The 106753-nt window shown below is 41.5% G+C and overlaps 2 protein-coding genes across 2 annotated transcripts; both read right to left on the bottom strand.

Moving 5' to 3' along the window:
* Positions 1-32354: 32354 nt before the first annotated feature.
* LOC109927105 (protein disulfide-isomerase-like) lies at positions 32355-67670 on the bottom strand. The gene is made up of 11 exons (XM_020527006.2): positions 67344-67670; positions 54189-54392; positions 52525-52658; positions 49441-49578; positions 48630-48746; positions 46398-46523; positions 44631-44828; positions 35101-35221; positions 34108-34289; positions 33955-34026; positions 32355-32619 (listed from the first exon to the last, which is right to left on the bottom strand). The coding sequence occupies exons 1-11, from the start codon at positions 67552-67554 to the stop codon at positions 32557-32559; spliced, it is 1566 nt and encodes a 521-aa protein (XP_020382595.2). The 5' UTR covers positions 67555-67670; the 3' UTR covers positions 32355-32556.
* Positions 67671-76560: 8890 nt separating this feature from the next.
* Positions 76561-99154, bottom strand: LOC109927104 (protein disulfide-isomerase-like). The gene is made up of 11 exons (XM_048609912.1): positions 98914-99154; positions 97072-97278; positions 95679-95812; positions 95416-95553; positions 90590-90706; positions 87886-88011; positions 87170-87364; positions 86724-86844; positions 78679-78860; positions 77018-77122; positions 76561-76913 (listed from the first exon to the last, which is right to left on the bottom strand). The coding sequence occupies exons 1-11, from the start codon at positions 99113-99115 to the stop codon at positions 76815-76817; spliced, it is 1626 nt and encodes a 541-aa protein (XP_048465869.1). The 5' UTR covers positions 99116-99154; the 3' UTR covers positions 76561-76814.
* Positions 99155-106753: the final 7599 nt, after the last annotated feature.

Raw genomic sequence — 106753 nt, 5'->3', positions numbered from 1 at the left:
TGTGGCAGTGACCGGGTTTCCTCTCGGGAAGGCCAATTCACCGCCTGCGGCAGTGACTGAGGGAACAAGAGTAACTGAGGCTGTTGGGGCAAGTGACATCATTTCACTGATATACTTTTACATATATCCTGAGGTCTTACAAAGGACTCTCATTTTCTCAGGTGTAATGTTCCTCGCTTAAGTGCCAGGCAATGAGACTATTCTTTTTAATCAAGATTGAGCCTGTCATCTGCTGAAGCTTTCATGTGGGTGTCCTTCCCTTTTGTATCAGTAATTTATACTGGCAGCATCTCAGCCAGTTCCAGTTGGCTCCACCAGCAGAGTGTGTTTCTGAGCATGGTATCATCAGCACATTTTCAGCGACTTACACTTTGCATTGGTGTCTATCTAGTTTTTCTTGCCATTTTCCAAACCATCTGGGCCTATAATTTAAGAAATATATCAACTATTTTGAAGAGATCTAATTGACAGAACAGGAGCCTTGAATTTAGAATGTGAGTTTAAGAGAAGATTTAGAGCCATGGTACATTAAGATCTGACGCATGGTTGGAGTATTGGGCAAGTAGGTTATTGCAGGATCGTATAAGGCTGTATAATGTTACGATTCAGATTAGGGCTTTAGACTATTTAGGTTTTTAGGGGTTGTTAGGTTTAGGCTTTTGGGGTTGGGACCTATTAGGCTAAGGGTTAAATTTACTTCAGATATTGGATTGGGGACTGAAACAGTTCAGTTTAGATCTGAACATATGAGTTACATATAAACTTAGATGACCTAACTTTAGGACCTTTTGCTGGTTTTAATACTAGTTGAATCAAGTTTAATAAAGCCTTAAGGACGATGTCAGGTCAAGGATTTTTGTGGGCATTATAAATCACAGGATTGTTAGAGTGCAGAAAGAAGCTGTTTGAATCATCTTGACTGAACCATCTCTCCAAATAAACATTATAACTTTGTGCTGTTCTGATGCCTTTTCCCTGGAGCCCTGTACATTGTTTTTATTCAAATAATCATCCGAAGACTTCTTGAAGGCCTTGAACTAATCTGCCTCGAGCACATTTCCAGACAACAACTATTAGCTATGCAGTAAAGTGTTATCACATCCCATTTGCATCTTTAGCAAATTACTTTAAATCTGCGCCCCCAACCACCACCACCACCAATGGCCATTCTTAGTCCATTTATGAGCAGGAGTGGTTCTCCCTATTTACGTTACTCAGACTCCTCTTGATTCTGTAAACTTTAAATAAATCTCCTCTTAGCCTTCCCCGTTTCAAGGAGAACAGCGCAACATCTTCAATCTATCCTCCTAACTGAAGATTCTCAACCCGGGAGCCATTATTGTAAATCGTTTCTGCACCACAATGTATTCATAACATTCTTCAAGTGTGGCACTAAGAATTGTACACAAGCCTCCAAATACACTAACTACTGTCTAAAAATGTTCAGCAGAACCTCTTTGCTCTTGTACTCTATGACCTTATTAATAAAGTCCAGGATACCAAGTGCTAGGGCTTACCAAAGTTGTTATTGACACTTGAGGGGTCCTGAGCTGTGACTTTGGGACCAAACGCTCCAAAACAGCAATGACTGACCTCTGCTCCTCCTCCACCATTCACTGAGGGCTCATGATTGGTTTCAAATCTTGAAATGGGGTCACAGTGGGGGGGAAATGCCTGGGAAATAGTGGTGTATCCTTTAAGAGATTTATGTACATATCCACCCGGGTTCCTCTGGCTCTTGCACATCTGCTGAAGCAGAATAGTAGCCTTTAGATTACACCGTCTCTCCTTATTCTATGTGCCAAAATATTATCACCTCACAACTCTGCGCATCGAACTTTATCTGCCACTATCACTCACTCCACCTAAGTGTCAATGTGTTTTTGAAGTTCTGCACTATTTTCCTCACAGTTTACAATGCTTCCAAGTTTTATATCATCCGTAACCTTTGAAATTGTCCCCTGTAAACCAAGGTATGGATCGTTAAACTGCATCAGGAAAAGCAAGTGTCCCATAACAGATCCCTGGGAATTCCACAAACATTCCTTCAGCCTAAAAAAATTCACTAACTATTGCACTGTTTTCTATCACTCGGCCAATTTTATATCCGTGTTGCTATTGTTCTTTTTATTGCACAAGCTCTAAGTTTGCTCACACGTCCATTATGCAGCACTGTATCATGTGCCTTTTGGAATTAAATTCATGCACACGTTATCAGAACTGTCCTCATCAACTTTTTCTGCTATTTCTTCAAAAATCTCCAGCAAGTTAGTTACCCATGAGTTTCCCTTAAGAAATCCAATGCCGCACTTCTAAACGAACAATTGTCCATGTGACTATTAATTTTATCCAATATTATAGTTGGAAGGATGTCACTGTGGGATATCCATCAGTAACCACAAACGTTGCAGGGAGGTGGCTCTTGAACAGGTTTAAACCCACACTGGTTGACCTCCTGTTCTCTCCAAACTGCCAAAATAAAAGCTTCTTGATTGGATCAGTATTCTAGTCCGGAATCAGCTCTCCAAGGGGAAAATGACACATGATGCTCATGGCAGATTCAAGAAGGAAAAGCTGACTCTTTTTCATGTCGAGTGTAATCAATGGAAAATTTTCATCCTATCCTCAAAGTTAAGTTTTAAAAGGTTTATGGTCGATTTGAAAATGTTTATGCATTCTGTCTCTGTTAAATAAAGAGCTTACATTTTGGGGTGACACCACACTGCCATCTACTGGGTCTGCTTGGTACCGTATATTTGTGTAAAAAATTTTTTTGAAATAAATTTGACCTATCTCAGAGCTATCTAAGAAACTGCCATTCTAATATGTTAATTTTAAAAGTTCCATTTTATTTCCTGCACTTCTATGTTTAAGGATTATGTGAGAAATCACTATGTCCCTTCTGCTGAGCATGGAGTGGCATGGTGGCTCAGTAGTTAGCAGTGCTGCCTCACAGCGCCAGGAATCTGGGTCCGATTCCACACTCAGGTGACCGTCTGTGTGGAGTTTGCACATTCTCCCCATGTCTGTGCAGGTTTGCTCCGGTTTCCTCCCACAGTCCAAAGATGTGCAGGCTAGGTGGGTTGGCTATGCTAAATTGCCCGTAGCGTTCAGGGATGTGTAGGTTAGGTGCATTAGAGGGGAACGGATATGGATGGGATGCCTGAAGATTGGTGTGGACTTGTTGGGCTGAAGGGCCTGTTTTCATACTGTAGGGATTCTATGATCTTCCACTTGGGTGGGTGTCCTAAGCATGAAAGTTACCCAAAGAGGTAGGATGGTGCAAATGGCCTCTTTCTCTGCAGAGGTCTTTATGATTACATTCACAACAAGAACAAAAACAAAGTTTCTGGAAAAGCTCAGCAGGTCTGGCAGCATCTGTGAAAGAGAAAACAGAGTTAACATTTCGGATCCGGTGACCCTTCCTCAGAAGAAGGGCCTGAGGAAGGGTCACCACATCTGAAACATTAACTCTGTTTTCTCCTCCACAGATGCTGCCAGACCTGCTGAGCTTTTCCAGAAACTTTGTTTTTGTTCTTGATTTACAGCATCCGCAGTTCTTTTGGTTTTTATGATTACATTGTTTAGTTGATCGTAGCTGCCCCATACCAAACTAGATTTCATTTTTCAATCAATTAATTCTTTGAAATCTTACTGCAGTTTTGAACTCAGGTTTAGAGCCAGATTGTATTGCCTTGTTTTTATTTTTTTTTATTTCAATTGAATTATTAGTAGAAAAAGCATGGCACTTTTAATCTTAGGGAACGATATCCAGGTGTTAGGGTTTCTTTCCCTCTTGTGGTCACTTGTTTATTTCTTGAGTGTTATTTCACTGGCATCTGGCACTGGTTTGCACCTGCTCAGCTTTTCTTGCCATTATCCAAACACAACCAGGGCTATAATTCAACGTAAATATGAAAATACTTGCAGCTACTCAGCCACCAAAGGAATTCATTTGAATATCTACCTGGAGTTAAGGTTATAAGAATGTGTTTCACCGTGTAGGCCTTTAAAGACTTTTGTCCTATCTTGCAGGAAAATTTGCATACTTTCTCGAGGAATAGGATGAAGCTGACTGTGTGGCTTAGAAACTCACTACTGCTTCAGCTTCATGCCATTGGCTTATTTTGCAAGGCAACAGGTGACTTCAGCGGCTCAGTCAGTCCATCATCCATTCTTGCACAATGAAAGTCATTCATGTAATTCATGTCCTGTTTGCCAAAGTAGCACGGTTCATTATATTTGATGCCGAAATGTAATTTGCAGGATGCAGATCACACAGGGATCTGTGTGAAGGCCTCAACTGTTCATTATTTATTAAAGACTTTGATGGAAAAAATATGCCGTATATCCAAGTTTGCCAATTAGACAAAACTAGGCATCATTGTAAATAGCATAGGAAGCATAACATAATGCAGAGAAAATTTACAGGATTAGTTTCAGGGATGTGACACTTCAATTACATGCAGAGATTGTAGAAGATGGGGTTATTCTGCTGAGGGAAGAGAAGGTTGTGAGGAAATCTGATAAAGTAATTTGAGGGCTTTAGATATGATGATAGAAAGCAGCTGTTTACAGTGGCAGAAGGGTTCAGCATCAGATTATTGTATTTTAAGGTGGTTATGATGATGTTTTGCAAATAAAATTGACAGCTTGAGAAAAAAAAACTTTTACACCGATTGGTTAGGACCTGAAATGCAGTGTTGTAGAGTGTGATGGGGCAAATTTGAACCTGTCCTTCAAAAGGGAATTGGATATATGCCTGAAAAGAATAAAATGCAGGGTTGCAGGAAGAATAGGGATGCGAGTTGAGCTGAATTGCTGTTGCTGTGCGCCATTGTAGATTGGTTGCAGTACTCAGCCGATCGATGATTAACAAGACAATTCAATGAGTCATTTATTTATCAGATTTCCATGTGATGGAGCAAGAGATTGTAAATGTGGTCCCATGTATTCCCATTGAAATCACATTGTCATGTTAACTGAAGAGACTTTGGTCTTTGATGCTTAATTAATTTTTGATTACAGACATAGTTTTCTGCGTACCTGTGCTCAATGTATTAGGTGCTATCATTGAGGGTCTTCTGCCACAATTCTAGGGTCACTCTCTCTAACCAGAAGTCCTAAGGTTCAAGTCTCACCTGTTCTGAATGTGTGCCATAATATGCCTGAACAGGGTGATTAAATATATCCATAAGATGTTGCTATATTCATTCAGCCTTTGGCAGTCTGGTTTCCCTGCACTGAGCTGTCACTAGTGTCAGACAAGAGGCGTCAAACGCATCTCTCGCATTTCCTGCAACTCATCCCTCACACCCCCTCCCCGCAATAACAACAGAAACAGCATCCCCCTCGTCCTCACGTACCACCCCACCAACCTCCGGATCCAACGCATCATCCTCCGGCACTTCTGACATCTGCAATCCGACCCCACCACCAAAAACATCTTTCCCTCCCCACCCTTATCTGCTTTCCGGAGGGACCACTCTCTCCATGACTCCCTTGTCCGCTCCACACTCCCCTCCAGCCCCACCACACCCGGCACTTTTCCCTGCAACCGCAGGAAGTGCTACACCTGCCCCTACACCACCCCCCTCACCCCCATCCCAGGCCCCAAGAAGACCTTCTACATGAAGCAGATGTTCACCTGCACATCTGCTAATGTGGTATACTGCATCCACTGTTCCCGTTGTGGCCTCCTCTACATCGGGGAAACCAAGTGGAGGCTTGGGGACCGCTTTGTGGAACACCTACGCTCGGTTTGCAACAAACAACTGCACCTCCCAGTCGCGAACCACTTCAACTCCTCCTCCCACTCCTTGGACGACATGTCCATCCTGGGTCTCCTGCAGTGCCACAACGATGCCACCCGAAGGTTGCAGGAACAGCACGTCATATTTCGCTTGGGAACCCTGCAGCCCAATGGTATCAATGTGGACTTCACAAGCTTCAAAATCTCCCCTCCCCCTACCGCATCCCAAAACCAGCCCAGCTCGTCCCCGCCTCCCTAACCTGTCCGTCCTTTCTCCCACCTATCCACTCCTCCCACCCCAACCCCCATCCCCACCTCCTACCTACCAGCCTCATCCCTACCTCCTTGACCTGTCCGTCTTCCCTGGACTGACCAACCCCCACCCTAATTCCCCACCTACACTCACCTTTACTGGCTCCATCCCCGCCTCCGTGACCTGTCCGTCTCCTCTCCACCTATCTACTCCTTTATCCATCTTCCATCTGCCTCCCCCTCTCTGTCTATTTATTTCAGAATCCCCTTCCCCTCCCCCATATCTGAAGAAGGGTCCAGACCCGAAACGTCAGCTTTCCTGCTTCTCTGATGCTGCTTGGCGTGCTGCGTTCATCCAGCTCAATACCTTGTTATCTTGGCATCAAATACTAGTGTTGGGACCACTGACAAAGTGTGGAGGAATGCTACAGTGAGGTTCATATTTGCACTCAAATTAAAATGGAAATAGAGCATTAGGATGCTGAAGGGAAAATTCAACTGCTACACATGCTCAGTGTTCCCTCCAAATTAGCTCCTGGTTTTAAAGGAAAGATAAATTTACAGGACACTAAGTGACCTCAAACTGCTTTGTAACCAATGAACAAATATGGCAGTGTGGTCTCACTTGTGATATCGGAAAATGCAGAAGATAATTTGTGCTCACGAATATGAGAATGACAAGATTATTTACTTTTTGTTTGCAGGAGGTTAATTGAGGGATTCCAACAAAATTTCCTTGCTTTTCCTCCAAATAGTTACATAATCTTTTAAGACCAAGAAAAACAGAGAAAAAAGAAAACTCATTCCTATTCCCTGTGCCTTACTCAATTCCTTTCAAATGTCCATGCCAGTGTGTAACAGCAAGAGCAATATGGTGAACATTTATAAATCATTGGCCAGACTTCAGTATTGCATCCATTTCTAGGCACCACACTTTAGAAAGTATATTGAGACCTTACAGAAGTTGCAGAGCAGATTTACTCCAATGATCCCATGAAATGGGCTTATGAAGAGAGGCAGAAGAATCATAGGAATTTACAAAACAGGGGAAGGCCATTTGTTTCATCATGACAGTGCTGGTTCTTTGAAAGAGCAATCTCATCTAATGCATGGTACCTCTGCTTTCTATCCATAACTCTGGAAGTACATCTTCTCCTGCATCCACACAATTTGCTTTTTAAATTATCTATGGATTCAGCTTCCACTACCCCTTCCAGACAAACATTTCAAATCTCACCAATTCTAAATGAAAAGATTCCTGTTCAGATTCCTCTAGATCTTTATCCAATGATTATCCAAAGATCTACAACCTCTGCTCCTGAGGGATTTGTTTTCCTTTAATCACTCGATTAAAACATTTCACCAACTTAAAAATCTTTTAGGTCACTTTTAACCTTCTATTCTAAGGACTTCTCCAGTTAAATTAAGTCCTGATGATCTCTTCCATAACCATTTTTAGTCTGTGGGATATGGGCATCACCGGCTAGGCTGGCATTTGTTAACCATCCTTAATTACCTTTGAGAAGGAAAGATGTGTTGCCTTCCTTAACTGCTGCAGTCCAGATAGTGTCAGACACCCACAATGCTGTAAGAAAGTGAGCTCCAGAGTTTAACCCAGCAGCAGCAAAGGAACAGTGATATGTAGTTGCCCAGGCGACATGATGGCTCAGTGGTTAGCACTGTTGCCTCACAGCACCAGGGACCTGGGTTTGACTCCAGCCTCGGGTGACTGCTTTTGTGGAGTTTGCATGTTCTCCCTGTGGCTGCATGGGTTTCCTCCATGTGCTCTAGTTTCTGCCCACAATCCAAAGATGCACAGTTTTGGTGGATTGGCCTTGCTAAACTGCCCTATTGTATCCAGGGCTGTACAGGCTAGCTGGGTTAGCCACCCAGCCTGTGCAGTAAATGTGATGTTGTGGGTATGGGTGAGATGCTTTTCGGAGGATCGGTGTGGGCCTGATGGGCCATATATAATCTCTACAGTGCAGAAAGAGGCTATGATTCTACCAAGATGGTGAGTGACTTGGATGGCTACTAGCAGGTGGTGATGTTTCCATGTGTCTGCTGCCCTTGTCCCTTAACGTAGTACTGGTCATGGGCTTAGACACTGCCAATGAAGAAAACATTAACAAATGGAATTAGGAGTAGAGCTCTGTCCCTTGTGCCTGCTTCATCATTCAATACGATCGTGGCAGATCCATTTGTGTTTCCAAGTCCCCACTCCCATCTACTCCCTATCATCTTTGGTTCATTTGCCGAACAAAAATCAATCTCCATCTCAAAATTGTATCAGAGACAGTAGGAACTGCAGATGCTGGAGAATCTGAGATAACAAGGTGTAGAGCTGGATGAACACAGCAGGCCAGGCAGCATCATAGGAGCAGGAAAGCTGACGTTTCGGGCCTAGACCCTTCATCAGAAATGGGGGAGGGGAAGGGGGTTCTGAAATAAATAGGGAGAGAGGGGGAGGCGGATAGAAGATGGATAGAGGAGAAGATAGGTAGAGATGAAACAGACAGGTCAGAGAGGCGGGGATGGAGCCAGTAAAGGTGAGTGTAGGTGGGGAGGTAGGGAGGAGATAAGTCAGTCCAGGGAGGACGGACAGGTCAAGGGGGCGGGATGAGGCTAGTAGGTAGGAAATGGGGGTGGCGCTTGAAGTGGGAGGAGGGGATAGGTGGGAGGAAGGACAGGTTAGGGAGGCGGGGACGAGCTGGGCTGGTTTTGGGATGCAGTAGGGGATGGGGAGATTCTGAAGCTTGTGAAGTCCACATTGATACCATTGGGCTGCAGGGTTCCCAAGCGGAATATGAGTTGCTGTTCCTGCAACCTTCGGGTGGCATCGTTGTGGTACTGCAGGAGCCCTAGGATGGACATGTCATCTGCGGAATAGGAGGGGGAGTTGAAATGGTTCGTGACTGGGAGGTGCAGTTGTTTGTTGCGAACCGAGCGTAGATGTTCTGCAAAGCGGTCCCCAAGCCTCTGCTTGGTTTCCCCGATGTAGAGGAGGCCACAACTGGTACAGCAGATGCAGTATACCACATTAGCAGATGTGCAGGTGAACATCTGCTTGATGTGGAAAGTCTTCTTGGAGCCTGGAATGGGGGAGAGGGAGGAGGTATGGGGGCAGGTGTAGCACTTCCTGCAGTTGCAGGGAAAAGTGCCGGGTGTGGTGGGGCTGGAGGGGAGTGTGGAGCGGACAAGGGAGTCACAGAGAGAGTGGTCCCTCCGGAAAGCAGATAAGGGTGGGGAGGGAAAAATGTCTTTGGTGGTGGGGTCGGATTGCAGATGGCGGAAGTGCCGGAGGATGATGCGTTAGATCCGGAGGTTGGTGGGGTGGTACGTGAGGATGAGGGGGATTCTTTTTTGGTTGTTATTGCGGGGACGGGGTGTGAGAGAGGAGTTGCGGGAAATGCGGGAGACACGGTCGAGGGTGTTCTCCACCGCTGAGGCGGGGAAGTTGCGGTCCTTGAAAAACGAGGACATCTGAGATGTACAGGAGTGGAATGCCTCATCCTGGGAGCAGATGCGGTGGAGGTGAAGGAATTGGGAATAGGGGATGGCATTTTTGCAGGAAGGTGGGTGGGAGGAGGTGTATTCTAGGTAGCTGTGGGAGTCGGTGGGCTTGAAATGGATATTGGTTTCTAGGTGGTTGCCCGAGATGGAGACAGAGAGGTCCAGGAAGGTGAGAGAAGTGTTAGAGATGGTCCAGGTGAACTTAAGGTTGGGGTGGAAGATGTTGGTGAAGTGGATGAACTGTTCGAGCTCCTCATGGGAGCACGAGGCGGCGCCGATACAGTCATCAATGTAACGGAGGAAGAGGTGGGGTTTAGGGCCAGTGTAGGTACGGAAGAGGGATTGTTTCACGTAACCTACAACCCCGCACCGCCCGCTTCTATCTCCTTCCCAAAACCCACAAAGCTGACTGCCCTGGTCGACGCATTGTCTCTGCCTGCTCCTGCCCCACCGAAGTTATCTCCAACTATCTAGACTCCATTTTCTCCCCCTTGGTCCAGGAACTCCCTACCTATGTCCGTGACACCACTCACGCCCTCCACCTCCTCCAGAACTTCCAATTCCCCGGTCCCCAACACCTCATCTTTACCATGGATGCCCAGTCCCTATACACCTGCATTCCCCATACAGATGGCCTAAAGGCGCTCCGCTTCTTCCTGTCCCGCAGGCCCGACCAGTCTCCCTCCACTGACACCCTCATCCGCTTAGTCGAACTTGTCCTCACCCTCAAGAACTTCTCTTTTAATTCCTCCCACTTCCTACAAACAAAGGGGGTGGCCATGGGTACCCGCATGGGCCCAAGCTATGCCTGCCTCTTTGTAGGTTACGTGGAACAATCCATCTTCCATAGCTACACTGGCCCTCAACCCCACCTCTTCCTCCGTTACATTGATGACTGTATCAGCGCCGCCTCGTGCTCCCATGAGGAGCTCGAACAGTTCATCCACTTCACCAACACCTTCCAACCCAACCTTAATTTCACCTGGACCATCTCTAACATCTCTCTCACCTTCCTGGACCTCTCTGTCTCCATCTCGGGCAACCACCTAGAAACCGATATCCATTTCAAGCCCTCCGACTCCCACAGCTACCTAGAATACACCTCCTCCCACCCACCTTCCTGCAAAAATGCCATCCCCTATTCCCAATTCCTTCGCCTCCGCTGCATCTGCTCCCAGGATGAGGCATTCCACTCCCGTACATCTCAGATGTCCTCGTTTTTCAAGTACCGCAACTTCCCCCCCTCAGCGGTTGAGAACGCCCTCGACCGTGTCTCCCGCATTTCCTGCAACTCCTCCCTCACAACCCGTCCCCGCAATAACAACGAAGAAAGAATCCCCCTCGTCCTCACGTACCACCCCACCAACCTCCGGATCCAACGCATCATCCTCCGGCACTTCCGCCATCTGCAATCCGACCCCACCACCAAAGACATTTTTCCCTCCCCACCCTTATCTGCTTTCCAGAGGGACCACTCTCTCTGTGACTCCCTTGTCCGCTCCACACTCCCCTCCAGCCCCACCACACCCGGCACTTTTCCCTGCAACTGCAGGAAGTGCTACACCTGCCCCCATACCTCCTCCCTCTCCCCCATTCCAGGCTCCAAGAAGACTTTCCACATCAAGCAGATGTTCACCTGCACATCTGCTAATGTGGTATACTGCATCCGCTGTTCCTGTTGTGGCCTCCTCTACATCGGGGAAACCAAGTGGACGCTTGGGGACCGCTTTGTGGAACACCTACGCTCGGTTCACACTAAACAACTGCACCTCCCAGTCACAAACCATTTCAACTCCCCCTCCCATTCCGCAGACGACATGTCCATCCTGGGCCTCCTGCAGTGCCACAACGATGCCACCCGAAGGTTGCAGGAACAGCAACTCATATTCCGCTTGGGAACCCTGCAGCCCAATGGTATCAATGTGGACTTCACAAGCTTCAAAATCTCCCCTCCCCCGACCGCATCCCAAAACCAGCCCAGCTTGTCCCCGCCTCCCTAACCTGTCCTTCCTCCCACTTATCCCCTCCTCCCACCTCAAGCCCCACCCCCATCTCCTACCTACTAGCCTCATCCCACCCCCTTGACCTGTCCGCCCTCCCTGGACTGACCTATCCCCTCCCTACCTCCCCACCTACCCTCACCTTTACTGGCTCCATCCCCACCTCTCTGACCTGTCTATCTCCTCTCCACCTATCTTCTCCTTTATCCATCTTCTATCCGCCTCCCCTTCTCTCCCTATTTATTTCAGAACCCCCTTCCCCTCCCCCATTTCTGATGAAGGGTCTCGGCCCGAAATGTCAGCTTTCCTGCTCCTCTGATGCTGCTTGGCCTGCTGTGTTCATCCAGCTCTACACCTCGTTATCTCCATCTCAAAATTATTCAATTGCCCTGCAAAAACTTAACAAAGTTGATCCTCTAAGCAGTGAGACTGAAGAATTAATAATGGAAAATAAGGAAATGGCTGATGAATTGAACGGGTATTTTGCATCAGTCTTCTGTGTAGAGGATACATGCAACATTTCAGAAGCATCAAAAAATCAGGAAATGGAAAGGAGAGAGGATGGAACTCAGGGAAATCAAAATCACCAAACAATTGATTCTGAATAAACAAATGCATGGGTTCTGACAGACTTTATCCTAAGATTTTAAACGAAATGATTATGTGACACTTGATGTATTGGTCTTAATTTTCCAAAGTTTCTCTGAGTCAGAAATGGTCCCTTTAGCTTGGAAATTCGTGAGTGTAACTCTTTTTTTAATTTAAAAAACGGAGAGAGACAGAAGTGGGGTAACTACAGACCAGTCATCTTCGCATCTGTCACAGGGAATCTTTTTTGAAGCTATTAGCAAAGAGGTTATCATAGGCACATAAATAAGTTCAAGGTCATCAGGCATAATCAAACTAGTTTTGTGCAAGGGAAATAATGTTTGACCAAATTATTGAAGTTCTTTGCAGAGGTACCACGTGTTGTGGATAAAAGGGGATGTGGTGGATGGTGGTGTATTAGATTTCCAGAAGGCATTTGATAAAGATCCACATCAAAACGTATTGCAGAAAATAACAGCTCATGATGTAGGGGGTAGTGTTTTGGCATGGATAGAAGATTGGCTTGCTAACAGGAAGTGACAAGTTATCATAACTGAGTGGGTTTCAGGTTGGTAAGATGAAACGAGAGGTGTGCCTGAACGATCAGTGCTGGGACCTCAACTGTTTACAATTTATATTAATAACTTGGTTGAAGGGATGATTGCCGAATTTGCTGATGACACAAAGATAGGTTGGAAAGTGAGCTGTGAAGGGCGCATGAGGAAACCTCAAAAAGATAGGGACAGGTTAAGTGAGTGGGCAAAACCGTGTCAGGTAGAATTTAGCACAGCACAATGGGAAATTGTCCATTTTGGTGAGGAAGAATAATAAAAAACAGTTTATCTACATGTTGAGAGATTACAGGGCTGTGAGACATTGAGAGACCTGTGTGTCCTAGTGCATATATCACAAAAGTCCATTATGTATGTGCTGTAAGTAATTAGGAAAACAAATAGGATGTTATCAGTTATTACAGGTGGAATTGAATATAAAGGTAGGGAGGTTACGCTTCCAGTTCTATCGGGCATTTATGAGACTGTATCTGCAATACTGATCACCTTATTTAGGGCAGAATGTCAATGGATTGGAGAGAGTTCAAAGAAGTTCCATCAGAAAAGTACCTGGAATGGGGCAGTTGTCTAATGAAGAAAGATGGGATAGACTAGGCTTGTATCTACTGGTGTATAAAATAGTAAGAGGCAACTGGTCTTAGCAGTGTAAACTTAGAGAGGATGTGTCCTCTTTATTGGAGAACCTGGCAGGGATCATTATATAAAAATCAGGGGTTATCAATTTAAAACAGAGATTAGGCCATTTTTATTTTCTGTCAAAGTTTCACGAGTCTTTAGTTTATCCTGTACCACAAGTCACTAGATAGACTCAAGACAAAGGAGGATTGGTGGCAGTGAAGTACCTCATACAATCCTTACCCAGTGCCACTTGCTGGTACAGGTGGCAAATACAGCAGGGTAACGGGAATGGTCTTCTAGAAAAATAAAACCCACCAGTGCTACAGTGGATGGACAATCTACTTTATAGTGAAGAAGCAAATTGACCCCAGGCAGTTTGTACAGCCAATAGGTTGCTGGTATTATGGCACTTGGACATGCTGGCACTGTGTTGGCACTCTGTGGGTAATCTGTTAATGTAAAGTGCTGTTCCAGAAAGCCATGGTGATAAATAGTGGGTGGAATTTAACAGAGCCTACCAGAGTGGATTTAATGACTGTGTGCCAGGGAGGTTTATGAGGAAGTATAAAAATCCAATTTCCAGCATCGGGATGTAAACTGACTCAACATGAGCCGCTTAAAGTTAATTATCCCTGGACCCACCAGGGTTTAGTGGTAGCTCAGAGATTTAACACATCTTGCACATGAAGTCTGCCCAGCAAACCTATTGGGTTTGTGAGTGGTGTTCTGGGCAGAGGTCCTTTTGTTGACAGACAACTAACTGATTGAGTAACCTGGCATTGGAATGGCTGTGATCTGCTAATTGCCATCCTCTCTACTCTTGCATCTGACCCATCCCTCTTCTCCTTCATTGCAGGTGACCCCTCCTCTGTGACCCCAAACCCAGACCACTTACCTGCCTCCAGAGGACCAGCAACGTTCCCTGACAAAGTCCGAAATGCCATACCAGCAGAAGCCATGGTGCCCAGTTCTGCCATTGGCACTGGAGAGCTCTAATTGGCTGGCAGTTCTTGGGGATAGCGTTTCTGCCCAACTGGTGCCACTTGAAATCAATGCTTGTCTGTTTAATATCTGATTTCACTTAAATAGCATCTAACCTCCACAGCCACTGTGCATGAGGGGCTCTCACTGCTTTTGTAACCAGTGAAGGGCGGTCTGCCCTCCCCACAGACACTAAATGCCTTTTCCTCTCGAGCAGATAAATAATCATTCTCAAACATTTGCATTTCACACTGCTCATTTGTCATCTAATTCATTGCACCTATTTTATATTCATAGAGATACATTTTTCTCACTCTGGGCTTAGTCGCCTTCATTGCAGTTAATATTATCCCTTAACTAACTTAAATCAATGGTTGTCAATGTATCACTAATGCATAAAAGCAATTTTACAACATGCTTTCTTTAAACTGTCTGCAATTCCTTAACTATGAGGCAAAAAATTTACATCATGGCATATTATTATTGACTAATAGAACCTGATACTCCTTGCTTCTCCACACACCAGTCTTATCCCTGTTACTGGTGAGAGGTTAAGTGGGACTTCCACATCTATCAGCAAAAAAGAGGGAAATTACCCAGGAAAAAAATTCAAACACGATATCTAGCAGAAAGGTTTGGACCTTCTTTGGCAGTAGGAACAGACTACGCCACGGCTATGGAATTGAGCATTTCAAAAGAACAAAAGAAAGGAAGACAAACAACTGTAAAATGGAGCAAAAACTCCAAACAAAATAGAAATTCACGTTAGTATTATAACTGAGCAAGCTCATAATGGTCCTGGCACCTTCCCATTTAAAAGCCCCATGTCACCATGCCTGTATTCTTCTGTAATTGGCTGCGTGCACACCAGTGCAGTGTAGTGAATATAGTTGGCAGTTTGAAGTCCTGGCCTGGGGAAAGTTGACAGAAGCCATTGTTTGCAACCCGCTGGGTAAAGATTGTGCTGTTTGCAAGTTTATCTCATCTTTCATCTACAGCTGCTATTGGATGTATTTGTCATTGCACTATCTTGATCAAATGTGTTAAGTCAACCCAAATGGATCTGTTTAGTTTAGAAACTAATACTGTAATTAAACAACACACATTCAGCAGTGTGAGATTTGAAATACTCGTTTTTGGAGCATGATCTCAATCTCAGTTTGTACTTTGTTTTTATGTGAGTGTGGGACCATCCTGGGTGAGAAGAAGCAGATGGATTTTGCATTTGCCTTCAGTATGATGTGATACACTCTGTTCAGTTTCCCCAGGTCTTTAAAAAGTGTTGTTTTAGTTTACTTACTGGCTCCTGACTAATAACTATGTTCAATTTACAGTTGAAGTTCAAAGCTATGCAGGTTCTTCTGCTGAGCAGTGAACATGGCTGACTGTAGTTAACAACCGCATTTCAAAAATTTCTTTGGAGATAGTAGGAACTGCCGATACTGGAGAACCTGAGATAACAAGGTGTAGAGCTGGATGAACACAGCAGGCCAAGCAGCATCAGAGGAGCAGGAAAGCTGACGTTTCAGACCCACCTTCACACCTTGTTATCTCAAAAATTGCTTTGTTTTTGTGTCTTAGTGTGTCTGAAGCTGACTTTTGATCTTGAGCCTGATCACTCCAGGGGTGTATAGTTGGGCAGATGAAAGTTGAAGGGCACAGTTCCTCAGCCATTTAAGACTGTGTGCCAGAACAGTGACCCCAGCTCCTGTGTTCAACTTAAAGTATGTGAGATGGCCATTGACAGCAAACTTAGCACTCAATGGTAACTCACCTAGTAAGTGACTTTTCCAAGAAAGAACATTTGCTGTGGGAATTTATCTTTAAAAGTAGTTACCTTCAGTTTTCTTAATAGGGTTTTTTTTTAAAAAAAACAAGTTCTGCTGTAACTGCCATTCTGGTTTTCTGTGAATTGGGTAAGTCCTAATTTTCCTCGTGGACCTTCTTTGTGCCATCTTGCGAAGTTTGCAAAATAGCAGTTAGCGCCTTTTCTGCAAGTATCTCCCATTACTGCCATTGTGCGCTTTTAGTTCTGCACCCTGTATGACTACCCTCTCCTTGTTCAGCCTGTCTGCAGCCCTATATTGTCTGGGAATGGGTTAGGCCAAGATTCTTTATTCACCTGGGTCAAAGCATGCTCCCTGCAAGCTATCTGTGTTGGTCAGCAGACAAGCCCAGCAAACAGATTGGTCTTAGAGTCCTTCATCTGTTGCACTCTCCTGATGCTGAGCTGCTTTCCGGTTTTCTACATAGCTAGGTTGCTGGGCCGGCTTGTCTTTCGCCCATAGCACTGCATTGGTGCTGGTGTTCACTTTGGATCCTGCATGTGACTTGCTTCAGGTTATGTGGGCCTTGTCATTATTGCCATCATGAAGTAAGATCAGGCCTACAATCTGGTGAGTGAACAAGTCTTATTAAATATAAATATATATCTAAGGGATAGTACGAGAGGACACTGCTGGAACTCCACAGAGCCAAATCCCAGTTCCATGTGATCTAACATCATTGTGTCAAAGCTCCTTATGCACATGCTTGTAAACTATTCCTACAGTAAAGGTAGAGTTAACGCTTTATTCTTCAGCGACTACCTATCCTGTCATGTTTTTAACAGGATTTTCTCATCTGCATGTTTTGAGTGTTTCACATTATGGTACAGTGTACAGTACAAAATGTTTTAATTTCCTCCCTATGGTTTTGGAATTTTTTCTGTGCAAGGTAAGCAAGTAGTTTAATTCCTATTCGTTTAGCCTGTTCTATAGAGGTGTGGTATAAAGATAACAATCTCTCCCTCAACGTCAGCAAAATGAAAGAGCTGGTCATTGTCTTCAGGAAGCGGAGTGAAGGGCACACCCCCTGTCTGTGTCAATTGTGCCTGTGGAGATGGTAGAGAGCATCAAGTTCCTGGGAGTGATAATCACCAACAATCTGTCCTGGTCCACCCATGTTTTTGTGACAGTCAAGAAAGCAAAGCAATACCTCTACTTCCTCAGGAGGCTACAAAATTCTGCACGTCCATAAGACTCTTGCCAATTTTGACAGATATTTCACAGAAGACATTCTATCTGGATGCAACATGGCTTGGTATGGCAACTGCTCTGCCCAGGACCATAAGAAACTACAGAGAGTTGTGAACACAGCCAAGTCCATCATGCAAGCTAACCTTCCATCCATTGACGCCATCTATACTTCTCGCTGCCTCGGTTATAATACCCTGGTTATAATCTTTTCCAACTTTGTCCACCAGGCAGAAGATACAAAAGCTTAGACACACATACCAACAGATTCAAGAACAGCTTCTTCCCTGCTGTTAAAGAAAAGAACAAAGTACAAAGAAAATTACAGCACAGGAACAGGCCCTTCGGCCCTCCAAGCCTGCACCAACGGGCTGCCCATCACAACTAAAGCCCCCTACCCTTCCGAGGACCGTATCCCTCTATTCCCATCCTATTTATATATTTGTCAAGATGTTAAAAGTCACTATAGTATTTGCTCCCACTACCTCCCCCGGCAGCGAGTTCCAGGCACTCACCACCCTCAGTGTGAAAACTTGCCTTGTACATCACTTTTAAACCTTACCCCTTGCACCTTAAACCTATGACTCCTGGTAACTGATTCTTCCACCCTGGGAAAAAGCTTCTGACTGTCCAGTCTGTCCATGCCCTTCATAATCTTGTAGACCTCTATCAGGTCACCCCTCAACCTCCGTTGTTCCAGTGAGAACAACCCAAGTTTCTCCAACCTTTCCTCATAGCTAATGCCCTCTATACCAGGCAATATCCTGGTAAATCTTTTCTGTGCCCTCTCCAAAGCCACCACATCCTTCTGGTAGTGTGGCGACCGGAATTGAACACAATATTCCAAATGCAGCCTAACTAAGGTTCTATAAAGCTGCAACATTACCTGCCAATTTTTAAACTCAGTGCCCTGGCAGATGAAGGCAAGCATGCCATATGCCTTTTTGACTACATTCTCCACCTGCATTGTCACTTTCAGTGACCTGTGTACCTGTATACCCAGATCCCTCTGCCTATCAGTACTCTTAAGGGTTCTGCCATTTATTGTATATTTTCCATTTGGATTAGACCATCCAAAATGCATTACCTCACATTTTTCCGGATTAAACTCCACGTGCCATCTCACTGCCCAAGTCACCAACTGATCTATATCCAGCTGTATCCTTTGTTGGTCCTCATTGCTATTTGCAATTCCACCAAACTTTGGGTCATTGGCAAACTTGCTAATCAGGCCAGTTCCATTTTCCTCCAAATCATTTATATATACTATAAACAGCAAAGGCCCCAACACTGATCCCTGAGAAATGCCACTTAACACAGCCCTGCATTCAGAAATGTACCGTTCCACTGCTACCCTCTGTCTTCTATGACTGAGCCAGTTGTTTTATCCATCTTGCAAGCTCACCTCTGACTCTGTGCGACTTTACCTTCTGTCTCAGCCTGCCATGAGGGACCTTGTCAAAGGCCTTACTGAAGCCTATGTAGACAACATCCACTGCTTCTGTCTTATTAGACTTCTGAATGGACCTCTCAAATTTTGTGGCCCTCTCAAACTTGCTGTTTGTGCATCTTCTCTGCAGCTGTAATATTGTGTTGCTCACCCTGTTCAATTACCCTTATGCACTTTGTTTGGTATGATCTGCCTGTGCTGCGTGCAAAACAAAACTATTCACTGTACCTAGGTACATGCAAAAATAACAAAACAAATCAAATCAAATCGTAGATCGTTACATATCCCAAAGCATGCTCTACAAACTGCAGCTTTTTATCTGCCCAATCAGTCCTCTGTCCTAAGTTCTCTAAATTTGAAAATCTTCCCTACAAATAGAAAGTTAGATCCTGAACATAAGCAATGTGCAGTAAATATTTTGAAGCCTTAATTTAGGTCTTCCTTGTATGTTCACAGTAAAGTCTATGGAAGGTAAATTCTATCTTGACATGTTTTTAAATTGGAGCAATATTAACTTTTAGCTCTTGATTGTGTATGTGTTAGCTATGTTCAGTTAGTCAACAGGAATTAAAAGTTGTTATAAAAGAATGGACTGAAATAGTCTTTAACTGATATTCTGCAGAGAATGTTTTCTTCTTAGCTGCAGCCTTGAAGAGGAACCTTTAACTTGTCCCACATTTTTAAATGATTATAGTAATGTGAGATCTAGACTTTTGTGAGTGAACAGCAACAAGATTTATTGAACATAAAATATACAGAAGTTGGTAAGAGAGAACATTTTGCCTGGAGCTTTATGGACCTGGGCTCCAGATCTGTGTGATTTGCTGTCACCTTAACATAACTCTTTTCACAAATGTTTGGCAGCTATCCTTAGAGTAAAGGTATAATGTTCTTCACTCTACATTTTTTTTCCCAAGTTCTTTCATGGTTGCTGTTTATGCATTCCATTAACATTTAATCACCAACTTTTACTTTCACTCCATTTCCCTCCAAACCCCACAAGAATCTTACTTTACAAGCTAATTTCCAATAGCAATGTCTGTACACTTAGAGGATGTGTGGGATGAATGTGCACACTTATCATTTCCTGGAAAGGCTAATCAATTGATAATGTGGAATGGTAGCTTCAGATGACAGCTGGTTCTTTTGCCGTGAAACTTACAAAGACTTGAAAATAGCGACAGTGAAGGCCAATTGAGGAAAACCTGGTTCAAAGGTGAGTGCGCCAGGACAATGACAACCTCTTGAGATGGTAGAAAGAGAATGGGAGCTTTGGTCTCTTTTTCTTCTCTTTTTATTTCCCTTTCTGATCTAGTTGTGAGTCCAGTTGATGAAGAAAAGAAGGAAGGCTGTTATGAGCCGATTCTTCAGGTGAGAAAATGCAGACTTCTCCACTCCTCCTAGGGTAGGCTTTTCTCTTTCTGTAAATAGTAGTATCGCTTGCATCAGTGTGAGACTGCTGAGGCACTGAGAATGATATCGCGTACAGCTGGAGTCTGCAATACTGCAGGTTGCTGTCGTCTGTATTTAATACTTTATGCTGCCGCTACCTCTCTTTGAGCTTGGTTGTAACATTGGTTGGGGTGGGTTCTACCAGGAATTCCTGCACACTTGTGGGCAATGTGTTTTGTGAGTTCTCATTTCTTCTCCATCTCTGTGGGTACTTTCAATTTCTGTAAAGTTTTACTCACTGTAGCCAATTGATTTATCCATGTTACATTCTGCATATTCTGCTATGGATCTTCTTCTGCGCCATTTTGACTCCTACTTAGGCTTTCCCATTCAATAATTTACTGCCCGAATGAGCCTCAAAGTCCATCACTTACCAGCACCATCACTGAGATTCACTTTCAGGTATTTCCATTAACATCTGGGCTGGGATCTCTGGGCTGGCCTCGTGGTTTCTTCCTGTACTGTAGCTGGGTTGCACTTTGGACACTTATGACCCTGTGCCCCTGATTCTGTGGCTCGAGCACTCCTGCTACCACATAGTAATGTGAAATCTGCACTCTTGTGAGTGAAGAGCAACAAGCTTTATTGACCATAATGACAGAAGATGGTAAGAGAAGATGTCTTATCTGAGGCTTCTAGATGTTGTGGGTTAACCTATACCAAATGGACTGCTGTGGTTTAAGAAAGCAGCTTACCCCACTACCTTCTGAAGAGTGTTCAGGGATGGGCATTAAATCGTGGTCGTAGTGACAAGGTCCACATCCAATGAATTAATAAGAAAGACCAAGTTACGTGTGATCTGATGTCACTGAGACATTGAAATAACAAGGTGTAGAGCTGGATGAACACAGCAGGCCAAGCAGCATCATAGGAGCAAAAAGGCTGACGTTTCGGGCCTAGACCCTTCATCAGAAATGGGGGAGGGGAAGGGGGTTCTGAAATAAATAGGGAGAGAGGGTGAGGCGGATAAAAGATGGGTAGAAGAGAAGATAGGTGGAGAGGAAACAGACAGGTCGAAGAGGCGGGGATGGAGCCAGTAAAGGTGAGTGTAGGTGGGGAAGTAGGGAGGAGATAGGTCAGTCCAGGGAGGACAGACAGGTCAAGGGGGCAGGATGAGGTTAGTAGGTAGGAGATGGGGGTGCGGCTTGAGGTGGGAGGAGAGGATAGGTGGGAGGAAGAACAGGTTAGGGAGGTGGGGACGAGCTGGGCTGGTTTTGGGATGCGGTAGGGGGAGGGGAGATTTTGAAGCTTGTGAAATTGATACCATTGGGCTGCAGGGTTCCCAAGCGGAATATGAGTTGCTGTTCCTGCAACCTTCGGGTGGCATCGTTGTGGCACTGCAGGAGGCCCAGGATGGACATGTCGTCTGAGGAATGGGAGGGGGAGTTGAAATTGTTCGCGACTGGGAGGTGCAGTTTTTTATTGCGAACCGAGCGTAGGTGTTCTGCAAAGCGGACCCCAAGCCTCCGCTTGGTTTCCCCGATGTAGAGGAGGCCACAGTGGGTACAGTGGATGCTGTATATCACATTAGCAGATGTGCAGGTGAACATCTGCTTGATGTGGAATGTCTTCTTGGGGCCTGGGATGGGGGTGAGGGAGGAGGTGTGGGGGCAGGTGTAGCACTTCCTGCAGTTGCAGGGAAAAGTGCTGGGTGTGGTGGGACTGGAGGGGAGTGTGGAGCGGACAAGGGAGTCATGGAGAGAGTGGTCCCTCTGGAAAGCAGATAAGGGTGGGGAGGGAAAAATGTCTTTGGTGGTGGGGTCGGATTGCAGATGGCAGAAGTGTCGGAGGATGATGCGTTGGATCCGGAGGTTGGTGGGGTGGTATGTGAGGACGAGGGGGATTCTTTTTTGGTTGTTATTGCGGGGACGGGGTGTGAGGGATGAGTTGCAGGAAATGCGGGAGACACGGTGGAGGGCGTTCTCAACCACTGGGGGGGGAAGTTGCGGTCCTTGAAAAACGAGGACATCTGAGATGTACGGGAGTGGAATGCCTCATCCTGGGAGCAAATGCAGCGGAGGCGAAGGAATTGGGAATAGGGGATGGCATTTTTGCAGGAAGGTGGGTGGGAGGAGGTGTATTCTCGGTAGCTGTGGGAGTCGGTGGGCTTGAAATGGATATCGGTTTCTAGGTAGTTGCCCGAGATGGAGACAGAGAGGTCCAGGAAGATGAGAGAGGTATTAGAGATCATCCGGGTGAACTTAAAGTTGGGGTGGAAGGTGTTGGTGAAGTGGATGAACTGTTCGAGCTCCTCGTGGGAGCACGAGGCGGCGCCAATACAGTCATCAATGTAACGGAGGAAGAGGTGGGGTTTAGGGCCGGTGTAGGTACGGAAGAGGGATTGTTCCACGTAACCTACAAAGAGGCAGGCATAGCTTGGGCCCATGCGGGTATCCATGGCCACCCCCTTTGTTTGTAGGAAGTGGGAGGAATTGAAAGAGAAGTTGTTGAGGGTGAGGACGAGTTTGGCTAAGCGGATGAGGGTGTCAGTGGAGGAGGACTGGTCGGGCCTGCGGGACAGGAAGAAGCGGAGGGCCTTTAGGCCATCTGTATGGGGAATGCAGGTGTATAGGGACTGGACATCCATGGTAAAGATGAGGTGTTGGGGACCGGGGAATTGGAAACTCTGGAGGAAGTGGAGGATGTGGGTGGTGTCACGGATGTAGGTAGGGAGTTCCTGGACCAAGGGGGAGAAAATGGAGTCCAGATAGTTGGAGATAAGTTCGGTGGGGCAGGAGCAGGCGGAGACAATGGATCGACCAGGGCATTCAAGTTTGTGGATTTTGGGAAGGAGATAGAAGCGGGCAGTGCGGGGTTAGGGAACGATGAGGTTGGAGGCCATGGGTGGGAGGTCACCTGAGGTGATGAGGTTGTGGATGCTTTGGGAGATGATGGTTTGGTGCTCTGCAGAACACCTACGCTCGGTTCGCAATAAACAACTGCACCTCCCAGTCGCGAACCATTTCAACTCCCCCTCCCATTCCTCAGACGACATGTCCATCCTGGGCCTCCTGCAGTGCCGCAATGATGCTACCCGAAGGTTGCAGGAACAGCAACTCATATTCCGCTTGGGAACCCTGCAGCCCAATGGTATCAATGTGGATTTCACAAGCTTCAAAATCTGCCCTCCCCCTACCGCATCCCAAAACCAGCCCAGCTCGTCCCCCCCTCCCTAACCTGTTCTTCCTCCCACCTATCCTCTCCTCCCACCTCAAGCCGCACCACCATCTCCTACCTACTAACCTCATCCCGTCCCCTTGACCTGTCCGCCCTCCCTGGACTGACCTATCTCCTCCCTAACTCCCCACCTACACTCACCTTTACTGGCTCCATCCCCGCCTCTTTGACCTGTCTGTTTCCTCTCCACCTATCTTCTCCTCTATCCATCTTCTACGTGCCTCCCCCTCTCTCCCTATTAATTTCAGAATCCCCTTCCCCTCCCCCATTTCTGAAGAAGGTTCTAGACCCAAAACGTCAGCTTTCCTGCTCCTCTGATGCTGCTTGGCCTGCTGTGTTCATCCAGCTCTGCACCTTGTTATCTCAGATTCTCCAGCATCTGCAGTTCCTACTATCGCTGAGACATTGTTCCTTTTGCACATGCTCAGTAGCTATCCGAGGCAGATGTCTCTTTACTGGCAGTGGCAAATAAACCTACATCATAAATGAACCCTATCCCAAAATATAGGCTCAAAATCAGGATGGCAGACTGAGGAATTTCCTCCAAATTATTTATTCCACAAATTAACTTGGATTTTGAATCTTTGTTTTGCCATTGACGATAAGATCCGGATGAACAAACTTTGATTTACAATGTAACTTGTAGTGTAAGGGACTGCAGGGAAAGAAATCATGAATGCAGCATTTGCCAATCCTTATTTCAAATGCAAATTGCAAACTTTCAGCATTTTAATTAACCTACCTTAAAGTGCTTTTGGATTTTCCTATTATGTGGTCTGTGTTAGTGCTTTTGATTATACTTTCATGAATATAGTCCTGTATCAGAGTTTTGGCACTGTTTTTATCATGTGAGTTAGTTTCTCCATGTTATAATTATTAACCTTTCTTAACCGTTCAAATTACTACAACAGATTCATAAAACTAAAGAGGTAGAAGTTGTTGACCGTTTTGGAACTTGCAACCAATGTCAGTAAATGCCATTCAGCGATTTAAGATGAATCATAATGTTTCAAATAGCCATGTTTCCTCTCCTCTCTCTTTCATTTTCTCTCCTCACTTCTCATGAAGACAGTGTCTAGCAGGGCTCCAAATAGTATTTGTTGATGGTTCGTGTCTGAGTTAAAACCATGCTGTCAAAAGGACGGGTCACAGAGCACATTTATTTGACTTACAAATTGCTATGCCTATGGGTCAATTTTGTGCTAACATGGTGCCAACTCCTTAACTCTTTTCAGTCCAAAGAGCATGTATCCACTTTGGGGTGAGCAGTATTTAGTGTGGGAATGATAACAAATGTGTGTATGAGAAAAAGAGATACAGGGTAGGGATGGATGTGAGGTTGGGTGGTCTGCGGTTGGCAAGAGTCAGCAGATTGTTAATTAGAGATTGTGTACAATGGGAGAATGGGGTCAAGATGGAGATGAGAGGACAAAGAATGGGGGATTGGGGTTCAACCACAGGAAAAAGAAAAACAGGGAATTGGAGGATTGAGCACTGGGGAATGGTTTGAGGAGGTGGTGGGTGAGAGAGGACTGTGGACTGGCCACCATTGTCAGCATTCAGCACAGAGAGGCTGTGTGGGGAGCACCACAAAAGCAGGAATGAAGCCTGGGATCCTCACTATGCACAACCAATGAAAGATTGTCTTTGCTGTTGTGCAAATGGATAATAAGGGGATAGAGACAGAGCATTCTCACTGTGTTCTGGAAGCAGCATACTCTAATTGTACATTGTGAGATCTATCTCCATGCTCATGTCAGGCTAGATGAAGATGGTAGAACTACACAGTTCAGCTGAATTCTCTCTCCCACGACTCCTTTCTCGTGAGAACAAAACTCACTGACCCTAAAACTTGCATCTTGCAGAGTTTGTAACAAGCATACAATCACAGCAAGACATCCAGCTGAACAATGAGGTTTGAGGGGAAGTTTGACTGTTCGAGCAACAGGGATTCTTTCTCTAAATTGCAAACATATTATTCTAAAGAAATCATGTTTTGAAGAACATCTCAGCTTCCTGTATTCTTGTTTTTAAATATTTGGAATGAGAACAAAGTGAATTTAATATCATTGTCACAAAATTGGTGGTGAACAGATTTGGGTTTTAACTCTTGTGCAATTTAATCCCTCACAACTTGCTTTGAAAATGCCATCAGCCTTGGTTACAGCAGTTGTCTTATTCAGTTTAGGTGTAAAAGTGTTTTAAATTATGTAATAAAAATCTCAATCCTGCAGTTAGAGCAAGTTATTGTAGTGTGTTAGTGTAACAGCACACTCCACATGTAACCCTTTTCCTGTTTTAGTTTGATTTGGAGAAGTACGGGAAAGGAAATGATATCTAGAACAGGCTAACCTGAAGTAACAAGGTCCTTAATCCAGAAAGTGATGAAAGCGGAAATATCTACAAATAATTAACATAGGAATGCTGAAGTTGAAGTCTGTACTTTACAAGTAAAATGCTAATTTATCAGTGACTTGTGATTTTTCATGATTGTGGTGTAATCACAGAGGGACAGCCATCTGTCTTGCAGAGGCAGGGGTGTAAATACCTCACTGCATTAACATGCTTCTTTTTTTACTGCTGTGGGGAATGATTTATTGACTCACCAGCCTCCGTTGCCTGTATGATCACTTCACTGAAATAAAAATGCATTCCAGAAATTAAAATTAATAGGTCTGTAATGCCTAAAACTGTCAACTTTAATAACCACATCAGTAAGTTTTCATACACCTCAGCATACAACCCAGCAGGACCAGAAATATCACTGGAAGTTTGCCACACACAAAAAAATTATAACTGGCAAAGGTTGAACCATCACAAATCCAGCAAGATTCCCATTGGATTTAAGAGTGCATCCTTTTGTATCAGAGGGGAGACAAGAGCAAGTTAGGGTTTTACAGGTAGACAGTCAGGAAAGAGCTGCCCTGAGAATCATCAACATTGACTCTGAAGTCCAGGAAATCTCATGGGATCAGGTCAAACATGGGCAAGGAAACCTCCTGCTGATCACGACCTAGTGCACACCCTCACCCCCACCTTATCTTATGAATCAGTAGTCCTCCATGTTGAACACCACTTGGAAGAGGCTCTGAGGGTGGCAAGGGCACAGAGTGGCATCTTGGTGCAACTGAGTCACTCTTGGCAGTTCCACCTGATCACTGAGCTAGCCGAGTCCTAAGGGCTGTGGATTAGATTTGTGTCAAAGTGGAAAAACAGGGAAAGAAATTTACTTCTTTTAAAATTAATTCACAATGCATTTGTTGCCCAATCCTAATTTCCCAGATCGCAGTTATGAGTCAATCACATTACTGCGGGTCTAGAGTCCCATGTGGGTCAGAGCAGGTAAGGATACCAGTTTCCTTCCCTAAAGGACATTAGTGAACCTGATGGGTTTTTCCAACAATTGATAACAGATCCGTGGTCATCATTAGACTCTTAATTCCAGATATTTATTGAATTCAAATTCCACCATCTGCCATGGCAGGATTTGAACCCAGGTCCTCAGAACATTACCTGGGTCTCTGGATTAATACTCCAGCAATAATACCACTAGGCCACAGTCTTTCCAATGGGGATATTTGTGGAGCTGCCTCCTCATCCTCCCCAATCTACTTGTCACAAATGCATCCATCCATGACAGTATCAGTAGGAATGACCACTACACAGTCCTTGTGAAGATGAAGTATTGAGGATACTTTCCATTGTGTTGTGTGGCACTATCATTGAAGTAAATGGGGCAAACTTTGAATAGATCTGTCAGCTCAAGACTGGTTACTGTCGAGGTGTAGTAGGCCATCAGCAGCAGCAGTAGAATTGTATTTCACCATCATCTGTAACTCCATGGCTCAGCACATCCCCACTCCATTCTTACAATCAAGCTGCTTCAATAAGTGCAAGGGTTTATGGCAGGAGCAGCACCAGAAATACCTAAAAATGAGGTATCAACCTGGCAAAGCCACAGCAAAGGACAACTTGCATGGTAAAGGGTGGAAACAGGAAGTAATTGACAGGGCAAAGCAATTCTACAAACATCACAGATCTATGCTCTGTAATTCTGCCACACCTTGAAATGAATGGTAATGGAAAATTCAACAAGTAACAGGAAGCAGTGGCTTCACAAAATAGCCCTATCCTTGATGAGGGGCAAGCCCAGCACAATGTTTTAAACAATAAGGCTGAAGAGTTTGCAGCTATCTTGAGCCAGGTGTGCTGGATGAATATCCGTTTCAACTTCCTCCTGAGTTCCCCACCATCGGAGATGTCAATCTCCAACCTGTGCAATTCATTCCACAAGAGATGGCTAAAGCACTAGACACTGCAAAGCTTCTGTGTCCTCACAATATTCCAGCAATAGTATTGAAATCTTCTGCTCCAGAGATGGCTCTGCCCCAAACCAATCTGTTCCAGTACAATTACAACACTGGCATCTACATTCGTTGAAATATGCCCAGAATAACTGTATTGTCCTTAAAAAGTAGGACAATTCTAACATGGCCAATTACCGACCTATCTGTCTACCCTTGATCACGATTAAAGTGATGAAAGGGGTCATCGATAGTGCTATGAAGTGGTACTTGCAAAGGAATAACCTGCTCATTCATACCCAGTTTGAGATCTGCCAGCACAACTCTGCTCCTGACCTCATTAAAGCCTGCATCCAAATATATACAAAATTGCTGAATTCCAAAGGTGACATGAGAGTAATTGCCCTTAACGTCAAGGCAGCATTTCACCAAATGTGGTATCGTGGAACCTGAGCAAAACTGGAGTCAATAAGAATCAGGAGTAAACTCTCCGTTTGTTGGAGTCAAAGCTAGCACAAAGGAAGATATTTGTAGTTGTTGGAGGTTGGATCATCTCAGCCCAGGATACTCCTGCTGCAGTTCCAAAGGTAGTGTCCTATGTCCTAAAGAAATGTTATTGAGGCTTTTCATCTTGCATTCATCAGGACAAATGCAAAACTTCAAACAATAACACCAATTTATTATAAAAGGTTGGCAAGTTGAAATTGATTGGTTGAGGCATTGTTATGGAGGAAACAATAGAGAACTACAGGCTCTTCAAATTCTGGGATAATTCAAAAAAGGCAGCAGCTTGAATATATTCCATTGTATTCAAAGAAGACTCAGTGTAAGAAGCTATACTACTTTAAATAAGCATATATAAGCAAACTATGGCAGCATGCTGGCTCAGTGGTTAGCACCAGGGATCTGGGTTCAATTCCAGCCTTAGGTAACAGTGTGTGTAAAGTTTGCATGTATTCCCCTGTGTGGGTTTCTGAGTGCTCTGGTTTCCTCCCAAAGTCCAAAGATGTGCAGTTCAGATGGATTCACCATGCTAAATTGTCCCATAGAGTCCAGGGATGTGTAGGTTAGGTGAATTAGCCACAGTAAATGCAGGGTTATAGGTCTGCAAAGGATGCCCTTCAGAGGGTTGACGCAGACTTGATAGGTCGAATGACCTACATCTGCCCTGTAGGGATTCTATGATTCATAAATGTGCCACTTCGCAAGATTCACCGAATGTCTTAGATAGTTGTTAATGTAGTTATTGACATAATCAGGATTATTCAGCAAATGCTGCCCAATCACATTTAACAGTAGACTTTTATGTTTCCAGTTTTGCACATGTGAGCTCATTGAGTATGTTTCTTAGTTTCCCTATTAGATTACAAGCAATGAACAGGCAATTGTTAGGAAGTATAGCATACATAACTGGCATTGCATTAACATTGTACCCTCATGCCCATCAGACTTCCCAAAACACTTGGCAACAATAACATACTTTAAAGTGTAGTCACTGATGTAATGTAGAAAACACATTATAAGTTTGTGTTATAATGAGTTACCACAAACAATAATGTGACAATGACTAGATACTCTGTTGTTGTGATGTTGACTGAATACATATTGACCATAAATTCGGAGATAATTCCTCCTCTCTTCTTCAAAATTATGGAATCTTTTAATAGAGCAGACTGAATCTTCCCTAATGTCTCACCTGAAAGATGACACTTCCAACAGTGCAGTGCTTCTGCAGTACTAGAGGTGTACTCAAATGCTAATGTTGAACTTGAACCTAACATTCTGAACTCCTGAGGAAGAGTGTTACCAACTACCACTGTGCAAGTTCATTCTCCTCTTTACTCTTCTAACATTTGTACAGAACAATTTACTACATTCTGGAGGTTATAATGATGCTGACAATCCACAGGTCACCACCAAGCTCCTGTCTGTCTGTCAAGAGTCTCATGAAACCTACTGAAAAATGGCTCAGATACCAGGTATCAGTTGTTTTCAAGATATTAAAGGCAGCCTGTAAGAGATATAATACCGCTATTGGTAGTTTACAGCACCCATTTGAAATCTAAAATATATTCTCCCTTTTCTTCAAATGTCCAAGCTGCCTCATTTTCCTGGAACTCATCGGACAGATTCCACTTCTACTCATTTAGAGGCTGCAAAGCAATGGGATCTGATGGGTGACTGTCCTTGTTTCTGCTAGAGAATTAAAATAGGGGCCATTATATCTAGTAGTCTTTATTATGTGAACAATTATTAATGATTGTCTAAGCAATCTTGAAATGTTAATGTAAATATTTTTATCATTTGCTTGTTGTTTGTCTTCCATCAGTCTTCTAGGACCAATTTCTTCATAGTTTTCAGTTTCAGTGCTTAATCTGGGTGTCAGTGTCATTTGGTTACATTAGTACAGCTTCCCTTCTCATTTAGTTATGTTCTTCTTTCTATTTTAAATAATGTTATTCATAAACTTTACTGACTTTTGAATTACAGTTTAAACAACTTCCAGAGTTCCTATCAAACTCTATCCTTTCTCCCATCCTTGTTTTTCAAGGATTGAGCCACACACTTTCATGAGATTGATCCACATTTATGTGCACCATGCTGTCGTGGTTTGCCATTGCTTTTTGCAAGATAGCCGACAAGGAAACTTTGCCACCAGGTGTATTGGAAAGAAGTTGCAGGCTGATTGTTGACCTGTCTGGCCATGTTATGAATGCACCTTCCATGTCCAATAATTCGAACTTGGGACTTCTGGTCCAGTGGTTTGTGTGCTACCGCATCTCCAAAAAAACCTCCTGGAATGGACTAGTTTTCCTTGATTGTTGATGGGGATGTTTCCCATGATGTGGATTTGACTAAAGTAAATTGCATTTTACAAATAAGTCAGGGAGTTAGTACTGCACTGTAGTAGGCTATCTGGTTTAAGGAGTCAATCCTGAATGTGACATATAAACTTATTAATGAATATATGATCTTAGGTTGTTTAGAATGATTTATCAAATGTCTCCATTTGGTAAATTACTAATTTTGATCAAGCCAGTAAGTGGAAGCCTGAATAAAGATAAAGTTCTTTACCTCACTGGAGGAACGAAAGGCAGAAGTGTAGCACATATTCTGCTTATTTAGACGATAAAATATGTCATAACTACCAACTATGGTCCTCTTTTCTTTAAACCTGTTCTTCAATCAAAATCCTGATATTTGCCATTAATTACAGTAAAGGGTGAGCTAAGGGACTTTTTAGATTGTTGTAATGTATTCATTATAATGCGGTTCATAATGACTGTTCACTCCACACAAATTCTTTGGGAGTGATGTAGTGTTTCTTTTTGCTCTTCACATATTCCTCTTCTGCAGGAATATTTGGTTGCGAGAGGACAATAATTTGGCCATGGAAAGGGTGGTGATGGTGATAACTTAGAAGCCTAGGTCCTTGAGCCAACTTACAGTAATAGGACTATGGATTTTGATAATAATCAAAGAACAAAGAACGTTACAGCAATTGAAGTTTCAGTGGGGGAGTATTTTAGGAACAGTGACTGTAATTTGGTAAATTTTAAGTTACTTATAGATAAGGACAAGGGAAGTCCTTGGATGAAAGTATTAAATTGGGAGAAGGATAACCAGAATATTAGGCAGGAACTGATGAATGTAGATGGGGTGGCTGTTTGAGGGTAAACCACTTCTGGCATGTGGGAATCTTTTAAAAACAGTTCAAGACCAGCATATTCCTGTGAAAATGAAGGATGAGGATGGCAAGTTTCAGGAACCTTGGATGACAAGAGAAATTGAGATGGTAGTCAAAGGAACAAGCAGGCTGCTCACATTTCCCTTTCAGGATATCCTATGCCTGCTCAGAGACATCATTGATCCTAGCACCAGGAAGGCAATACACTATCCTGGAGTCTTGCTCATGGCTACGGAAACATCTATCTGTGCCCTTGACTATGGAGTTCTCTACCACCGCTGCTCACTTGCACTTCCACCCTACCTGCTGTACAATAGTGCCAGTTGTGGTGTCACTGATCTAGCTGCTGTTGCTTTCCCCTGAGAGGCCATCACCCTAACAGTATCCAAAATGCCATACCTGTTTGAAAGGGGAATGGCCACAGGGGAGTCCTGCACTACCTGCCCATTCTTACTTGCCTTCTTTGTTGTCACCCAACTCTTCTGTGTCTATGTAGCCCTTAATGGTGGTGTGATCAGCTCGCTAAACGTGCTATTCACAACATTCTTAATGTCATGGATACTACATAGTGAGTCCATCCACAGCTCCAGCTCTATGCAGCAAATCAGGAGCTGCAGCTGAACACACTTCCACACTTTCTAATCGTGAGGTGTCTGTTTCTACTATCATGTGTTTTTGACAGTGTTCTATTTCCAACATAGTCATTGTTTGCTTCTGTAGGTTACATTATACATTTGGATATTTGATAGACTCAATCTCTCTCTTGATTGTCCTATCATTCAACTTAAAGGAGGTGAAATTTTTCTTGGGTGGTTGTGGCAGTAGATCAGCAATCCCACTGTATGGACCATATTGACTTCAAGGTCAATTTATGTCTCAGATTTGTGTTATGATCTACAATAATGAACAAGATGCTACGTCAAGCAATTCTTTTGATACTTTAGCCAAAATACTTAATGAATTCTAATAACTCAGCACATCAAATACCAAATATAATTTTTTCCACAAAGATTTATTTTTTGCCTCTTAGTTTACAAATAATATGAGTAGCAATGACTTTAAGGTTGTGCAGATATTACTATCAGTCATCTTTAATGTAACGATATTATTCTAACCAAATAATGGGCAACTCATGAGACAGCTGTAAATAGACTATGCTGAACAATTGACAGAAACCAATCATAATGTTATAAAGCTAAAGTTCATCTTTTGGTCCATCAACTGCATTATCTGTCGTATTTGATTTTCCATCATGTTTCTGTAAAAGGAATAGTAAAGACACTAAGATTTTTGTCTGTAATATAGATCCGTTACATATTAGAGTATGAAATTTACTTATTTTAGTTCGGATTTTCTTCCATGATCCTGCCTAAAATTAGTACAGTGAAAACTAAAGGGTAGCTTTGGGACATGATGTCAGCTGTCACCTCAGAGCTAACTAAGAATTTATTTCTCCCTTTCCCTGTTACTTCTTTCTGCCTTGCGCATCCGAATGCACAGAGACAGAAAGAGAGCATGTCCCTAGTTGCTGCTCGATGTTTTGTTTACTTGTGAGTGTGGTCCTGCCAATTCCTAGGGCCACCATGAAGAAGCTAGTACTAGATGCTGGAAATGGTTCTGAGATGCTCAGGATGTTCCAAAGTGTTTTGCAGTTAATGAAGTCCTTTTAGACTGTAGTCATTGTTGTAATGTAGGAAATGCAACAATTTGTGCACTTTAAAGCCCACAAGCAACAATCAGAATAATGACTAGATTCAGTTTAGGAGTTTGGTTGAAAGGCAAATATTTGTTTGGATGCTGAGGAAAATTCCCCACTTTTCCATCAAACAGTCCTATGGAGTCTGTTACAACCATCTAAGAGGACAAATGGGGCAAGAGCTTAAAGATTTACATAAAATATGGAACATCCAAGGACATACAGGTTAGGCAGATAGGCCATGCTGAACTGCTTTATTGTGTCCAGGGATGTGTTGGCTAGATGGATTAGCCATGGGAAGTGTGGGGTCATCAGATGCTCTTTGGAGGGTTGGTGCAGATTTAATGGACCAAATGGCCTTTTTCCACACTGTAGATTCTATGAGAGCATCTGAATCTGTAGCATTCCCGCAATCCTGAGTTGCTCATGTCTTTGGTGTGGAATTTGAATTCACAACTTTGACATGGAAACACATTTTTTTTAAAATGAACTAACCAAATTAATTAAAATGATATAAAGCCAGTTGTGTAAATATATATGTTATATAAATCATTTTTCACTGTATTATGAGGCAGTATATTGGTAAAACATAAGCAAAATATTTTAGATAGTGGAGATCTGAAATAAAAATCAGAAAAGTTTTGGAGAAGCACAGCAGGGTCTGGCAGTATCCGTGGAGAGAGACACAGGGCTAACTTTGAGTGCAAAGTGACAAATCATTCTTTTAAGAAGTCATATTGGAGTCAATGTTAACCTCTGTTTTCTCTCCACGGACACTGCCAAACTCTGTTGAGTCTTTCCAGAACGTTCTGTTTTTTTTGCTAATATATGTTTATCTTTCAGCTTTAAGCACTCTTAAATAAAATGAACTGTTGCTGGCGTAGTTGAAAACCTTACCTTTGATTTTCCTTGTTTATCCAAAAATTTAGAAAATGCTTCTAGAGTCTGAGCGCTAGTGTAGTGTACAATCTGTGTGAAAGTAAGTGTTAAATATTAGCTTCGTAATGAAGGCAAAAATTTGGAAAACAAAGGATCCTAAAGATAACAAACCTTTCTATCTGATCCAGGGGGAAAATACTTGAAACTTGGATACTCCTCAATTATAACTGAATCAATTTCATTGGCAGTGATGTCTACCTTAGCAATAACAATATTTTCAGAGTCCTTATATTTCTCACCCAGTTGATCCCAGATAGAATTAATGTGTTTGCATCTCTGTGACCATGGTGCACCTTTAAGGTAGAAAAAGAATGTTATTAAGTTAAATTATGTTACAAGATGCAGAAGAAGAGATGTTTTAGTAATGCAACTTCTATTAGTTTCACTTTCTACTGGTTGCAGAAATGGTTTCCTGAGCATGGAATAGAGTAGAATGATGCTGATTAATCTCTATGGTTCAGTTGGTCAACATAATACATAAGTAAACTACACCCCAGGAAGATCTTGGCCTGTACTGAGTTTGCTAATCTCAACTAGGTTGCCAACACTATTCAATAATTTACTGGAAGTCCACATCTGAGAGCCATGAGGGAGGACACCATGTGGCTTTGTCTCAATAACTCAATTATTCTGTCGGTCTGCATCGTACATATTTTTGGCTGATGTTCTGGGTGGCAACTGTTACCAATGAGAAGTTAGCATCATAGGAGAGAAAGAGAGAAAACCAATGAGAATGAAGAAAAAAAAATGCTTATCAGGAGCTTGAAATCAGGAATTCCTGGACTAACTATGAGTATATTCAAGTGGGAAAAAATTCAGCTTGACCAGGAGCTCAAAATTGGGATTAGTGGATTGTTGGTTTGTTACACACCCAGTTTACCTTTCCATTAACTTTAAATATTTGTTACAGATGGCTGATTTATCACCACTGTTTTCTACCACGGAGCATCAAAGTGGAGATGGGACATATCAATGAATCAGTTTAATGTACTGTCACTAACTGTGTCTAGACTGTGTTTATATTCAGCTTTCAATCACTTTGGTGATGTTTTCTGACAGAATAGTAATACTACATAGACACAACTATTTCTTAAAAATACTTACAAAATAGCACAAAGACACTCTTTGAGGTATTGAATACAACTTCATCAAAGTTTGATCCAACTAGTACTTTGACAGGATTCTTGTTCCAATCTTCTGGAAGATCTTCACTGTACTGTTGAGGCTGATATATAAAGTAAAATTATTATGGACTAGCTCTCTCATAATTCAATGCTGCATAAAGGTTAGAAACTCCCTTCATTTTCCCCTGATCACTGATATTTGAGGTTGTAGAAAATAGAAGACAACCTCACGACTCTCCTGTGGCACCCTTTACAGAGTATCCAAACTGGATCAAAGGAAGTGGATTGGAGGTAACTTCCCCTTTCAGTCAGGTCAACACCCATACTCCTGAGGGAAGGAGGCAAACTCACAAAGTTTGGGAATCATTGTAAATTTCTCCCTCATGTGAGGACATTTTCTAACTTGCTGGATAAGCTTTCATAAAGTCATCATAATGCATTAAATTATTTTTATTTTAGTGTTTGTTCAATGCAATGCTTGGAATGTACATGTTTATTCAATATGTTATCTGGAAGTGCAAGTTGAAGTCATGAATAACTAATCTAAATGCAGCCAGTTAACTAGCTCAGTTTAGGACATCCAGCTGTGGATTTCTGGGCATGTTCTCACAATGATGTGAGCAACGCTGTCCTGGAGAGCAAATCAGAGTTTGAAATTAATTGGCTGGAGGTTGATATGCGATCACACATTCAGACAGGGTGCAACAAGTGTCAGGCTTGAAAAAACACCATGTCAAGATGAGAAATGAGAAGGAGCATTCATAAACATCAACTGCTATGCTGCGAAGACTTGTATGAAGCCTTCTTTTTGTCAATTGAAGTCCAAGAATATTGGCATATCTAAGTGTGTTTTGTTTTCTGGAGAAAAGCTTTTTTTTTGAAGAGATGAATTTCCTAAATGACCAATGGAAATAAATGAAGGACAAGTTTTCACTTTTCTAAATTCTTTTTATTTTGGTTTTTGGCATTTCTGGCTGGCCAGCATTTATTGCTAATCCCTAGTTGCCATGGAGAAGGTGGTGGTGAGCTGCCTTCTTGAACTACTGCAGTCCCCCTGCTGTAGGTTCTTCAACAATGCCCTTAGGGAGGGAATTCCAGGATTTTGATCGAGTGACAGTGAAGGAATGGTGATATATTTCCAAGTCAGGTTGGCTTGGAGGGGTACTTGCAGGTGCCGGTGTTCCCATGTATCTGCTTCCTTAGCCTTTGAGGTGAAAATGGTTGTGGGTTCGGAAAGTGCTGTCTGAGGATCTTAGGTGAATTTTTGCAGTGCATCTTTAAGACACTACACACTGCTGCTACTAAGCATCAATGGTGGAGGGAGTGGACATTCATAGATATGGTGCCAATCAAGCAGGCTGCTTTGCCCTGGATGGTGTCAAGCTTCTTGAGTGTTATTGGAGTGGGGAGTATTCCTTCACACTCCTGTCTTGTGCCTTGTAGATGGTGTACAGCTTTGCGGAGTTAGGAAGTGAGTTACTTGCTGCAGTTTCTTGGCCCTCACCTGCACTTGTAGCCACTGTTTATGTGGTGAGTCCAGTTGAGTTTCTGGTCAATGGTAACCACCAGGATGTTGACAGTGGGGGATTCAGTGATGGTAACACCATTGAATGTCAGGGCGGTCGCTGGGTGATGATATTGGTGATGATATAGCTCTGGTGGATTTCTGCAGTGCATCTTGTAGGTAGTACACATTGTTGCTACAGAGCATCAGTGGTAGAGGGAGTGGAAGCTTGTGGGTGTGGTGCCAATCAAGTGGGCTGCTTTGTGCTAGATGGTGTCGAGCTTCATGAGTTTTGGTGGAGCTGCACCCATCCAGGCAAAGTAAGGAGTATTCCATCACACTCCCAACTAATGCCTTTTAAATGATGGACAGGTTTTGGGGAATCAGGAGGTGGGTTACTTGCGTATATACTATAAAAAACAAATTTAAATCAGCATTGTTCAATTATTTGTTAACTAGCAACTGATACAAACAAAATAAAAGTACGTTTTGAATTAATTAACTTGCAGAACGTAAATATGTCTTATGAAAATCTTGTAATTTTGCCTTGCTTCTGGTAGATATAAAATTAAAGGGTCAGTCACATAGCCACACTCTCCAGCAGATGTTCAACTGCCTCTGCCAAACCAGGATGAAACCTCAAATGTCCTTCAACAATTATTCCACAGGGTCCAGGTTTTTGCAATTACAACTATCACCAGAAAGGTACACTTTGATTAATCCCTTTCTCCCTCAGTTCAGAATTCCAGAGATTCCTGTATTCAGCCCCTTTAAATGGTTGAGTTGGCTTTGCTAAAGCTGTTTCTGTTACAAACAGCTTTACTGCTCCTTATCATTTCTTACGGAACAGACAAAGCCAGATCCTGGAGGAGTATCAATTTTCTTCCTGCTTGTATCTCAGTACCAGCTGTTTTTTGCTCAGTGCATTATTGTAAATGGTGCTAAAACTAAAACTCAATGAGTTTCCAGTTGGATTTTCTCTGTGGCACTCTGAAATACATAGGCACTTCCCCAAACTAAGGTGTTTATCTGGAGTTCCAATCACGCTCTTCCTAGAATTCTCATTCACTTGGGATTTAAAGGAATATTTTAAAACAACAGTCCTGCAAGTTCAGCATTTATACACACAATTTGTTATCATGTGAATTGAAACAGTGAAGTGCTATAATAGAGATAATTAAAACAAATAAGTAAAAGGAAGATGTACCCACGGAAAAGTGAAGACTGATTTCCTGATTTAGCTGACAATTACAATCTACTTATTTAGCCAACAAATTTGTAAACCTTCAATAATCTAAGTTTTACTTGGATTAATTGTGCATGAGAACACAGCATTGCATTGCTGTTTAAAAGAAATCACATAGTATATAATGTCATTTAGTGAATGCATTGCTTCACATTACAGAAGAAAAGCTGCAATCAGTAAAATACACTAAGTTCCATGGTAAAACATCTCTTCACCTGTATTGCAATGGTGGTTATTGCCAATGCAGAACATTAACTCTTTGTTCTAGATTCAGGACAGTTTTGACACCACTCTCAAGATGGGCAGTATCACTCAGCAGAGTTATTTCCTCCACAAACCGTTATTCCCCTGCATGTCACATCAGTCAGATATGCCTGGGGATCCTCAGGCATCTATATAAAAAGCAGACCTTGTGCAATGTCTAACTCCAATGGCAGAATTTTACCAGTCTCTGAACAGTGAGAATTTAAAAATTTGACTCTCATTGTCAAGAAAAACAAATTCCAATTTTCTCCTTTCAACAGCTAGATGAGAATCTCACTAGTAAGCAGTAACGACCTTATTTCTATGCAGTTGCACCTCATCATTATTATTAGTTGATCTTGCCTTATTTCTACGCAGTTCATGCAGGAACTTGAATGTCTGAGTGGTAACCTGACAGATGCAGCTCACCAGTTGATCCTCTGAGCCATCGTGTTCATCCTCATTCACCAACATCTCATGGCACATTCCATGGGCAGGTGACCAGCTGCAGCCTATATCCCCAGAAGTCAGTGTCAGCAAACACCAGCCTTACCCTTTCATCATGGCCGATCTTGGACTAACTCAGAAGACACTTCACTACTGCACTGGACAGCTCACTGATATTTTACATTGTAATGTTCCTGTCAGGTTTCAGTGCGTGCAGGGATATGCACCATTCTCATGCTTCTGCGTTGGATGCATCTCGGGACTCTAAGCTTGCTTTCATAGTGCTCATTCATTTTATGCCAATTTTGGACATTCACAGGATCCCTGTCTTGCATTATTTGTTAGGGCAGACATTTAGTTTGCCAACGCTGAACAAGAATGGACATGCTACTTTACAGCACCTATGTGCTATATCAATGTCACAGCATGGTGCAGCAGCTCACGCAGAATAGTGCATTCAATCAAATGAGCACATCTGAAACTCTACAGGGAGTATTTCTCTGTCAAAAGAAAAACAGGTGGGGGAGTTGCTATAGTCAGTCAGTCTGTTCCATCACCACCACACTTAATCAAGGGCAACTTCTGATCTCAGTCCTCAGCAAACATCAAGGTAGGTTCAGCAAGAGGTAATCTATACTGTTCTGGGGAATGTAGGAAACCCAAGTGGGGGAAATGGCACCATTACACTGGAAGGCAGAGGGGATAATGATTGTGAGCAGCAGTCAACTCCAAATATATGGTGGTCTCTGATCTATCTGAGGGTATGGGGGGCTGTGGGAGGGAATGTTTCACAAGTCACCATCACACTACCGAAAGAAGAAATTGTGTGAGATGAAAGTGCCTTGAAGAGCTGTTAGTGGGGTGCAGGAACATGAAGGGTGCTGAGGTGTACCGCGTAAATGATTAGGAAGCTCAGAGGGGAGGAAGGCTTTGTAAGTAGCCATTGTGTGATAATACTGCGTTCACTAGTAACAGTGCTGGATCATTAACCTTAGTGGGAGATGCATGCAATGACAGGATTACAGTGAGTGTGAGGTAGTGGAGACAAGATGGTGGCACTAATCCTTCTTTAGCACACAGTCATTGACCTTCTTTCTACATTTCCTAGTGTTGCTTCTCACTTTAATGACCCAGGCAGCTATCTCATTCTGTGCTGGCAGTGCCTGGTGCCATGACTTCCTTTGGCAGGAAAAAGGACAACCCTCCTCTCTACCACCTAATCCACCAGGACCTTCAGTTCTCTGTCTGTGAGCTGAGGTGCCAAATTCCTTTCCTGAGCCATCTCTATAATAATGGTCAAGCATCAGTTCATGGCTTGCAGCATTTGAATTGATGTACAGCTAGGGGTTAAATATGGTGCCAAAATGCCACAAGGATGCAGCACTAGCAATGAAGTAGTGCTGTGGAATCTAGACACATAATTAATGAAGTGAGCTATGGAAGATTGCAGGAGAAAAGTTACCATGGCCCACAGCAGGAATCCTTCCATGAAACTCCCCAAAAATGTCTCCGCCGAAACGTGGGAAGACTCAGCTCCATGTTTTTTGGTCTTATCCAATTTAGAAACAGAATCTTCTGAGGCATGACTAAAGGATTCCAACAACTCAATCATATGCAACAGTCTATGTTAAAACAACACTATGGAGGCTGTGTTAACCTTCAGGTTAGCACATTAACTGGATCACAAGGCCAACAGTGTTTGGATGAAAATGTCAAGATTTAATGTATCCGTAGAATTGAGCCATACAACAAACAATACAGAATGGTCATGCTCACACTGGCACAGGGTCCTCCTCAGCAGAGGATAATAATATATAAAGGCACAAAACAATGCCAATGCCAAAAGTACAGGAGAAGTATCTCTCAAATCACTCTGAAGTGCCTCTCATGTGTATCCCGGTTCTGTGCCTGTGGCTACCATCTGTGGCTGCTTCTGGTCACCTGACAATGGAAACTCCAAATCAATCTCCAAAACTCGAAGTAAACAGGTGTATAGATAAAACCTTCTGCTGAGATAAGCAGTCAGCTGAATCATAAGTGAGACCTTTCAGGAGATTTCCAAACTTCATTTTGAAATACTTGGTTTTCCAACTAATACCAGCAATGCAAAATAATTGTTTGTCAGCTCAAAGGTTGGTCCTCAATTACAGCCTGTTAACCCCCTATTGCCTCTTGCTGTGACTGTTCAGTTCCTATTCTCTCGCTGTCATCGACCTCACCCCCACCCTTTCCTTCCTGCACCCTTTAGCTGTTGTCACTGTTACTTCACAAACTGTAGTATCACAGATAACAAGGTGTAGAGCTGGATGAACACAGCAGGCCAAGCAGCATCAGAGGAGCAGGAAAGCTGACATTTCGGGCCTAGACCCTTCTTCAGAAATGGGGGAGGGGAAGGGGGTTCTGAAATAAATAGGGAGAGAAGGGGAGGCGAATAGAAGATGGATAAAAGAGAAGATAGGTGGAGAGGAGACAGACAGGTCAGAGAGGTGGGGATGGAGCCAGTAAAGGTGAGGGTAGGTGGGGAGGTAGGGAGGGGATAGGTCAGTCCAGGAAGGGCGGACAGGTCAAGGGTGTGGGATGAGGCTAGTAGGTAGGAGATGGGGGTGGGGCTTGAGGTGGGAGGAGGGGATAGGTGGGAGGAAGGACAGGTTAGGGAGGCGGGGACAAGCTGAGCTGGTTTTGGGATGTGGTCGAGGGAGGGGAGATTTTGAAGCTTGTGAAATCCACATTGATACCACTGGCCTGCAGGGTTCCCAAGCGAAATATGACGTGCTGTTTCTGCAACCTTCGGGTGGCATCGTTGTGGCACTGCAGGAGGCCCAGGATGGACATGTCGTCTGCGGAATGGGAGGGGGAGTTGAAATGGTTCGTGACTGGGAGGTGCAGTTGTTTAGTGCAAACCGAGCGTAGGTGTTCCGCAAAGCGGTCCCCAAGCCTCCGCTTGGTTTCCCTGATGTAGAGGAGGCCACAACAGGAACAGCGGATGCAGTATACCACATTAGCAGATGTGCAGGTGAACATCTGCTTGATGTGGTAGGTCTTCTTGGGGCCTGGGATGGGGGTGAGAGAGGAGGTGTAGGGGCAGTTGTAGCACTTCCTGCAGTTGCAGGGAAAAGTGCTAGGTGTGGTGGGGCTGGAGGGGAGTGTGGAGCGGACAAGGGAGTCACGGAGAGAGTGGTCCCTCCGGAAAGCAGATAAGGGTGGGGAGGGAAAAATGTTTTTGGTGGTGGGGTCGGATTGCAGATGGCGGAAGTGTCGGAGGATGATGCGTTGGATCCGGAGGTTGGTGAGGTGATACGTGAGGACGAGGGAGGGGTATTCTGTTTTGGTTGTTATTGCGGGGAGGGGGTGTGAGGGATGAGTTGCGGGAAATGCAGGAGACATGGTCGAGGGCATTCTCGACCACTGAGGCGGGGGGGGAAGTTGCGGTACTTGAAAAACGAGGACTTCTGAGATGTTCGGGAGTGGAATGCCTCATCCTGGGAGCAGATGCGGTGGAGGCGAAGGAATTGGGAATAGAGGATGGCATTTTTTGCAGCAAGGTGGGTGGGAGGAGATGTGTTCTAGGTAGCTGTGGGAGTCGGTGGCTTGAAATGGATATTGGTTTCCAGATGGTTGCCAGAGATGGGAATAGAGAGGTCCAGGAAGGAGAGAGAGGTATCAGAGATGGTCCAGGTGAACTTAAAGTTGGGGTGGAAGGTGTTGGTGAAGTGGATGAACTGTTCGAGCTCCTCGTGGGAGCACGAGGCGGCGCCGATACAGTCATCAATGTAATGGAGGAAGAGGTGGGGTTCAGGGCCAGTGTAGGTACGGAAGAGGGATTGTTCCACGTAACCTACAAAGAGGCAGGCATAGCTTGGGCCCATGCGGGTACCCATGGCCACCCCCTATGTCTGTAGGAGGTGGGAGGAATTGAAGGAGAAGTTGTTAAGGGTGAGGACGAGTTCGGCTAAGCGGATGAGGGTGTCTGTGGAGGGGGACTGGTCGGGCCTGCGGGACAGGAAGAAGTGGAGGGCCTTTAGGCCATCTGTATGGGGAATGCAGGTGTATAGGGACTGGACATCCATGGTAAAGATGAGGTGTTGGGGACCAGGGAATTGGAAGTTTTGGAGGAGGTGGAGGGCATGGGTGGTGTCACAGACGTAGGTGGGGAGTTGCTGGACCAAGGGGGAGAAAATGGAGTCGAGATAGGTGGAGATAAGATCGGTGGGGCAGGAGCAGGCGGAGACAATGGGTCGACCAGGGCAGTCAGGTTTGTAGATTTTGGGAAGGAGATAGAAGCGGGCGGTGCGGGATTGGGGAACGATGAGGTTGGAGGCTGTGGGTGGGAGGTCACCTGAAGTGATGAGGTTGTGGATGGTTTGGGAGATGATGGTTTGGTGGTCGGGGCTGGGGTCATGATCAAGGGGGCGGTAGGAGGAGGTGTCGGAGAGTTGGCACCTGGCCTCAGCGATGTAGAGGTCAGTGCGCCACACTACAACTGCGCCTCCCTTGTCTGCGGGTTTTATGGTGAGGTTGGGATTGGAGCGGAGGGAGCGGAGGGCTGCACGTTCTGCAGGGGAGAGGTTGGAATGGGTGAGGGTGTGGAGAGGTTGAAGCAATTGATGTCTCGACGGCAGTTGGAGATGAAGAGGTCAAGGGAGGGTAGGAGGCCTTGGGGTGGTGTCCAGGAGGAGGGGGTGTGCTGGAGGTGGGAGAAGGAGTCAGTAGAGGGAGGGTTAGGCTCACGGTTAAAGAAGTAAGCGCGAAGGCAGAGGCAGCGGAAAAACTGTTCAACGTCCAAGCATGAGCGGTATTCGTTGATGTTAGGGTGGAGGGGGACAAAGGTGAGCCCTTTACTGAGGAGTAACACCCCATCTCCTACCTACTAGCCTCATCCCGTGCCCTTGACCTGTCCGTCCTCCCTGGACTGACCTACCCCCTCCCTAACTCCCCACCTACACTCACCTTTACTGGCTCCATCCCCACCTCTTTGACCTGTCTGTCTCCTCTCCACCTATCTTCTCCTTTATCCATCTTCTATCCGCCTCCCCCTCTCTCCCTATTTATTTCAGGACCCCCTTCCCCTCCCCCATTTCTGAAGAAGGGTCTAGGCCCAAAACGTCAGCCTTCCTGCTCCTCTGATGCTGCTTGGCCTGCTGTGTTCATCCAGCTCTACACCTTGTTATCTCAGATTCTCCAGCATCTGCAGTCCCTACTATCTCTGTAGTATCACATGCTTGTTTCTATTGCACAGCACACCAATAAAACCGGACAATCTCCTACCTGTAGAGCTTCTCTGACAACATGCAAAGTTTGGAACTGCTGTGTTCTACCTCTGTATCACTGAAAGCTCATTGATGGGAGGTATGTGATGTCCTGAACCACGTTTAAACCTTCTTTGCAGGAACTAACCATCATCTGGGAGCAGGTGAACACCTGTGGTTTTCCTTAAAGCTATCATTTTCACAATATGAAAACTATACATTTGCTTATAATTTTGTGTCAATGGTTCTGGTTATTTAGCTATTCAATTTGATTTTTCAGTTTTTTGATGAGCACATCATGATTTCTGAAATGGCCACATGAATTTGGTTGGTGGAATGTAGTTATTTGTGTTAAAGCTGCCAGGATCTCACAGCAGATCCTGACACTGATACATTCACCAACATGTCAACATTAGCTGTCTGTGTCATCAATAATGCAGCAATAAATTCCAGGCTGACTACTCCATGCCAAATCTCCTGTCATTGCCTGGAAGGAACCTGTCCTGTGTAGCTGCCAACTACAAGCTCATTCACACTAAGTCCGACCCTCAATGTGCATTAACCCACATTTTCTTTCCCCCAAAAGAGGTCTAGGAGCATGAGAAAATAATGTACTTCATTAGTAATGCAGTAAAGCACTTCCAAACATTCACACATATTCACAAGCATAGATTAGATCAAAGTAGCCCATTTTGGTGTTAAATTTGAAGCGCTGAATAGATATAATATTTAAGGAGAAGCAAAGTTCCTTTAAGCTAATATATGTACTTTTGACAAAGAGTACTTCACAGATTCGCTGTCAGTACCATTTAATCATATGATACCTTTTCCTTCCCATTAAGGTAAGCCTGGCAGAAATTGTTCACATTCTCGGTTGTGACTTGGTCTGCTCGCATTCTGTATCTCACATTGTCTGTTGTATTAATCAGACGAACAGCAGGTACGTCCATGTCCCGAATCTGGAAAAACTCTCTCAAGCGGCCATTCATACTTTCGTCAGTGTCAACCAAAATAAAGATTATCTGAGAAGTTTAGGAAAGAAAAACTTGAAAAACAAGAAAAAATCATAGGAATATGATATTATTTAAAATAAGAAAATAAGTTTTTATTTGCAAATTAAGATTGCCTCACTTAGTTCATGTTAAAAATACAATATTGTATGTCCAGTTAATGACAAGGAAAGCTCTGATTAAAAAAGACATGTAGGCATTGCTTTATTGTATCTTATAAACTAATTGAGTTCATGCCCTGGTAATTAATTAGGATGCACTATTCAAGCATTATAGAATAGGTTATACCATTATTCACAACGCTTTTTGATTCTAATTGTAATACATGATTGAAATTTGTCAAATAGTCCCATAATTTTCATTTGCTAGAGAGAAAAAATGTTAGTGCCACACCAAATGTTAAAATAGCAGGGATGTTACTCCTAGAAGTATTTCTGATCAACGTACGACATGAAATAAAGCAGGTGTAGATTTTCTTTCATTAATATGCTCAGAATGTTATTACACAGCTCAAGATAAGTGGGACTTAAACATAGGCCTCCTAGCTCAGAGGTAGGGACACTATCAAAGCTCAATAAGTGTTCCGTAATCCAAATGCATCTTAATTTAGATACTTTATCTTAATCAGCATAATCTTTTAATTGCTTTGGATTTAATTGAGCCAAGCCCACTTTAATGTTAATAAGATTGCAAATTGATGAATCTGTTCAAGTGTGATTTAACAAGAATAGATTAAGATAAGGAATATTCATCGTGTCTTGTTTCAAAGCTGGATCACAAGGCTAAGCTTGCAGATAAAATATTATATTTGGTAGGCGATTGCATTGCGCCCTTTGTTGGTGAGAGTGTTTGAGGTGTAACGTCATTATTTTTAATTGTACTTCTGGATGTAATATGATCCCATTTGACTGGAAACTTGACTTCAAAGGAAATTTGAGTGAATAAAAATTGAATGCTAATACTAGTGTTATTCCAAGATTAGGATCAGATGAATCTAACTATGGAGAATGGCGTGCATTTAAATATATAAAGATTCAATTCAAAATGTTAAAAAAAAGCAGAGGAAGAAGGAAAGCAGGTTGCTACATTAGTGTAATTATGGAGAAATCTTATTTAAGTTTCTATTGTTTCTAACAATACTTCAGGAGTAGTTAGAGGAAAGGATAAATTAAAGTCTTTGCAGATTCAATTTTTATTTGTAACTTCAGCATCTGCTTAATCATGTCATACATCATTTTGGGTATTTATAGTTGAACATAAATATATATATTCAGCACCTGGAAGCTGTGGTTGGAATTTGATAAAATGTCAATTTAGAGTTTGTACCAGAATACAGGGGTATGATTAATCCAGCAAGCAGGATAGAGCTGGTGTTAAGTAATCATTTACTTCTGTAAATGCAAATTTCAGATTAAATTGCAATTTCCAAGGACTGAATGTATTGAATAAGAAAAACTACAATTATAAATGCAGAACCATAATTTCACACCCAGATTTTAAAAATGCTTTATTAATTTGTGTCTTTGCCTCTTTAAGTTATGTTTGATAATTAGTGTAAGTAGAGCAGGCAGAAGAGCAAACCTGAGCCCTGAGGTCAGCAGCAGCAGCTTTAAAGTTTTCATATATCTCATTAAACTCCTTCGATGTCTTGTCTACAAATAGCAGAAGGTGACTGTCAATGCCAACATTAAAGATTTTGCTTGAAGTCTGAAAAATAATTTTTAGATACAGAATCTTTCAAAATGGAATCATTTATAAATAAAAATGCAAATGAAACCATTATTTTTCAGTTTCTATTTAAAGCAGAATTCTAAAGTGCTCTGATTTTTGGGGCTCTAATCTAAGGTCAACTTGTGGGCACTGAGGAAAATTTAGATATAGTATATTCATAATCTCCAAAAATAACTAAATTCCAGGAGGTTTCATCATGAGTCGAAAATCTTTGTGCTGAGAAAGGACATCAGTCATTTCTACAATTCTGAGGTGATGTCCTACAGGTTATAAACAGCAACAATATTTTGTGAACAAAAAATTTATCTGAAACACTGTAATCGCAAATAAGATAATTTAACATTGTTATGAAGAGTTGTTTTAGGGCCTAAACTCTCCCATGTCCTAGCCCCCTACCTCACACACCAGGCCTTGTTACCACATAGCCTGCCATTGCACACCACCTGTTGTCACTAATAGTCCCCATTAACAACTATTAACCCTCCCAGCCTGAACTTTATCAACTCTTTGTCTGTCCGACTGCTCTTCTCTCTCTTTAGGCTCTATCCTGTCGTTTACTCTCTACCCCATCCGCCTCCCCTTTTTTCTGCATATAAACTGACATTTTCCCAGCCACCATCAGTTCTGAGGAAGGGTCACCAGACCCGAAACGTTAATTCTGTTTTTTCTTTCTCAGTTAATGCCATTCCTGCTGAGCTTTTCCAGCAACTTTGTTTTTGTACAGAGAAATATTGCTAGGTTAAGTAAGTGGGCTAAACATTGGCAAATGGAGTATAGTGTGGGAAAATATGAAGTTGTTCATTTTGGAAGGGAGAAACTGCAGAAATCTGCAACACAAAGGGACTTGGGGTATTTGTGCTTGAAACACAGAAAACTAGCACCCAGGTACAGCAGGTATTCCAGAGGACTAATCGAATTTTTGGCCCTTATTTCAAGGACATTGGAGTACAAAAGTAGCAATGTCTTAGTGCAATTGTGCAAGGTGCTGGTGAGGCCACATCTGGGACTGGGCTGGGAAGTGTTTGCAGAGGCCCATTAATAATGAAACCAGTTGCCCCTATTGTTAAGCACAAGGCAGCTTTGGAGCTGGGCAAAGCTGAGAAAAAGAAGACTGGTAAAGAGAAAGAGCAGATACAGTGATCAGTTTTTGTCCCCTTACTTAAGGAATTATATCATTTCATTGGACGCAGTTCAGAGAAGGTTCACCGGGATGATCCCTAGTATGGAGGGATTGTCTATAAGCAAAGTCTAAAAAGGTTGGCACTCTACTCCCTAGAGTTTAGGAGAATGAGAGGTGATCTCATTGAACATGTAGCATTCTTAAGAGGCTTGACAGGATAAATGCTGAGAGGATGTTTCCACTCATGGCAGAATCTAAAACCAGAGAACGTCATCTCAGAATAAAGGAGCACCAATTTAATACTGAGATGAAGAGGAATTTCTTCTCTCAGAGCATTGGCTTTGGATCTCTTTGCCATATAGAGCTATGAGGAAAGAGTCCTCATGTACATTTAAGGTTGAAATAGATAAATTCTTGATCAGTCAGGGTTTCGAGGGTTATGGAGAATTTCATGAAAGTGGATAAGAGGAATGTCAGATCAGCCATGATCCTATTGAATAGGGGAGCAGGCTTGAAGGGCCAAGCAGACTACCCCTGTTCCTATTTCTTATTGTCTTATCGACACAGAGTTGGCATAGGAGATTTAAAGGACCAATGGGATAATGGTGCACATGGGGTATAAAAAGCTGTGGGAAATAGGTAGATTGGCATAGGAGGTAAGAGAGGCCAATAGGATGGATACACGGGCAAAAAGAACCTGACGGGTAACTTTTTCACGTAGAGAGTGGTGTATGTATAGTGGCCTGATTCCCAATCTAGCATCCCTCTCCCCTGGACCATAAACCGGAAGAGCAGGTAGCCATTTGTAGGGTTGGTTTGGCTTGATTCTATGCCCCAGATCTGGGAATGAAATACTTATAAAATAAAATAATCATGACACCCCCTCCCAAATAAATCAGCATCTGAAAACAGTTTGAAATTGTTAATTATAATTCATTAAAGTAGAAACATTCTGAATTTACCATTTGGTTATACTCTGTGACTAAACGCAACTCATTGACTTTGATGAACTTGGTAAGATTGCCTTTCTCCAGCTTACTGCCATTTGCAATTTCGAAGTCCAAACGTTCTTCTTCAAACTATAATGCAGAGAAACAGATGAGCATTACTTATCATCTTCACTTCTACAACAGTATTAATGACCCTGATAACCTGTCCTACACATATGTATGCTCTCCCACACATTAGAACACATATAAAAATGCCAACTTTATTTTTTTTTACCAAAGATGTACTTCTACATAAAACTGTACAGCAAACACAGAAGGCTGTGGAGGCTGGGTCACTGAGTACTTTCAAGCAAGACATTGATAAATGTTTAGATATTGAAGGGTCAAGTGGTATGGAGTAAAAGCAGGAAAGTGCCATTGATCTGGAGGATCAACTATGATCTTATTGGTGGAGCAGGCTCCAAGGTCCAAACGGCCTACTCCTGTTCCTAGTTTCTATATTTCTAGAGTTTTATGTTTTGTTTTCTTCTCAACCTTTCTGAGAATGTCTGATCAAGGAGGTCAGAAGACTTGCAATTATCAGAAGTACAATTTCAGGTTGCACTGATTCACAATACTGGTGGCATAAGCACATTTTCAGTGATGCTGTGCTAAACGGTGAAATAACATCAGGAGCCGTATGTACCAGTTGTCAAATGTTCAGCCTGCATCCCAAGGTTTGCAGGACAATAATTAAAATATTGCACTATCAGTACCAATCAGAGACTAAACAGCACAGTACCTTTAGATGTTACAAATATATCCATTGACATTTGTTGCCTACCTTTCTGAACAGAATTATTGTGTCTGTAGAGATGCCATATTTAACAAAATGCTTTGTGCTATTTGTGACACCAAATGGAAGATCAGGAATGTCTTTTGCAGTTTCATAAAAAGTTTTAGTGTTATTTCCTTCAAGATCCTGTTAAGAAACAACATTAGTTCAATATTGTTAACAAAAAGGCATCTGATCAGAGTAAGAAGGAAAATCTATTACAAAAGCTGAAAAATTGCAAAAAAAATTCCTTTTAATCACACCAACTATATGATACAGATTATAAGTGTAACTTTAAATAAACTACTTTTGAATGTAAAGTAGAGTTGCCAAATTCTTTTATTATTATTCCAATAATTGCGAGTGTTCCTGGCAAGATCAGTATTTGTTGCCTATCATTAATAGGTTGTATTCTCGAACTGCGGCTGACCATATGGTGTATACACATCCACAGTGCTCTTAGGAAAGGAGTTCAGGATTTTGACCTAGCACCAGTGAAGGAACAATTATGTAGTTATTTTCCCTTTTCACTAAGATCCCAAATGCCCTCTAGATGGCTGTTTGCTCATATGGTTTCCATCTTGTATTTCCATAATGGGAACAAAATGTTGTGATAGTTAGACTGGCCCAATCAAGTTTAAATAGTGGAAGCCATTCATAGGCCTGGCACAGCAATTTCTGGGCTATTATGTTATGGTATTAAACATCCTGCTTCAAAGGTAAGTGGAACATTTTCCGAAATCTCTCAAACTCAAGTATATACTCAGAAATAGAAATACCCCAAATGTAGTTCTAATTATGGAGGTGAATGCAGTAGCCATTTTACAGACACACTTGATGCACCACCAGTGAAATTAGATTTCTTTAACTTGATGGAAGAATTTTTTTGAACATTAGTATGTGCTCATAAGTATCTGCAGAAAGCCCAAAAATTTCCATAATGCCTAAAGTCGCTCATAGGAACATAGGAATAGAGAAAACAATTCATCTCCTTGAGACTGCCCAACCATTCAATGACATCAGGGCTGATTGGTACCTCAATTCTATTTCTCTACATTTATTCTATATCCTTTTCTACCCTTACTTATCAAAAACCAATTGACATAATTTTTGAAAATCCTAATTGCCCCAGAATGTGATGATTTGAGAGAGAAAATTCCAAACTTGTACAATCTTTTCTGTTGTCAGGTGTCTGTGTTCCTGTACAGTCTAATTGTTTCTCTCCCCTCGTTCTTGATTCCTTCGTCAGAGTAATTGTTTTGTCTGCAGTTATCAGCTCATGTGAACTTTGCCAATGAAACCAGTTTTTAACAATTCACCACCAAATAAAATGTAGAATTTTTTTGTTAAATATCAACTGAAAAAAAATCTGATTGTAATACCCCATATAAACTCTGAATTCATTTTTATTTGGTCCTTTTTTTGTTCTGGGGATTGTGGTTGACAGCATATTGTCAGGCTTTGCTACTGTGATCTCTCTTACTGACCACAACTTCAGCATGTCAGACACACTCAGCATCAAAATCCTTAAGTTGCAGTCTGTTCACTCAATATTTTGTCACATGCAACTCACCCCCACCCCAACTGAGAGGTGGTAATCACAATCTCAAAGTGAAGTTCAACTTCCTTGCTTTCGCATCGTCTTTTGAAACCTCTTAACAAAAGTTACACCTTGCTCAGTCAGGCTAACTGGGATCTTCACAGTGAGGTGATTAACAAGAAGTCTGTAGACAGTTGTAGGTACCACTACTCCGTGATAGAGATAAAATTCTTGCTAAAAAGATTGCCAAGTCTCCCAGTGAGATACATTTCATGAGATTAGCAGTGAATATTCTTTCTTTGCTGTTGACCACAAAATCCAAGTCTACAATGGAAAGCTAATTCATATAAACAAATACATCCTCCTTCATTCCTCTATCTGCTTTTTTCTTCTTTCTCTTGTCATTTTTTTACAGTTTTTAAGTGTTCTCTGTCATGTTTTCCATCACTTGCTCTCAATGTTTTTTGATCTCTTCTTCTCCTCTTTCTGTCTGATTTGCACTTGCCTAGCCCTATGTTAGATGTTATTTCTTTCTATTAATTGCTTTATTTCTTTCTTTTTAATTTATTCACAGAATGTGTGTGCCATGGGCTAAGCCATTCCTAAATGCCCAGGGGCAGTTGAGAGTCAACCAGATTGCTATGGGTCTAGAGTCTCATGTAAACCAGACCAGGTAAGGGCAGCAGTTTCCTTCCCTAAATGACATTAGTGAGCCAGTTGGATTTTTCCAACAATCAACAATGGACTCATGGTCATCATTAGACTCTTATTTCAAGATTCTTAATTGAATGTGCCATAATGGGATTTGAACCACGACCTGAGAGTATTACCTGGGTCTCTGGACTAACAGTCCAGAGAGAACACTACCAGGCCATCACCTCCCCCAGTTGCCCCAAAATGCAGTGTCTTTCAAGAGAAAATTCAAAACTATTGCTCTTTCTGTCAGTTTTTTTGTTTTCTTTCTTTCAATCTTCAAGCTTGCAGTTGCCTCCTACCCATCCACCCCCCCAATTTTAAGGGTTAATTTCTAATAATTGGGAGTTTCTCAATTCTTCCTCTTGAACCAAAACCTCCTTCAGTGCATTGAGTCTGGCTCTGACATTACCCATTCTGCCTCCTAGCTGTAACGGCATCATGTTTACTTTTGATCTTCCAAGTCAACTACTTGTTGTAAAGAATTTTGTTGTATTAATGATGCAAATAATTTCCTGCAATTCTATGTCATGTATACAAATCACAAATAGATTTAAATTTTAGCATTCTGTCATTATTATCAGTGATTTAAAGCTGCATAAGTTACTGCCATTGCATCACCTACTCCAGAGAAATTTTCAAGCCATATTTTTTTCAGGACATTATCTGAATGTATGGTAGGCATGTGAAAATTACACAAAGAGAGTTCAATAATCAGTCTTTTCAAGTTTCAATCAAATAACAGCGACAAATGGATAATAAATATGTAGATACTTTTTAATTGATTAAATAAGCGAAAAGAAAAGATAATTAAAGCATTCAGTTTGACAGTTTCTATTTATGTGATAAAAGGGGTTTACCTTAAAGAAACCAATAACCACTACATCATCAGAGGCAATAAAGGTTTCAATATGAGTTATATTGAGCAGACGGGTAGCACTTGGACCAATCCTTCTCCTTAACCAGGTAGCAATGGAAGATGCAGATCTTACTCCTGGAAGAAAAGATTCCAAATTAATTGACATTTATATATAATCTTACAAAGATGAGGAAGTATTCATGCAATTTCAAATTTTGAAACTAATGCTGTATCACATGGCACCTGATTTTCCAGTTGGAATCCAGTTTCCCAAAGTGATGGGGAATGATGGGCTGTCCGTTGAGAGGACAGTTTAAATCTTTTGGAGGCTGGTGCTCAGGAGGACAGTGGTCAGATGTAGGCCTACAATCACTCCCTGCTGACCTAAGTGTATGTTCAATGAAAAGTTAAAGGCTTTCCCTTCACAATGCAGGCCTACTTTTTTTTTACTTTTTAAATCAAATTGTTAGAAAGGTTCCTGAAAGAGCATCGTCATGTTGAAGTCCCCTCTCAGTCTTTTACTCTTTACAGCAGCCACTGATTGGCACTCCAGCTTCGAGATCCCACCTACCACCCTTGTTTTAACACGGAATCTGGCTCCATGCCAATTAAGGAGGCAGCATGGTCAAAATCCCAAAGTGTGGTCAGCTTCTGGAGTGGGTGCAGGACCGGGAAACAGAGCCAGCTCCTATTTCCCAGACCCACAGTGAAACCCACAGCCCATAGGTTTGTACTATTCTGGAATAGAAGCCTTTAAGCTCATTATAGAACAAAGTTATATTTCATTAATAATTGAATACTGTGCTCCATTTGGGAACATAATCTGAGATTTATTACACAATATACAGAGTATTAGAAACTTTGAAGAGCATTCCAAATTTGCAATTAAGACTGGCCATTTAGTCAGCCAAGTCTATTTTAGTGTTTATGCTCCAAATGTGTCTCCTCCCACAACTCTTCATCTCACCATGCCAAGATATCTTTAAGTTCCTTTTTATTCTCACGACATTATCTATCTTCCCCTATTGTGCTTCCAAGCATCATAAATCAATCATTCCATGGAGGAGCAAGTTTCTTATTCTCAACACCCTCTGGGTAAAGAAGCTCCTCCTGAATTCCTTTTTATATTTGCTAGTGACTCTTTGTTTATGGGTCCTAGTTTTGAACACCTCAGATAAATCATTAGTTCATTATCTGCACAGACAGGATTACTTATCGATCATTTTATAGATCATTTATTCTCATTCTTTAAGACAGTATTGTTTCTTCAATTTTGAATGTGAGAGTAAAATTTTAAAATGTCTGTCCTGATGAATATAAGAGCTCCCATTGCACTATTCGAAGGAGAGCTGGATTGTTTATTGTCACTTTGACCCAGTTTAGAAATAGCACCTAAAGCAATTTAACTATTTATTGCTTAAGTTGTGGGGTCACACTACTATTGGCCTTTTAGTCTCCTTTACAACAGCGAGTACTCAAGACAATGACTCATTGGTGCGGTAAGGTGCTACATAAAAAGTAAGTTCATATTTTCTTTGTATTGATGGAATGCGAAGTATTACATATCTTAGTTTAATATTGAGTCTTCCGTTATTTAGCACAGAATATAAAAGATAGAGAAGGTTTATTGGAGGAATGTCTGAGCATTTATTCCTCAATAGCAACCTGTACAGTTCAGAGGGCTTTTTCTTTCTCCTTTTATGAAAAGTTTCAGAACTGGATAATCTTGAATTCCAAATTCTTTTGCAAGATCTTTTTCTGTTGAAACATCAACCTTGCTGAGTTTAACCTGTTTTTCACTCTTCAGTTGTACTGCAGCCTTCTCAAATTCTGTCAGCAAAGCAAGTGAAGCCCCAGACAAGGGGGCATCTGCAACACAAGGCAAGAGAAGAACGTGAATGAAGAAGCATTAACACACGAGTAAAAAGAAAACACTTCCCCAATTTGCTATAAAATGAAATATACCGCATCGTTTCTTGGAGACCACATTTCACTAATACGTTGAATTCCAAACAGGACTTCTTTATACACATATGAATCATTCTTTTTAGAACATAATTAAGTTACTATAAAGGTTCTTTGATTGCATTCTCTAGGATACTTCCCCAGCAAATCATTGCATCTTTGCAGATAAATTGATCTATTTGATCAAAGCCTGGTCAGCTCTAGTTTTCTCTGTGTGAGCAATATTGAGGTTACAGTGATTGGCTCACATGATTTCATCCCTCATGAAATACTTCTATGTCTAGCAGATTATGTCACAAATTAAAAGAAAACTAAATAGCCAGAATGTCAAAAAGTCTTTCCAAAACTTATACTGTTATATTTAATGATTAGTATGAATTACAACTCGATAATATTACTGTGTTTTCTTCATTCTCATGTGGCTTCGCTTCATTAATTTATGTGCTTTACTTTTTCTGGTAGAAATATTCACAGGCCCTCTCATTTTGCCAACTGTTTACCAATGGTCCAGTTGAATTGTGCCAAAATTACTCATCTCCTGTCTGACTCACAGCCCTGATCCAGGTATAGATACCAAGCTAAAGCCCAAGGGAAAGCTGAGAGTATTGCTGCAATGAAAGACATATTGCCAGAGCTGTTAGCCTTGTACTCATCTGGACAAATGCAGGGATACCAAATTTCAAACCATTACTGCAGGAAAATTAATCAAATTACCCGGGAAAGGCAAAGCATCTCGAACATTCGAGCAACAAGTTAAGCAAGCTATTTCATGCAGTTATTATGCAATGACCATGTGAATGGTACTTTCCATTAACACCATGCTGATATCAGTCCAAAAGATATTCTGCCAACCACGCAATTGAGTAACATTGTGGATAAAATTCACGGCTGTGTGATGTCATACATGGAGGCAGTATGTACTGACTGAATCTAATTGCAATTTCCTTCGGCTGTACATTGCAGGCAGAATACAGACTGTACTCAATCAGCTCACACTTGCAAAACCCAAAAATTGTTGGAGGTGATTTAATGATTGTTCAGTCATTGCTACACATAACTACACAACTGATTTAAGAGACAAAAACAGAAATTGCTGGAAGGGTCCCTTCAGAAGTGTCACTGGACCTGAAATGTTAACTCTGCTTTCTCTCCACAGATGCTGCCAGAGCTGCTATGTTGTCTTAGCAATTTCTGATTTTGTTTCTGGTTTCTGGTATCTGCAGTTCTTTGTTGTTTTTCAATCAGTTTAAGAAAATCATTTGAGCTTGTGATGTGACTAAAACAGAAATTACTGGCAAAACTCAGCAGGTCCAGCAGCATCTGTGCAGAGAAAGCACAGTTAACGTTTCAAGTTCAGCAAATTCAGTTTTGATCAGTCATCAAACTTGAAACATTAACTCTACTTCCCCCACACAGATGCTCCCAGACCTGCTAACTTTCTCCAGTAGTTTGTGCTTTTGTTTCTGATCTCCAGCATTCACAGTTCTTTGTTTTATTTTTGGGCTTGAAATGTGGTTCATTTATGTTTGCTAGAAGCAACATTCAATTTATTCTCTGCAAGCAACTATCAGAGAGCTGGGGGATTTTATAGTTCCCCATTGCACTCAACATGGCAATCCCTTAGTCAATCAGAATCGATCTGCGAATCAGTCAATACCTGCTTCTCCCTTTCAAAGGGAGGAGTGCAAAAGCAATCAAACTAATTCAGATGGCTAATGCACAGCCACCAGCTTCTATACATTTATCTATTTCTTTGGTCCCAGGGTACATATGCTGAGCCAGTGTCTTCCTTCCCTGCAGATCACCATTTTGATGGGATGCACTAGGATGGGAAGCCGATGATGACAAAGAGACAATGAGCCTAAACCAGCACCTTGTAAACTGTGATGATTTGGAGAAAAATGAAGACGTTATTGATGGAGAGGAACATGAAGGAGATAAGTCTCTGTTTTCCAGTTCTCAGGGGTTGAAAATTCCAAAGATCAACAACCATTTCTGGGAAGAAATTCTCCAGCATCCCCGACTTATTTTGAAACAGTGTCCCCTGTTTCCAGACTGTCCCATGAGGGAAATCATCCTTTGAGCAAATACTGTGTCAAGCTTCCAAAAAAGTCGTATGTTTTAATAAAATGACTTCTTATTCTTTTCAGTCATATATCATATTGGTGTTGTTTAGTATCTGTATTGCAGTAAACAGTATAGTCAATTGTATAGTGTTGGTATTGCATGATATTGATGCAACAAATTGTATTGAATTACTGTTGGAGTGGACAGAATTGGCATATTCTAAGCACTTGCTGATTGCACTCTGTTGCCATCTTCTGATCACGAGGCAATGCACTGTAATCCTGTTAGCAATAAATAAAGGGGGGATTCTAATGACCAGCCTGCTCCCTGGAGGGTGGCAGGAATGCAATATAACAAGTCACCTTCAAGGGAGTGCCTGTTTCTTCCCTACATCCCATTATTATGTTGATGTGGGACGTGTATAGGATGGGCCGAAGGGCTAAATGTTAATGATGATATTCGACAGCTGCATGACCTTGAATGAGTCCTGTGACATTCCTTTATGGGCCAGAGATGACACCTGCATCTTGTTTTTCTGTAGCTGTTTTCTGTGCTAGCTGTTTGTTACAATGTATATGAGAGAGAGAGAGTTTCATTCCAAGAATTGAATTTCACCCGAACCAGGATCGTGAACGGTGCCAGGAAAAAGCTCAGCGTCCAGACCAGCCATTGATCGAGGGGTCCCTGATGATCAGAAGGGCATGAAGCTTATTGTTTTTTCACTCTCTTTCTCATTCTTTTTATTTACCTAATAAACAATTCTTTTTTGTCTTTTATTATTATTCAATAAATGTTCGCATTTAAGCAAATTGCTGTTGTTGAGCTGTCTCTTAACTACCTTTAACCAAATCCAAAAAGAACTGCTTGGATACACTCTGTGATCCAAGACAGGCAGTATCAAGGACTACCTCACTACCTGGAGGCCAACTGAGGCCCTTAAGTTGAATAGACAGACAAAAATGACAAATCAATTGAGCACGTAACAAAAACAGTATAATAATTGTGCAGCACTTCAGTCTTCATTAGGCTGGACCAACTGAATTGTTGAGAATGATTTAGAACTGGAATTTGTTTATTTTGTGACAATTTCCTGGTGTAAGACATTATGGAACTAACTCGGGATCAAGCTATTTTAGGTCTGCTATTATGTAACAAGGCAGGGATAATTAGTGATGTTATTGTAAAAATTTCTGGTGAACTGGTGATCATAACACAGTTGAATTCTGTTAAGTTTGAGAATAAATGATGCCAATCACGCATAAGAATCTTAAATTTAAACAAAGTGACATTGATGTAAGGGACGAACTGGCTAAGGTGAATTAGATAACTGGAACAGGTGTAGGCCATTTAGCCCATCAAACCTAACCCACCATTTAGTATGATTATGGCTGATTTAATACTTCTATGCCTTTTACCCACACCATTCCCAAAACTGTTTATGACGTTGATGATCAAACACTTATCAACATCTACTTTAAACTTACGTGTTTGCGTGGGTTTCCTCCGGGTGCTGTGGTTTCCTCCCACAGTCCAATAATGCGCAGGCTAGGTTGATTGGCCATGCTAAATTGCCCGTAGTGTTCAGGGATGTGTGGATTAGGGGGATGGGTCTGGGTGGGATGCTCTGAGGGTCGGAGTGGACTTGTTGGGCTAAAGGGCTTGTTTCCACACTGCAGGGATTCTATGATCTATAAAATCTGGCTCATTACTAAATCCAATATTGCTTGTTCCCTTTTTGCATCTAAGACATATTGCAATAGGAAACTATTCCAGACACACCCCCCATACATTCACCACCTTTTTGACAGGTGCTTGTTTGCCTTTCCCAATCTATGCTAACATTTAAATCCTCCCATTAATACTCCTCTGCCATCGCAAAACACTTGCCTATTTTCTGCAATTATATGATCTTGCACTTCAGAGCCAATACCTGGAGGCTTTCTCTTCATTAGGTCCTCCCTCAGCATTGAAGTGATTTTGTTTCTAATCAGTAAAGTGACTCCAGCTCTTTCTGCCATGTTTCTTACTCATCCTCTAAACGTTGTAACCTGGCATATTTAGTTCCCAGTCTCGAACATTCTGCAACCATGTTCCAGTAACGGTTACTATATCATAATTTCCAATTTGAATTTATGCCTGGAGCTCTCTTAGCTGTAGCTCATACAATTATGTGACAACATATTACTCCCAGTGCCTGAGTACTTATATTATTAGATTTTTGTATGACACCTTGTCAAATGCCTTTTGGAAATCCACTACATCTACTGGATCCCTTTATTTAAACTACCAGTGACATCATCAAAGTCTAATAAATTGCTGGATGTGATTTTGCTTTTGTAGAACTATGTTTACTTATTCTGATCATTCTGTGATTTTCTAGTCATTGCTAAAGCTATCCTTATAATAGATTTTAACATTTTCCTGACAACAGGTATCAGACTAACTGACTTCTAGTTCTCTGTTTTATTCCTCCCCCTTTAAAAGGGAGTGCACTAGTTGACATCTTCCAATTTTCTATGACTCCAGAATAAAGGAAATTTTGGAAAAAATTAGAATGCAAAAACTCCACACAGTCACCCAAAGGTGGAATTGAACTGGGGATCCTGGTACTGAGAGGCAGTAGGACTAACCACTGAGCCACCATGCCACCCTTTATTTATTTGGGAATCCAATTGTGCAGACCTTTTCTCAAATAATGAAAATAACTTGATTGAGTTCAATGTGGTGTTTGAAACCAAAAAGCATGAATCAGCTACTAGAATTTTAGATTTTGATAAGGCCAATTTTAATGAGATGAGATAAACACTGTTCACAGTAAACTGGAAAAACAACTTAAGAACAGTGGAGGATGTTTGAAGAAACATTAACGCAATACAGAACCAGTTTATAACCATGAGAGAGAAAAACTCCACTTCACAGAAAAAAAGAGCCAAGGGCGACTAAAGAGATAAGGGATGTCATAAAACTAAAAGAAAGGGCTTACAAAAATGCAAAAAGCAGCACAATCCAGCTGAATGAGAAAGATGAAGAAAAACAGCAACCAGAAACAAAGCAGCTTATAAGAGCTACTAAAGGGGATTATGAAAGGAAACTCTCAAGGTTTATCAAAATCAATAAGAAGAAATTTTATATCACATTATGAGAAAGTTGGTGGTCAGGAACAATGCTGGCTCACTAAAGGCTAAAAGTGGAGATATTGCCAGTGACTATGGCTGGGTAATAGGTTCAGTGCATGCAACGGAAACTAGGGATAATGGGTAGGTACTCAAATTAGTAGAATGTGACCAGTGGTGCCCCACAGGATCTGTGTTTGGGCCTCAATTATTCGCATTATTTATTAACAGCTTGGATAATGGCATAGAAAGTGATATATCTAAATGTGCTGATACACAAAGTTAGGCGCCATTGTAGACAGTGTAGATAACAGCATAAAATTACAGAGGGATATTGATAGACTAGATGAATGAGTAAAACTGCAGCAGATGGAGTTCAATGTAAACAAGTGTAAAGTTATTCTTTTTGAAACAAAAGTGGATAGATCAGGGTACTTTCAGATGGTATGAAGATAGACACAGGAGATACCCAAATTGGGAGGTTCAGGTGCATAGATCTTTAAATTGCCACAGCAGGTGCAGAAAATATTCAAGAAAGTGAATGGAATGCTGGCTTTTATATCAAGAGGACTGGAGTATAAGTGTGTAGCAGTTGTGCTGCAGTTATACAAAACCCTGGATGGACACCTTTATAGTACTGAGAGCAGATCTGGGTGCCACAAATCCAGAAGGATATATTGGCCTAGGAGGGAATACGATGTAGGTTTACAAGAATGATACATGGACTTCGAGGGTTAAGTTATGTGGAAAGTTTATACAAATTAAAGCTGTTTTCTTTAGAATTTAGCAGGTTAAGGGGTGATCTGATTGAAGTCTTCAAGATATCTATAAGAACAGACAAGGTAGATAAAGATAAAGTATTTCCATTGGTTGGAGAGTCCAGAACTAGGGGACACACTCTGAGAATTGTAACAAGTGAGGAGGATACAGAGAGACAGCAAAGAGATAGTGTCATATTAAATAAATAAGCAACAAGGTGACAAATGGAATATAATGTGGGGAAGTGCATAGGATTAGAAAAGCAGAACATTTTATAAAAGAAACTTATAATATCCATATTCAAAGAAACTGGATGTGCTCACAGAAGGAAATCAGGAAGTTAGTGGCGTCATAGAGGTAATGTCACTGGACTATTAATCCAAAGACACAGGCCAATACTCTGGGAATATGGGTTCAATATCTACCAAGGCAGGTGGTGAGACTTTAATCAGCTCCTAAACCTGGAATGGAACAGCTAGTCCCATGGTGGGTATGTAACCATTGTTGATTTTCATAAATCTCATCTGGTTCACTAATGTCCTTTGAGTAAGGAAATTGGCCATCCTTACCTGGCCTTGCCTACAACTGATTCCAGACCCACAATAATGTGATTGACTTTTAAATGACTTAGCAAGCCATTCAGTTGTATTATAAAGTCTAAGAAAGGAAATGTATCCAGACTCAAAAACACTTGTCAACCCTGAAAAGTCTTCCTTAAGAACACACGGGCAACCTGTGTTGAAATTGGTAGCGCTGTCAAGCAACTAGTCACAGTCATATCACAGAATCATACTTTACAGACAATGCCCAGACAGTCCCATCTCCATCCCTGGGTATCTCCTGTCCCACCAGCAGGATAGACCCAGCAGGGATAGCAGTAGATTGGTATACAGTTGGGAGAAAGTTGCCTCGGAGTCCTGAACATTGAGTCCTATCCTGTGAGATTTAACAGCATCAGGTCAAACACTTGTTAGGAAATCTCCTGCCAATAACAACTTACTGCCTGAATCTGTGATCCTCAAACTTGAATGACAAATGAAAGAAGCACTGAGGGTGGCCAGCATACAACATGTTATCATCGATATCCATCACCAACAGTAGTTGGTAGCACTACCATTGATAGAGCTGGACAAATCCTAAAGGACAAAGCTGCCAGACTGAGTGTGCAGCAGCTGGTAAGGGCACCAAAACAAGGGAAAAAGCTACTGATTTTGTCCTGGTCAATGTATTTGTTGCAGATGCAACTATCCATGACAATATGGGCAGGAAGATTACTGCACAGTCCTTGTGGAGGTGAAGTCTTATCTTCATACTGATGATACCCTCCATCGTGTTGTTTGACAGTACCATCATGCTAAATGGGATAGAATTCAACCAGATCAAACAACTCAAAATTGAGCGTCCATGGGATGAAATGGGTCATCATCAGCAGGAGAGCTAAAATCAATCATAACCTATAAGGTCATAGCTTGGCATAATCCTCACTGCCATTGCCATCAAACATTGGACCATTCCCGCTCAATGAAAATTACAGGAGACCATGCCAGGAATAGCAGCAGGCATTCCTAAATGTGAAGTTATAACTCAAGTTCCAAACTGCAGCACCAGCAAGTGATAGACAGGGCAGGGCAACACAATATCTAATGGAACAGATCGAAGCTCTGCAGGCTACCACATCCAATAATGAGAGGTGATGGGCAATTAGACAAAATACAGAAGGATGCTCCACAAATAGGCCCACCTTTAATTATGGCATAGCCCAGAACATCAGCGCAAAAGATAAGGCTGAAGCATTTGCATCCATCTTCAGCAAAAAGTGCACAGTAGGTGATCTATCTTGATCTGTTCCAGCATCACTGACATCAGTATTCAACCAATTCAATTCATTTCACTTGCTATCAAGAAATGCATGAAGAAGCTAAATACTGCAAGGGTTCTTGAGTAGATTTGTAGCTCAGGTTGTGGATGCTGTGGTTGGTTTGCTCGCCGAGCTGGTTCGTTAGTTTGCAGATGTTTCATTACCCTGATGGGTAATGATATTACTGATGTACTGCAAGGGCTATGGGCCCTGATAAAGTTCTAGCCATAGCACTGAAGATTTGTACTCAAAACTAGCCAGGCAATTACCGAACAGCTACAATACTGACATCGATCAGATAATGTGAAAATTTGCCCTGGTATGTCCTGCCCATAAAAAGCAGGACAAATCCAGTCCATCCAATTACCACACCATCAGTCTATCCTTGATCTTCAGCAACGTGATGGAAGGGGTCATCGACAGTGCTACCAGCTGTCACTTTCAAAGGAATAACCTACTCACTTTCAGTTTGGGTCCCACCAGAGTCACCCAGCTTCTGACCTCATTACAGCCTTGGTTCAATCATGGACAAAAGAACTGAATTCCAGAAGTGAGATAAAAGTGACTCTCCTTGACATCAGGGCAGCATTTGACTGAGTGTGGCATCAAGGAGACTAGCAAAGCTCAACAAAATAGCAATCAGGTAAAAATCACTGCTAGATGGTGACATTTCTCACATGAAGAAAGATAGTTGTGGTTGTGAAGTTCATAGAGACAAAGAGCTGTACAGCATGGTAACAGACCCTTTGGTCAAACACATCCATGCCAACCAGATATCCTAAAATAATCATTCCCATTTGCCAGCATTTGGCCCATATCCCTCTAAATCCTTCCTGCTCATGTACCTATCCAGATGCCTTTAAAATGTTGTAATTGTACCTGCCTCCACCACTTCCTCTAGCAGCTCATTCCATACATGCACCATCTTCTGACTGAAAAAGTTTCCCCTTTAGCCCCTTTTGAATTTTTCATCTCTCACCTTAAGCCTATGCCTGGGGAAAAACCTTGGTTATTCATCCTATTCATGCCCTTCATGATTTTATAAATTTCTATAAGATCACCCCTCAGCCTCCAATATTCCAGGGAAAATAGCCCCAGCCTCTTCAGCCTCTCCCTATAGCTCAAACCCTCCAACCCTGGCAACATCCTTGTAAATCTTTTCTGAATTCTTTCAAGTTTCAAACAGGTCAATCATCTCAGCCCAAGATATCACTGCAGAAGTTCCTCAGGGTAGGTCTAACTACCTATATCAATGCCCTTCCTTTAATCATAAGATCAGAAGTGGGGATATTGGCTGATGCTTGCACAATATGCAGTACCATTTGCAATTCCTCAATAATGAATCACTCTGAGTCCATATGCAGCGAGACTTGGAAAACATCCAAGCTTGGGCTGATAATTGGCAAGCAATATTCCTGCCATGAAATATTCAGGCAATGACTACCTCAGACAAGAGAGAATTTAACTACTTTCCCCTGTTACATAATGGTAGTATCATCACTGCATACCGCAAGTATTAAAGTTATGAGGGGTACCATTGTCCAGAAACTGAATTACGGCTCCAAGAGTGGGCCAGAAGCTAGGAATGCCAAGGTGAGTAACTCCCCTCCTCTCTCCTCTGTGTCTGTCCTTTACCAACAAGAGATGTCAGGGGTATTGTTTTAGTATTAGGGAGGTTTTATAGCATGGAAAGTGGCCTTTCAGCCCATTATGTCCACACTTTTCATCAGATATCCATCTATTCTAATCCTATTTTCCAGCACTTGTCTGAATAGTTGCAGCTTCAGCAATAATCGAGAAGCTTGGCCACAACCAGAACAAAGCAGCCCTGACTGGCACTCCATTCACCACCTTCAACATTCACCCCCTTCACCACTGATTCACAAGAGCAGCAGTATATACCACCTATAGGAAGCACTGCAATATCTCATTAAGACTCATCCGACAGCAACTTCTAAACCTGCAATCTACTACTTAAAAAGACAAGAACAACAGATTCAAGTGAACACCACCATCTGAAAGTTCCTCTCAAAGCCACACACTATTGTAACTTGGAAATATGTTACAATTCTTTCACTGTCACTAGGTCAAAATCTGGAATCCTCTTCTTAACAATATGGTGCGTATTGATATCTTAAGGATTGAAATTTTCATATAAACAGTTCATCACTGCCTTTTCAAGGGCACTTGTAAATGGGCAATAAATGCTGGCCATCATTGATCAAATGAAAAAAAAATTCGGTAAGCAATTAGGAAGGTAAATAACTTTCTTGGCCTTTATTGAAAGGGGTTTAGAGTACTGAAACAAATATGTCTTGTGATAATAACAACAATTATTTGAAATAATCTGCAGCTCAGGCAACAGCTGTGGAGAGAGAAACTTAATATTTTGAGTCAGATATGAGACTTCTTCAAAACTGTTTCTTACGATTTTAGAGGGCTTTGATTAGAGTACATTTGATGTGCTATGAACATTCTTGGTCTCCGTATTTAAGGAAGGATATAATTGCCTTGAAGATAGAATGGAGAAGGTCCTCTAGATTGGTCTGTGGGATAGGAGAGTTGTCCTGTGGTGAGAAACTGAATAAATTAGGCTATATGCTCTGGAGTTTAGAAGAATGAGAGATAACCTCATTGAAACTTTCAGCCTGATAAAAGGATAAAAGAATTTAACAGGATAGACACTGGAAGGTGGGGCATGGTGACTCAGTAGTTAGTACTGCTGCCTCACAGCACCAGGGACCCAGGTTTGATCCCAGCCTCCAGGCGACTGTCTGTGTGGAGTTTGCACATTCTCCCTGTGACAGCGTGGGTTTTCTCTGGATGCTCCAGTTTCCGCCCAGAGTCCAAAGATGTCCAGGTTAGGTGGGTTGGCCATGTTAAATTGCCCATAGTGTCTAGGTGGGAAATGTAGAAATGGTGTAAGGGGTGGGTCTAGGTGGAATGCTCCTCAGAGGGTCGGTGTGAACTTGATGGGCTGAATGGCCTGCTTCCACACTGTAGGGATTCTACAGGTGTTCCCATGATAGGGAATCTAGAACATGGGCACAGCCTTATGTTAAGATGTTGATTATTTAAGACTGAGATAAGGAGAAATTCATTCAAACAATAGGTTATGAATCTCCCCAGAGGGTAGGGAATACAAATGCTTCATCTTCAATTACATTTAAGGCTGAGCTAGATAAAGTTTGGTTTTTCAGAAAATCAAGGGATATGGGGTGTGAGCAAGAGTTGAAGTCAAAGAGCAAACGTGATCATACTGAATAGTGGAACAGACTAAAAAAATTGTCTAATCGACTCTTGCTCCTACCTCTTGTATTGAGGTTCATTGATACTTTTGAAAAAGATTAAAATAAATATTTGTACTTCAATTAGGAAAGAATGAGGAGGGGAAGAGAGTAGGAATTAGTGGATTACTCTTTCAAAGGCCAAATGACTTGTGTTCGTTCATTCTGTGATTCTCTGAATCCCATTAACATTAATGTGATAAAAAAGCTTTTTTTTTCAAATCGTAATATATGACAATTAGATTTAATCATCTCTGTGCCTTACTGTGGTAAAGAAGGAATGCAGTTACATAAAGGAACTGAAACTGGATTCATTTCTAACCAGTCACTGATTACTACTGCTTGTGGAGAAAGATTCAATCTGAGGGAGCTTCAGTTTTGATTGAATTTTTACTGTCAGCTTTTCATCTTAAACATTTATAATGGAAAATGAACATGCTGTGTATTCTAATGGATGCTCAGATATAAATAACCCCAGAAATACTGTCGGCCTGGATTTTCAAGACTGCAATTAACCAGTTGTCATCTGAGTACAGACAGCGAAGAGGAAAGCAGAAGATGCAAGCAAAGAGGTGACAACATAGTACAAATGACACAAGACCTGGATGAGAGCAAAGATGTCAGAATATGCATTAGTTTTGGATGCCACAGTCTTAGATAGGATATATTCTTCTCAGCAGGAGAGAAGTCCAGATTTAGCAGAATGATATCTAGCTTCTAAGAGTTAAATTACAAGGAAAGGTTGCAGAAATAGGTTGTAACCTCTGGAATTTAAAAGATTAATGAGTTATTTGATTAAAGTTTTCAGGATGTTACGGGGAACTGCTGGATTGGACAGAGAGAAACAATCTCTATTAGTTGGAGAGTCTAGAACCAGGGGACATAGTTTAAACATTAGAGGCAGACATTTCAGGAACAAAGTTAGGAAACACTTTTATAAGCAAAGATTATTCAAAGTTTGGAACACTTTCCCACAAACTGCAATTGATACCAAGTCAATTGTTAATTTTAAATCTGTGGTTGATAGATTTTTGTTAACCAAAGGTATTAAGTAACGTGAGACCAACTGGAGTTAGGTTGCAGGTTAGCCATTATCTCAATAAATAGCAGAACAGGCCAGCGGGCCCTAATTACTGATATTTCTTCTTGTGTTCCTATGACAATTCGCTACAATTAATCGCATCAAATACAATTGCATAGAAGTAATTTCAAGGAATAACGAGTGAGCCAATTTCAAGTTAAGTAGTTACGTAACTGATAGCAATATGAGACATAACCCTTTCAATATAATTTCCTCTGCTGCTTGGGTAAACCTAATGAAATGTTTTACTCGCTTTATATACTTATTGAGATGGGAATGCTACATCTGGTGCTAATTGATAAAGACGTGTCTTAGCAGGATGTTAATTGATTTTTTTAAAATTGTGTTTCCAAATTACATCAAGAAACATATAATGGCATTTACAGATTATGTTAGTTAGAAGTGGAAATATTTCAAACGTCCTTGAAGCTCTTTCATTTCCTGACAATCATAGGTCGCATGGTTTTACAACAGGTGATTAACAGGTGCCCAGTAAGTGCTGAAAATCAAACGCAACAGAACAATTACTGCTTTAAATTTAATTTTGGAGCTTAGCAGTATGGATTTCAGCATGACTATAACCAATCTGATAAATATTCGAACTTAAAAGTAGAAGTTATGCTCTTAATTCTTTCGAACATTTAAAGACAGCAAGCATGTTCTACTTAGCTTCAAGTTGAATAAACTTACAGAAGTTCACAAGGAGGAATTTGCTTTCTTTCAAAGCTCTGTCAAAATTATCTTTGTTCAGCACAAGGACACTTTGATCTTCTTTAATCTTGGGCTTTTTGACTTTTTGCGTTTTGGTGTCAGTTCTTTCCTTTTCATCCTTCGCATTGTCCTCAGCCCAGACCGAAGATAAAAATGTTGGTAAAAGAATCACAAAAACTGAAATTCGCATGTTGTGGCTGGAAGCAAGTCAGAGCTGAAAATTCAATCACTCTTCATGTTCCACTGGCAGGGACATAATTTTTCATAAAATCTCAAGATAGCCAAAGCAAATAGCTCGTGCGCTGTGCAGCTCTTTTTTTACAAATAGCTTGATAAACTATCAACAATCAACCTCTTAAACTATGATGAAACACTATAGTTTGACCTTGCCATGGAAACAAGGTCACATCTGCTACAAAACCAATTCTAAATTTGTTCCTTATTCGCCACACTTACTATACTGGCCCCATAGCCAAGAGATGGCCATCTTATTGTAAAATCAATTCTTAGATTATTGTCTATTGACAGTTTAGTACAAATACTACATATCCCTGGAATTCAAAGAATTGTTTTTTTCTGTTAGGTGAATTTGTCACATTTCAAGTATTTGTTTTCTGTGGGGTGACCATATCACATGCTGGAATTTAATACTGCACTTGTTAAACTGATGAAGTTTTCTTGATAAAGGCAAAATATAAACAAGCCACAAGAGCTCATGCTGATATATCAGTTCAGAATGGTTAGTGTTGGAGACATTCAACGCCCTCGTAGCACAACCAACTGCCATTAAATCTGATCAAGTCAAATCAGAGAGAATACAATATTTCAGCCAGTTTTACATGGCCATTTAAAACTAAGTCTAGTGCCTGATTCTGAATCAAAAATTAATTTCAAAATTGTTTCTGTGTAAATAATGCACTATTAAGGGAAGCATCTATCAATTTGGAAAGCTGGTGACATTACTAGTCGTTCACATGATATTCAATTTGTAAAATGTCATGCTTTAAGATGGTATCCCTCCTTTGTACATTTATCGTTCAATAAAAGGCTCTGGCTACAAAGAGCAGCTCCCCATCCATCTCTGAGCATACATATAATAAATAGAGATATCAGAAATCAGCCATTAATTTCTAAAGGGGCTAGAATGCTTCTAGTTAACAATATAACAAGCATCATGTATGGAAGAGTCACTTGCTTTGTTGATATTGGCACAACAAATGATGCCTTATGTCCATGTTGGAAATAGGTGTTAGAAACTTGAGAAATACAAATAAAGTGGCTACCACATATTTTTTGCCCTTTCTGTTGAATTGCCTTGACCAAGACAGCACTGGACTGGTGGCATTTAGGAAAAGCAGGTTTCCATTGCAGCCTAAACTGCAGTCCTTAAAAGAACTATAATAAGCGACAAAAAAGGTACATTTTTAAAAACAGTTTCTGAATGGAGAATGTGACAGAAACAATCTGATTTTCCTGGATGTAAACCAAAGTCTCTGCTATCATTCTCTGATCAGCTGTTGCCTCTTCACTCTGCCTACCCTCATCACATCCCAGTTACCGCATTGTTCCTGATTGTCTATCCTCCTTTACTGAATCAAGTTCAAAGATGATGAATTGAGAGAGTTTTACAGATGGGAGCGATGAAAGAAGGCAACAGGTTTTAGAGACATTTTTAAAAATTTATTCATGAGAGGTGGACATTGTTGACCAGCATTGATTGTCCATCCCTAACTGCCCAGCTGGTAGTTACAAGTTAACTCCATTGCTGTGGGTCTGGAGTCACGTGTAGGCCAGACCAGATAAGGCCAACAGATTTCCTTCCCAACAGGACTACAGCGAATCAGATGGGCTTTTACACCAGTCGACAATGGTTACATGGCCGCCATTAGGTCAGGTCTCTAGTCTAGATTTTTAGTGAATTCAAATTTCACCAACTGCTCTGGTGAGATTCAAAACCATCTCCTGACTTCTGAAGACTTTTTCCACAGATGCTGCCAGGCCTGCTGAGTTTCTCCAGCAATTTCTGTTTTTGTCTCCAGAATATTGGCCTGAGGTTCTGAATTGTTCATCCAGTGACATCACCACGATGCCACCACAACCAGAGACTCATGGGAATAAACCCTACAGTCAATGGAAGCAGTGACTGAAGGCAATTATGGTGAGGAGTTGTAAAGGTCAGAGCTTAGGAAGCCTAGGGATTCTAGGAAAATTCTAGGGAGAGTGCTCCTGCTTCTCATGACCCACAAGGAATGTTAAGAAATTATCTTGCCCTTTTCTGACCAGTTGAGATCTCTCACTGTGACTGCTGCCTCACCTGATTTGAAGCAAATATTACTTTGGAATGCTAAATCAGCTTTTAGTGGGTGCCTCATCTCTGGCTTGATACATTGTAGAGACCCCGAGCAAGCCTAATACATGTAGGCTATTATAATTTTCACATTGTAACACGTCCCACATTCCATTCCCACTGAACAAAAAGCTTGAAATCTTGGCCCAAAAATGGGTAGGTGGCTTAGCAACTGTCTCTAAACTGTGAGAAATCTAACTTACTTAAGCCACACTCCTATATGCTATATCATTTAATTAAATTAGAAGGATAAAAAAGTAAGAGTTATTGTATTATAAAATAGATACCAATTACCAGTGAGAATTCAAGTATCAAGAGGTATTATCACATATTTCAAAGTGTAGTCTTAGTGACGTTTGTTTGAATGAGACAGGGGTGGAATCTTCCAGCCTAAGAACGACACAGGGCAATGGTGACGCAGTTGAAAAAATATGGTGAGAACAAAATAATTAGATTTTCGACATCAAGCAAGAAAGTGCTGATTTTCCACTCAAGATGTTAGTGGTGACAGGAGAAAGCTGTTGGTGAGAACAGGTAGGCCTATTTACCTGCTTTTCCGTATTATAATTACTTACTCTTCCCTCATGTACTTTTGTATGAAGATTGTTATTTTACCAGGCAGTGGAGAGAAACTAGACAGTGACAATTCTTGATATGAAAGATTGAGGGGCTCCAGCTCACTGCTTGCTCCTCTGGACCTCCATCTAGACCAGCAGTCCCCAACATCTCAGGACACACTCCATTGGTGGCAACCACCAGCAGCCCCTCTACAGGGGTCGGACACATTACAACTTCACCACATCCTCATGGCACGTCTCTGACTCAGTTATGAAATAGTTCACCACTTCTATACTGCGCTTCATAGCTCATCGACATCTTTCATTGTAAATCTGCTGCCAGGCCATTTTACATGCAGGGGCCAGCATCCATCCCATGGAACAGGGTACACCTCAGGGCTCTCAGCTTGCTTTCTTAGCATGCGCTCAGTTTGAGCTTACATAGATGCTCACTATATTTCTGCCTTACCTTATCATGCCTTTTTCTGCTACGCTGCCTCATTCCTAATTTACAGTTTCATTGTACTTTAGTCTTTCCTTGCCTTGCCTTGCAGACTTGAAGCCAGGCTACCAGCAGCGATCAGTCAAATGGGCAGAGAGGTTGCTCTATGCCATCGTGCTAATTCAGTGACATCCCTATAGGATGTACCAACTGCATACAAAGCAAACACACTGAACAGGCTCTGCGAAAGTGGCCAGGTCTCAAAATCTAAGAGGACCAGACCTCAGTCAAAGGGATCTGTTGCCAGTCAGGGACTCTGCATAACAGTCAGTCTAGGGTATCTTCTGATCTCAGTCCAGGGGCTTGGACATGGTCAGTCTGCAACTTGCAGAGGTCAACATCAGAGGTTCCATATCATAACAGTCAAGGGGCTAGACCATGGTCACTGAAAGCCACGAGGAAGAAGTTACTGGGGCCAGTATTGTTATGAGCAAGTTGAGGAAATCAGTTGTGGGGATTCGAGACAGCATGCTAAGCTGCAGAAGGGACAACGATTGTGAGACCAGGCAATTCAACATAGAAAGGTGGGAGATGATAGAGGTGGGTGAGGTCAGAAATAGTCAACATCACCCTGACTTCAAAGGGGAGGGGGAAACAGCATCTCATGATGGTTGGCCTGGCATAGCTGCAGTTAAAGGAATCGGTGGGTAATGTGGGGAGATAAACACTTAAATCAAGAGTTTGGTGGGAATGTAATGAAGCTCAGAACTGATGGAGTTGCACAGAGTGTAAGAAAGAAAGAAATATGAAGGTCTGAGGGTAGGTTGGCCATTTAGATTAACAGGGTCACTCTGTGACACATCCTGTCAAGTGTGGCCTGTGTTGCTTCCCTTCCTCATCCATATTGCAAATACACATGGAAATTAAAAAAAAGCTGGCATTACAACTGGATAGGGCAGAGTAAGTGGCATTTTTCTGTCTGAGAATGCAGGCTCTACTTTTGAGTGATGTTAAAGCCCTTCAACAGGCAATTGCATTGATTAGACACCAACACAGAGTTCAGGTTCAAACTATTTGTAATCATGGAATTCTGCATGTGACACATGTACTGTGACCAACAATGTGGAATACAAACAAAAACAGAAATTGCTGGAAAAGTAATTCCAAGGAAGGGTCATAGAATCCCTACAGTGTGGAAACAGGCCCTTCGGCCCAACAAGTCCACACTGACCCTTGGAGCATCCCACCCAGACCCATCCCCCTATAACCCACACATCCCTGAACACTATGGGCAATTTAGCATGGCCAAGCCACCTAGCCTGCACATCTTTGGACTGTGGGAGGAAACCAGAGTACCTGGAAGAAACCCACACAGACACGGGGAGAATGTGCAAACTCTACACAGATAGTTGCCTGAGGCTGTAATTGAACCTGGGTCCCTAGTGCTGTGAGGCTACAATGCTGACTACTGAGCCACCGTGCCACCCTAAACTATTTGATGTGAAATCACTCAATGTGAAATGTTAACTCTGATTTCTCTCTACAGCTGCTGCCAGATCTGCTGAGCTTTTCCAGCAATTTCTGTTTTTGTTTCTGATTTAGAGCATCCACAGTTCTTTCGGTTTTTGTGTGGAATACAAATCCTGGTTGCAATCTTTGACCATGACATTAGTCATTACAAATTGATCATAGTCATCTCTGTGAAGCAGCAGTAATCAGAGGTGATCTTAAAAGTGTCACGTGAGGGCTAAAATTCACAAAGACAGTCCAAGATTTCATTGGCTGCACAAGGGCACAGATCTGATGTCTTAAGACCTTGGACTGTAAGCATTTGACAACATGCTTTTATACGTAGGGCTGCCTTTTGAGGACAATGTGGGAGCATGAGAGAACAAGCCTTCAGTATTCATATGGCACCTATGACATGTGCTGCATGCATTACAATATGCCAGATCTCCATGTAGAGGCATCCCATGGTCCTCCCTTTCAGAGTCCATGTGTCCCACTGTAGCAAGTAATGCATGAAACTGTTACTAGGACCTGTATTGTTTCCGATGTTCCCCACAGAAATAAATTGGAAGTGTGGCCAGGCTACAGCTGGGGTTAGAGATAGTAAGAACTGCCGATGCTGGAGTCAGGGATAACACAGTGTGGAGCTAGAGGAACACAGCAGGCCAGGCAACATCAGAGGAGCAGGAAAGTTGATGTTTCGGGTCGGGACCCTTCTTCAGAAACGGGGAGAGGGAAGGGAGCTCACATATAAATTGAGATAGGAGGGGTGGGGCTGGGGAAGGTAGGTGGGATGGTGATCTATGAGTGCAGGTAGGGAGTCGTGGGGATTGGTCAGTGAGGTGGGAGGAGCGGATAGGTGGGAGAGAAGATGGACAGGTTGTGTCAGGTCAAGGAGGTGGGTTGTGGATATGTATTTCCCTCCCCACCTTTATCTGCCTTTCATAGGGACCACTCCCTCCACAACTCCCCCGTCCGCTCCACACTCCCCACTAACCCCACCACCCCCGGCACCTTTCCCTGCAACTACAAGAAGTGCTACACCTGCCCCTACACCTGCCCCCTCACCTCCATCCACGGACCCAAAAATACCTCCCACATCAGACAGGGGTTCACCTGCACATCCGCCAATGTGGTCTATTGCATCCGCTGCTCCTGATGTGGCCTCCTCTACATCGGTGAGACCAAGTGGAGGCTTGGAGACCGCTTTGTAGAGCACCTGAGCTCTGTTCGTGACCATTGACAACCCCTTCCAGTTGTGAACCATTTCAGCTCCCCCTCCCACTCCCTGGACAACATGTCCATCCTGGGCCTCCTCCAGTGTCACAATGACGCCACCCAGAAACTGGAGGAGCAGCACCTCATATTCCGCCTTGGGAGCTTACAACCCAATGGTCTCAATGTGGACTTTACCAGTTTCAAAATCTACCCATCCCCGGGCTCATCACATGGCCAAGCCTCCCTCTCATTTCCACCTCCTTGACCTGACACAACCTGACACAACCTGTCCATCTTCTCTCCCACCTATCCACTCCTCCCACCTCACTGACCAATCCCCACCACTGCCCACCTGCACTCACCTACCACCATCCCACCTAACTTCCCCAACCCCACCCCTTCTCTCTATTTATATCAGAGCTCTCTTCCCCCTCCCCCATTTCTGAAGAAGGGTCCAGGCCCGAAATGTCAACTTTCCTGCTCCTCTGATGCTGCCTGACCTGCTGTGTTCCTCCAGCTCCACACTGTGTTGCAGATGGGGTTATCCTCACTGTTGTCACTGTACAAGAATGGTGCCAAGACATTGAGGAGGAACAGATGCACTAGCAAACCAGGACCAGCAGCAACTGCCAAACAACCTCCATATGAGGAGATCACAGTTATTGGACTTCTCAGGATGTGCAGGAAGTACAGGTGTCCGAGAGTCTATTGTCCTCAATGCCATTTCCTCCAAATGAACGAGAAGCATTGTCACTGCAGGCTGAGGATATCCTGGAACATCATCACAGAACTGTGTCATCTGCTGGAGGGGGACCTGGGATCTGAAGCACTGGATATCCCATGGTGACTGATTTTTTGTACAACTTCTGCTTCCAAGGATCCACTGGGGAACTGTGCAGGATGTCTCAAGTGTCAACCCATAGATGTATCAAGCTGTTACCAATGCAATCTGTGCCAGAACACATGTTTCAGCCTGCTAGCATAGTATTAATGTCAGTGCTGCAACTTGGGCTGTAGGCTTTGCCAAAATAACTGGATTCCCAGCATGTACATGTCATCTCTGATTATCCCCACCACATCTTAGAGGTCTGCACCAAATACAATGGAAGACACCGTGAAGCCTATATCCTTGAGAACTTGCAGCTCCTGCTTCATTTCAAGGATTGGAAGTCCTGCAAGGATGGTTGCTGGGTGACAAGGACTACTTTGTGCAATCATGGCTGTTGGCTCTGCTATATGAACCCCTGACTGAGACTTAGTGTAGATAGAATGCAAGAGAAGACAATATGCCTTCCGATGATGAGTGTCTAATTCTTCGATTGGTCTGCAGTCCAGTCCAGACAGAGTGTGCTACTCAATCCTAGTATGCTGTGCTTCTGCACAACTAGAACAAGCAAAGAGTGGATCTGATGGGTGCTGAAGAGCTGGGAGAGTAGCAGCAGTCTTCCAAAGTTGAAGATGATGACAATGAGCCAGAGGAATATCAACTTCAGCTTAATACAGCAGTGCAGCATTAGTTGTAACAAATCAGACAGGAATTATTGATAAAAACCAAAAGAACCGCGTATGCTGTAAATCAGGAATAAAAACAGAAGTAGCTCGAAAAGCTCAGCAGGTCTGGCAGCATCCGTGAAAGAAAAATCAGAGTTAACATTTCAGGCCAAGTGACCCTTCCTCATGACTTATTGATCCCAATTTCCAATAGATGTAAGCTGTGTGATGCAAAATGTGTGATCTATATACATTTTAATACCATTTATTTTATCACTTGGGTTTTGAGTTAGCAGCATGTGGATTTTGGTCTGTGTTCTGAGGACCTTTAATGCTTGTCAATATCCCTGGAGCCTTTTTTTTGTTGCACCAGTATGAGAGAGATAGTTTCTGGTGTGGATGGGAATTGGTTTGCATGGTTTTACGATTGGATGGAGTAAGCATTGAGAAACATTATCTAGCTTTCAGTTTAGAAGAATGAGCATTTTTTTGCTTTGCTTAGGTAAAAGACGCATAGCTTGGTTTCAGTTTTGCTGAATTCCTGGTTGGAGTTAGATATAAGAACACAGTTTTTCCTGAAGAAGGGAGACAGTTCAGAACAGTTAGGAAATAAGCTACCTCAGTGTAAGGGTTTTAGTTGGAAAGTTCCAGATCAGGAATGTTTTTTTGGTACCGTGAAGGGGTTACTTGAAGTTGAGAAAATCTAAGCTCCGTTGTGCAATGAATCAAGAAAGAGACCATCAAACTCCTGAAACTTCAAACTGAATGAAAAAATCAAGTCAAACCCACAGGTGTGATAAAGAAAGAGATTCTCTCTGGCATTTGAGCACTATAAAATAATGGTGCTTGGATAAATGAGATACATTTTACAGTGGATTTCAAAATCTTTCAAATTGTGTTAAATGCATGTAGCTTGGTTTATTCTATTTGATCTTCGTTTCTTTTGCGGAATAAACTTCTGTTTTATTGTTAAAATCAAATCTGCATCATTATGTGCTCATGTTTCAGTGAAAGATCACCTTGTCAAATAAAACCAAAACCAAATCTGATCTATTAAGCTAGATTTCAGACTGTGATTTAACTTGTCTAATAATACTGGCTGGGTTCATAATAACTGTATGAGGTCATCATTCATTGACTGTAAAGTTATTGCTCAAATGACAAGGAGTCGCTATTTATTCCAAGAAGCAAATGCAGCTTTTCTGTTTGTTTTTATTCCTCTACTCTTCCTATTGTCCAATGGAGTGAACATTATCAACTATTTGAACCTTTTAAACATCTTGTGCTCTCATATTTGACAATGACGCTGGGCACTTGGAAAAGGTTAGCACTCATTGAGACAGTGTTCTAACACGGTATGGGCTAAGGCCAAGTAGCTTCATTCCTGTATCCGCAGCTACTATGATAATCAATCAGTTAGGTGATGATGTAAAGATTGCCTGGGTGTAGACAGAAAGAAAAAGCTAATGGTCTGGAGTGCCCATAACAAATCACATTTAAAATCACATCCCAATAGCTAAAATTTGAGGAGAGCCAGTTAGGTCATCATACATTCTTCCCATCCAATTTTCTTCTATTCAACCAGCCCAGTAGGTGCAGTGCATTCAAACACATGAACATCAAAACCAATTCTACGGTCTTAGAGAGTAAATTGTTTATTACTTAGAAAAGACTTTACTTCATGTTAATGGTAAAAAAAATCCTTTTTTCCAATTCTTTTGTTATGTTACAATGTATTGTGCTATGAACAACCAATTTATTAGAATAATAGTTTCCCAACTTGAAATGATCGATCTTGGTGAAACCTTTGGTATTATCAAGGCCATGATACAGTTTTGCACCTAGCTACGTATCAAGGTATACAATTGAATCTTGAAGGACAGAAACTACAATTCATCCTTCTTAGCGTCACCGGTAGCATCCTCGCCTGTTTTATGGTGCACTGTTGTTTTGTTGGTCTTCCCATTAAGAATATCATCAATATCCTACAATATTAGAAGAAAATATTAATCATTTGCACAATGTGTATTTGAGGAGAGAAAATAGGCCTCAAGAAAATCACTGCTGATTGAATATAGAATATACTGACCAGTTCATCATTATTATCTGTTTCATCTTCTTGAGGTAATTTGCCACCATTGTCCAAAAATTTTGAAAATGTTTCCAGATCCCTTGCTCCTTCATAGTCAATCATCTGCAAAATAGGTAACAGGCAATTTTTGGAATTTATTACAAAATACTAAAATATAAAAAGAGATGACCATGTAGCATTTTAGGATTTAATACAGTATTTAGTGAAAATACGAAATAATCTTAGTCGACAAATTGATTCCTTTGTACTAAAGTCTGCAGTAAGAGACCAATCCTATCGCCATCTGATACACACAGATCATTGCAAAGTCAAGTTGATTGTGCTACTGGATACATTTATTCCCAGAGTGATATTCACATTATGAGTGGGCAGAGCTCCATCACAGCCTATTTGATAATTCCAATGGGAGGCCTAGTCCATTTTGAAGACCGTTAGCAACTGACCCCTCGGGCTTACTGTGACATTTGACAATCTAGTTCAACCTCCAGGTCAGTAAATGGTGATGTGGGATAGGGCATCTATTCTCGTGAGTGCAGGGGCTTTATGAAGGTAGACGCCTGCTTCTCTTGGCGCTACAACAATAAATTAAACATGTCTGCTGGCTTTTAACCAACTAACTGTCAGCTGATACTTGCCAAAGTATTCATTATGCATACTCCTCCGATTCGCATATGACAACAGCAATCAAGATCATATTGATGTTTTTCAGTTTAAAAGGGCTTCTACCTGACTTAGGTAGGTATTTCAGATGGCTAACAATTAGACTGGTGAAAGGCCTTATTGGCAGGAGCAGATCAATCAATCATTCTCAATATTTTTGGCAACTGTCCCATTCCTACTCCATGGAAAAAGATTAGCTGTTAATTACTAATTCTTGTTATGGGGTTGAACCCCATTATTTTTTAATATATAATTTCCAAAACTTTCAGCTGGTTGGAACATTTGAAAATTGGACCGAGACTAGACAAACTGCTTAAAAATGCAGGACCACCTTCCAAGGTGCAGGTGCAAAAACAAACAAATTGCTCTTGGGGGGATGCAAAAAGAGAGATTTCCTACAATCTGAACACTCATCAAAACCCATCACAGTCTCAGGGAGATATCAACAAATTCTGCACGTTAAAATTTGTTCTTTGTTCCTTGATAAAAGTTTTCTCTGCAGCTTTTTCTATGGAAACCAGGTGCCAATATTTCCAGAGACAGAAAATTAAGAAATCGGTTTATCTTAATTTATCTTCTAAGAAGCTGTCATAACCTCCCTTGAAATATTGGTTCCAGCGTGTATTTCCAGGAGATTCTCTGGGTTGAGTTGCCATTTTATCAATGTTTAATACTTTGAATTAGTTAATTACTTCCTGAGACTATTTTTTACTCATGCATTGTTTCAGCAGTGCAGATGATTTTGTTTTTGCCACAGTAATTTTATTAAAGAAATAACTAACAAAAATGATTTGTCATATATAAGGAATAATTTCCCATTCTTTCTCATTATTGGACCTTTAAAATCAAAGTAATCTCTGGGCGAGATTGTTCAACCATTGATGTGAATGGTTGGACACACATACATATTGCCCACATTGCCATAATGTGTTGATGACAGGCAGAAGGCAGTCAAAATAGTTGCCCCAGTTGTCTTTAGAATGTGAACATGAACAGACCTTTCTTCCTGATCCAGCAGGGAAATATTTTATCGTCGGAAATCCTTGCACTTTAACAGATTCAACCTCATTAACAGTGGCATCCATTTTAGCAATTAAAACATTTTCATGATCCTTGTACTTCTCACCCAGTTGGTCCCAGATAGGAGCCAATTCTTTACAATGGCCACACCAGGGAGCATCTGTAAGACAAAATTACAGCACCAATTGTCAACAACTGTGATCTCTTCATCATACTGGACTGATCATGTTGTACGAAAGAGTGAGGCCTATCATATAGGAAGGAGATCTGTGTGACAAAGTGTGTTAATTAGTGACCATTCTTCAATAATGGTTATTAGTATTCAGTCACCATGGGCTGGAATTATACATGGAGGGTGATTCCCCACACCCATCATCAGTTTGGCCTCCTCTTGGACGCCTCCACCCACTTTTCCTTTTTCAGGCAATAGCTATTTAATTCATATGAAGAGGAATCTCAGTCTGTTTCTAGAAGCAAGTCCTGCATCAGCGAGTTGCTGACCAATTGGGGGCCAGAAGGAACCAGAAGTGATCAATGTTGGCACTGCAGGAGGCACTGGATAAAGAGGAACCTTGGAATGCCATCAAGCCCAGGTAAGTCCAGTATCGCACTGGGGAGGGGTTGGCAGGGCTACTGAAGTAGATTGGGGGAGAGGCATATTGGACAGGAATGGGAGAAGGATAGATGCAGGAAGGCACACTTGTTGGGATGGGGGTGGGGGAGTTTAGTTTGCACAAGTTGCCCAGGAAAGAGGCATCTTCCCCTCCACCTTTCTCTGACCGGCATTCCCAGAGGATCAAACCTGCCGGACTACAGTTGGGTGTAGACCTTTGCCGCTGCCTATTAAGCGGGAAAGGTGGATTAAGTTCTTAATTACACATTGATTGTCCATTTAAGGGCCTCATTTCAGGGTTGAAGGGAATCAACATTTCTAAATGAGAGACAAGAATGAAACCGAACATGCAGACATGAATCTGCAGGCACACGATGGAGGAGCCCAACATGCGGCCTTTAGTTTGGTGTCTGCTGGTATAGAGGTGGGAGCAATCAGGTGTTTCTGTTTGTAACCTCATGGCATCATCCCAGTCCAACATGCTGTCTAGTGCTAAAGGCATACTTGAGGCTTACCAATGACCAGCACTAGCATTGGTTATGTCAGCCCAGCATACATTTTAACAATGTGTTCTTCCAGCAAATGGTACAGCTCTGTAGCTATTTCAGGGTTAACAATTGCTAACCCCTTGGCCAAACAGACTGTTGATCATTCTTGCCTGCTGTACTAATTTAAATTTGAGAAGTGTAACTGGCATATCTCTGAATAATAATAATCTGGAAATAGCGGTGATGGGGTAGCCAATGGCCTAGTGGTATCATTGTCAGACTATTAATTCAGAGAGCCAGGGAGTGTTCTGGTGACCTGGGTTCAAATTTTGCCTCAGCGGATGATGGAATTTGGATTCAATAACAAATCTGGAATTAAGAGTCTAATATTGACCATGATTCCATTGCCAACTGTTGTCAAAACTCATCGGGTTCAATTATGTCCTTTAGGAAGGGAAACTACCAACCTTACCTGGTCTGGCCTACATGTGACTCCAGATCCAACAGCAATGTGGTACCCTCTGGGCAATTAAGGATGGGGTATAAATGCTAGCCTAGCCAGTGATGCCCACATCCCATGAATGAATCAAAACAAAGGTCAGCAATTGTTGACATATTGTATCTCTGCCATTATGTCTGTTGTCACAACCTTCCATGGTGAAGGAAGTCTTTACATTTTGTGTTCACTTGCTAGAGTGAAGTGTTTGCACCTCTGTCTGCATGAGGAAATAGTTGAATGCCAGAAAATGGCCACAGAAGCCCTCTGCTACAGACAAGCCTAATAGTTGAACTTGAGTCTTCCAAAAGCTGAGGTAGTGGATTCCCATTTAGGAATCTTAATGAGCGCAGCATTGTCCTGACAGAGGAAAATAAGCTTGCTAGACAATTCATGTATAAGGTCAGCGAGAATCCATGCCAGCAGAAACCAAACATAAAGAAGGTTAAAACAGTCCAATCTTATTTCTGTGGCTTTTAAACGAATCTCTGGATGATTTCACAGTTCTGGTACCCCTGAATACTCAGTGAAAATTAATTTTATTTCCATACAGAACATTCAATATCCACAAATGTGCAGATCCTTGTCACCCCATATATCCAAATGTAAATAAAAAATCCCGCTATTTCAAACAGGAGCTTCTTGCTTCTCTCTCCATTATCCTTGACACATGGGTTTGTACAGACTCAGCCTTCAGGTCTTCAGTCCACCAATTCATTTTATCCATTACTCCCAATAAGTTGACATGGATATTTTGCAAAATGGGAACAATTGGGAACAGGGTGACAAAGAGATAATGTCATTGGACTAATAATCCACAGGCTAATGCCCTGGGGACACAGGGTCAAATTGCACCATGGCAGAATTTAAAGTCAATGAATTAAAAATCTGAATATAAAGTTAGTCTCAGTAGCTATAACCATAAAAGCAATTGTTGAATGTCATAAAAAATCTACCTGGTTTACTGAAATCATTTAGGGAAAGAAACCTACTGTCCCAACTGGTCTGGCCTTTAGGCCCACCACAATCTAATTGACTCTTAACTACATTCTGAAATCAGTTCAAGGGCAATTAGAATGAGCAACAAAAGCTGGTCTCAACAGCAATAGCCATGTCCCATAAGAAAATCAAGAAAAATGCCATAAAAATCAACCTCATTGAGTACAGATGAGTAAGCTTTATTTCCTAACCAATGACAAAGTGCAGAATAACTGGAATTTTGGCAGATTGTTGGACAAAGTTTATTGTCTCAACAGATCCATACATCAGAGATGCTTCAGCAAAGCTTTTGTTACACAACTGTGATATTTTGGTTGTCCCTACATTTGTTTTGCATGCAAGCTGTCATTCTTTTAAGAATCAATGGGATGGTCAACATCAATTGTAATTAGATGGGCTGCTTTCAATGCAAATTGTGGAATTGTGCATCACTTTCTAAACTGAATTTTTCGATTCCTGGTATCATGGTGATACCTCAGTAATAACCCAACTAAGCCAACAGGCTCTAATGATGCAGGCTAATGAAATTGCAATGCCACTTAATTTCATAGCACAAAGACAGAGATTCAATGTCTCACTCAACATCAGCAGATGCTAGAAGACTTAAAGTTGATGGGGAGAAGAAAAGGCCAATGTCCAAAAAAGGAATTTCTTTTCTGGCCATTGCGCAAGATGAAATGACAGATTTTATAGGAAAAGATGGAATCATTTATTTAAAACTAATTGGAATTTCCAATTTTAACTAGAATAAAACAAGAAACATCTTTTGGATTTCTATTCTTTTTCTAAAGCACATTTGTACTTATCAATATTGTGGATCTGGGTGTCACTAGCAAGACCAATTATTGTGAATCCCTAACTGACTTTGAGAATGTGGTGATCTTTAACTGCTGGTAAACAAATACAGATGTACTCCCATTGTCTTAGGTCAGGAATTCCTGCAATCTTGAACCAGTGACAGTCAAGATACAGTGATAGATGGTCAAATCAGGATGTTGTGCGAATTAGAGGAGAACGTAGATATGTTGGAGATCCCATGCATTTGCAGACTTTGCTGTTTAATTGGGAAGAGGCTGAAAGCTTAGAAGAAGCCTTAGCAAGTTGCTCCTCCTGTGCATTATGAAGGTAGAATACACTGCAGTCACATTGCATCAATGGTACAAGGCGTGGATGTTTAAAATGGTATGCTGTTCTAAATTAACCCTTTTGTATTACTGTGTGCTGACTTATGGTTTCTAAAATATATGATGGAAAAAGGTTGAAAAATCAAGAGCTGGCAGAAGGAACATGGTGTTAAGGAATGGGAGTACAGCTTCTGGTCCTTCAAGCTTAATTCACCATTCAATAGGATCAAGGCTGGTCTGGTTGTGGTCTCAGCTCTACTTTGCTGCTCATAACCCTAACCTTCCTTGCCTATGTAGAATTTATCTATCTCAGCCTTAAATAAATGTCAAGACCTGAACCTCACTATCTTCTGAGTAAGAGAATTCCATTCCCTATCACTCCTCCGAAGGAGAAAAAAATGGCCCTTGGAAAGGGAAACCTTGGCTGAATTTCACCAAAACTCAGCAAAGAGTCAATTTCGGGGAGGTTCGTGGAGTGTTTCTCTCCATGACATTCTGCTGAATTGTAGCACACAATTTTATACTGTTCACCTCATTAAGTATACACCACGCCTCGACAACCTATGTTCGCAATATCGTGTGCTCACCAGCAGCAGAAGGGCTCCCTGCTGCTGAGACCTCAGGGATACCCACCACTAGTGCTTTATTTAAAGCCCAGCTCTGCATCGAGTCAATTGCTGCCAGCTATAAACAGCCCTTCATAGTACACGTAGCGGGAAGGAAATAATAAAGAAAAGTTTGAGGGCAATGGTAGCACTAATTACCTTTAATTGCAAATAGAATCACACAATTGTAAATGTATTGCTTCTTTCCATTATCACCTGATTGATTGATTCTCATTTTAACTGCAGCTAGAAGATTCAAAGCTACACAGGCTAATCATCCTTAGTCCCATGTTAGAACACTATCTCAGGTAGTACTCGTCTTTTCCTAATTCCCAGCACTACACAACCTCTTGTCATTGTTTAATGTGAGAGTGTCACATGCTCGCAAATACTTACAGGTCAAGGTGAGAGGAAATCAGCTCCAGCCCTTGAGCAACCAATTTGATTTTGGGATAAAAAGGTGTAGAGCTGGATGAACACAGCAGGCCAAACAGCATCAGAGGAGCATCCATGATTACAAATATTTCAAACTGTACTCTGAAAGTGCCTGATTGATACAGTTATGCCTTCAAGAGCATCACATTGCTCACAAATAGAGACTGTGTGCTCAGGCAGAATAAATCTACTTATTCCACCCATTTAAGGTGTGGGGCCAGCCATTGTACACTTCCAGTGCAATTTGAAATTCAGATAGGGATGGAAAGCAACCAAAACGGTGCTTCACAAAGTAAGGTGCAACATTTTTTCTCCACCTGCATTCTACAGCCCACCATCCCTACAATCCCCTGCCCCAACTATAGCATTAGTGCTGACCCCTTCACACTTCACTTCAGCTCTGATGAAGAGTCATTTAGACTCGAAACGTTAGCTTGCTGTCTCTCCAAGGGATGCTGTCTGACCTGCAGTGATCTCCTGCATTTGTTATCTTCAGTACTCTCTACCTAGCAAATCCATCAGTTTTGAAATTCCACATGTTCCCACCCAATTTTTTTATTTAGTCACAGAATGAAATTGTTGTTATGGAGCAGCAATTCATTCAGCCTATCATGTCTGCACAGGCTTTCTGAACGTTTTGACTTATCGCCCATCTGCCTTTTTCCCGTAACCCTGAATACTTTCCTATTTAAGGGATCATCTATCGCCCTCTTGAATGTCTCAATCGAACTGGCTTCCACCACACTCCCAGGCATTGTATTCCATCTCCTAACTACATGCTGTCTGAAAAGGTTTTTTTGTATCACCTTTCATTTTCTTTGTTGGCAAAACACTTTAAATGTGTGCCCTCTTGTTCTTGATCCTTTCATGAATGGGAACAATTTCTTCCTACCCTCTCTGTCTGGGCCCATCATGGTTTTGAAAACGTCGATTAAATCTTCTCTTGGCTTTTCTCTGTCCAAGGAAAATAATCCTTACTTTTCCAATCTATCGTCATAGCTGAAGTTTTTCATTCCTGGAATCATTCTTGAAAAGCTCTACTGCACACTGCTCTACATTTCTTCCCTTCCTAAAATATGTACCCAGAACACAATACTCCAGCTGAGATCTAACTAGTGTATCATATAAATTCAACCTAATCTCTTTTCTCATGTACTTTAAGCACCTTGTACTGAAGCCTAGATTGCTGCATGCTTCATTAAAAGCTCTCCCTGCCTGTCCAGCCACCTTTAATGACTTATGCAAGTATACACCCATACACTCTTTACTCCAGCATACCCTTTAACATCCTACTCGTTATTGGTGGTTGTTTAACCTGAGGGTCGTCACATCTCAACTGTGGGGAGGAGGTTGAAGATGAGAGTCCTTTCATGGTAACATCAACTAGTACAGGAATTGAGCCCATGTTGTTGGTATGACTTTGCATCGCTAATCAGTCATCCAGCCAACTGAGCTAACTGACCTTAGGTTAGTTACTGTGGATTGACCATTATCACTTCTTCCATCATTCTAAAATCTAATGATACAATGATTTCTGTCTTATTAACGTGATCCCATTGACATTTGATCTACTTGGCCCACCTCATTCCAAAGGACCAAGTCTGGCAGTATCTTCTTTCCTGTTGGACCAAGCACATTCTGCTGTAAGAAATTCTCCTGAACTTAATGTGGGAATGCTTGACCATCTGTGCCCTTAACATGACCACTATTCCAGTCTAAATTTGGGCATTTGAAGACCCCCATTATAACTATTCTGTTGATGTATGCACATCTCTGTAATTTCCCTGTAGATTTGTTCCTCTACATCCTTTCCATTAATGTGTGGCCTATAGATTACACTGACAAATGTGACTGCACCCTGTTTATTTCTTAGCTCAAACCAAATCAATTCTGTTCTTGAAGTCTCCAAATGTCCGCTTTCTCCACTGCTGCAATGATGCCTCCAATCCTCCTTTTATTCCTACCTTGTCTTTTCTGAACACATCATACCTAGTAATATTTAAAACCCAGGCCTTTACTTCCTTGAGCCATGCCTCTGTTATTGCACAACATCTCCCGACTTTATACCCAGCTCTTCAGCCCCACACCTTAGCCATGTCAATTACCATGCTGCACTGTGCCCCCATCAAAGCCTGGGTGGTGATGAAACCTCCCTCCTGCCGTAACCTGAATCCTCCAATGTGCTATTGTTTCCACCCTAACATATTGAGTTGAGTCCCTTCATGATTATCACCCATGCATTCCAGAATGCTGCCTCCGAACCCCATAATTGATTACCCAATCTTTCTATCACAGGCCCCTGATAAACCCCTGGACTCACCAGGCCCCTGCCCCCTGACTAACTTGGAATGATAGTCCAGCCAGCGAGTAACTGACACAACAAATTAACACCCTCTTCTCATTATGTATTGAGTGATGTCCTTTTTGTTCATCTGTTTCTTGTGTCCTAGTTCTGATGAGTGGAAGACAAAAAACTTCAACTTCTGGTCTCCTTTTAACAATATTTAAGTTCTGAACTGCTGAGCATTTATTTCTTACTTTTTTTGTTACTTCATTCTTTGATACTTCTTAAAGTTTGTTCAATCCTCTAACCTATCATTTAACTTTACAAGTTTGTAAGGTGTTTCAATTTAACACATTCATAACTTTCTAATAAAGTATGGATGATGCATCCTTCTGTGAGAGCCTTTCTTTCTGACAGGGATAAATCATTGCTGACATATTAATTATCACCTTAAATGTCTGTCACTGCAACTCTAGTGACCTACCTTTTAAGCTAGTATCCCAAATCGTTCAGCTTATCCAGCTCTGCCTACATACCCTCAGAGTTACCTACATTTAGGTTTAAAACATTTGTAATGGACGCCCACTTCTCCTTTCAAACTGAACATGAAATTCTGTCATATTTCTCATCTAGACCAACCAATGAAATTCGAGCTGCAGCCTACCCCTTCAAGGAAAAATTAAGGATGCGCAACAGTGCTAAAAATAGGAATGCCTTTGTGAGGCAATATTTAACAAGCTTTAATACATATTTTTACCACTATGTTTGTTTAGATTACGCTAAATACATGTAGCAATTGTAATGCTATATTCAAGCAAAATACAAGTTCCAATAAAAGAATGCATTCTTTGTTTGGAAAAGCAATTATTTTGAATGAATTTAGGGAACATCTCGTGATATTCTATATGCAAAAACAATTCTACATTTCAAGTAGATAGAATTGATGGTCCAAAAATATATCTGCAAATGCAGTACTTACAGAACTCAACAAGCACGTTCTTAGTCTCATCAAAAGCAACTTTTTCAAAGTTCTTTCCAACCAGAACTTTCACAGGATTTTTGTCCCAGTCCTCTGGAATGTCTTCACTCTTTAGGTAAGGCTAAAATGATTAAGGAAACTTTCAATACAAAAGATAAAGAGGGAATAGATTTTAAACTGATGACAACCAATTTTAGTAAATGACTGACTAATTTAGCTTCTGAAGCCTGCTCTAATTTCATCAACTTACTGCTGTAGATGTAATAGTTTACTGCTGAAATTTGATTTGACTGAACTGAAATGTAACTTATGAACAAAGTCTTCAAATTATCCATATCAAAGATATGGAAGTTAACATCTTGCAATGTTCTGGGTAGAAATACTTAATCTTTCAATTTCTGTCAAAAGTGAAATATTAAATAGAAATCTAATAATGTAGGGAGTACCTCAAGTTTTCCATCAAGACTATCCTGACAGAAGGCTTTCACATTTTCTGTGGTAATTTCATCAAATGGAAACTTGTATTTCTTAATACTGTTGATGTTAATTAATCGTATTGTTGGTGCATCGTCTTTCTTCACAGAGAAGTACCCCAGCACATGTTCAATGTCACCATTCATTTCAATAGAAACAAAAAGGATCTGAGAAAAAGAGAAAATAAATGTTTGGCATGGAGACTAACCTTTAAAGGACTGATTGGTAGCAGGAATTTTCTTCAGAATCACGGCATGAGGAAACAATTGCCCTTCTTACTTTCACCTTTATCTTTTTTGTCATTCTCTAGTTTAGCAAACTAAGAAATGTTGATAGCTTGAACTAAATAGAAGTTAGTGGTAAGTGTTAGTGTTTGACATTCTGGGTGATCGAAACTCTATCACATGCAATAAGCAAGATTAACATCATCCAACCATATGAACACATCAGTCAGAAAGATCCCCATGCCCGACGTAGACACCCCCACCCCTATCCCATGTGCATGAACACAGTTAGCAGATCCTCAGATTTAAATGTATCTTTGAAATGGCTTGAACTTAAAACCAGTAAAAGCTTCATGGAGTTATAAATATTTCAGAATGAAGATGAGGGGAAACATTTCAATTTAAACATTTGTAAACGGTTTATTGGGAAATAGTTGTGGGGTTTGAATGATAGGGTTCTATACCTTGCCTCTGAAGGAAGCTGCAGCATCTCTAAAGTTCTTCAGGAGTTGGTTATGCTCCGTAATTGTTTTGTTGATGAACAACAGGATGTGGTTGTCAATTTTAGCATCAAATATTTTAGCGTTATTCTGTAATTTAAACATTGTGAATGACAGCTTGATAAAATATTAACTGTAGAATGCAGTATCAAGTTTTTTTCTAGTGAAAAGACAATCAATATTAATAGAAAAGCATGTGTTACGAAAGATCCTTCAATATTCATTCTATCAATTCAAAGATGCACATTAAAACATCACCTTCCCCAATTCTTCATAGTGCTAAATCTTACAAAAAAGCAAAAACACATTGACTAATCAAAAGATGAAATATTATTCCTCAAGCTTGCATTGAGATTAAGTGGAAGACCACAGTAAGCTGAAAACAGAGAGAGGTCAGAGTGAGTGCAATGTGGAGAATTAAAATGGTGGACAATCAGACATTCAATGTCATCTTTATACCAAAGCAATTATGCAATCTGACTTGATCTCTCCAACATACAGCAGGTTTCATTGGGTACAGTGAGTGCTAAATTGGAAGAGTACAAGGAAATCATAGTTTCACCTGTTTGGAACCTTGGATGTTAAGAGAAGAGGCAAAAGGGTCGGTATTGAATCTCCTGATATTTTGGTAGGCATTTTGAAGCCATCCAAATTTAACATTGAGTTCAATAATTTTAAACTGCAAATGCTGATAATTTTTTTCCATTTCTTTACATGTTTCTGTTTTATTCTTTTCTATCTTTCACAGAACTGCTTTTCAGTATTCTACCATTTGCAGCTTCTCCAGACCTATCTTTTGTTTCCTCACTTGTTTAGTAATGTCCTTTAACACAGAAGCAGGATAGTAAATGATTTCATTAAAAATGATTGCGGAATCTGTAATTGTTTTTAAGAATATTTGAAAGTGAGTTTAGTTTACATCAATTGTAAAAAGATAAACTTTAATTTTCTTTGATAATAAAAAAATCCATGTGACCTGATTTTCCTTGACCTGGAAGCAGTACCAACACAAGGGAAGTTAGGCAGGAAACTCTGCAGACATAACAGAAATCTGCAGACAAATGAAGAAACAAATAGGAACCTTTTTCAAGATGATGTGTGTGTGTGTGTGTGTGTGTCTGTGTGTGTGCGTGCGCACACGCATGCGCATGTGTTTTTATTGTTGTTATTGTTATATTTGAATAGGACAGAAAGTCAAAAATGCAGTTAGGCAGAGATTATGAATTTACTACTATCACTTCAGATTTGCCAGATCCAACCAATCCATTTTGTGGGATTTATTAACATGGTGGAGTAAAGGAGTCTGTGGGGTGATCAGTAACATTAAGATTATCGAGGTGGAGGTTCTGCAGGGATGAGCTATTCAGGTGATGATCATCCCCAGTGATCATAAATAGAATATGGTTGCCAGTGAAAAGGGCTCATGGCCAAATCTACTGAATGAGAAATGATGAGTTCTTATGTTCTGGGCTATGCTAGAGAATTTTGAAAGTGCAAGTGGTGCCACAAGTCTGTAAGGAATGATGGGAGTACTTATGGTTGTATTGGCATATTTTGTTGTATCAATTATTTGAAATGAAATATACCTTTTTATTTGAACTTCATTTGCTTGTTAACTCCTATTTATTTTACATTGGCTTCCATAAAGTGGAATCTTGTTGACCATTTTTTTCATTTGGGAGTCATTCAGTAAATTTGGTTTTCAGTTTGTGACAGAACAATTACTATTCCTTTTGACTTTGGACCACCAGCTGTTTTGGTAAATAATCATTATTGCTTCCATTTTATCACAGGCCTGCTCTTCTGTTATTTCACCATCTTTTCATCTGATTAAAATCTATCATATTTTTAACTTTTTCCCTATTCTGATGAATGCTCACCAACCTGCAATGTTATCTCTGTCTCTGCCTCTACTGATGTCTAACAGGAATCTATCGCCTTCTGCAGATTCAACACTTTGCACATTAAGCACCATGGCTAAGACTTTCTAATGTTATATTCAAAGTTTTGTGCTCCATGTCATAATGTACAGGATGGCCCACACTACCATCAATAGGAAATCGTGACACATCATGTACCTATATAGCCCCCTAAGTGGTCACCAGGTACATCATTTCCTGGGACAGCGGTGTTCTTCCCTACCTGAAGCCTCCAAGAGGTCATTGTGAGCAGCTGCACTGCCTCAGAAGTAAAGGCTGCTGACTGATTAGTAACCCTGAAATCTTGAGTAGCAGTCAAGGTAGATGAGGAAGGATTCTGTGGTGGCGGGTTCAAAGGCTAGGGCTGGATATTGGCTTTCGTTGGGCTAAATTTGGGGAAGAGTGAGTCAACCCAACACCTCACCCTCCTCTATACACCCAAAACCAGCAGAGAGGCCACTCTAATGTGATAGCTCAGGTTGGCTGCTGTTATTGTCCGCCTGAGTCGCTTATTTTTTTCTAATTTGATGTAATTGGCAGACTTGAATTGTAAATCAGGAACATTTAGAACCAATGAGTTCCAAAGAAGTGAAATGTTATTAGTCTTCTTCTCTATATAGACCTTGTTCGTTCTGCTGGAGATTTTCAGCATTTTCACTTTTATTTCAGATTTCCAGCATCTGCAGTATTTGCTCTGAATATTATCCTTTATTTCAGAAACAAAGTGACTAAAGCTTTATACAACATACCTCTTTGGTGAATTCAGTTACAAGGTGCATTTCATTAACTCTGATAAATTTATTCAGATTCTCCTTGGTCAAACCAGTTTCAGCTTCAATTTCAAAATCAGCTCGTCGATCATCAAACTACAGGAGTAACATGTTAAAAGTCTGAATCAGTCATAGAATTCACTATTGATGTAATACAATCTCATACACAAAAAACAGTTACTTAATTTTCTGGAAGTTGTATTTCTACACAATTTGGTATGTAGGCTCTTCACCCACATTGGAACATCAGCAAATAACAAACACTTTCAGTAATCAGCACAGTCTCAAAAATAGGAGCATAGAGTGGGAACGGGAGTTGAACTCTCAAGCCATTGATCCTGTTCTGTTATTCAACAGCTAATCTGTGACCTAATTAGATATGTCTGCCTTATCCTCAATACTTTTGGTTAACAGAAATCTCAGTATCTTCAGACCTCCACTGTTTCTAGATCACATCACATTAGGTCCCAAGTGCATCCACAAAACGGTGCCACAGCTTGAAGGTAAACACACAGCCAGGATAAAGTCAAGTGTGCCAGACCAGGTTAAATAACTTAGACCACAACATCATAAGTGGGATCAGAAGAGCAACAAATATCAAACCATCGTTTTCTTTTTCGGGTGCAATTTCAACAGCTAGTTTTGAAAAAAGCAGCGGTTGAGGTTATTATGTGTCCAATCAAACACAGCCATGAACAAAATCTGAAATTACTAGAAAAACTCAGCAGGTCTGGCAGCATCAGTGGAGACAAAGCAGAGTTAAGATTTAGGATCCAGTGACCCTTCTACAGGACTGACTGTAGCTGGAAAACATTGGTAAAAGGCTAGAGAAGGGTACAGGGAGGGGAAAGGAGTAAATGATAGTTGGAGATGGAGCCCACAGCAACAATGAAAGTTTTGACAGTGGACAAGAAAAAAGATTGGAACAGAAATCTGTCGGAGACAGAAGCAGAACTTCAAGGTGGCCTGAAGAAGAGTCACTGGGTCCGAAACATTAACTCTGCTTTCTCTCCACAGATGCTGCCAGAGCCGCTGAGTTTTCCAACAATTTCTGTTTTTGTTTCAGATTTCCAGCATCCGCAGTTCTTTACCTTTTTTTTCAAATACAGCCATGCTTTATTTCAGAATATTTAAATAAATATGGCATGCATTGGCAAAGTGATATCCTGTGAGCTTGCCAAGTGAAATTCAGGCTAAAGTTAAATTCAATCAGAATGCGTCATTGGATTTAGACAACAATTCACATTTATACTGCACCTTTAACATTGTAAAATGCCCCAAGGCACTTCACAGAAGCAATTATCAAGTAAAATTTGCCAACCAGTCAAATGATGAGATATTATTTATATTCATTCATGACACACGTGTAGACTGTCATTTGTTGTCCAACCATAATCACCTTGGAGAAAGTGCTGTTAGGGATGGATTGGAGCTAGTGTATTGACATGGGTAGAGAAATGTTAACAGACAGGAAATAAGGAGTAGGAATAAACGGGTCTTTTTCTGAATGGCAGATTGTGATTACAGGGATCAGTGCTTGGACCCCAGCTATTCACAATACATATTAACAATTTAGATGAGGGAAATTAAGGTAACATCTCCAAATAACATAAAGCTTGGTGAAAAGGGAAACTGTGAAGAGAATGCAGCGATGCTCCAGTGTGACTTGGACAAATTGAGCAGGTGGACAGGTGAAGTGCATTGCAATTAAATGTGATGTTATCCATTTTAATAGCAAAAAAAACAGGAAAGCAGGTCATTGTCTGAATTGTAATAGATTGGGAAAGAGGAAGGTGCACTGAGACTTAAGAATCCTTGTGTACCATTCACTGAAAGGAAGTATGCAGTTACAGCAGGTAGTGAAGGTGGCAAATGGTATGTTGGTCTTCACAGCGAGATGATCCAAATACAGGAGCAGAAGCATCTTACTGCAATTATGCAGGGCCTTGGTGACAGCCCACCTGGACTGTGCAGTTTTGGTCTCCTTATCAGAATGTCTGAACATTGATGTTTCTAAGAAGGAGTTAGATATAATTCTTCATGCTAAAGGGTGAAAGGGTTTCAAGAGAAAGCAGTAATATTGAACTGAATTAGATGATCAACCATGATCATATTGAATGGTGAAGCATGCTTAAAGGGCTGAATGGCCCACTCTTGCTCCAATTTTGTATCTTTCTACGTTTCCAGGATTTTGACCCAGCAATAGTGAAGGAGCAGTGACATAGTTCCAAGTCAGAACGGTATGTGGCAACATTCAGGTGGTGGCATTCCAAAGCATCTGCTGCCCTTTTCCTTTTAGTTGGTAAATGTCACAAGTTTGGGAGGTGCTGTGAAGGAAGATTGGCTGAGATTTTGCAGTGCCTCTTATGGATGGTACACATTGATGCTGCTTTGTTCAGCGGTGGAAGGTGAAGGATGAAGGTGGTGGATGGCTTTTCGGTCAAATGGCCTGCTTTTTCCCGGATGTTGGCAAGGTTCTTGGGTGTTGTTGGAGCTACACTTCAGCCTTTATTGCTCTTCCCATGTGTCTCTCTTCCCAGTTGAATGACATAATCAAGTCAGCCACATGTTCTGCCCTTCTCCTTATTTCTCTATCACTCATTTTACCCTTGGTCCTCCCTCCACTCCTCCCAACTCCACTCATAATCTTCAACAGACACAAACACTATCAGCACCAATTTGTTTCCTTACTCCTCAGTTTTTATCTCATCCTCTCTTCACGTCTATTTTGCTTGTATGCCTTCAAAATTCATATTTTTTAAAGAAATCTAATTAGACACACTGTATTTTTTCATGTTTTCTATATTTCTTCCTTCAATGTACAAATGCATCCAATAATTATCAATTGTTATGTCTTACTGGGTAACACACAGGAAATCAAATGCTGCTGTTGCCACATTATCACAAAATTTAAAGGTTATATAAAAGTGCACAAAATTGCCCAATTTACCTGTCCTCTAGAAACAAGTTTGACAGAAAATGTGGTCCTGGTTTCTGAACTTAACAATGATTAGTATTTATTATAATTAAATAGATTATAGCTACAGGCAAACAATCATGAACTGCCAGCATATACACTCCAACGATTAAAACTGTAACCCATTTCTAAAATTCCCTCTACACATACTGCCAGAAAAACAAAAAAAAATGGGTGCTAAGAATGGAAGGGAAGACTGCAAAGATGATTCAATGGTCCCTGTCCACAGGGCTTGCTGGATTGATCATTTGGTGTGTCAAATGCTGCTACTCCTTGCTCTTTGTTCTCCAGGTTCTTTCACTTGCTTGCAGGAGGTGCTGGGCAACCAGTTTGTACTTAATAAAGCTTACAACTTATTGTTTAAGAGCCACAGCTTATAGCAACTGATGAGGAATGTAAAATGGCCTGCTGTGGTGTGAGGTTTTTTTAATGCAGAGCAGAGGACAGCTCGTTCCTTTTCCGAGCTCCAATGGCTTCTCATGAAATATTCACACCCACAAGCTGTTCAACTATCAGGGAGCCAATCATATCATTGTTGTCAGGCAGAAGATCTTTATCATCAACAACTAGTCTGTAGTCCACAGGCCAATTTGCTAGTTGCTGTTGACTGAATCTCCATTCGTATGAATCCCTTGGCTATAGCTAATCTGCAACTAGACTGCCCCCACTGCTTGAACAAACAGCAGTGTGACCAGTACTTACAGTGAACGTCAGGTAACTTGCTTTGAAAAAGTTCAGCAATCCTTAATTTTTATAGCAACTTGTCTCATTTCAGTCCACAATCAAAAGCACATAAATGATAAGATAGAGTTTTACACAACTTACTTTTTTATATTTTAATTTAACAGTTAAGATGCATTGTTTTAATAGGCATTTTTATTTCAACTGAAACTAGCATTAAAAATAATTCTCTCCTTTTTCCCTAGTCACTTCCTCTCTCTTTCCAAACTTGATACAATTTCTGACATTTATAGAATACTAAAGTTACAATACATTGGTGATCAGTGCAGGAACAAGAGCCTTAAGAAGATTTAAACTGTGTGACTGAAGACTGAATTACTTTATTGATTGCTGCAAAAGGGGCATTGTTGAATTCCATGTTGCCCTGCAGAAGAGAAATTCTCTACAAAGTTAGGTAGAGAATCATGTTAATTTTATTTTGAATGTGGCCAATGCAAAATCTCCCTCCCTTTATGGAAACGTATTCAGTTTGAGGTTGTCAGTCCTGTCCTCAGAAGACCATTCCTGTTTCATTTCAGAGACATGAATCATCTTTGTTGACAATATTCATCCAGTAACCTTCCTGCACAAGTCACTCCTCTGCAGCCAAGACTGAGATCACACAATCCACTGTGATGGGCAACAGGTCAGAACTTATTTCCCTCTACTCAGTGACTTACATCTGCTTCTGAATAAAGTCAGTTTAAGTCAGTATTACGTTTTGCTCAGGACTCCTCCATGTGATTTTAATCTATAAATTTTGGAGTTATGGCTCTTTTCAAAAGTAATTTAGAAGCATGACTGAAAACAAAACAAAATTTCGCAATTTGGATTGCTTACATCCTTGTTATTGCACTTCAAAAACTTTACTAAATATTTTGTGCACTGACCAAAAAACTAGGGGGTACTCTTCAGAGATTGTGCAATTAGGTGGGGAGAAGTTAATAAACTGGGAAAGACTTTGTTTATTAACTGACTGTATAATTCGTTTAATTTGGGATGTGACTGATAAATAGGCACTCTACCTTTGAATCAAGGATGTGTTTGTTAAATGCTAATCGTTTTTCCAAATAGAACAGTTGTATTAGACAAAGTATGTGTGACTTACCTTTTTGAACAATGTTATGGTATTCTTTGATATGCCGTATTTTTCCAAAGCCTCTGCATCATTGGTGATAGCAAATGGTATTTCGACCATATCATTTGCTGTCTCTGTAAATGTTTTCACATCATCATTTTCAAGGTCCTCAATAAAGAAATGTAAAGTCAGTTCTGTAAAATATTCCAGCATATGAATAACAATGTAAAAGGAACAAGTCTGAATAACTATACATTTATTGTGCAAGATTTCTGTGCAAATGAAACAATTACCTTGAAAAAGCCAACAATGACAACCTCAGCTGAGCCAATGTACTTTTCAACTTCAGCTATACTGTCCAGGAATGTATAACTAGGACCAGTTCTTCTTTTTAGCCAGCTGATAATGCCTTTGGCATCTCTTTTCCCTGGAAGAAGATAAAGCATCAACTGAACATTAATATGTCTTGTGATGCAAGTAATCCAAAATTATCGGTGCATATATCTAAGGTCAACATTTGCTCTTATGTGGTATTTTAAGCTTCTTAAATAAAATGACTTCTTTTACTGATTATTCTGAGTAGAAATCAGTTTCTGAAAAAATAATTTGCAAGAAATCAACCTTTTGATAGGTTAGTTTTTAATGGGGATGGATAAAGTGACATGTTGAGATTTGATTTCTTGGAAAAGTTGCACTACAAATGAACAGCTGCTAGCAAAGGCTTAGATGAAAGAAAGAACACCAAAATCGGGGAAGGACAATTGAAATTTCTTAGTCACATCATAAAGACTTATGATTTAGAAAATCTTTCGCTGATGGGAAAGTTGATAGGTAAAGAGATAGAAATTGACAAATGAATGGCTGTTCTAAAGAGCCGTGCAAACTGAATGAATGTATTATCAATAAAAATGATTCATGTCTCTGAAATGAAACAGAAGTGCTCTTCTGAGGATAGGACTGACAACCCCAAACACGTCAGTTTCCTGAACTTCCCATACTATAAAATAAATAATAGTTTATCTAGGATGCTGTTCCTGGTCTACTCTACCTTATATTTGTAAAGTGCCAATGATATTCCAGGGAGAATATCCATGGCTGTAGCAATCATTTTTGCTTCAACTAAAGGAAATGCACCCTCTCTTAACGCAATCGTATAGATTATCATGGAAGCGTTGGAAGATGTTAGATGATTAGGATGTATGGATGAGTACCAAATAAAAGAAGACTGGTTAGTCACAATGAAGGGAGATCTCCACTGAGAGTCTTAAAAGGGGGTTGAGCATGTTTAAGTGACCAGCTGTGGTAGAGTTAATTCAAACCGATAATAACTAAGTCAAGAAAACACGAAAGAGGTCACCTCTTCCAAAACAAAACGGGCACTCAAAGGTTCACATATTCCACGTCAAAGAAATGGTGTCATGCAAGATTCAGGGTAGTTCTTCCTGTAAATTGTAGTATATATTATCACCCACTACTAAAAACAATTAATGTAACCATAGAAATTGTGATTCCAATCATTGAGCAAATGGACTAAGGGTAAAATTAAAAAAAATTGTTCAGTGCACACCCTTGGTTCACTTTATCTGTGGTGATACTCCCCTTACCCATAACTATCTTTACATTTAGCATTCTTGTTGTTCATCAGATCTGAATCCAGTAAGTATATCAGTAAGTATATGATATTACCAGTGTAATCAATGGGAGCTTTTCTGTCACTCTCCTTAAAAAACTTTAATGTTGGATAGCTATTGATTCCAAATTCTGAACCAAGTTCCTTCTCTTCGATGACGTCAACCTTGGCAAGTTTAAATTCAGAAGATTCATTCTTCAGCTGTCCCGCAGCACTGGCATATTCTGGTGCCAAACTTTTACAGTGTCCACACCAAGGGGCATCTTTTGGGAGGAGATGTAGAAATATTTACCGCAAGATAAACAATTAACTAAAATGTTACACATCAGCCAATAAACTCTCAGCCTTCAAAAACGGTTTGTAACTTTTTTTTCAGTTGAATGCTCTACCATAGAAAACAAAGAGGGCAAATACAACAATGTAAAACATTTATTCCTACAGTAAAAATGAAACATAAATCATAACCCAATTAATATCTTTTCTTTAAAAATAATGTAGCTTGGCTTGAGAATAATACTTTTTGTTTGCTCAGAATTACTGTATGCATTACTTTTGCTGGCAGGCCAATTGTAACAATGTGAGAAACAACAGCTGTGAACCCTTTTGCTGAATTTCTAGTGTTTGTAATTAAAACCGGATTGCATGTTAGTTTTAGAGATAGTAGGAACTGCAGATGCTGGAGAATCCGAGACAACAAGGTGCAGGGCTGGATGAACACAGCAGGCCAAGCAGCATCATAGGAGCAGAGAGGCTGACGTTTCGGGCCTAGACCCTTCATCAGAAAAGGGGGAGGGGAAGGGGGTTTTGAAATAAATAGGGAGAGAGTGGGAGGCGGATAGAAGAGGGATAGAGGAGAGGATAGGTGGAGAGGAAACAAACAGGTCGAAGAGGCGGGGATGGAGCCAGTAAAGGTGAGTGTAGGTAGGGAGTTAGGAAGGGGATAGGTCAGTCCAGGGAGGACGGACAGGTCAAGGGGGCAGGATGAGGTTGGTCGGTAGGAGATGGAGGTGCGGCTTGAGGTGGGAGGAGGGGATAGGTGGGAGGAAGAACAGGTTAGGGAGGCAGGGACGAGCTGGACTGGTTTTGGGATGCGGTAAGGGGAGGGGAGATTTTGAAACTTGTGAAATCCACATTGATACCATTGGGCTGCAGGGTTCCCAAGCGGAATATGAGTTGCTTAGTTTTGCTTTCTGCATTGTGGATTCATGCTAGCCAGTTAGTATGAAGGGTTTCTAAAGCATAATGAGATTCTGTAGGATCACCACAGATGTTTCTGCTGCTAAATGTAATGGGTTGCAATCACAGCAGGTAGCACTAAATTGCAGTTATGATAGCTCAGGTTCTTACTTTTATACCATAATAACAAGACAGAATCTTTCAGAAGCTGCTAGAACATGTACAGTATATTATTGCAGTTTTTATTATTTAAGAATATTATTTAAGCAATTAATGATAACTCCTAGGAACTCTGGAAACTTGGGCCTCGTCCTCAAGGGTGCAAATGATTCCAATTATAATTATGTAGAGATAAAGTAAAAGTATTAGATTCCATTTATAATTAATCAATGATATATTGGTTCCGACACAATTATTTTCAAATAGTGAAAATTTTGCTTTGAATAATTGACTAAATGTACAATTAAATATGAAGTTCGGAAGTGAGGCGCTGTGGCACTGTGATAGTGTCCAGAAGGTCTGCATTTAAGATCGACCTGCTGCTGCAATGTATTATCACACATCAGAGCATGTCAGGTTGACTAAAATAAGTAAAGTTTGGAAGTACGAGCTGTCCCGTTTTGTTGTACAACCTTGTACTGATATTTGCAAGTACGTGACTTGAAAAGAAAGGTCTCTTTTTGTTTTGACTTTCAAGCAAACAAATGAACTTGCCCACTTACAAAATTCCACCAGGAGATATTTGTTCTCTTTTAGTGCTCTCTGGAAGTTGTGCTTGTTCAGCACTAAAACGTCCTGGTCTTCAGTAATCTCATCTGAAAAGGCTTCTTCGGCATCTTGCTTTGTCTCTTCCTCTACCTCCGTTTCCCCAGCCTTCACAGTAGAAACGAAGGCGAGGACTAACATTAGGACACAGCACTTCATCACGTTGTTCAGAAGGACTGCACACTGCCTGGAAACAGCGCTGATAAAGCCAAGGCCAGTGTGACGCCTGCCTGACAACACCTCGTGGAATATTATTACTGGTTTGTACGTATAACAGAACGACCTACTGATGGATTACCATTGACCTGTGGAGTTTCAATACGTTGATTCTTTACAGTATAGGATCACAGCTCAGAATAATGACAAAATCGTAGTGATGAAAAGTCATCTGAGCTGGGTCGTGATTATACTGCTGAAATAATTCCATTAATAAGACATTGTCCTCCTGAGTTTATAACGTGTTAGTATTTCATTACATTCATCATAACTTAGTCACTATTTTAAATTACTTAAACATCAGTTACAAGTGGACTGGTTTGTCATTTACCATATGTAATTGCCAATAATTCTGATCAGATCAGCACTTGTTGTTTGTAGTCCCTAATCATTTGACTTCATGTATTATGAGCAATATAAACATGCAACATGGAAAGTGATAGCTTGTGACAGAAGAGGTAGATCATACAAATCTAGGAATAAATCAGCATAATTTGGATAGAGGGTACAAAAATAATAAAATGACAAAACTAAAGGCTCTGTATCTGAAAGCAAATAGCATCAGGACAAAACAAGTCAATGGTAATCATCATGGAGATATGACTGCAGGGTGACATAAATTGGAAGCTGAATGTTGAAGGGTAAATGACACTTAGGACCTAAAGGAAGCTGGAAAATGTTTTAGGTGGCTTTGTTAATTGATGATGGTTATAGCACATAGAGAGGGACAATTCAAGTTTAGAAATCAGAATGTAGAAGCAGTTTAGGTAGAGACGAGAAATAATAAAGGCAAGATGTCACTTGAGGGAGTGGTGTACAGCCCAACAACAGTAGCCACATGGTAGAATGGAGTACTATGGAAGAAATAACAGACCATCTGTGGACAGAGAAACTTAATATTTTGAGCCAAATGTGACTCTTCTTTGAAAGAAGTGGCTGGAAAAGTGATAGCTTTTATGCTGTTGAAAAAAAAAATGGGAAGGAGGACCAAGCGCAACAGATGGAAAGTTCCCAGAGCAAAAGCCAAATAGGCTGCTAATTGTAGCTGACCAAAAATATAGATGAAAAGTAGATATGAAATGCAGAAAATTGATTAGCTGTGATCAAAATGGAGGATAAAGTTCATGGCCTGGAGTTGTTGCACTCAGTGTTAACTCCTAAAGGTTGTAAAGTGCACATTAACTCTGTTTCTCTTTCCAGCGATGTTGCCAGACCTGCTCCCTTTCTCTACTAATTGCTACTTTTAATTCAGATCTCCAGCATTTGTAATATTTTTATTTTTATTGAGGAATGAGAGCTTGTCAGAAAGGTTGGCCAGTAATAATGGAGAATTTTAATCAGAATATAGACTGGAAAAATCAGATGGGGCAGGTTGTCCAAAATGAGGAATTCATTGGAATGTTTTAAGGATATTTTCTTAGAACATCACATTATGGAGCCAACCAGAGAGCAGGAAGTACTAGACTTTGCATTGTGCAATTAAATAATAACCTCATAGTGAAGGCATCCTTAGGTAGTCGTGATCATAATATAGTTGAAATATATTCAGTTTGAGAGACGGAAGAGTGGATCCAAGACTAGTGTTTTGATCTTAGACAGCGCAGTTATAAGGTCATGAAAGCAGAGGGAGCTAATTATGTTCATGAACAGGTCAATAGAAATGCAGTGCCAGATACTTAGGGGGATACCAAAAAATACAGAATTGACACATTCCAATGAGAAAGAAAAGTCCTAAGTTGAGGGCCTATCATATTTAAATAAAATGATTATATAATTGTGCAAAGATAGATAGCAGGTCAGAAAATTGAAAGTCCCAAGAGTAGAATGTAGTGAGCTAGGCACAAACTAAAAAGCAGGACCTAAAAGCAAGTAATCTCAGACTTGTTCCCATTGCCACATACTAGAGTATAGAAATATGAAGATTGAACAAATGAATATGTACCTAAAGGATGGGATCTGTATATTCATGGGAGAGGGTCTCTGATCAGAAGAGTATGATGTAGAATCTTTTTGTGTGGAGCTTTGAAACAAAGGGTAGCAAAAATGGTAATAGTGGTTTAGAGGCCTCCAATAAATAGTGGTAACATCAAGCATGGTATAAATCAGGAAATTTAAGATGCATGTAGCAAGAAGGATGTAGTAAAAATGGATGATTTCAATCTACATATAGATGAGTAAATCGAATGGACACCAATGTTGTGAAGGATGAATTCCTGGAATGTATATGAGATCATTTGCTGGAGCAATATATTGAGCAACCAACTGGAACACAGACTATTTAAGATCTAGTATTATACAGCAAGAAAAGCTTAATTAATAATTTTGTTGCAAAAGAACCTTTCGAGAGTAGACCAGAAGATGATACAATTTTCCATTAAGCTTGAAAAGATGTAATTCAATCTGAAACTAGGGTCTCAAATTCAAAAATATAGGCAATTACAAGGTTATGGAGAGGAAGTTGGCTATGATGGATTGGAGAAATATATTAAAAGATTTGAGAGTAGAGAAGCAATGGCTAATCTTTAAAGAATGATTATTTGGTAGCACTTAGATGTTCTGTGAGCTGGTCACCCAGCCTACGTTTTGTTTCCCCAGAGTAGAGGAGATCACATTGTGAGCAGCAAATGCAGTAGACTAGATTGTGGGAAGTGCAGGTGAAGTGTTGTTTCATCTGGATGGTATGTTTGGGCCCTTGGTTACTGGGAAGGGAGAAGGTAAATGGGCAGGTGTTACATCTTTGGCAGTTGCAGGGGAAGGTGCCGTGGGGCTGTGGGGGGTGTTGGGAGTGAAGGAAGAGTGGACCAGGGTGTCCTGGAGGGAATGATCCCTGTGGAAGGTGAACAAGGGAGGGGAAGGGAATATGTGTCTGCTGGTGGCATCTCACTGGAGGTGGCTGGTGAGATTAGTTGATGTGCTGGTTTTAATTTCTCAAAATTGCTGAGAATTTAGGAAAGCTTAGTTGGAATGGAAAATAGCGATTGTAACACATTTAGTCAAAGAGAGGGAGTCAGAGAGAGAGAGAGAAAACAGGAAAATACAACTAGCTTAATATTCATCATAGGGAATATATTAGAACTACTATTTAAAACATTATGGCAGAAGAATTAGAAAACATCAAGGTAATCTGCAGATTTAAGATGATTTAGTCAAAAGGAAATCATGTTACAGAATTAAGAACAAAAGAACAAAAGAGAAGTGCAGCACGGGAACAGGCCCTTTGGCCCTCCAAGCCTGTGCCGATCATTTTGCTCCAACTAAACTAAAAAACAAACATTCTGCCCTTGTTCAGTCCATATCCCTCTGTTCCCTCCCTATTCATGCAATGATCCAGTTGCCTCTTAAATGCCATCAATGTGTCTGCTTCCATCACCTCCTCTGGCAGTGCATTCCAGGCTCCTACCACTTACTGTGTGAAAAATGTCTCTCGTACATCTCCCTTAAACTTTCCCCCTCTCACCCTGAACCTGTGTCCCCTTGTAATTGAAACTTCAACGCAGGGAAAAAGCCTCTGTCTATGCACCCTTTCTATGCCCCTCATAATTTTGTAGACCTCTATCAGGTCTTCTCTCAGCCGCTGTCTTTCCAGGTAAAACAATCCTAGTCTTTCAAGCCTTTCCTCATAGCCAATGCCCTCAAGACCAGGCAACATCCTGGTGAACCTTCTCTGCACTTTCTCCAAAGCTTCCATGTCCTTCTGGTAATGTGGCGACCAAAACTGCACACAATACTCCAAATGCGGCCTAATAAGGGTTTTATATAGCTGCAACATGGTTTACCAACTCTTGTACTCCAAGCCCCGGCCGATGAAGGGATAAGCATGCCATATGCCTTTTTAATCACCTTGGCCACCTGTGTTACCACTTTTAGGGAACTGTGGACCTGCACACCCAGATCCATCATGTTAATGTTCCTTAGGGTTCTGCCATTTACAGTATAATTCACACCTAAATTTGATCCTCCAAAATGCATCACCTCGCATTTGTCTGGACTAAACTCCATCTGTCATTTCTGTGCCCAAGTTACCAATCTATCTATATCCTGTTGTATCCTTTCATAATCGTCGGCACTATCAGCAATTCCACCAATCTTCCTGTCATCTGCAAATTTACTAATCAGACCACCTGCATTTTCCTCCAGATGATTTATATATACTACAAACAACAGAGGACCTAAGAATGATCCCTGTGGAACACCGCGAGTTACCGGTCGCCATTCCGAAAAACGCCCTTCCACCGCTACCCTCTGTCTTCTATGATTAAGCCAGAGCTGTGTCCATCTAGCCAGCCTATCCCGAATCCCATATGATTTTAGTTTTTGTACCAATCTGCCACGTGGGACTTTATCAAATGCCTTACTAAAGCCCATATAAACTATATCCATAGCCCTTCCATTATCAATTATCTTTGATACTTCTTCAAAAAATTCAATCAAGTTGGTTAGACATGACCTTCCCCATACAAAACCATGTTGCCTGTCACTAACTAGTCCACTTTCTTCCAAATGTGTATATATCTTGTCCCTCAGTATCTTCTCCAAGACCTTCCCAACCACAGACTTCAGGCTCACCGGCCTATAATTTCCTAGATTGTCCCTGCTTCCTTTATTAAACAAGGGAGCAACATTGGCTAATCTCCAGTCCTCTGGAACCTTGCCTGTGATCAAAGAGGATGTGAAGATATCTGCTAATGCCCCAGCTATTTCTTCCCTTGCCTCTCGCAACAACCTGGGATAGATCCCATCTGGCCCTGGGGACTTGTCTACCTTAATGCAAGTTAGGATACCCAAAACTTCCTCCTTTTAATATATTGACATTCTCTAGAGTATTCACACACTCATCCCTGACCTCAACATCAGTCATGCCCTTCTCCTCGATGAATACCAAACAAAGTACTCATTAAGAATCTCTCCCACTTGCTGGGCTCCACGCATAACTTCCCTCCTTTGTCCTTGAGTGGGCCTATTCTTTTCCTTGCTACCCTCTTTCTTGTAACATATGCATAAAAAGCCTTGGGATTCTTCTTGACCCTGTTTGCTAAAGATATTTCATGGCCCCTTTTAGTCTTCCTAATTCTGCCTTCAAGTTCCTTCCTAATTCCTCTATACTCCTCAAGGGCTTCGTCAATTTGTAGTTGCTTAGGCCTATCATATGCTTCCTTTTTCATTTTGACTAAGCTTACAATTTCCCTTGTCATCCATGGCTCCTGAATCCTGCCATTCTCTCAGTTTTGCAGGGACATGCACGTCCTGCACTTTAATCAACTGGTCTTTAAAAGCCTCCCACATGCCAGGCATAGATTTGCCCTCAAATAACTGCTCCCAATCCACATTCCCCAGTTCCTGTCCATTTTGGATATAATTGGCCCTTGCCGAATTAAACAGCCTCACCTGAGGACCATTCTAGTCCTTGTTCAAGACTACTCAAAATCTTATGGAGTTATGATCACTAAGCCCAAAATGCTCTCCTACTGAAACATTGATCACCTGTCCTGGCTCATTCCCTCGTACCAAGTCTAGTATGGCCTCCTCTCTGGTTGGATTGTCAACATACTGTCTCAAAAAGCCCTCCTGGACACATCTAACAAATTGCTGTCCATCCGAGCCCTTGGCTCAAAGGGAATCCCAGTTAATAAGAGTAAAGTTGAAGTCACCCACCAGAACTACACTGCTTTTTCACGTCTTTCCATTATCTGACTACGTATCTGCTCCTCTGTCTCCCGTGGGCGGTTGGGAGGTCTATAGAAAACTCCCAGCATTGTGATTTCACCCTTCCTGCTCCCGAGCTCCACCCATAATGCCTCACTGCAAGATCCCTCCCATGTGTCCTCCCTAACACAGCTGTGATATGATCCCTAATCAGCAGCGCAAGTCCCCCCACCCCTTTTGTTTCCCTTTCTGTCCTGTCTAAAACAGCGAGATCCTGGAATGTTAAGGTGCCAGTCTTGTCCCTCCTTTAACCATGTCTCTGTAATGGCAATGACATCATAACCCATGCAGTAATCCATGCTCTTAGTTCATCTGTCTTACCTGTTATACTTCTTGCATTGAAGTAAATGGACTCCAGACCTTCAGTCTCTCTGAGCCCCAAGACCTGCCTGTGCCTGCTCTTACTCTGTGCTATGCATATCTCTATCTCTTCTTTGTCCCCAGTCCCTGCATTTACTGGCCTGTTGTTCTGGTTCCCATTCCCTTGCCACACTAGTTTAAACCCGCCTGAAGAGCTCTAGCAAATCTCCCACCCAGGATATTGGTGCCCCTCCAGTTCAGGTGCAACCTGTCTTTCTTGTACAGGTCCCACCTTCCCCAGAAGACATCCCAATGATCCATTTATCTAAAGCCCTCCCTCCTTCACCAGCTCTATAGCCGTGAGTTCAACTGTACTCTCTCTCTGTTCCTAGCCTCACTAGCTCGTGGCATAGGTAGTCCTGTGTTTTAGCTCCCTACCTAACTCCCTGAATTGTACTCACAGGACCTTTTCCTTCTGCCTACCTATGTCATTTGTGCCAATGTGGACAATGACTTCTGTCTGTTTTCCCTCCCGTTCCCAACATGTCCAGTACCCACTCAGAGACATCCAGGACCCTGGCACCAGTGAGGCAACACACCGACCGAGAGTCTTATTTACAGCCACAGAAATGCCAGTCTGTGCCCCTGATTATCGAGTCACCTACTACTATCGCTCACCTGGACTTTGCCGTACCGTACTCTACAGCAGAACCAGATGTAGTGCCACAGTCCAGGCTGCTGCATGTACCATCTCCTGAGAGGCTATCCCCTCCAACAGTATCCAAAACGGTATACCTGTTTGAGAGGGAAATATCCACAGGAGACTACCTGCCTGCCTCTCCTGGCAGTCATCCATCTACCTGTCTGGACCTGTGGTGTGATCACCTCCCTGAAGATGGTGTCTATCACTTTCTCTGCGCTCTGTATGCACCGCAGTGTGCCCAGCTGCTTCTCGAATTGAACCACGCAGTCTGTGAGCAGCTGCATCTGGTCACACTTCCTGCAGATGTAGTTGTCAGGGACATAGACTGCTCCCTGATCTCCCCCATCTGGCATACCACTGCCCTAACTGCCATCTCTGCCCTTGTACACTTAAAAAAGTGATAAGAATCTTACCTTGTCTGTCCTCCTCACCATGCCTGTTTCTTTATTCAGAGGATTTGAGGGTGGCGGGGGAAATACTATATTAATGTAACACAATGCAGAGCTGGATGAACACAGCAGGCCAGGCAGCATCAGAGGAGCAGGGAAGCTGACGTTTCAGGTCAAACCACTATACTAATGTTGAATCAGAGATAGTAGGAACTGCAGATGCTGGAGAATCCGAGACAACAAGGTGCAGAGCTGGATGAACACAGCAGGCCAAGCAGCATCATAGGAGCAAAAAGGCTGATGTTTCGGGCCTAGACCCTTCATCAGAAATGGGGGAGGGGAAGGGGGTTCTGAAATAAATAGGGAGAGAGGGGGAGGCGGATAGAAGACGGATAGAGGAGAAGATAGGTGGAGAGGAAACAGACAGGTCGAAGAGGCGGGGATGGAGTCAGTAAAGGTGAGTGTAGGTGGGGAGTTAGGGAGGGG

This window comes from Rhincodon typus, chromosome 21 (genome assembly GCF_021869965.1).
Source record: "Rhincodon typus isolate 14 chromosome 21, sRhiTyp1.1, whole genome shotgun sequence".
Lineage (NCBI taxonomy): Eukaryota > Metazoa > Chordata > Chondrichthyes > Orectolobiformes > Rhincodontidae > Rhincodon > Rhincodon typus.
Note: the sequence above shows the minus strand (reverse complement) of the source record. Positions and strands in the feature narration are given on the sequence as shown.

Bases quoted from the DNA above. Each gene is read 5' to 3' on its own strand.
- LOC109927104 (XM_048609912.1), bottom strand. From the start codon at position 99,115: ATGAAGTGCTGTGTCCTAATGTTAGTCCTCGCCTTCGTTTCTACTGTG. The intron at 97,279-98,913 runs GTAAGTGGGCAA...TCCTCCCAAAAG, and splicing joins ATATCTCCTGGTGGAATTTT to ATGCCCCTTGGTGTGGACAC. The intron at 87,365-87,885 runs GTATAGAACCCT...TCTTTTTCTCAG, and splicing joins CAGCTTCCTTCAGAGGCAAG to ATCCTTTTTGTTTCTATTGA.
- LOC109927105 (XM_020527006.2), bottom strand. From the start codon at position 67,554: ATGCGAATTTCAGTTTTTGTGATTCTTTTACCAACATTTTTATCTTCG. The intron at 48,747-49,440 runs GTAGGCAACAAA...TCTGCATTATAG, and splicing joins CAATAATTCTGTTCAGAAAG to TTTGAAGAAGAACGTTTGGA. The intron at 44,829-46,397 runs GTTTGCTCTTCT...TAAACTTCTCAG, and splicing joins CTGCTGACCTCAGGGCTCAG to ATAATCTTTATTTTGGTTGA.